General features: G+C 46.6%; 5 protein-coding genes and 1 pseudogene across 5 annotated transcripts; 5 read left to right on the top strand and 1 right to left on the bottom strand.

The window, feature by feature from the left end:
• The first annotated feature begins 32,143 nt into the window (after positions 1-32,143).
• Positions 32,144-35,922, top strand: LOC121446480 (paired immunoglobulin-like type 2 receptor beta-2). Its single transcript, XM_041649130.1, has 3 exons — positions 32,144-32,231; positions 32,531-32,917; positions 35,729-35,922. The coding sequence occupies exons 1-3, from the start codon at positions 32,144-32,146 to the stop codon at positions 35,920-35,922; spliced, it is 669 nt and encodes a 222-aa protein (XP_041505064.1).
• On the bottom strand, positions 33,298-33,618 carry LOC121446481 (60S ribosomal protein L36a-like). The gene has a single exon (XM_041649131.1). It carries the CDS (start codon positions 33,616-33,618, stop codon positions 33,298-33,300), a length of 321 nt encoding a protein of 106 aa, XP_041505065.1.
• Positions 35,923-50,362: 14,440 nt separating the features above from the next.
• Positions 50,363-53,521, top strand: LOC121446632 (paired immunoglobulin-like type 2 receptor beta-2). Its single transcript, XM_041649389.1, has 3 exons — positions 50,363-50,450; positions 50,762-51,148; positions 53,328-53,521. The coding sequence occupies exons 1-3, from the start codon at positions 50,363-50,365 to the stop codon at positions 53,519-53,521; spliced, it is 669 nt and encodes a 222-aa protein (XP_041505323.1).
• Positions 53,522-60,369: 6,848 nt separating this feature from the next.
• LOC121444129 (paired immunoglobulin-like type 2 receptor beta) lies at positions 60,370-63,554 on the top strand. The gene is made up of 3 exons (XM_041645922.1): positions 60,370-60,492; positions 60,801-61,184; positions 63,361-63,554. Exons 1-3 carry the CDS (start codon positions 60,420-60,422, stop codon positions 63,552-63,554), a joined length of 651 nt encoding a protein of 216 aa, XP_041501856.1. The 5' UTR covers positions 60,370-60,419.
• A 7,928-nt stretch (positions 63,555-71,482) lies between these two features.
• On the top strand, positions 71,483-85,039 carry LOC121444054 (annotated as a pseudogene).
• Positions 85,040-90,919: 5,880 nt separating this feature from the next.
• LOC121445897 (paired immunoglobulin-like type 2 receptor alpha) lies at positions 90,920-110,919 on the top strand. Its single transcript, XM_041648066.1, has 6 exons — positions 90,920-90,968; positions 91,716-92,120; positions 99,623-99,823; positions 107,776-107,806; positions 110,338-110,635; positions 110,794-110,919. The coding sequence occupies exons 1-6, from the start codon at positions 90,920-90,922 to the stop codon at positions 110,917-110,919; spliced, it is 1,110 nt and encodes a 369-aa protein (XP_041504000.1).
• Positions 110,920-111,157: the final 238 nt, after the last annotated feature.

Raw genomic sequence — 111,157 nt, forward strand, 5'->3', positions numbered from 1 at the left:
TCCTCATGGCAAGCACTTTACTTAAAGAATCATCTCCTCTAACCAAGTTTTTTATTTGTATGTTTTGTTTTGTTTGTTTCATATTTTAGCTGAGGGTTTGTATATAGCTAAGGCTGATATGGGGAGTCAGGAATGAACAAGCGGTCTCCGACAACACAAGGCTGTCTTCAAACTCCTACTATAACCCTGGATAATCTGAAAGTCCTTGTCCTCCTGCCTAGCCTCATATGTGTTTGGATTACAAGCATCTAACACTTTTCTTGGAAAAAAAATTGACTTAGTGCATAAAGAATTAAAGCCTATTTTGAAAGTTGTCTCAGAAAGCTGTGGTAGAAAGTATCACTTCACACAACTTGATGTTGGTCTTCAAGTAGACTTGATAATCAGGGATTATGAGTCACAGTTTAAATTACAGAAAAGTGTGCTAGTTAAAAACCATGAATGATGCTCTTATTACACACATACTAGGCTATGTCTTGTTATCCTGGAGGCTGGTAGTTGACAGTGGAATCCCGGTAGACAGAGTCAAGCATGCCACTCAACAACGGACATTATATATACTATCCCGTATATGCCTCGAGGGAACTCACATTATTGTACAGATAATACATATACATCAAGTGTGACAAGTGTTATGAGGACCTCCCTCAGTGATAGGGTACATGCTTTTCTATGTATGTATCCTTAAGCAAAATCTTCAGTATATATAAATTAGATTAATAGATATGACAAAACATAGCTCACTGTCTAGAACATCATTCATGATGGTGAGACCAAACCTAAAATTGATCAGAACTATACCAAGGATGGGGAATCCTGAACTGTATAAAAAAAGAAGTTGAGCATGAACCCATCATTACTCTGCTTTCTGGTGTGGATGCAGTGTGACAAGATGTGTTGAGCTTCATCATGATGGACTGTATCTTGAACCATGAACTAAACAAACCCCTTCTTCATTAAGTTGGTTTTGTCAGAGTATCATATCACAACAATAGGAAAAGAGTATTACTATAACAATATTGTTATAGGTTAAATTATATCTCAAGGTGTATGTTCAAGTCATTGTCTCTAAGAGAACATGACCTTATTTGATGGCTAGAGATAACATATAGGATGACTAATCATCCCTTGTAAACAGAATCCATATACAGAGAGGAAAACACCATGCAATAGGAGAGCAATGGGGATGACAAAGCCCATTGTACCTGCAGCTTCCATGGAAAGACAAGCTTGTATCCTGTCTTACAGAATGCATGGCACAGTGAAAACTTAATTTTGAATTCCTGTATTCCCAATCTGTGAGAGTATGTGACAACTCCCAAGGGAAAGGATATAATATATATATTTCCAGATAGCATAGGAGACAACAGAAAACAAGTGCCAAACCCAGGAAATTGATTCTTTCTCTAGAAGTAAAAGTGGTTTATGAAAGCTGTGGGTATTATGTGCAGATATCACAGGTGTTCTGGGGTTATCACAATTGGCAAAGCCATTGGAACAGTTGAGACCAGTAATATGGTACACAAATCAAATTCTTAAAAAATTTTTTGTGGGGTTTTGTACTTTAAGATAGAAGGGGGCCATACTCTGGGAATCCTGGGTATGGACCTGGCCAGTATCCAAGAACCTAGCCATTACCAAGTGGTGGTGGTGCACACCATTAATCCCAGCCCTTGGGTGGCAGAGGCAGAGAGATCTCAGTTTGAGGCTAGCCTGATCTACAGAGTGAGTTCCAGGAGAGCCTGAGTTCCATAGAGAAACAGTGTGTCAAAAAGAAAGGAAGGGAGGGAGGGAGGGAGGGAGGAAGGAAGGACAATAAAAAGAGAGGGGAACTTTTAAGAGTTTGTAGATGGAGCTGCGGGCAGGCCTGCTTTTCATCCCGCCCAGCTCCCTGCACGGCTAGCTGTACACCCGAAATAACAACACACAAATAGTATTCTTTTAAACACTGCCTGGCCCGTTAGTTCTAGCCTCTTCTTGGCTAACTGTTACATATTCGTTTAACCCATATAGTAATTTGTGTAGCACCACGAGGTGGTGACTTACTAGGAAGATTCTAGCCTACGTCCATCTTGGGTGGGAGCTTCATTGCATCTGCCCTGGAGAGGAGCGGCATGGCGTCTGGCTCACTTCCCTTCTTCCCAGCATTCTGTTCTGTCTACTCCACCTACCTAATTTTCTGACCTATCAGACCAAGCAGTTTTCTTTTTTGATTAACCAATGATACAACAGATTGACAAATGACCTTATTTTTAAGCCTTCTCAGGTTTTTTAAGTGGATTTAGTCCATCACGTCTGGGCGCCATTTGTAGTAATAAGAGCGTTGGGTGCCATTCTGTTGTATTAGGAGCGGCGGGGCTGCGTCCCCAGCACCCCAGCTGCCTGGCTATCTTATGCCCCGAAATAACAACACACAAACTGTATTCTTTTAAACACTGCTTGGCCCATTTCTATCTAGCCTCTTCTAGGCTAATTCTCACATATTAATTTAGCCCATTTCTAATCATCTGTGTTGTACCCCAAGGTGCGCTTACCGGGAAGATTCTAGCCTACGTCCATCCTGGGTCGGAGCTTCATCGTGTGTGTCTGCCCAGGAGAGAGGAGCTGGTGTCTCTGTCTGAGGCGTCTTACCTCACTTCCTCTTCCTCCCAGCATTCTGTCCTGTTTACTCCACCCACCTATGTTCTAAGCTATGAGCCCAAGCAGTTTGTTTATTACTTAACCAATGAAATCAACAGATTGATATATGACACTCCCACATCACCCTGGGACCCAGGGGGAAGAAGAAGAAAACTGACTCCTACAAGGTGACCTCTGACCCCCACATATGGGCCATGGAATGTCTCTCCCAACCCATTTGCACATATAAAATTGACTAATTTTTGTCAAAAATATTTATTCTTTGTCTTTCACATCCTGCATCCTGATCCCACCTGGCCCCCATTCCCTCACATCTGCCCTCTGTCCCTGCAACTCTCCCTCCAAAACATGAATAAATAAAACAAAATAAAGAAGGGAAAAAAGGAAGAAAGGGAAAATCTTATCATGGAAGCTACAGTGTGACACACTGCGTCACACAGTAAATCCCTCTATCCAGACAGCTTTACATTCAGGTGTTCATCACAAAGAATCGTTGGTTTTGTTACAGGTCCCTGATCTCTGCTGCACTGCTGAAGCTGGGCCCTCACTGGGACTCTTCTTGGACAGCGCCTTGCTGCCCTGTGTCATGGAGATCCTCTAGCCCCGGGTCTTTGGGATTACCCCACAATCCCACCTGTGCTGCAGCAGATCACGGTGGACCAACACTTAACCTTGGTTCTGGGCCTGGTAGTGGCAGGGTTGGTAAGCTCACAAACTTTCCCCCATCTTCACCACCAGGGTGAGTTCTCCACTATTGCCCTGGCCAATTCAAACCACCTAGGGGCCTTCCTGCCCACAGCTCTGCTCTGAATGTAGTCGCCACGCCTGAACGGAAACTAAGCACAGTGTTTGGGCGACCTCTTCTGGCAAATAGGTCTCCTTGCAGTTGTCCTGAGAAAATGAGGTGCAAAGCAGGCCTGGCAGAGCACCAGGAGTGGGTCCTTTTTTGTCAATTATCATTGGATGGTAGAAAAAAATGTAAGAGAAACCGGGCGGTGGTGGCGCACGCCTTTAACCCCAGCACTCGGGAGGCAGAGGCAGGTGGATCTCTGGGAGTTCGAGGCCAGCCTGGTCTAAAAGAGCTAGTTCCAGGACTGGAACCAAAAAGCTGCGGAGAAACCCTGTCTCGAAAATAAAAAAATAAAAAACAACAACAACAACAAAAAGTAAGACAGCCCTACGCTGATTCCGAGGTGTCCGCTAACCTGAGCAGATCTTAAATTGATACATTTTCTCACTTGGTGATAAACGATGAAAATATATATTCTCTCTGCCTGCCAGCCCCACCCATCCTTTCTCCTGCCTCACTACTGGCCATTCAAATCTGGCCATTCAAATCTTTATTAGGCCATCAGGTGTTCTACACAGGCAACGTATCACAGCTTCACAGAGTTGAACAAAAGCAGCATAAACAAAAGTAACACACCTTAACATGCTATTTCTAACAGACTTTCCTAAATTCTTGTCCCCTTAGTCTTAAATTCTAGTAATAGTAACGGTAGACAAAGGACAAGGTAGATGTTCTATAGAAAGGCGACTAGAGAATGAACAGTAAGAGAATTCTAATGTCAGATGCAGCCAGATTACAAAAGGCATAGAGATTCCAACACATACGACAGGCTGTCTTCAAAACACTGTACCTGACTTACATGTGTATTTCTCAGAAGAATCAGTAGAAGTATCTTGTCGTTGCCAGCTTCCAGGTGAGCAGGCTGAAGCACAGAGACTCAAGACCACAACCTTAGCAGTCTTAGGAGTCTAGTGAGTCAACTTAGCAGGATGGGAATCTTGCTAATGTTCCCTTTCTGTTCATTTGCCAACTAACTTACAATATACCACACAGACTTGCAAACAGAAATAAGTGAAGAGTTAGATATGTGAGAAAAATATAGCCCAGTCTTTATTACACTATATACACCAAAATAAATTCTGTATGTATGAAACTTGTTTAATATCTAGCATAAAATTTTCAGCCTTTTGCTGGCTTCTGGCACCAAATACTTTTTCTGAACTTAAAAGCATTTTTGAATTTACAAAGTAAAATAATTGAAAGATTAAACTTACATCTGGTCTAGTTCTGGAAAAATAGTAGACTATGGTATTGTAAAGTGTTGAAAAAACAAAATTCAGTCTTTCCTGAGCTATATGTCTTGGAGTGGGAGGGGAGACAAAATCCTAATGTAACTGACCAATGATAGATGAATAAGATTGTATTTAAACTTTAAATGTGCTTTTAATGGATTTATAAGACCTTATTTATTGAAGGTTCTCATCTTTTGTCATATTGTCAAATACTAGTTTTCACTTTTATATTTTATAGTCAATATTTTAAGAATCTCAAATGTACTCTTAAGGCATCAAGATGTCTTGATTTTATGTTCTGACCTAGTGAAAGCTTCATAACTTAAATCTTGACTTTTACTGAAGAATCAATGGGGACATTTGTTCATAGCAGCATTACTTATAATAACCAGAACCTGGAAACAACCTAGAGGTCCCTCAACCAAAGAATGGATAAAGAAAGTGTGGTGCATTTGCACAATGGAGTACTCAGCAGTGAAAACAGTGACGTCTTGAAGTTTGCAGGCAAATGGTTGGAACTAGAAAAAATCATCCTGAGTGAGGTAACCCAGACCCAAAAAGATAAGTATGGAATGTACTCACTCATAAGTAGATATTAGATGTAAAGAAAAGGATGATGAGCCCATAGTCCATGAATCCAGAGAAGCTAGGCAAAAAGGAGAACCCTAAGAGAAACATATATAGATCCCCTGGGAAGGGGAAATACACAAGATCTCCTGAGAAAATTGGGAACATGGGGTGGGGGAGAAGAGAGGATGAAGGGGGAGGAGGAGGGGAGAAAAGGAGGGGGAAGAATAACTTGAGGGAACAGGATGGTTGAGATGGGGGAGAACAGAGATGGAGAGCAAGGAAAGAGACATCTTGATTGAGGGAGCCAATATGGGGCTAGTAAGAAACCTGACTCTAGAGAAATTCCCAGGAATCCACAAGGATGGCCCCAGTTAAGACCCTAAGCAATGGTGGAGAGGTGCCTGAACTAGCCTTGCCCTGTAGTGATATTGATGAATACCTTAAATATCATCATAGAACCTTCATTCAACAACTGATGAAAGCAGATGCAGAGATCCACGGTGGAGCACTGGGCTGAGCTCCCAAAGGCCAGTTGAAGAGCAAAGAGGTCAAGACCATGATGGGGACACCCACTGCCTGAGCTAATGAGAGCTCACCAGTCTGACACCAGTTGAAACAGCATAGGATCAAACTAGGCCCTCTGAACGTGGTTGACAGTTGTATGGCTGGGGAAGACCGTGGGGCCACTGGCAGTGGCACCAGGATTTATCCCTACTGCTTATACTGGCTTTTTGGGAACCTATTTTCTTTAGATGGATACCTTGCTCAGCCTAGATGTAGTAGGGAGGGCCTTGGACTTTCCACAAAGCAAAGTGCCTATCCTCTCTTAGGATTAGAGGGAGTGGTGTGGGAAGATGTGTGGAGGGAGTGGGAGGAGAAGAGGGGGGTGGGAATTTGGATTGGTATTTTTTTTATTAAAAAATGGGGGGAGAGAATCTTAGCCCACTGGCTCAGATAGATTTCACGTGGCAAATAACACCAAGTAAACATTTTAAAGTATGAATAAACCTAAGAAAAAAGAAATGGACAATTTTCTTGATAGATACCACTTACCAAAGTTAAATCAAGATCAGATAAATGATTTAAATAGCCCTATAACCCCTAGTGAATTATCAGATAAATGATTTAAATAGCTCTATAGCCCCTAGTGAAATAGAAGCAGTCATTAGAAGTTTCCTAACCCCCCCCCCAAAAAAAGCTCAGAGTCGGATTGTATTAGCACAGTAATCCTACCAGACTTTGAGAGAAGAGTTAATGCCAATACTCCTCAAATTATTCCAAAACGTAGAAACAGAAGGAATACTGCCCAATTCATTTTATGAGGTCACAGTTTCTCTGATACCCAAACCACATAAAAACTCAACAAAAAAAAGAGAGAAAGAGAGAATTACAGACCAATTTTCCTCATAGATATAAATGCAAAAATAATAAAATACTTGCAAACTGAATCCAAGAACACATCAAAAAGATCATCCACCATGATCAAGTAGACTTCATACCAGAAATGGATGGATGGTTCAATGTACAAAAATCAGTAAATGTAATCCACCATATAAACAAACTGAAAAAAACACATAATTACCTCACAAGATGCAGTACGGGCCTTTCATAAAACCAAACATCCATTTATGATAAAAGTATTGAAGAGAGTAGGGATACAAGGGATATACCTAAACATAATAAAGGCAACCTACAGCAAACCTATAGCTAACATCAAATTAAATGGACAGAACTCAAAGCAATTCCACTGAAATCAGGAACAAGACAAAGCTGTTCAACCTCTATATACGCATTCAAAATAGTACTTCAAGTTCTAGCTAGAGCAACAAGGCTACTGACGGAGGTCAAGGGTACACAGACTAGAAAGGAAGAATCAAAGTATCCTTATCTGAAGATGACATGTTGGAATACATAAGTTATCCTAAGAATGTTACCAGGGAACGTCTACAGTTGATAAACACTTTCTGCAGTGTATCTGGAATCAAGATTAACTTTTTAAAAAATAGCTGTTCTGTGTACAAATGACAAGAAACTTCTCAAGAAATCAGGGAAACTATACCTTTCACAATAAACTAAAATAATAAAAAATATCTTGAGATAACTCAAACCAAGCAAGTGAAAGACTTGTATGACAAAAACTTTAGTCTTTGAAGAAAGATTGAAGAAGATAATCAGATGGAAAAATCTATGTTCGTGGATTGGTAGGGTTAATATAGTGAAAATGACCATCAGACCAGAAATACTCTATAGAATTAATAAAATCCCCATCAAAATGCCAACACAAATGCCAGGCAGTGGTGGAGCACGTCTTTAATCCCAGTAGTCAGGTGGCAAAGGCAAAGGTGAGTTTGAGGTCAACCTGGTGTACAGAGCTAGTTCCAGGACAGCTAGGGTTGTTATACAGAAAAAACCTATCTGGAAAAAAATTCCAACACAATGCAATTCTTTACAGACCTTGAAAGAACAACACTCAACTTCATAAGGAAAAATAAAAAAACAGGATAGCTAAAACAATCCTAAACAATCGAAGAACTGATGGAGGTCTCACCATTTGTGGCTATCCTACAGAGCTATAGACATACTATAATAAGCCTGGTATTGTCATAGAGACAGACACACTAATCAATGGAACTGAATGGAAGATCCAAACATAAATTCACATGCCTATGAACACCTGATATTTGATAAAGAAGCCAGAAATACACACTGGAAAAAGAAAGCATCTTCAACAAATGGTGCTGGTCAAACTAGGTATCTGCATGTAGAAGAATGCAAACAGATCCATATCCATCACCCTAACAAAGAACTCAAGCCCAAGTGGATCAAAGACCTCAACATAAAACCAGAAAAATGGAACCTGGTGAAAGAGAGTGTGGGGGATAGTCTTAAACTCACTGACACAAGAGACAACTTCCTGGGCAGAACACTGATAGTACCGGCGCTAAAATCAACAATTAATAAATGGGACCTTAGGAAACCAAAAAGAACCTGAAAGGCAAAGGACATGTCAATAGGATAAAACAGCAGCCTACAAAATGGGAAGAGATCTTCACCAACTCCACATCCAATAAAGGACTAATATCCAAAATATATAAAGAGTTCAAGGAACTAAATATCAAGAAAACAAAGAATCCAATTAAAAACAGAGAATTAGACTGCCCTCTTTTGGCGCGTGGCATCGCCCAGCGCAGCCTATCTGGGCGCTGGGTCCGAGTACCCGGGGCTCCCGGGCGGGCAGCAGTTCCTTTGTTTCTGTGGCCTGCCTGCACCAAGCGGGGTAGGCGCTTTGTCTGCGAGCTGCCCAACCAGCACGGAGGCCTGATCTTTCGGCGCCAGGAGACCCAGCATTGGGGTGAGTTTCTGGCCCACGGCGCCAGCCTGGGACGGGGAGCTCGGGGGTTTCTTGGCCCCCTGTCCTGCTTGGGCTCTCTGCAGGGCCTCTACTCCCCGGGTGCTGCCTCTTTCTTCCTGGCCCACCCAGCTTCCGTCCAGAGCCCTCCCCACTTCACCCCCACTGCCCTCTTTTGGCGCGTGGCATCGCCCAGCACAGCCTATCTGGGCGCTGGGTCCGAGTACCCGGGGCTCCCGGGCGGGCAGCAGTTCCTTTGTTTCTGTGGCCTGCCTGCACCAAGCGGGGTAGGCGCTTTGTCTGCGAGCTGCCCAACCAGCACGGAGGCCTGATCTTTCGGCGCCAGGAGACCCAGCATTGGGGTGAGTTTCTGGCCCACGGCGCCAGCCTGGGACGGGGAGCTCGGGGGTTTCTTGGCCCCCTGTCCTGCTTGGGCTCTCTGCAGGGCCTCTACTCCCCGGGTGCTGCCTCTTTCTTCCTGGCCCACCCAGCTTCCGTCCAGAGCCCTCCCCACTTCGCCCCCACTGCCCTCTTTAGGCGCGTGGCATCGCCCAGCCCAGCCTATCTGGGCGCTGGGTCCGAGTATCCGGGGCTCCCGGGCGGGCAGCAGTTCCTTTGTTTCTGTGGCCTGCCTGCACCAAGCGGGGTAGGCGCTTTGTCTGCGAGCTGCCCAACCAGCACGGAGGCCTGATCTTTCGGCGCCAGGAGACCCAGCATTGGGAGAGCCAACATTGGGGAGAGACAGCGTTTGGTAGGCAAGGAGACCTAATCCGGTAAAAGAAGATCCATAGGGAGCATTTGGAAGAAGAGATGGGCCGACGTCAAGGCAAGAATTCGCCCAACAAGCTGAAAAGCAACATGAAGCTACCAGAAACAAGCGACCTCACAACGGGAGGACAAGAACCCCTTAATCAAGAGGAAGGAGAAAAGATTGACTTCATGAAAGTGATTGACACCCTTAAACAGCATGTAAAAAACGCCCTTATAGAAATGGATGAGAAATATAACAGAAAGTTTGAAGAATTGAATAAATCAGTGAATGATACCCTAGAAAACCAAGGAAAAACAATCAAACAGATAATGGAAACAGTTCAAGACCTGAAAACTGAAATGGAGGCAAAGAAGAAAACACAAACAGAGGGCCGTCTGGACATGGAAAATCTAGGTAAACGAATAGAGACTACAGAAACAAGCATAACCAGCAGAATACAAGAGATAGAAGAAAGACTCTCGGATTCTGAAGATACCATAGAGAAAATAAACACACTGATCAAAGAAAACAGCAAGTCCAACAAACTCTCATCACAAAACATTCAGGAAATATGGGACACGATAAAAAGACCAAACCTAAGAATAATAGGAGTAGAAGAAGGAGAAGAAGGGCAGCTCAATGGTCCAGAAAATCTATTTAATAAAATTATAGAAGAAAACTTTCCCAACCTAAGGAAAGATTTTCCTATGAAGGTGCAAGAAGCATACAGAACACCGAATAGGCTGGATCAAAAAAAAACATCCCCTCGCCATATAATTATCAAAACACAAAGCATACAGAATAAGGAAAGAATATTAAGAGCTGCAAAGGAAAAAGGCCAAATTACTTATAAAGGTAAACCTATCAGACTTACACCTGACTTCTCCATGGAAACCATGAAAGCCAGAAGGTCCTGGATAGATGTACTGCAGAAACTGAGAGACCATGGGTGCAAGCCCAGATTACTATACCCAGCCAAGCTTTCATTCACTATAAATGGAGAAAATAAAATTTTCCAGGATAAAAACAAATTTAAACAATACGCAGCCACAAATCCAGCCTTACAGAAAGTAATTGAAGGAAAATCACTAACCAAGGAGTCCAACAATGACCACAATACCTCAGACATCTAGAGACCCTTCACCAACACAAAACAAAGAAGGGAAACACACAAACTCTACGACTAAAAAAAAATGACCGGAGTTAACAACCACTGGTCATTAATATCACTTAATGTCAATGGACTCAACTCACCTATAAAAAGGCACAGGCTAAGAGATTGGATAAGAAAACAGGATCCAACATTCTGCTGTTTACAAGAAACACACCTCAACCACAAAGACAGGCACCTACTCAGAGTAAAGGGCTGGGAAAAGGCCTATCAAGCAAATGGTCCTAAGAAACAGGCAGGTGTGGCCATACTAATCTCTAACAAAGTTGACTTTAAACTTAAATCAATCAGAAGAGATGGAGAGGGGCATTTTATACTCATAACAGGAACAGTTCATCAGGATGAAGTCTCAATCCTGAACATCTATGCCCCTAATATAAAAGCACCCACGTACATAAAAGAAACATTGCTAAAATTCAAGGCAGACATCAAACCGCACACACTAATAGTAGGAGACTTCAACACTCCTCTCTCACCAATGGACAGGTCAATCAGACAGGAACCTAACAGAGAAATAAGAGAATTAGTGGAGGTAATGAATCAAATGGACTTAACAGACATCTATAGAACATTCCATCCAAATAGGAAAGAATATACCTTCTTCTCTGCAGCTCATGGAACCTTCTCGAAAATCGACCACATAGTCGGTAACAAAGCAAACATCCACAGTTACAAAAAAATACTAGTAACCACCTGTGTCTTATCAGATCACCATGGATTAAAGTTAGAATTCAACAATAATGCTACCCCCAGAAAGCATACAAAGTCATGGAAACTGAACAGTCAACTACTGAACCATAGCTGGATTAAGGAAGAAATAAAGAAAGAAATTAAAGTCTTCCTGGAATTCAATGAAAATAAAGAAACAACATACTCAAACTTATGGGACACTATGAAAGCAGTCCTAAGAGGAAAGTTCATAGCACTAAGTGCCCACTTAAAGAAAACAGAGAAAGCTCACATTGGAGACTTAACAGCCCACCTGAAAGCTCTAGAAAAAAAAGAAGCAGACTCACCTAGGAGGAGTAGAAGACTGGAAATAATCAAAATGAGGGCTGAAATCAACAAAATAGAAACACAGAAAACAATACAAAAAATCAATGAAACAAAAAGCTGGTTCCTGGAGAAAATCAACAAGATTGACAAACCACTATCCAAGCTAATCAAACGGCAGAGAGAGAATTTGCAAATTAATAAGATCAGAAATGAAAAGGGGGACATAACCACAGACACAGAGGAAATTCAGAGAATCATTAGATCTTACTACAAAAGCCTATATGCCACAAAATTGGAAAATGTAAAGGAAATGGATACTTTTTTAGATAAATATCATATACCAAAGTTAAATCAGGACCTGGTGAACAATCTAAATAGACCTGTTAGTCGCGAAGAATTAGAAGAGGTTATCAAAAACCTCCCTACCAAAAAAAGCCCAGGACCAGATGGTTTCAATGCGGAATTCTACCAGATCTTCCAAGAAGATCTAATACCTATACTCCTTAATGTATTCCACAAGATAGAAACAGAAGGGTCATTACCAAACTCCTTTTATGAAGCCACAATTACTCTGATACCAAAACCACTCAAAGACTCAACCAGGAAAGAGAACTACAGGCCAATCTCACTCATGAATATCGACGCAAAAATCCTCAACAAAATACTGGCAAATCGAATCCAAGAACACATCCGAAAAATTATCCATTATGATCAAGTAGGCTTCATTCCGCAGATGCAGGGCTGGTTCAACATACGAAAATCTATCAATGTAATCCAGCATATAAATAAACTGAAAGAAAAAAACCATATGATCATTTCATTAGATGCTGAAAAAGCATTTGACAAAATTCAACATCCATTTATGTTAAAAGTCTTGGAGAGATTAGGGATACAAGGGTCATACCTAAATATAATAAAAGCTATATACAGCAAGCCGACAGCTAACATCAAATTAAACGGAGAGAAACTCAAAGCCATCCCACTTAACTCAGGAACACGACAAGGCTGTCCACTCTCCCCATACCTCTTCAATATAGTGCTTGAAGTTCTAGCAATAGCAATAAGACAACATAATGGGATCAAGGGGATTCGAATTGGAAAGGAAGAAGTTAAACTTCCGTTATTTGCAGATGATATGATAGTGTACATAAGCGACCCCAAAAACTCCACCAAAGAACTCCTACAGCTGATAAACAGCTTTAGTAATGTGGCAGGATACAAGATCAACTCCAAAAAATCAGTCGCCCTCTTATACACAAAGGATATGGAAGCAGAGAGGGAAATCAGAGAAGCTTCACCATTCACAATAGCCAAAAACAGCATAAAATATCTTGGGGTACATCTAACCAAGGAAGTGAAAGATCTATTTGACAAGAACTTTAAGGCATTGAAGAAAGAAATTGAAGAGGATACCAAAAAATGGATGGACCTCCCTTGCTCTTGGATTGGGAGGATCAACATAGTAAAAATGGCAATTCTACCAAAGGCTATTTATAGATTCAATGCAATCCCCATCAAGATCCCATCAAAATTCTTCACAGATCTGGAGAGGACAATAATCAACTTTATATGGAAAAACAAAAAACCCAGGATAGCCAAAACAATCCTATACAATAAAGGATCTTCTGGAGGCATTACCATCCCTGACTTCAAACTCTATTACAGAGCTACAGTAATGAAAACAGTGTGGTACTGGCATAAAAACAGAGAAGTCGACCAATGGAATCGTATAGAAGACCCGGATTTTATCCCACAAACCTATGAACACCTGATTTTCGATAAAGGAGCTAAAAGTATAAAATGGAAGAAAGAAAGCATCTTCAACAAATGGTGCTGGCACAACTGGATGTCATCTTGTAGAAGAATGAAAATAGACCCTTATCTATCACCGTGCACAAAACTCAAGTCCAAATGGATTAAAGACCTCAATATCAGCCCGAACACACTGAACCTGATAGAAGAGAAAGTGGGAAGTACCCTACAGGAGCTGGGCACAGGAGATCGCTTCCTATGTATAACCCCAGAAGCACAGACATTAAGGGCAACATTGAATAAATGGGACCTACTTAAACTGAGAAGCTTCTGTAAAGCAAAGGACATAGTCAATAAGACACAAAGGCAACCTACTGATTGGGAGAAGATCTTCACCAACCCCACAACAGACAAAGGTCTGATCTCCAAAATATATAAAGAACTCAAGAAACTAGACTTTAAAATGCTAATTAACCCAATTAAAAAATGGGGCACTGAACTGAACAGAGAATTCTCAGCAGAGGAAGTTCAAATGGCCAAAAGACACTTAAAGTCGTGCTCAACTTCCTTAGCAATCAGGGAAATGCAAATCAAAACAACTTTGAGATATCATCTTACACCTGTCAGAATGGCTAAAGTCAAAAACACCAAGGATAACCTTTGCTGGAGAGGCTGTGGAGGAACGGGTACCCTCATCCATTGCTGGTGGGAATGCCATCTTGTGCAACCACTGTGGAAGTCAGTGTTTCGGTTTCTCAGGAAATTCGGGATCAACTTACCCCTGGACCCAGCAATACCACTCCTGGGAATATACCCAAGAGATGCTCTATCATATGACAAAAGCATTTGTTCAACTATGTTCATAGCAGTATTATTTGTAATAGCCAGAACCTGGAAACAACCTAGATGCCCTTCAATGGAAGAATGGATGAAGAAAGTATGGAATATATACACGCTAGAGTACTACGTTGCGGTAAAAAACAATGACTTCTCGAATTTTGCAGGCAAATGGATGGAAATAGAAAACACTATCCTGAGTGAGGTGTCCCAGACCCAAAAAGATGAACTTGGGATGTACTCGCTCATAATTGGTTTCTAGCCATAAATTAGGGCCACGGAGTCTACAATAGGTGAACCTAAAGAAGCTAAGTAAGAAGGTGAACCCAAGGAAAAACATATAGTTATCCTCTTGGCTAAGAACCTTCATCTGGTGATGGATGGAGACAGAGACAGAGACCCACACTGGAGCACTGGACTGAGCTCCCAAGGTCCCAATGAGGAGCAGAAGGAGGGAGAACATGAGCAAAGAAGTCGGGACCACGAGGCGTGCACCCACCCACTGAGACAGTGGAGCTGATCTACTGGGAGCTCACCAAGGCCAGCTGGACTGTGACCGAAAAAGCATGGGATAAAACCGGACTCTCTGAACATGGCGAACAATGAGGGCTAATGAGACGCCAAGGACAATGGCACGGGGTTTTGATCCTACTTAATGTGCTGGCTTTGTGGAAGCCTAGCCAGTTTGGATGTTCACCTTCCTAGATATGGACGGAGGGGGGAGGACCTAGGACTTACCACAGGGCAGGGAACATGGACTGCTCTGTGGACTGGAGAGGGAGGGGGAGAGGAGTGGGGGGAGGGGTAGAAGGGTGGGAGGAGGGGGAGAAGGGTGGGAGGAGGGGGAGGGAAATGGGAGGCTGGGAGGAGGTGGAAACTTGTTTTTTGTTTATGTTTTTTTTTCTTCTTTTCTTAATAAAAAAAATTATTAAAAAAAAACAGAGAATTAAAAAAAAACAGAGAATTCTCAACAGAGGAATCTAAATGACTGTGAAACACTTAAAGAAATATTCAATATCCTTAACCATCAGGGAATTGCAAATCAAAATGACTCTGAGATTCCCTTTTACACTTGTCAGAATGACTTACACCTGTCAGAATGGCTGATCAATAACACAGGTGACAGCTCATGCTGGCAAGGATGTGGAACAAGGGAAACACTCCTCCATTGCTGGTGGCAGCACAAACTTGTACAATCGCCTGGAAACCAATATGGCAGTTCTCCAGAAATTTGGGAACTGATCTACCTCAAGACCCATCTATAGCACTCTTGGACATATAACCAAAGGATGCTAAATCCTACCATAAGGATACTTGTTCAACTTTATTCATAATAGTCAGATATTGGAAACACCCTAGGTGTCCCTCAACCAAAGAATGGATAAGGAAAATGTGGTGCATTTACACAAGCAGTTTAAAAAAAAATGACATCATGAAATTTGCAGGTCAATGGATGGAACTAGAAAAAACCATCCTAAGATAATCCAGACTCAGAAAGATAAATACAGTAAATATTCATTTCTAAGTGGATATTAGCCATGGAAGTAAATGATAAACAAGCTACAATCCATAGACAAAGAGACATTCGGTAAAGAGAAGAGTCTAAGAGAGGTGCATGGATCTCCCTGGGAAGGGGAAATAGATTTTACAAACAGACTGGGGGCATGTGGGGACAGGAACAGACAGGAGCCCCTATGGGAGTTGGGGGGCTAGGTTGGCAGGGAGAGTTGGGGTGGAAAGAGTGTAGGGAGAGACAGCTGCAACTCAGGGGCATTTGGGGGATGGTGTGGAAACCTAGTGCAGAAGCAACTTCCTGGAACTTAGGAAGGTGATCCTCCTGATGACTTCTAGTAGCAGGGGATATGGAAGCTCAGCTGGCCATCTCTCACAACCAGGGAAGGCTTCCAGAGTGGGACTGGACTGTATTCAACTGAGTCGTTGGCCAAGAGGTCCCATGTAAATCCCCAAACAACTTAGGCTGTTGCCAAGACAAAGGGTTACTCTCCACAAACTGACAGTAAGGCCCCATTGCCGATGTCAACACCCACACAATTCATTGGATGTGGGAAAATTAAGCTGGGACTGACATGGAGCCTCCCCGAGCCACCACCAGGTTCTAGTCCCTTTGGTGCAGAAAGCTCCTTTGTAAACTACGGAAAGAGAAACCTGACACCAACCCAACCACAAACCTTTGACCTACAATCAGTCACCCCTAAAAATATACTAGGGAAATGGTGGCACAGAAATGTGGAAGTACCAACCAATATCTGATTTGATTTAAGGTCCACTCCATAAGAAGAAAACTGTACCTGGCACTTCGTGGGTAACTAAGAACCAGAGACAAGATACCTAGGTAAAACCAAACACTACTCATTTTTTAAAAAATCAATAAAATGATTCTTGATGATATTCTGCTATCCTCCAGTCATCATCAAAGAGGCTTCCAGCAGCAGCAGATAGGAACAGATACAGAGACCCACAGCCATACCTTATGTAGGAAAAGTCTAAATGAGTCTAAGGCTCTCCTCTCAGAGCTCAGGGAATCCTGTGGAGGAGACAGAAAGATTCTAAGAGCCAGAGGGGATGGAGGACACGAAGAGAGCACAGCCCTCTGGGTCAACTAAGCTAGGTGCATGTGAGCTCACAGAGCTTGAAGCAGCAAGAACAGGCCTACATGGGCTGGCACTAGTCCTTTGTGTTTATATTATAGCTACTAGCTTAGTATTGTTATGGGACTCCTGACTCTGAGAACAAGTGGGTCTCTGACTCTTGGAACTCCTCTCCTCCTGCTGAGTTGCTGTATCCAACTTTGATGTGATGATTTTTTTTCTCATTTTCCAGCTTTTCATTAAGAATTTCTTAATATGATCTTTTCTCATTTTACATAGCTATCCCCATTCCCATACCCTCGCTTCCTCCCACCCCAACCTCTCCCTAACCTGCTCCTTCTACCTATGGGGAGTTGACAGTCTGACATTTCATTTGAAGGCAAGACCAAAGCCCTCCACCCTATTTCTAAGCCGAGAACCTTGTCCCTCCAAAGAGAATGTGCTCCCAGACACCAGTTCAAACACTAGGATAAATCCTGGTCCCACTGCCAGTGGCCCCACAGACTGCCCAAGCCTCACAAATGTGCCCCACATTCCGAGGGCCTAGTTTGGTCCTATGCAGTTCCCCTGCTATCAGTCCAGAGTCAGTGAGCTCTCACTAGCTCAGGTCAGCTGTTTCTGTGGGTATCCCCATCATGGTCTTGACGCCTTTGCTCATATTATCGTTCCTCCTTCTCTTGGACTGGTCTCTGGTAGCTCAGCCCAGTGTTTCATTGTAGATCTCTGTATCTGCTTCCATCAGTTGCTGGATGAAGTTTCTATGATGACAATTAAGGTAGTCATCAATCTGATTACAGGGGAAGGCCAGTGTAGGCGTCCTCTCCACTGTTGCTTAGGGTTTTAGCTGGGGGTCATCCTTGTGGATTCCGGGGAATTTCCCCAGAGCCATGTTTCTCGCTAACCCTTTAATTGCTCCCTCAATCAAGACATCTCTTTCCTTTCTCTCCCACTCTGCCCTACTGTATTTTATTTCATTCTGTTCACTTGTTAATTTTTAGAGGCCTGTTCTTTTCTAATGAAAGACAGGAACAGAGTTAATCTAGAGGGGAGTAGGAACTTGGAGGAGTAGAAGAAGAAACTATTGTATAAGAAAAGACTCTATTTTCATTAAAGAAGAAAATTCAAAACAACAATAACAAAAAATTATTGACCCTCTATAATTGTGAGGAAAAAATCTATGGTTTATGAACAACAGCAAAATAATGTTTGTACCACAGTATAATTATCTCCCTACCTTTTCCAAACTATGTTAAAGTGGAAATAAAAGATTCAAAAAGGTAAAAACATGAAGAACAAGGGAAAATGTTAAGGACATAAGACTTTTCAACATACTATTGAAAAGCAAAGTGACAAAGATAAACTAAGGTAGACAACACTCTACAAGGACTGATACAGGGAGGTGTACACTAGAAACTGGCCAACAGTCTTGAGAAAGGAGATCACAGGAACACCCATACCAGGGCCTAAGGGCACAGCCCAGTAGTAGAGTTCTCTTGCCTAGAGTGAGTGGGGTTTCATTTCCAGCATTGTGAAAACAAACAAGCCAAACATCCAACTACTTAGAAATAACGGGTATGACCGAGAGAAGTGTAATGTGTGGGTCTTAAAGGATTGGGAATTGGAAGCTATGCAGACTCAGGGAGTAGGGCACACATTGCTCTCGTAGGCGACCTGAGTTAGACTCCCCAGCTCTCTTGTGGAGAGGCTCACAACATCCATAACTCCAGTTCCAGATGATCTAACACTCTCAGTTGGCCTCTCTTGGCACTTGCATTCACACACACACACACACACACACACACACACACACTCAGATATACATCTACATAGAATTTTTTTGAAAAACATTGAGGATTGGGCTGCACATAAAGGTTCATGCTATGGACCAGTGGTCCTCAACCTCCCTAATGCTGTGACTCCTTAAAACAGTTCCTCATGTTGTGGTGACGCCCCAAATCATATTATTTCATTGCTGCATCATAACTGTAATTTTGCTACTCATATGAGTTGCAGTATAAATATCTGATGTGCAGGACACCTGATGTGGATCCCTGGTGGGGTTAGAGAGCCACAAGTTGAGAACTGCTGATTTAGTATCTCCAAACAGGTAAATGTTGTGGAAAGCAACAATAGTAATGTGTGTAGAGTGAATGATTGTAGTCACCCCTGCACTGAGTTTATGGCTAAAATTATATGTTTCTTTTATACACTCTTATGTATTCAATGAATGTGAACATGTGGCTCTGTTAATTCAGGGGTGTGTGTGTGTGTGTGTGTGTGTGTGTGTGTGTGTGTGTGTGTGAAAATGCATGAATGTTCACATTTGTTCATGTTCTTGCAGAGGCTAGAGGGCACCTTTGGGTGGCATTCACCTTAGGTTTTAAGACAGGGTCTCTCAATGGCTTCACATTTGGCAAGAAGACTAGGTGTATGACCAGTGAGGTCCAGGGGTCTGCCTGTCTCTACCTCCTCAGTACTGGGATTATAACTCACTCAGCTCTGTTTGGTATGGAACTCAATAGATAAACCAGCCTGGCTTTGAACTCCCAGAGATCCACCCTCTTCTGCCTATAAGGCTAAGATTAAAGGCCACACCCAGTTCACCTGACTAATATATGGACACTAGGAATCAACTTGTTTCTATGATCTGAGCTAGAAGCATTCTATGGACTGAGACATCTCTGCATTAAACACATTCACAACAAAAGCAACTATATTTCTATGACTTCATTGTCTGTGGTCAAACGAAAATCTGAGCACTCAGCCAGGACAGGTGGAGAATGTGTGTTTGAGCTTCCTCCCCCAGAGTCTCAGGCATGTGTTTCCCTCTCTGTGTGAACTTCTAACAGCTGCTCCCCATCCCACCTCCCATAGCGGAGACAAGGTGTGACACTCAACCTATCCCTCCTCATCCAGGGAGGATCTGCTCACTCCTCATCTCTCCCCAGCAGTCAGCACCACCATGCAGAGCCCCTCCATCATCACCTCTGCAGTCACCACAGCTGGACTGGAGGACACAGAGGGCCAGAGGAATCCTTCACTTGTAAGCCTGGGAGCCACGGTCGGGGTGGTGGTGACCACGGCTCTGCTCATAACTCCCATTTGTGTGTTGATGATCTTCCTCTGGTGGAAGAAAAGGTGAGTGGCCCAGGACAGGCCCTTCTCTGGGCTTCCCCACTGAGTTTGCAGCTGTGGGAGATGGAGAAAGATGAGCTAGTGTAGGGCAGAGCCCAGAGAACACGAGGACAGAAAGGAGGCTGAGCTAAAACAGCACTGAATCTGTGCCCTCTTCCTTAGAGTCTCAGCTGGAGAGCCGGTGCACGCCTTTATTTTTTTTATCTTTTTTTTTTAATTTATTTATTTATTAAGGATTTGTGCCTCCTCCCTGCAACCGCTTCCCATTTCCCTCCCCCTCCCCCGATCAAGTCCCCCTCCCTCATCTGCTCGAAGAGCAATCAGGGTTCCCTGACCTGTGGGAAGTCCAAGGACCGCCCACCTCTATCCAGGTCTAGTAAGGTGAGCATCCAAACTGCCTAGGCTCCCCCAAAGCCAGTACGTGCAGTAGGATCAAAAACCCACTGCGAGCAAAATTCGAGAAGTCATTGTTTTTTACCGCAGCGTAGTACTCTAGCGTGTATATATTCCATACTTTCTTCATCCATTCTTCCATTGAAGGGCATCTAGGTTGTTTCCAGATTCTGGCTATTACAAATAATACTGCTATGAACATAGTTGAACAAATGCTTTTGTCATTTGATAAAGCATCTCTTGGGTATATTCCCAAGAGTGGTATTGCTGGGTCCAGGGGTAAGTTGATCCCGAATTTCCTGAGAAACCGAAACACTGACTTCCACAGTGGTTGCACAAGATTGCATTCCCACCAGCAATGGATGAGGGTACCCGTTCCTCCACAGCCTCTCCAGCAAAGGTTATCCTTGGTGTTTTTGACTTTAGCCATTCTGACAGGTGTAAGATGATATCTCAAAGTTGTTTTGATTTGCATTTCCCTGATTGCTAAGGAAGTTGAGCATGACCTTAAGTGCTCTGTGGACTGGAGAGGGAGGGGGAAAGGAGTAGGGGGAGGGGGAGAAGGGTGGGAGGAGGGGGAGGAGGGTGGGAGGAGGGGAAGGGAAATGGGAGGCTGGGAGGAGGTGGAAACTTGTTTTTTTTTTTTTTTTATAATTTTTTTATTAAGAAAAGAAGAAAAAAAACATAAACAAAAAACAAGTTTCCACCTCCTCCCAGCCTCCCATTTCCCTCCCCCTCCTCCCACCCTTCTCCCCCTCCTCCCACCCTTCTACCCCTCCCCCCACTCCTCTCCCCCTCCCTCTCCAGTCCACAGAGCAGTCCAGGTTCCCTGCCCTGTGGTAAGTCCTAGGTCCTCCCCCCTCCGTCCATATCTAGGAAGGTGAACATCCAAACTGGCTAGGCTTCCACAAAGCCAGCACATTAAGTAGGATCAAAACCCCGTGCCATTGTCCTTGGCGTCTCATCAGCCCTCATTGTTCGCCATGTTCAGAGAGTCCGGTTTTATCCCATGCTTTTTCGGTCACAGTCCAGCTGGCCTTGGTGAGCTCCCAGTAGATCAGCTCCACTGTCTCAGTGGGTGGGTGCACGCCTCGTGGTCCCGACTTCTTTGCTCATGTTCTCCCTCCTTCTGTTCCTCATTGGGACCTTGGGAGTTCAGTCCAGTGCTCCAGTGAGGGTCTCTGTCTCTGTCTCCATCCATCACCAGATGAAGGTTCTATGATGATATGCAAGAAATTCGTCAGTATTGCTCTAGGATAGGGTCATTTCAGGTTCCCAATCCTCAGCTACCCAAGGAACTAACTGGGAACCTCATGTTGGGCACTTGGGAGCCCCTCTAGGGTCAAATCTCTTGCTCACCCTAAAGTGGTTCCCTTAACTAAGAATTGTGGTTCCGTGCTCCCCTATCCACCTTTCCTTTATCCCAATTCTCCTGATTCCCCAAGTCCCCCCTCCTTCCCTTCTACCTTTTCTCTCCCCATCTCCCCTTACCCCCATCCCACCCCACCCCCAAGATCCTAATTTTCTCCCCGGCAATTGGGTCTACTTCCCTTAGCCAAGAGGATAACTATATGTTTTTCCTTGGGTTCACCTTCTTACTTAGCTTCTTTAGGTTCACCTATTGTAGACTCCGTGGCCCTAATTTATGGCTAGAAACCAATTATGAGCGAGTACATCCCATGTTCATCTTTTTGGGTCTGGGACACCTCACTCAGGATAGTGTTTTCTATTTCCATCCATTTGCCTGCAAAATTCGAGAAGTCATTGTTTTTTACCGCAGCGTAGTACTCTAGCGTGTATATATTCCATACTTTCTTCATCCATTCTTCCATTGAAGGGCATCTAGGTTGTTTCCAGGTTCTGGCTATTACAAATAATACTGCTATGAACATAGTTGAACAAATGCTTTTGTCATATGATAGAGCATCTCTTGGGTATATTCCCAGGAGTGGTATTGCTGGGTCCAGGGGTAAGTTGATCCCGAATTTCCTGAGAAACCGAAACACTGACTTCCACAGTGGTTGCACAAGATGGCATTCCCACCAGCAATGGATGAGGGTACCCGTTCCTCCACAGCCTCTCCAGCAAAGGTTATCCTTGGTGTTTTTGACTTTAGCCATTCTGACAGGTGTAAGATGATATCTCAAAGTTGTTTTGATTTGCATTTCCCTGATTGCTAAGGAAGTTGAGCACGACTTTAAGTGTCTTTTGGCCATTTGAACTTCCTCTGCTGAGAATTCTCTGTTCAATTCAGTGCCCCATTTTTTAATTGGGTTAATTAGCATTTTAAAGTCTAGTTTCTTGAGTTCTCTACATATTTTGGAGATCAGACCTTTGTCTGTTGTGGGGTTGGTGAAGATCTTCTCCCAATCAGTAGGTTGCCTTTGTGTCTTATTGACTATGTCCTTTGCTTTACAGAAGCTTCTCAGTTTAAGTAGGTCCCATTTATTCAATGTTGCCCTTAATGTCTGTGCTTCTGGGGTTATACATAGGAAGCGATCTCCTGTGCCCAGCTCCTGTAGGGTACTTCCCACTTTCTCTTCTATCAGGTTCAGTGTGTTCGGGCTGATATTGAGGTCTTTAATCCATTTGGACTTGAGTTTTGTGCACGGTGATAGATAAGGGTCTATTTTCATTCTTCTACAAGATGACTTCCAGTTGTGCCAGCACCATTTGTTGAAGATGCTTTCTTTCTTCCATTTTATACTTTTAGCTCCTTTATCGAAAATCAGGTGTTCATAGGTTTGTGGGATAAAATCCGGGTCTTCTATACGATTCCATTGGTCGACTTCTCTGTTTTTATGCCAGTACCACACTGTTTTCATTACTGTAACTCTGTAATAGAGTTTGAAGTCAGGGATGGTAATGCCTCCAGAAGATCCTTTATTGTATAGGATTGTTTTGGCTATCCTGGGTTTTTTGTTTTTCCATATAAAGTTGATTATTGTTCTCTCCAGATCTGTGAAGAATTTTGATGGGATCTTGATGGGGATTGCATTGAATCTATAAATAGCCTTTGGTAGAATTGCCATTTTTACTATGTTGATCCTCCCAATCCAAGAGCAAGGGAGGTCCATCCATTTTTTGGTATCCTCTTCAATTTCTTTCTTCAATGCCTTAAAGTTCTTGTCAAATAGATCTTTCACTTCCTTGGTTAGATGTACCCCAAGATATTTTATGCTGTTTTTGGCTATTGTGAATGGTGAAGCTTCTCTGATTTCCCTCTCTGCTTCCATATCCTTTGTGTATAAGAGGGCGACTGATTTTTTGGAGTTGATCTTGTATCCTGCCACATTACTAAAGCTGTTTATCAGCTGTAGGAGTTCTTTGGTGGAGTTTTTGGGGTCGCTTATGTACACTATCATATCATCTGCAAATAACGAAAGTTTAACTTCTTCCTTTCCAATTCGAATCCCCTTGATCCCATTATGTTGTCTTATTGCTATTGCTAGAACTTCAAGCACTATATTGAAGAGGTATGGGGAGAGTGGACAGCCTTGTCGTGTTCCTGAGTTAAGTGGGATGGCTTTGAGTTTCTCTCCGTTTAATTTGATGTTAGCTGTCGGCTTGCTGTATATAGCTTTTATTATATTTAGGTATGACCCTTGTATCCCTAATCTCTCCAAGACTTTTAACATAAATGGATGTTGAATTTTGTCAAATGCTTTTTCAGCATCTAATGAAATGATCATATGGTTTTTTTCTTTCAGTTTATTTATATGCTGGATTACATTGATAGATTTTCGTATGTTGAACCAGCCCTGCATCTGCGGAATGAAGCCTACTTGATCATAATGGATAATTTTTCGGATGTGTTCTTGGATTCGATTTGCCAGTATTTTGTTGAGGATTTTTGCGTCGATATTCATGAGTGAGATTGGCCTGTAGTTCTCTTTCCTGGTTGAGTCTTTGAGTGGTTTTGGTATCAGAGTAATTGTGGCTTCATAAAAGGAGTTTGGTAATGACCCTTCTGTTTCTATCTTGTGGAATACATTAAGGAGTATAGGTATTAGATCTTCTTGGAAGATCTGGTAGAATTCCGCATTGAAACCATCTGGTCCTGGGCTTTTTTTGGTAGGGAGGTTTTTGATAACCTCTTCTAATTCTTCGCGACTAACAGGTCTATTTAGATTGTTCACCAGGTCCTGATTTAACTTTGGTATATGATATTTATCTAAAAAAGTATCCATTTCCTTTACATTTTCCAATTTTGTGGCATATAGGCTTTTGTAGTAAGATCTAATGATTCTCTGAATTTCCTCTGTGTCTGTGGTTATGTCCCCCTTTTCATTTCTGATCTTATTAATTTGCAAATTCTCTCTCTGCCGTTTGATTAGCTTGGATAGTGGTTTGTCAATCTTGTTGATTTTCTCCAGGAACCAGCTTTTTGTTTCATTGATTTTTTGTATTGTTTTCTGTGTTTCTATTTTGTTGATTTCAGCCCTCATTTTGATTATTTCCAGTCTTCTACTCCTCCTAGGTGAGTCTGCTTCTTTTTTTTCTAGAGCTTTCAGGTGGGCTGTTAAGTCTCCAATGTGAGCTTTCTCTGTTTTCTTTAAGTGGGCACTTAGTGCTATGAACTTTCCTCTTAGGACTGCTTTCATAGTGTCCCATAAGTTTGAGTATGTTGTTTCTTTATTTTCATTGAATTCCAGGAAGACTTTAATTTCTTTCTTTATTTCTTCCTTAATCCAGCTATGGTTCAGTAGTTGACTGTTCAGTTTCCATGACTTTGTATGCTTTCTGGGGGTAGCATTATTGTTGAATTCTAACTTTAATCCATGGTGATCTGATAAGACACAGGTGGTTACTAGTATTTTTTTGTAACTGTGGATGTTTGCTTTGTTACCGACTATGTGGTCGATTTTCGAGAAGGTTCCATGAGCTGCAGAGAAGAAGGTATATTCTTTCCTATTTGGATGGAATGTTCTATAGATGTCTGTTAAGTCCATTTGATTCATTACCTCCACTAATTCTCTTATTTCTCTGTTAGGTTCCTGTCTGATTGACCTGTCCATTGGTGAGAGAGGAGTGTTGAAGTCTCCTACTATTAGTGTGTGCGGTTTGATGTCTGCCTTGAATTTTAGCAATGTTTCTTTTATGTACGTGGGTGCTTTTATATTAGGGGCACAGATGTTCAGGATTGAGACTTCATCCTGATGAACTGTTCCTGTTATGAGTATAAAATGCCCCTCTCCATCTCTTCTGATTGATTTAAGTTTAAAGTCAACTTTGTTAGAGATTAGTATGGCCACACCTGCCTGTTTCTTAGGACCATTTGCTTGATAGGCCTTTTCCCAGCCCTTTACTCTGAGTAGGTGCCTGTCTTTGTGGTTGAGGTGTGTTTCTTGTAAACAGCAGAATGTTGGATCCTGTTTTCTTATCCAATCTCTTAGCCTGTGCCTTTTTATAGGTGAGTTGAGTCCATTGACATTAAGTGATATTAATGACCAGTGGTTGTTAACTCCGGTCATTTTTTTTTAGTCGTAGAGTTTGTGTGTTTCCCTTCTTTGTTTTGTGTTGGTGAAGGGTCTCTAGATGTCTGAGGTATTGTGGTCATTGTTGGACTCCTTGGTTAGTGATTTTCCTTCAATTACTTTCTGTAAGGCTGGATTTGTGGCTGCGTATTGTTTAAATTTGTTTTTATCCTGGAAAATTTTATTTTCTCCATTTATAGTGAATGAAAGCTTGGCTGGGTATAGTAATCTGGGCTTGCACCCATGGTCTCTCAGTTTCTGCAGTACATCTATCCAGGACCTTCTGGCTTTCATGGTTTCCATGGAGAAGTCAGGTGTAAGTCTGATAGGTTTACCTTTATAAGTAATTTGGCCTTTTTCCTTTGCAGCTCTTAATATTCTTTCCTTATTCTGTATGCTTTGTGTTTTGATAATTATATGGCGAGGGGATGTTTTTTTTTGATCCAGCCTATTCGGTGTTCTGTATGCTTCTTGCACCTTCATAGGAAAATCTTTCCTTAGGTTGGGAAAGTTTTCTTCTATAATTTTATTAAATAGATTTTCTGGACCATTGAGCTGCCCTTCTTCTCCTTCTTCTACTCCTATTATTCTTAGGTTTGGTCTTTTTATCGTGTCCCATATTTCCTGAATGTTTTGTGATGAGAGTTTGTTGGACTTGCTGTTTTCTTTGATCAGTGTGTTTATTTTCTCTATGGTATCTTCAGAATCCGAGAGTCTTTCTTCTATCTCTTGTATTCTGCTGGTTATGCTTGTTTCTGTAGTCTCTATTCGTTTACCTAGATTTTCCATGTCCAGACGGCCCTCTGTTTGTGTTTTCTTCTTTGCCTCCATTTCAGTTTTCAGGTCTTGAACTGTTTCCATTATCTGTTTGATTGTTTTTCCTTGGTTTTCTAGGGTATCATTCACTGATTTATTCAATTCTTCAAACTTTCTGTTATATTTCTCATCCATTTCTATAAGGGCGTTTTTTACATGCTGTTTAAGGGTGTCAATCACTTTCATGAAGTCAATCTTTTCTCCTTCCTCTTGATTAAGGGGTTCTTGTCCTCCCGTTGTGAGGTCGCTTGTTTCTGGTAGCTTCATGTTGCTTTTCAGCTTGTTGGGCGAATTCTTGCCTTGACGTCGGCCCATCTCTTCTTCCAAATGCTCCCTATGGATCTTCTTTTACCGGATTAGGTCTCCTTGCCTACCAAACGCTGTCTCTCCCCAATGTTGGCTCTCCCAATGCTGGGTCTCCCCAATGCTGGGTCTCCTGGCGCCGAAAGATCAGGCCTCCGTGCTGGTTGGGCAGCTCGCAGACAAAGCGCCTACCCCGCTTGGTGCAGGCAGGCCACAGAAACAAAGGAACCGCTGCCCCCCGGGAGCCCCGGCTACTCGGACTCAGCGCCCAGATAAGCTGGGCGATGCCCCGCGCCAAAAGAGGACAGTGGGGGCGAAGTGGGGAGGGCTCTGGACGGAAGCTGGGTGGGCCAGGAAGAAAGAGACAGCACCCGGGGAGTAGAGGCCCTGCAGAGAGCCCAAGCAGGACAGGGGGCCAAGAAACCCCCGAGCTCCCCGTCCCAGGCTGGCGCCGTGGGCCAGAAACTCACCCCAATGCTGGGTCTCCTGGCGCCGAAAGATCAGGCCTCCGTGCTGGTTGGGCAGCTCGCAGACAAAGCGCCTACCCCGCTTGGTGCAGGCAGGCCACAGAAACAAAGGAACTGCTGCCCGCCCGGGAGCCCCGGGTACTCGGACCCAGCGCCCAGATAGGCTGCGCTGGGCGATGCTACGCGCCAAAAGAGGACAGTGGGGGTGAAGTGGGGAGGGCTCTGGACGGAAGCTGGGTGGGCCAGGAAGAAAGAGGCAGCAGAGAGCCCAAGCAGGACAGGGGGCCAAGAAACCCCCGAGCTCCCCGTCCCAGGCTGGCGCCGTGGGCCAGAAACTCACCCCAATGCTGGGTCTCCTGGCGCCGAAAGATCAGGCCTCCGTGCTGGTTGGGCAGCTCGCAGACAAAGCGCCTACCCCGCTTGGTGCAGGCAGGCCACAGAAACAAAGGAACTGCTGCCCGCCCGGGAGCCCCAGGTACTCGGACCCAGCGCCCAGATAGGCTGCGCTGGGCGATGCTACGCGCCAAAAGAAGACAGTGGGGGTGAAGTGGGGAGGGCTCTGGACGGAAGCTGGGTGGGCCAGGAAGAGAGAGGCAGCACCCGGGGAGTAGAGGCCCTGCAGAGAGCCCAAGCAGGACAGGGGGCCAAGAAACCCCCGAGCTCCCCGTCCCAGGCTGGCGCCGTGGGCCAGAAACTCACCCCAATGCTGGGTCTCCTGGCGCCGAAAGATCAGGCCTCCGTGCTGGTTGGGCAGCTCGCAGACAAAGCGCCTACCCCGCTTGGTGCAGGCAGGCCACAGAAACAAAGGAACTGCTGCCCGCCCGGGAGCCCCGGATACTCGGACCCAGCGCCCAGATAGGCTGCGCTGGGCGATGCTACGCGCCAAAAGAGGACAGTGGGGGTGAAGTGGGGAGGGCTCTGGACGGAAGCTGGGTGGGCCAGGAAGAAAGAGGCAGCAGAGAGCCCAAGCAGGACAGGGGGCCAAGAAACCCCCGAGCTCCCCGTCCCAGGCTGGCGCCGTGGGCCAGAAACTCACCCCAATGCTGGGTCTCCTGGCGCCGAAAAGCGGAAACTTGTTTTTTGTTTATGTTTTTTTTTCTTCTTTTCGCAATAAAAAAAAAAGTGAAAAAAAAAACCCACTGTGATTGTTCTTGAGTTCTCAGTATTCCTCATTGTCCGCTATGTTCAGCTAGTCCGGATTTATTCCATGCTTTTTCAGACCTAGGCCAGCTGGCCTTGGTGAGTTCCCGCCTTTAATCCCAGCACTCAGAGCAGAGGCAAGCATATCTCTGTGAGTTTGAGGCCAGCCTAGTCTACAAGAGAAAGCTCCAGGACAGGCTCCAAAGCTACAGAGAAACCTTGTCGCAAAAAAAAAAAAAAAAAAAAAAAAATTCCAGCTGGAAATTAGAGGATCAAGTGCAGATGAACACAGCCTGCTCCTAAGGAATTCAAGGGGCATACGGGAGACCCAGGGGCTACCTGCTCGTTTAGAAAAGGCTGTGGCTGCTAAACAGATTCTGAGGTAGACCAGCATTCAGAGAAAACATGTCACAGGAAGTGAAACCCGTGAAGAGAGACACTGTTTGAGTTGGGGATATGGTATTAAAGCAGAAATTAAAAATAGTATTTAACCCACAAGTGAGAAGAAAATGTCTGAGAAGAAACTATACTAAAAGAGGCAAAAAACATTTTGAGTCCTAAAAACAAACCACTGCTGAAAGAAATTTCAGAACAGCTGGGAAGATGGTATAGTGGGTAATGAGTTGCCCCACAAACACAAGAACATTAATTCCAACTTCAGGATCCACTTAAAAAGTTGACCAACTTGGCAGATATTTGGACAGACAGAGACACTAGGACCCCAGACCAGTCTCAAAAATGTAGATGGACATCACCTGGAGATGCTACCTAAGGATGTCCTCTGTCATCCTCAGAGGTGTGCACACATGCAAATGTAAACATACATATACACACGGACAGAAAATAAATTTCAAAAAGTAGGGAAATACTAAAATATATAAGAACATTTGCATAAATTTTATACAAATAAAATTTTATGCAATAACTCTATACACTGCAAAATACTCTAAAATTCACTGCATTTTCTATTCAAATCCCAATTGTGTTTTTGTAAAGATAAATTATTTGTCTTCTAAATTCAAAAGGATCCTAAGAAACAATCATGGGGACAGAGTAGGGGATGCCTGAACCCCAGCATTTGGAAGTACAGAGAGGAGATCAAGAGAACAAGGCCATCTGGAGTTACATAGAAAGTTGAAGGACAGCCTGGGCTCATTGAGACCTTGTGCACATGCAAAAAAAAAAAAAAGAGCCAAGTATGGACTGGGTGCAGAGCAGATTTAAATCTGTGCTGAGTAGAAGACTACAAGGCAGGAGTAAAGATGAGCAGATAGTGTGTAACAGGGGTGCAGAAATAAAGTGTGAAGACCTGGGCCATGATTTTCAGAAAGGCCCAGCCTCGATAGGTGAGAAGAGGAACCTAGAATTGTGAGAGCAACGACTGGAAGGCAGCAGATCTGACTGGGATTCCGACCCTGACACTGAATCTGCAGGGTGCAGCAGCCTCACTCACAGGGAAGCCAGGGATCCAGTTTCCAGGGAGACAAAGGGGAAGCCTGGTGAGTGCAGAGCAGGGAGAGCAGGGAAGGGACATGAGTTCAAGGCAGGGGAAGGAAGCAAAGGGAGAAGGACATGGACAAGGGGCAATGGACAGGAGAGCTGTCCTCTGATTGGCTATGCTGTGCAGAAGGACAGCTGAGGACCGACCTCAGGTCCTGGTGACTCTCAGACCTGTCCTTGAATGCCTGCTACAGACCTGTTTGCTGCCTGGGCCCCTAATGACATCTGAATACAGACAATAACTGAGAGGCATGGCTGCCACACTGACACTGTTTCTTCTGTTACAGTCAGCAGACTAAACTGAAAACCCTAGCCAGGTGACTGCAAGAAACAGGCAAGGGGCTGTTTTGAGAACTCAAGAACAATGGCAATGGGTTTTTGATCCTACTGCACGTACTGGCTTTGTGGGAGCCTAGGCAGTTTGGATGCTCACCTTACTAGACCTGGATGGAGGTGGGTGGTCCTTGGACTTCCCACAGGACAGGGAACCCTGATTGCTCTTTGGGCAGACGAGGGAAGGGGACTTGATCGGGGGAGGGGGAGGGAAATGGGAGGCGGTGGCGGGGAAGAGACAGAAATCTGAATGAAAGAAAGAAAGAAAGAAAGAAAGAAAGAAAGGAAGGAAGGAAGGAAGGACCACATAGACACAAGAATTTGCAAGCTTTGTCATCAGGGAATTGCACATAGGGTATATGGCCTTGTTGGAGTTTGGGGGACTTGGTGGAAGGATTAGGTCACTGGGGGTTGGGTTTGTATTTCAAATGCTCAAACAAGGACCAGTGTCTCTCCCCCTGCTGCCTGCAGATCCAGACATAGAACAACCACATCTTCCTGCCCTTCACGGAACTGATGACACCTTGTCATGGGGAACAGTGGGATGACGCTCATACAGAAGCTGTCCTGAGGTCATCACGGTCTCTGCCCCCACTTCTCGTGTTTCTACCTCTGCCACAGTCTAAGTGTGGCCACTCTCAGAGATGTCCCAGGCAGTCTGGCATGAGTGACACATTGCTGCTCTGACCCTTCTTTGCAAAATGAGTACACAGAATGTTCTGGAATGAAAAGAACTAGAGAGAGTCATCGATAGAGCTTCCTGGAAGGTGTCACCTGTCCCTGGCCTTTAGGTCAGGCTGAGCGATATCCTGCAGCCAGGAATAAGTCTCTGTGCAGAGCAGAAGCCCTCAAGGACTTAGGGTGACTGGAGTCCCCTCAGATCTGCCATTCAATGATGATATGGCCTAAGCCATGTGGTTGGGAGGACAACAAGGCTCTTGCAGAAACAGGATATGCTTTAGAATCCATGTCTAGGGACAGGGGTGTCACGTGGAATCCTAATCCACTGTGAACTGGGCAGCAGGGGGCAGGCCAGGGCAGTGAGCATCCAGCACCCCTTGCTGTATCCTGAGAATTTAAATGGGCTGATAAAGAACAGGAAGAGTCAAAGAGCAGAAAAAGGGACCATGTTCTAGAGTTGGGTTCTGAGGGAACATCCATTCCAAAACTTTCATATACAGCATCTCTTAACTGACCATGGTCAGAAAAATGGGTCAGCTTTTCTCTCCCCAAAAGAGCATGTGTTGGACCAGGCAGGCTCTTCCTTAGCACGAGAGAGAAGCAGACACACACAGAGAGCCAGCAAGATAGGAGATGGAATGAGACAGTGGGAAGGGGAGGCAGTGATAAGGAGATTGTGGGGTCTGACCCCACCTCACTCGCTCACATCATAAGGCCCTGGGGATGTGTGTCACTTTATAGTAATTCTCTCCTGAGAATGAGGAGCACAGGCAGATATCAGGCAGGAGACAGAAGAGACCGCATGGGACATATGAAGGACTGGACAGACAGGAGGTCGAGGTGGGAGAGAGGAGAGTTCAGCATGGTGAGGTCAAGGCTGCATCTTTCAGTCAAACATGGGGGTGAGGCTTAAGAGTAAGGCCATCTTGTCAGTGACCACAAGGGCAGATCTTCTGCAACATAAAAAAGAAGTCAGAATGATAAAGGAAGTTGCTGGTCACAAAGAGGTGGAGGTGGGGAGGTCCTGTCCCCACTCAGTCCTCCACATGAGAAGGCCTCGGGGAGTGTGGGTCATTTTACTGATTCTCTCCTGACTCCTGAGCACCTCAGGGTCCCTCCACGGGGCCTCCTCTCCTTCCTGATGGCTCTGCTGGTCCCATTCCCTGGAGGGAATCAGACCATGGATTGGATCCTGCTTCTGCTGCTGCCAGCAGCCTGCCTGCAAGCTGGTGAGTGTGGGAACCTTGTTATCAGAGACTCTGCCTTACAAACAGGAGGGACCAGTGAGTCTGGGGAGACTAGCCTGGCATGTGGCTCCTCTAGGAGCCAGCCAGTCCTCTCTGCCCCAAGAGAGAGCTCATCCCTCAGAGTGGGTCCAACCCAAGCCTTCCCTGTCTTTCCTGTCCCACCAGACATAGGACAGTCCTGCCTTGCTTCCCACACTTGCCTGTGGGTGAAGGAAGGGTCAGAAATTCTGGCTGTCACTTCCTTCCCCTGCAGAGGCTTCAGATTCTCCTTGTCCTTCCAGGTAACTCAGGAAGACCCAACAGAGAAAGACCTTTAGGGGTCCAACAACCAACACGCCTCTCTGGTGTCCAGGGCGACTCCATTGAGATCCCCTTCTCCTTCTCCTTCCCCTGGGAGTTGGCAAAGGATCCACAGATGAGGATTCTCTGGAGATGGCAGCACTTCCATGGGGAATTTATCTACAACTCCTCCTCGGGTTTCATCCATGAGCATTTCAAGGACCGGCTCATCCTGAACTGGACACAGCCTCAGACATCCGGAGTCCTCAGAATCCTGGACTTGAAGGAGAGGGACCAGACAGTGTACTTCTGCCAAGTTCATCTGAACACGAAAGATGGCTTACAGGAGTGGCAGTCAACTGATGGAACCCAACTCACCATTACCCGCGGTGAGCCACCCGTGTTCTGGCTTTGCTGTCTCTGTGTTCTTTGTCCCATAAATGTCACCTCAAGCTACACAACTCTGAGCTTTCTTTGATAGTCCTTTTGCTTGGCTCTGCCCAGGCCTCTGACAACAGGGTCTTCCCCCTTGGATGTGACAAGTCTTTGCTGTGTCCTCTCACTTTGTCTGACATTCTCTGCTCAGGTGCAACCACACCCCACACTAGGATTCATCATGGGCCCCACAGCTTATGTTATTTAACGCCTTTCTGGCCCAAACTAACACTGTGGTCCAGGCCACTTCCCCCTTCCCCATGACCATGAGAAGAGTTAACTTTTTTTTTTAAGTGAAAGCTCATGATTTTATTGTCTTCATAACAAGATCAGCTTAGAACTGGATCATTTGGCCCTTTCTCTTCTTATCACCTCCCAGCTCAAAATGCTTGCATCTCTTAATAGCCAGCATCCTCTTCGATCTGCAGTTGGGCTCCACACATTCCAGTCTCAGCACAATCTTCTTTGTAGTCTTTACCTTTTTGCGGAAAATAGGCTTAGTCTGCCCACCACAGCCACTCTGTTCCCTGTCATAACGCCACTTTCCCTGGGCATACAAAGAATCTTGGCCCTTCTTGTACTGGGTCACTTTGTGGGGTTGGTGCTTGCCACATTTCTTGCAGAATGTCCGGCGGGTCTTAGGAACGATTACCATGTTGGCAGGTGCGATATTGGCACAGAAAGAAAACGTGTGTTAACTTTTTTAGGATGTAGCTGACTCACTTGGTCCTGTGGCAGGGCTCCAATTAGTCCCTTTATGGAGCATCTCCACACAGCTCCAACTTAAGGCCAGAGCAAACAGTAGGAGACCATTGGGTGTCTTGGTGCTCGAATATCCAACTGTAAACTGCCACTTATCATCACAGTCCCCATTTCCCCTCCTAGCTCACCAGGACACACCCCTCACCTCTCCCTACCCACTGGTCTCCTCTTTGGTTCCCAACTTTTTTCCCTTCCTTGCCCTCACCTCTCCCCAAAATACCAAAGGTTCCTCAAAATGATGTCCCTGAGCCGGGCGGTGGTGGCGCATGCCTTTAATCTCAGCACTCGGGAGGCAGAGGCAAGCGGATCTCTGGGAGTTCGAGGCCAGCCTGGTCTACAAGAGCTAGTTCCAGGACAGGCACCAAAGCTACAGAGAAACCCTGTCTCGAAAAACCAAAAAAAAAAAAAAAAAAAAAAAAAAAAAAAAAAAAAAAAAAAAAAAAAACGATGTCCCTGTTTTCATGATGTGGCTGTTCAGTCTTCTGATCCCTGCTTCTCCTCTGAAGCAGAAGTAACTGCAGGCCCAAGCCCTGGGAGCACCGAGGACCAGCCTTGTCACTGTGTGGTCCTAGAGATGGCCCTAGAGGAGCTGAGGGAGTCTGTGTGCATGGTTGTTGATCGCAGCCTTGCTCCATGGCTTTTTTCTTACATACATATTTATTTGGTCGGTTGTTTGTTTACATTTGTTTTTTACAACACAGGGTCTCACCCTTTAACCCTGGCCGTCCCAAATCTCACTATGTAAACTAGGCTGGCCTTGATGATACAGAAATCGCCTGCCTTTGCTCCCCATGTGCGGAGATTAGAGTCATGTGCCACCACATCCAGCAGTAGCTGTTGTCTGGACTAGAGCCAACCAGGGAGAGGAGGCCCCCAGACAGCTCTTGCGCATTCTCTACGACTGCCACGTTGACCCGGTGTCACAAGAAACAGCAGCTTCCAGGGCTCAGGGAAAGGAGAAAAAGGAGCTGTTTCTATGATAGAGAGCAGAGGTTCTCAACTTTCCTAATTGTGACATTTGAATACAGTTCCTCGTGTTGTGGTGACCCCAACCATACATTTATTTTGTTGGTCCTTCATAACTGTCGTGTTGATGTTCTTATGAATTATAATGTGATTATCTGACTAGAGGACACCTGATAAGGGACTCCTGTGGGGTTAGGGACCCACAGGTTGAGAACTGCTGGTCTAGGGATTCCAAATAACTAAATATGGAAATTAAGCAAAGCGATATCTGTAGAGCGCACGAATGTACTCTGCCCTGAACTAACTGTACACTTATAGCTAAAATTACACGTTTTCTGGTATATATTTGTATGTATTCTGTGTGTGTGATCATGTGGGTCTGGAAATTCAGGTGTGTGTGTGTGTGTGTGTGTGCTCACACTTGTTCAGTGCATGTGGAGGCTAGAGGACAACTTCAGGTGCCATCCACCCTTTTTTTGAGGCAGGGTCTCTCACTGGTTTCAACTTTGTCATGTAGGCTAGCTTGTGAGACCAGTGAGCCCCAGGGACACGCCTGTCTCTGCCTCCTCTTTACAGGGATTACAACTCACTCAGCTCTGTTTCCTGTGGAACTCTGTGTATGGACAGACTGACTTTAACTCACAGGGATCTGCCTGCCTCTACTCTAGGGCTAAGATTAAAGGCTGTTCACCTAACTCTTTATATAGATACTAAGGATCAATCTCAGGTTCTACATTCGGAGAGTAAACACGCTATAGACTGAAATAACTGTGCGTTACCTACATATATAACCTAACAGCTTTATCTCCACGGCATAATTACCTGTGACCGAATGAAATCTGAGGACACACAGCCAGGACAGGTGGAGGGTGTGCACTGAGCTTGCTCTCCTGGAGTCTCAGCCTTCAGCATGTGTTCCCCTCTGTGAACCTCTAACAGCTGCTCCCCATCCCACCTCCCACAGAGGAGACAGATATGACACTCACCCCATCCCTCCTCATCCAGGGAGGATCTGCTCACTCCTCATCTCTCCCCAGCAGTCAGCACCACCATGCAGAGCCCCTCCATCGTCACCTCTGCAGTCACCACAGCTGGACTGGAGGACACAGAGGGCCAGAGGAATCCTTCACTTGTGAACATGGGAGCCATGGTTGGAGTGACTGTGGCCACGGCTGTGCTCATAACCCCCGTCTATGTGCTGATGATCTTCCTCTGGTGGAAGAAAAGGTGAGTGGACCAGACCCTCAAACTAACTTCCTCTCTGAGTTCTCAGCTGTGGGGGATGGAGAAGGGTGAGCTTGTACAGAACAGAGTGCAGAGAAAACAGGGACAGAAAGGAGGCTGAACTCAACCAGGACTGAATCTGCTCCTACTTCCTTAGAGTCCGTGCTGGAAATTAGAGGATCAAGTGCAGATGAACACAGCCTGCCCCTAAGGAATTCAAGGGGCATGCTCAATTGGAAAGAGCTGTGGCTTCTAAGCAAGCCCTGAGGTAGACCAACATTCAGGGACAACATCTCACAGGAAGTGAAACCTGTGAATAGAGACAACTGTTTGAGTTGGGGCTATGGCACTAAAGCGGAAAACAAGACAACAGTGTGCCACAGATGGAAAGACATGTCTAAGAAGAAACCGTGCTAAAAGAGGGGGGGAAACATGCCCTAAAAACAAAACACTGCTGAGAGAAGTTCCAGGACAGCTGTGAAGATGGCATAGTTGGTAAATTGGTTGCCACACAAAGACAAGAACATGAATTCCAACCCCAGGATCCACTTAAAAGTTGTCTATGTTGACAGATACTTGGACAGACAGAGACACTAGGATCCCAGCCCTGTCTCAAAAATGTAGATGGACATCACCTGGAGATGCCACCTAAGGATGTCCTCTGTCATCCTCACGGGTGTGCACACATGCAAATGTAAACATACATATAAACACGGACAGAAAATAAATTTCAAAAATTGGGGAAATACTAAAATATCGAAGAATATTTCCATAAGGGAAAATTGTATACAATAACTCCTTACAGTGAAAAACACTCTGAAAACTCATTGCAATCCCTATTCAAATCCCAATTGCATTTTTGTAAAGATAAATAATTTGTCTTCTAAAATTCAAAAGAATTCTAAGAAACAATCATGGGGACAGAGTAGGGGACACCCTAATCCCAGCATTGGGAAGTACAGAGAGGGGAATCAAGAGAACAAGGTTGTCTGGAGTTACATAGAAAGTTGAAGGACAGCCTGGGCTCATTGAGACCTCGTACACACACAAAACAGGAGCCACGTGTGGACTGGGTGCAGAGCAGATTTAAATCCATGCCGAGTAGAAGACTACAAGGCGGGAGCAGAGATGAGCAGATAGTGGAGTGTAACGGATAACGCAGAAATAAAGTGTGAAGACCTAGGTCTTGGTTTTCAGAGGGCTCAGCCTCCATAGGTAAGAAAAGGAACTGAGAATTGTGAGAGCAACGACTGGGAGGCAGCAGATCTGACTGGGATTCCGACCCTGACACTGAATCTGCAGGGTGCAGCAGCCTCACTCACAGGGAAGCCAGGGAGCCAGGTTCCAGGGAGACAAAAGGGAGGCCTGGTGAGTGCAGAGCAGGGAGAGCAGGGAAGGGACATGAGTTCAAGACAGGGGAAGGAAGCAAAGGGAGAAGGACATGGACAAGGAGCAGTGGACAAAAGAGCTGTCCTCTGATTGGCTATGCTGTGCAGAAGGACAGCTGAAGACTGGTTTCAGGTCCTGTGGACTCTCAGACCTGTCCCTGAATGTCTGCTACAGAGCTGTTTGCTGCCTGGGCCCCTAATGATGTCTGAACAGAGACAATAACTGAGAGGCTTGGCTGCCAGACTGACATTGTTTCTTCTACTACAGGCCAGCAGACTGAACTGAAACCCTAGCCAGGTGAGTGCCTGCCATTGAAGAAACAGGCAAGGGGCTGTTTAGTGGTTTGAATAAGAATGGGCCACATACACTCAAGGATTTGCATGCTTTGTCACCAAGGCATTGCACATAGGGTGTTGTTGGAGTTCTGTGGTCTTGGTGGAATGATTAGGTCAGTGGGGGTCGGATTTGTATTTCAAATGCTCAATCTAGGACCAGTGTCTCTCCCCCTGCTGCCTGCAGATCCAGACATGAAACTCTTAGCCACTATTCCAGCACCAGGTCTACCTGCATGCCACCATGCTTCCTGCCATGATGATAATGAACTATACTTTGAACCTGTAAGCCTGCACCAATTAAATGTTTTCCTTTATAAAAATTGCCGTGGTCGTGGTGTCTATTTACAGCAATGGAACTTTGATTAAGATGGGCCATTGGGGAAGTTATAAAATGCATGCAATAGAGCTTGAGAGATGATTCAGTCAGTAAAGCATTGGTACACAGGAGCAGGACCTGCATTTGACAGGAGGAGTGGACAGATGGGCAGCTTTCATCAATGAGATTCTCTGCTGGGTCAGGGCACACAGGGCCTACACTGTGGGTTATTGGGGGGAAGTTTCTGGAATTGGATGGTTCAGACAGAAATAGCAAGGGTTGAGCCTGTTCTCTGCCATCAGGGTCATGAGAAAACACAGCTGGGTATAAAATCAGAGTCTGAATGTTGGGGACACGATCAGGAACTGGAGTCTGAAGACTCATAGAGCCTGGCCTGGGGAGGCCGTGTTATCCCAGGATGAGGACTTGTTAAACACATGGTAGCACATCAGCTGTGAAGTTGCCTTGGGTGACTGTGTGTGTCTGTGTGCACGTGCAGATGTGTGCATATAACTGTGAGCTCATGTATGCGTAGGCCAGAGGACAACCTCAGACATTTTTACTCAGGGCATCATGCCCCTCGGACTTTTTGGTTTTTGTAGGTTTATGTTTGTTTCTTCATTGCCTTTGTTTTTGAGACAAAGTGTCCCTTGCTGGCCTAGGACTGGATATATAGACCAAGTAGCCTCAAATGCACAGAATTCCACTTGCCTCACCCTCTGTCTCCCAAATGCAAGTATTAAAGGCATGCACCTCCATGCCTAGCCCATCTTGACTTTTAATACATATATTACAGGACTTACTTATCTTGTGGGGCCAATGCACTTATTTTACAATGGGGGCAGCAACCAGATTCTAACATTGCAGTCTGACATTCCTCATGTTTACAGGTATACACACCACAGCCCCAGGCTGCTCTTCCACAGAAAGTGCCCCTCCCCTGTGAATGCATCATGGCTGCAGGGTCCAGTCATGGTTCTGAGGGCTATTCTTTGTTGTCAACTTGACTTTATCTGGAATAAATACAATTCAGAAATGGCGAGCCCTCCTGTGAGAGAGTCTCTGCCTGGGTTGACATGGATGTATCCACGTCTTGTCTGGACCTTTGAGGCAGGAAACCACACCCCTAATCTAGGCTGCATATTCTGCTGGACATCTATATAACAACATAGAACAACATCTATTCTTTGCCTGCTTGTCCTCGCCTTGCCAGCACATCATTCTTTCACTTGCATTGGAGCCTACTCCTTGGATTCTAGCATGTGCTGGAGTCTAGCTGAGGCATCCTGCCTCATGGGACTGAGAAACTACTAGATACTTGGGCTTTCCATTCACAGCTAGCCATCGTTGGATTGGCTGGACTGCAGCCTGGAAGTCATCCCAATAAATCCCCATACATACATACATGCATGTGTGTGTGGTTGTGTGTGGTTGTGTGTGGGAGAGGAGAGACAAAGAGAAAGAGACAGGCAGACAGACACACAGCGATACAGAGAAAAAGATAGAGATTCATTTCATATGTTGTGTGATTCTGGACAGCACTGACTCACACACTGCTGTTGGGGGAAACAGGGTTGTCACTGCAGGAGACTGATTACAGCATCCTGGACAGACATCATCCCGCAGCAGGGTCAATGGGGATTCCACTAAGGACTAGAAACTAGAACAGAGCCCAAGACTTGGGATTAAGGGACCAGCAGGTGAGAGCTGTGACTCTGAACACAGGGGGTAGATGGTATTCTACAGACCCCAATAGAGCTCTTTGTGGGAAAATGTTGGGGTTCCAATAGCTGACATATGGCAGCCTCATCATGTCCAGCCCCTCCTTGAGAGACTTAGCAATCAGGTGACCATTTACTTGCAGACCCCAGACAGTAGGACAAAGCTAAATAAATCCTGGAGGTGAGCACTCATGACGAGGAGGGCCCACTCACAGACTTCCCTGAGGCTAAAGACAAGGTTCATCTGGTGGAGTGCTGACCTGCCTGGCATGCGCAGAACCCTGGGTTCTATCTTCAGCAGGAGACAAAAGAGCACAATAGACAAACTTCTAACCCAGCACAAGGTCATCCTTGGCTACATAATAATCCAAGGCCCAGCCTCAGCTACATGAGACGCCAATGAACAAAAGCGGGAATTTCTGACATGTATGGTGGTCCTGTTCCTTCTCCTGGATGACTGCCCATCTGTGGTGAACTCATCCCAGTGGTTCTGTGTTTAGAATCTCCAAGGACAGGATGGATGGATAAAGGCGTGTGTCCATGTACAGCTGGGAGTGAGGCCGTGAGAGTTGTACCTGGCTCAGGTCAACGGATCAGAGGACCATGGGGACTGTGAGGAAGGCAGAGAAAGCAGACATGACAGAGGCGGCTGCATAGCCACCTGAGGGAGCATGGAGAAGGCAGTCAATGTTAGGGAATCTAAGGGAATGGGAAGTCACCTCTGCACATGTTATTCAGAGAGAATGATGCCGCTTTCTCTGGTACAATCTTGTCTTCATGCCTTTCAGGGAACTGATGGCACCTAGTCACAGGAAAGGGTAGGATGACCCGCCACAAACCCAGCCCTTTGGCCACCACAGCTTCTGCCCCTACCTCTCATAACTCTATTCTGATCACAGGCTGGCTGTATCCACTCTCAGAGATGTCCCAGGCAATAAGTAATGAGTGACAGACTTATTGCCGCTCTGGGCCTTCTTTGTTCACTTTGTCCAAAGAAGGTTCTAGAACAGCCACAGCTAGAGGGAGTCACTCAAGTGTTCTGTGGGAACAGCTTCCTGGGAGCCCAGCAGCAGATCTGTGGCCTTGAGGGGAGCTCAGAGGCTGCACCGAGCAGGAATCCAGAAGTCAGTGTGGAGAGTCAGTGGGACTGAAATCCAGTCACCTGCCGTGTGCCAGTCATGTGACATGTGCCAGGCTTCTCTCATCATTGGTTTCCTCTTCTGAGTGTGTGTTATGGTTGGTGGGAGGCAGAAAGCCTCCATCAGAAACTGGAGTAGCTCTGGAGTCAGTGTCTAGTGTAGGGGGACAATCACCCAGGAAGCCCAGGGAAGTTATAGATTCGCAGGAGTGAGTAGGCCAGGGCGAGACTGTCCACTGGACTGTGGTTTTACAATGGTGCTATGAAGAGTCTCTGAAAGGCAAGAGGGCAAAGAGCTTTTGATGGCAGAGGCACCATGCTAGGGCTGTGGGCTGAATGTGTTTCCTCATCACCTCCTTCCACATTGTGTCTGAAATGAGCAGAAGATGACCACTTCTTTACCTGAGAATATGAGAGAGAGAGAGAGAGAGAGAGAGAGAGAGAGAGAGAGAGAGAGAGAGAAACACAGACAACCAGCACGAGGGGAGATACAGTGAGAAACAGACTGAGGGGAGGGCAGCCGTGGAGGAAATGGGAACTGAGGAAACAGTGATTACAGGCTGCATAGGGAATGGGAAAGACTGGATGAGACAGGAGGTCAGGGTGGAAGAGAGGAGAGCCCAGCATGCAGAGGTCAAGGTTGTTTCTTTCACCCAAAAATGGAGGTTGGGCTCAAGGGCGCAGTCATCTTCTCAGTGATCACAAGGACAGAACTTCTACAACATGGGAAAGAAGCCAGAATGATAAAGGAAGTTGCAGGCCATAAGGAGGCAGAGATGGGGAGGTCCTACCCCGATTCAGTCCTCCATCTATGGCCCAGAGGATGAGGATTATTTTTGCCCGGATTGTCTCCTAACTCCTGACCACCCCAGGGACCCTTCGCAGGACCTGTTCTCACACCTGATGGCTCTGCTGGTCTCATTTCCTGGAGAGAACCAGGCGATGGCTTGGATCCTGTTTCTGTTTCTGCCAGCATTATGCCAGCAAGCTGGTGAGTGGAGGAACCTTGCAAGCGGGGACTCTGCTTGCCACAGAGTCTTTGGAGGGGCCGGTGAGGCTGGGAAGAGTGGACTATTACGTGGATAGGCGTCTAAAGGAGCCACCCTATCCTCTATGCCACATGAGAGAACTCATCCTAAGAGTGGGTCCAAGCCAGCCTTTCCCTGTCTTTCCTGTCCTATATGGGAGAGTGAGACAAGGGACAGTCTTGCCCTATGTCACATAGCTGTCTGTGGATGACAACTCAGGAAGCTCTGGGTTGTCCTCTCCATGTCTGCAGAGACATAAGATTTCCCCCTATCCTTCCCAGGTAACTCAACAGGATCCAATAGAGTAAATAACTTTGGTGTCAACCAACAGACACACATCTCTGGTGTCAAGCACTATAGTGAAGAGGTATGGAGAGAGTGGACAGCCTTGTCTTGTTCCTGATTTTAGTGGAATGGCTTTAAGTTTCTCTCCATTTAATTTGATGTTAGCTGTCGGCTTGTTGTATATTGCTTTTATTATAGTTAGGTATGAACCTTGTATCCCTAATCTCTCCAAGACCTTTATCATAAAGGGGTGTTGAATTTTGTCAATTGCTTTTTTTGGCATTGAATGAAATGATCATATGGTTTTTTTCTTTCTGTTTATTTATATGATGGATTACATTGATATATTTTCATATGTTGAACCAGCCCTACATCTCTGGGATGAAGCCTACTTGATCATAATAGATGATTTTTTTGGTATGTCCTTGGATTTGATTTGCCAGTATTTTATTGAGAATTTTTGCATCCATGTTCATGAGTAAGATTGGTCTGTAATTCTCTTTCTTGTTTGAGTCTTTGTGCAGTTTTGGTATCAGGATAACTGTAGCTTCATAAAAAGAGTTTGGCAGTGAGCCTTCTGTTTCTATTATGTGGAACACTTTGAGGAGTATAGATATTGGCTCTTTTTGGAAGCTCTGGTAGAATTCTGCACTAAAACCATCAGGCCCTGGGCTTTTTTTTTTTTTTTTGCTTGGGGATTTTTGATGACAGCTTCTATTTCCTCATGACCTATAGGTCTACTTAAATTGCTCACCTGGCCTTGATTTAATTCTGGTTTATGGTATCTATCTAAAAAATGTCCATTTCTTTTACATTTTCCAATTTTGGAGAGCACAGGCTTTTGTAGTAAGACCTAATGATTTTCTGAATTTCCTCAGTGTCTGTTGTCATGTCCCCCTTTTCATTTCTGATTTTGTTAATTTGAGTGTTCTCTTTCCACCTTTTGATTACTTTGGATAAGGGTTTATCAATCTTGTTGATTTTTCTCAAAGAACCAACTCTGTTTCATTGATTCTTTGGATTGTTTTCTGTTTCTTTTTTGTTGATTTCAGCCCTCAGTTTGATTATTTCCAGTCTTCTACTCCTCCTGGGTGAGTCTGCTTCCTTTTTTTCTAGAGCTTTCAGGTGTGATGTTAAGTTTCTAATGTGAGCTTTCTCCGTGTTCTTTATGTGGGCACTTAGTGCTATGAAGTTTCCTCTTAGCACTGCTTTCATAATGTCCCATAGTTTGAGTAAGTTGTGCCTTCATTTTCATTGAATTCAAGGAAGTCTTTAATTTCTTTATTTCTTCCTTGACCCAGGGATAGTTCAGTAGTCGACTGTTCAGTTTCCATGAGTTTGTAGGCTTTCTGGGAGTAGTACTGTCATTAAATTCTAACTTTACTCCATGGTGATCCAATTAGACACAATTGGTGATCCGATTTTTTGTATCTGTGGATGTTTGCTTTGTTGCCGAGTATGTGATCAATTTTAGAGAAGGTTCCATGAGGTGCTGAAAAGAAGGTCTATTCTTTTCTGTGTGGGTAGAATGTTCTATAGATGTCTATTAAGTCCATTTGATTCATTACATCTGTTAGTTCTCTTATTTCTCTGTTAAGTTTCTGTCTGGTTGACCTGTCCATTGGCGAGAGGAGTGTTGAAATCTCCTACTATTAGTGTGTGGGGTTTGATGTGTGATTTCCTCTTCTAAGACCCAGGTAAATTTGTCTGTCTCTGGTCCTGTGAGCCCAACTCTGCTATTTCCTATCTGTCCATGGGGTTGCTATCATTTTTAATAAATGTCTTCCTCCCACAACGCTTCTCATGTCTCTCCTAACGCTGCCCCCCCCCCCACACACACACGAGACCATAGAGAGTAGCAGATTGTGTCCAGGAGCAGGGACACAGAGAGAAGCAGATAACAAGGTCCACACTGAGAAGCACTGCATGAGAACCCTGTTCCTCTCTCCTGTTCTCCCTGGACACTGTCATCTCAACCTTAGGCCCCGACCTTCCATGCTCCTCCTCAGGTGACAGAACGTGCCTTGTTTGGGTCCCATGCTGGGCTTCCTTTCCTAACGGGCCCTTGCTTTTCTTATTTCCTGCCATGTTGATATTCTGACCTCTGGGGTCTCCCTTAGGACAGGACTTCCTTCCCAAGTCCAGTCTGTCTTAACATTTGATAGTCAGTGTGTCAGCTTCTACCAAAGAGCATGCTGGGACATAAGGACAGCATCCACACTGACTGATAAGGATGAAATCCAGGCTGCTCTCACAGCCAGAGGTGGTGCATGGCAGTGTGGCTGTAGTTGGCCCCCATATGCCCATAGGGAGTGGCATTATTAGGAGGCATAGCTTTGTCGGAGTAGGTGTGGCCTTGTTGAAGGAAGTGTGTTATTGTGGAGGTGGGCTCTCAGGTCACCTATGCTCAGTCTATGCTCGGGATAGATACAGTTCACTTCCTGTTTCTTGTGCATTCAAATGAGTAACTCTCAGCTTCTGCTCCAGCACCATATCTGCCTGCATACTGCTATGTCCCACCATGAAGATAATGAACTAAACATCTAAAACTGGAAGCCACCCCAAATTAATTATTTCCTTTATAAGAGTTGCCATGCTCATGGTGTCTGTTGACAGCAATAGAAACCCTAAGACAGGCACACATGATTCAGATCCACCAATCACAGTCCTGCATAGATGCAGCTCTGATTCCATCAGTGACAAGCCTCAAATGTGTATCAATCATGGGATTTTTCTGAGTCACTGGAAATTGTTCCATCCCCATGGGAGTAGCTGAAGCTAGGAGGGGTGATGGAGAAGTCACCAAGGCTTCTCACGACTACAGTAGAGTCTCCTGGGTCAGCCGTGAGATGTCTGCTGTGGTGTAACTGGATCCAAGACCCAGAGGCTGAACTCAGCAGCAGCCGTGGTCACAGTGATCTTGGCAGCTAGGGTGGTGTCTTCCCTGAGCATCCCTGAGGTGTTCACACAAGCAGGCTGCCATGATGACCATCTGCCCAGTCATCTACAGTATGGTTAATTCACTATCACCTCCGTACAGGCAGTTGGGCACAGAGAAGGGGCCTCATGCATGATACTCCAATGGTCATGTGACTTTTCATGTCAGTTTCCATCGTTCAAAAGGAAGGAACAACAAAGGGGCCCACGACAAAGTCTTACACAGATCCAGCATTCTCAACAACATATACATAAAATTCCCTCAGGGAGAAGGGAACATGATGTTTGAATGGGAGCAGACATGGGGTCTAGCAGGGTTACCACTCTAGGGTTTGTATTCCCCATCCAGAGCCATTACGTAACAAAAAGTTCTAGAGGAATCCAGGCATGGTGGCATAAGCCTGTAATCCCAATAACTGACAGTAGAGATAGCAAAGTTATGAATTGGAAGCTATCATTAGTACCTATAGAGTCTGAAGCCAGCCTGGGCTACTCTGTATTGAAACCTGTATTGACTCTGTATTGAAACCAACAAAGCAAAGCTAACTGAAACTCAAGACAGTAGAAAGGTCAGGGAGGCAGGTCATTCATTAGTTCACTTTGGTTGGATACAGAGAACTTGAAGATGTAACCAGTTTTTCTTTAGATTCACTGAAATAAATTTTGTAACGATTGATAGTTTTGTTTAAGCAATATAGAAAGTTGAAGAGGAAAGTGAGAGCTTCTCAGTTTCTGTGACCTCAACTCAATGGCATGTGTGTTCCTTCCTCTGCCTTGGCTATCTGCAGAATCTGGGAGACTCATCCAGAGGAGTCGGTGGCTGATATGGTCACCCCGCTGCTCACTAGACTTGTAGGACATGGTATAGAGTCTCTTCTTGGGGCTCCTCTCTACAGGGGTGCAGGAGGTGCTCACACTGAGGTTGGGAAGCAAATGACAGATGTTGATGTCATCAAGGGAAGAAAACAGTTCAGGTGGGGTCAGGGCAACTGTGCTACTGTGATGTCCTAGTGCAGCCTGAGTGTCCTGTCTACACCACAGGTCATCATCCTCCACCCTCTCTCTAGCATCCCCTCAACTCTCTGGGGACCCAGTCTGCACAGCTACATGGGGTCCTTCTGGGCTGCATTAGTTATCACTGGGGGAAAGAACTCAAGGAGTGACAAGTGGGTGGACAGATGGACAGTTGTCATCTATGAGTTGTCTGCTGGGGTGGGGCCAATCTGCCCTTCACTGTGTTATTTGAAGGAAGTTTCTGGAATTGGAAGGTTCAGGCAGAAATAGGAAGAGTTGAGTCTATTCTCGCCATCACTGTCATGGGAAAACACGGCTGGGTATAAAAACAGGGTCTGAATGCTGGGGACACGATCAGGAACCGGAGTCTGAAGAGTCACAGGGCCTGGCCTGGGGAGGCCATGTTTACTCAGGATGAGGACTGGATAGACATGTGGGGCACATCAGCTATGGGTGTCTCCCTGCATGACGTGTCTGTGTCTGTATTCAACTGCACATGTGTGCATGTGTGTGCTCACCTATGTGGAGGCCAGCGGACAACCTCAAGCGTGACTACTCAGGACACATTTTGCCTTGGATTTCTTTCTTTCTTTGTTTGTTTGTTTTGGTTTTTATGAGACAAAATATATATAGCCATTGCTGGTCTGGAACTTAATATATAGACCGGGATAGCCTCAAACTCACTGAGATCCACTCGTGTTTGCCTCTGCCTCTGTCTCCCCAAAGCTGGAATTAAAGGCATGGAATTTTAAGTTTTAACTTTTAAAATTACACATATTTATTCTGCGGGTGAAGGACACACTAGTGCTATAGCCTAAGCAGCAGCCAGGGTCTAACACTGCAGTCTGACACTCCCCGTGGTCACATGTGCACAAAAGCCCCATGTGTACACCCCACAGCCCCAGGCTGACCTTCCACAGACAGTGCCCCTCCTCTGTGAAAGCACCATGGCTGCAGTTTTCAGTCACTGCTGTAGGGGAAACATGGCTGTCACTCCAGGAGGCTGATTACATCATCCTGGACAGGAACCATCCCACAGCAGGGTCCCTGTGGGGATCCAGCTGAGTCCAGGACTTGTAACAACAGAGCCCATAACTTGGGATTCAGGTGGCAGCAGGGAGGTTGAGCACCTATAGATCCCACCAGAACCTATTGTATAAAAATGCAGGGGTTAACCAGGCAGTGGCGGCACATACATTTAGTCCCAGGACTAGGGAAGCAGGTGGATCTCTGTAAGTTCAAAGGCAGCCTGGTCTACAGAGCAAATTTTAAACAGAACCAAAGCTACAGAGAAACCCAGTCTCCAAAACAAAAATAAAAATAAAAAATAATTCTGAGGTCCAACAGCTAACATAGGTCAGGCCTAAAGTGGTCAATCCCTCCTAGAGATTCTGCAATTGGATGACCTTTTACCCACAGACCCCAGACAGTAGGGTAAGGCCAGATGAAGCCTGGAAGTGAAGCTTAGATTCTGCATCTGCACAGACATCTGGAGACCTAGAATCCTGGACCTACAAGAGAAGGACTAGACCACATATTTCTGTAAACACAACAGAAGGCTTGTAGACTTGGTGGTCGATTGATGGGACCCAACTGCCCATCACCCATGGTGAGCCACCCTGGTTCTGGTTTGATGCCTCTGATTTCCCTGCTCCCTTGGTGTCACCTCAGGCTCCCAACTCCCCTTTCCCCTCCCCTGTTGTCACCTCGCCACACAGGCCCAAAGGCTCTTCAGAGCAATGTCCCCATTTTCATGATGTGGCTGCTCTGTCTTCTGATCCTTGCCTCTCCTCTGTAGCAAAAGTAACTGCAGTGCCATGCACTGGGTGCGCTGAGACCCGGCCTGAGCACTGTGTTGCTGTTACCCACGCGTCTTTCACAAGATCCTGCAGGAGCTGGGGACTCTGTGCTTCACTGTTGCTCACAACCTTGCTCTGGCCGTGTTTACTCAGGATGAGGACTTGGTAGGCAGGTGCTGGATGATCAGCTGTGAGAGGTGCCTTGCATGATAGTATGTGAGAGAGAGTGTGTGTGTGTGTGTGTGTGCGTGCACACGTACACGCATGCATGCACACGCATGCAAGTGTGTGCTCATGCATGTGGCGACTAGAGAGCAACGTCCGGCTTTACTACTCCAGACACCATGTACCTGGACATTTTGTGTTGTTAGTTGGTTGTTTTGTTTGTTTGTTTTCTGTGTTTCTTTGTTTGCTTTTTATTATTCTTCTTTTTGTAGGTCTGTTTTGTTTTTGTTTGGTCTCACTATGTAGTCCTGGTTGGCCTGGAACTCAATATGCAGACCAGGCTAGATTCACACTAGCAGATGTCCGTTTGCCTCTGCCTCCCATATGCTAGAAAGAAGGCGTGTGCCACAAAGGCCACCGTAATTTTTTAGATTATATTTACTTATTTATTGTAGGAGGAAGGGCACACTCACTTTGCAGCCTGAGCAGCAGCCAGGTTCTAACACTGCAGTCTGACACTCCCCATGGTCTCATGTATGTAAGCCCCATGTGTGCACCCCACTGCCCCAGGCTGCTCTTCCACAGAAAGTGCCCCTCCCCTATGAAAGCATCTTGGCGGCAGGGCCCAGTCACTGCTATTAGGACAAACTGGGTTCTCACTACAGGAAAATTATTACAGCCTCCTGGACAGTAATCGTCCCACAGCAGGGTCCCTATTGGGAACCAACTGAGTCCAGGACTTGAAATTAGAACAGAGTTCATGATCTGGGATTGTGTGGCCAGCAGGTGGCAGCAGTGAGGCTGAGCACAGGAACTGCTGGGATCATGAGGGACCAACCAGAGCCTGCAGGAGACCAGCAGCTGGCACAGGGCAAGCTCATTAGGCCCAGTCCTTCCTTTAGAAACTTAGCAAGGGGTGAGGAAGGCAGAGAAAGCAGACATGACAGAGGCGGCGGCATAGCCACCTGAGGGGAGCATGGAGAAGGCAGTCAATGCCAGGAAATTAAGGAAATGGGAAGGCGCCTCTGCCCATCTCATTTAGAGAGTATAATGCCATTTCTTCTGGTACAATCACATCTTCCTGCCCTTCAGGGAACTGGTGGCACCTTGTCATGGGAAAGGGTGAGATGACCTCCACAAAACCATCCCCCACATCTCACAACTCGACTCTATTCACGGACCAGCTATGTCCACTCCCAGAGATGTCCCAGGATATGTCGTGACTGACACATTGCTGCTCTGAACCCTTTTGGCCCACTCCATTCAAAGAAGGTTCTAGAACAGCCACATCTAGAACGAATCCTGAAGTATTCTGTGGGAACAGCCTCCCTGGAGCCCAGCGGAAGATCCGTGGCCTTGAGGGGAGCTCAGAAGCTGCACCAAGCAGGCAGCCCGAAGTCAGTGTGGAGAGTGAGAGTAGGAGAAGTCAGTGGGACTGAAGTCCAGTCACCTGCCGTGTGCCAGTCATGTGACATGTGCCAGGGCTTCTCTGACACTTGGTTTCCTCTTCTGAGTGTGTGTTAAGGGTGGTGGGAGGCAAAACGTCTTCTTCAGAAACTGGAGTGGCTCTGGAGTCGCTGTCAAGGTGAAGAAGACGAGTCTATAACTTACCAGGAAGCACAGGGAAGTTACAGACTAGGCAACAGCGAGCAGTCAGGGCAAGATTGTCCACTGGGCATTGGTTTTCGTGGGGTTCTGTGAGGAGTCCCTGACAGGCAGCAAGAGTGCAAAGAGCAGACGATGGTGGGGGCACCAAGCTAGGGCTGGGACTGAATGTGTTTCCTCATCACCTCCTGTCTCATACTTTTTGGTAAGCAGAAAATGATCAATCTCTTAACTGTGATTATGAGAGAGAGAGAGAGAGAGAGAGAGAGAGAGAGAGAGAGAGAGAGAGAGCGCCAGCATGAGGGGAGACATGCTGAGAAACAGACTGGGGGGAGGAAATTATGAAGCTGAGGAAACAGTGATTACAGGCTGCATAGGGAATGGGAAAGACTGGATGAGACAGGAGGTCAGGGTGGAAGAGAGGAGAGTTCAGCATGCAGAGGTTAAGGCTGTATCTTCCAGCCAAAAATGGGGGCTAGGCTCATGGGTGCAGTCATCTTCTCAGTGACCACAAGGGTGGATCTTCTGTAACGTGGGAAAGAAGAAACCAGAATGATAAAGGAAGTTGCTGGCCACAAGGAGGTGGAGATGGGGAGGTCCTGCCCCACCCAGTCCTCCACATGAGAAGCCACAGGGAATGTGGCTCACTTTACCCTGATTGTCTCCTGACTCCTGAGCACCCAGGGTTCCTCCACGGGGCCTCCTCTACTGTCTGATGGCTCTGCTGGTCTCACTTCCTGGAGGGATTCTGGACATGGCTTCTGTCCTGCTTCTGCTGCTCCCAGCAGCCTGTCTGCAAGCTGGTGAGTGGTGGGAACCTCACTAGTGGGGACCTAATCACAGGAGGGGTGAGTGGGGCTGGGAAGAGTGGGTTGTCGTGTGAACAGATGACTGCTAGAGCAACCAGCCTGTCCTCTGAGCCACAAGAGAGAGCTCATGTTCAGAGTGGGTCCAGCTCAAATCTTGCTGTCTATCCTGTCCCCTACTGAACAGTGGGACGTGGGAAAAGCCCTTCCCGGAGTTCTCCTCCTGCCTGTGGGTGAAAACTCGGGAAGCTCTGGGTTGTCCTTTCCATCCCCTGCAGTGGTTTCAGATTCTTCCCCAACCTTCCCAGGTAACTCAGCAGGATCCAATAGAGTAAATACCTTTGGTGTCAACCAACCAGCACGCCTCTCTGGTGTCGAGGGCGGCTCCATCAAGATCCCCTTCTCCTTCTACTTCCCCTGGGAGTTGGCAAAGGATCCACAGATGAGGATTCTCTGGAGAAGGAAGTACCTCTATGGGGAACTGATCTACAACTCTTCCTCGGGTTTCATCCATGATCATTTCAAAGACCGGCTCATCCTGAACTGGACACAGCCTCAGACATCCGGAGTCCTCAGAATTCTGGATTTGAACAAGAAAGACCAGACAGTGTACTTCTGCCAGATTTATCTGAACACAAAAAGAGGCGTGCAGAGTTGGCAGTCTACTGATGGAACCCAACTCGCCATCACCCATGGTGAGTCATCCTGGTAGTGGCTTTGATGCCTCTGAATTCCTTGTCCCTTAGGTGTCCCCTCAGGTTCCACAGCTCTGAGACTGGTTTTATATCCCTTTCCCTTGGCTCTGCCCAGGCCTCTGACAACAGGATCTTTCCACTGTAATTGTGCCCAAGCCTTGGCTGTCTCCTTGACTGTGCCTGTCATTCTCTGCTCAGAGGGAACCCCACCCCTCTCTCGGCTTCAGGTTGTGTCCTACCCCGTAGTTCACCTCCTTTCTGTCCCAAACTAACACTGTGGTCCTGTCCACTTCCCTCTCCTCTGACCTCAAGGAGGACTGACATCTCCAGGATATAGCTGACTCATTTGGTCCTGTGTCAGGGCTCCCGTTAGCCCCCATATAGAGCATCTCCACACAGCTCTAACCTAAGGCCAGAATGAGCAGTAGGTGCCCATTGGATGTTCTTGGTGTCCTCCGGTCTGACTATGAACTGCTAGATGTCACCAAAGTCTCCCATTTCCCATACTAAATCCCCAGGACACATCCCTCACCTCTCCCTGCCGACTCCATGTCTCCTCTCCATCTCCCAACTCCCCTTTCTCCTCCATTGCTCTAAGATCTCCCTTAAAAGCACAAAGGATTTTTAAACTAATGTCCCAATGTCATGATCTGGTTGCTTTGTCTTCTGATCCTGGCCTCTCCTCAGAAGCAGAAGTGACTGCAGGCCCATACACACTGAGCCCCGAGGCCCAGCCTTGTCACAATGGAACTCTATACACGGCCACCCTGGAGCTGAGCGAGTCTAGCTGCTCGGTTGTTGATCACAGCCTTGCTCCAGGGCTGTTTATTTGTGTATTTATTTATTCAGGATTTTCACAACACCGGTTCTCATGCTGGAGCCCTGGCTGTCCCAAAATTGACTATGTAGACCAGGCTGGCCTTGAGCTCACAGAAATCTGCCTGCCTCCTTCTCCCGAGTGCTGAGACTAGAGCCATGAGCCACCACATCCAGCAGTGGCTGTTGACTGCATTAAAGCCAACTCGTGAGAGGATGCCCACAGCAGAGTTCTCTGTGCAGTCTCTGCGGCTGCCATGTTGACCTGATGTAAACTCAAAAGGCAGCTTCCAGGGCTCAGGGAAGAGAAAGAAGCTGCTTCTTGGCTCTAGATTAGGGGTTCTCAACCTTCCTAAGGCTATGGCCCTCATGTTGTGGGGACCTAAACCATATAATTATTTTTTGCTATTTCATAACTGTAATTTTGCCACTGTCATGATTTGCAGTATAACTTTATGATATGCAGGATATCCGATATGGACCCTTATGGGGCCATGGACCCCATGTTGAGAAGTACTCGTCTATAATATTCAAATAGGTAAATGTGAAAATTAACCACAGTGATGTCTGTAGAGCAAATGAATGTTCTCTGCCCTGCACTGTGCTATACTCCTATGACTAAAATTATATACATTCTGTTATAGTTTATGTATTCTGTGTGTGATCATTTGAGTCTGTTAATCGAGGTGTGTGTGTGTGTTGTGTGTGTGTGTGTGTGTGTGTGTGTGAATGTACACATTTTTTCAGTGCATGTGGAGGCTACAGTACAACTTCAGGTGTTATCCACCTTATTTTTTGAGACAGGGTCTCTCATTGGCTTCAAGGTTGTCATGTAGGTAAGGTTGTGAGACCAGTGAACCCCAGAGACACACCTGTCTCCACCTCCTCATTACAGGGATTACAACTCATTCAGTTCTGTTTCCTGTAGAACTCTATGTACATAGCATGGCTTAAACTCAGAGAGATCTGCCTGCCTCTGCCCCTTGGGCTAAGATTGAAGGCTGTGCCCAGTTCACCCGGCTCATTGTATCGATACTAGGGATCAATCTCAGGTCAAAGTTTTGAGAGCAAACACTCTATTGACTGACAAAATGTCATGTTCTCTACATCTATAACATAACAGCTGTATCTCTGAGGTTCGTTATCTGTGACAAGATGAAGATCTGAGGACACACAGCCAGGACAGGTGGAGGGTGTGCACTGAGCTTGCTCTCCTGGAGTCTCAGCCTTCAGCATGTGGTCCCCTCTGTGAACCTCTTAATAGCGGCTCCCCATCCCACCTCCCACAGAGGAGACAAGATGTGACACTCACCCCATCCCTCCTCATCCAGGGAGATTCTGCTCACTCCTCATCTCTCCCCAGCAGCCAGAACCATCAGGAAGAGCCCCTCCATCATCACCTCTGCAGTCACCACGGCTGGACTGGAGGACACAGAGGGACAGAGGAATCCTTCACTTGTGAACATAGGAGCCACTGTCGGGGTGGTGGTGGCCACGGCTGTGCTCATAACCCCCGTCTATGTGATGCTGATCTTCCTCTGGTGGAAGAAAAGGTGAGTGGTCCAGGACAGGGCCTCACCCAAGCTTCCCACGTGAGTTTCTTCTGCTGTATGACAAAGAGAAAGGCAAATGTTTTAGTCAGGTCTGTACAGTCATGGAACTTATGGAATGAATATATGAATATACGATTATATAATTAAATATATTTCTGAACATATATGGGAGTTCATTGGAATGACTTATAGGCTGCTGTAGAAGAATATCTAGTTGTGAATGTAAAGACCAAGAACCCAGTAGCTACTCAGTCCTACAAGGCTGGGTTTCTCAGCTGCTCTACTGGGATCTCGAAGACGGAAATGAATGTGTGACAGAGGCGAAGGCAAGCAGATGAAGAACACCCTTGTTTCTTCCACTGCCCTTACACAGGTTTCCAACAGACAATGTGGCCCAGCCTCATGGAGGGCGTAAATGCATGCTGTCGTCCTTCCTCAAGATCCAGATCACAAGTGTGACCTTCATTTCTAGATTATAGTTCATTCCAACTACAGTCCAATTGACAGCCAAGAACAGCCAGCACGGTAAACATGTGCAGGGCAGAGAACAGAGAACACAAGGATAGAAAACAGGCGGGACTCAGCCAGAACTGAATCTGTACCTACTTCATTAGAGTCCCAGCTGGAAATTAGAGGATCAAGCAAAGATGAACACAGGACAGGAGCAGAGATGAGCAGACAGTGGAGTGTATTGGAAAACCCAGAAATACAGTCTTGAATATGCAGGCTCAGCCCTGCAATGGATAAGAAGAGCAGTTGAGAGGTGAAGAGCAGGAGTCTGGGAGGCAGCAGAAGTCTGACTGGGATTCAAACCCTAAGACTGAATCTGCAGGGTGCAGTAGCTGAACTCACAGGGAAGCCAGGGAGCCAAGTTCCAGGGAGACAAAAGGGAGGCCTGGTGAGTGCAGAGCAGGGAGAGCAGGGAGGGGACATGAGTTCAAGGCAGGGGAAGGAAGCAAAGGGAGAAGGACATGGACAAGAGGCAGTGGACAGGAGAGCTGTCCTCTGATTGGCTGTGCAGAAGGACAGCTGAGGACTGGCCTCAAGCCCCGGGGACTCTCAGTCCTGTCCCTGATTGGCTGCTACAGAGCTGTTTGCTGCCCTGGGCCCCTAATGTTGTCTGAACACAGAGAACAGCTGAGAGGCAGACAGAGGATCAGCATGGTTGCCACATTGACACTGGTTCTTCTCCTACAGGCCAGCAGACTAAAGCTGAAACCCCAGCCAGGTGAGCGGCTGTCATCCCAAGGAGCAGGTGAGGGGCTGCTTGAAGAAGTTTGTTATGAGAGGCATGCAAGGGAGCTAGAGAGATGATTGAGTTAGAAACCCTTGCACATGGGCAGGAGGACCTGAGTCTGACTGGGAGCACCCACACTGTAAACCAGGGGAGTGACAGAAATATGTAATCCCAGTTCTGGACAAGTAAGAGACAGACAGAAGCATGGCGCTGTCTGTCCAGCTAGACTAGTGTAATTGCTGAGTTCCAGGTCAATGAGAGACCATGTCATAAAAAATAATGTGGATTCCTCAAGGGGATAAATCAAGGTCGTGGCATTTTCTAAGTTTACTTTAAATGAAGGGTTTGAAAATTGCATATTAATGGACAAAAGAAAAGTGGGAAGCAGAGAGATAGTTCAGTGGGAGAAGGTGTCTGCAGCCAAGACCAATGGCCTGCGTTCATTTGGGGACATAAATGGGGCAAGTAGAAAACTGACTACAGAAAACCGTCCTCTCCTTCTCAGGCACAGCACTGTTAGTCCCCAGCTAATGGAACTCCAGGGGCCAGCATCGCTCACCAGGGTGGTGAGTTTCATCAAAGTACGGTTTGCTGGTCACACTTCCTGCATCTCAACCCCTTCCCTCACCACGACCTGGGAATCAGAGAGCAGGGCTTCTAGCCTGTGCTGTGAAACATCCGTCCATGGACAGGTACAAGAAGAGAACCCCACTTCTGCCATGTGCGCTCTGACTTCCTTTCCTCAGAACACAATTTTTCTGTCTCTGGTCCTGAGATCCTAACTCTGCTGTTACCTATCTGTCCATGGAGTTAATAATATTTTTAATAAATATCTTCCTCCCAGCAATGCATATCCTGTCTCTCTTAACACCTATGTGAGACTTTAGAGAACAGCAGATTGTGTCCATGAGCAGCGACACTGAGAGAGGCAGGGACCATGGTCCACACTGAGAACCACTGCATGAGAACCCTGTTCCTCTCTCCATTCTCCCTGGACACTGACATCTCAGTCACAGGCCCTGGCCACTCCATGCCCCTCCTCAGATGACAGACCATGGTTTGATTGGGTCCCATTCTGGGCTTCCTTTCCTCACAGGCCCATCTACAAACACTCTCTTTCCTTACTTCCTTCAGTGTTGATATTCTGACCTGTGGGGTCTCCCCTGGGACAAGACTTCTTTCCCAAGTCCAGTCTGTCTTAACATTGATAGTCAGTGGATCAGCGTGTACCAAAGAGCATGCTGGGACATAAGGATAGCATCCACACTGACCATTAAGGATGAAATCCAGGCTGTTTTCACAGACAGAGATGGTGCATGGGCATTCGGCAGTGTGGCTGTAGTTGGCTCCCATATGCCCATAGGGAGTGGCACTATTAGGAGGCATAGTTTTCTTGGAGTGGGTATGGCCTTGTTGAAGGAAGTGAGTCATTGAGGGGGTGGGTTATAGGTCCTATGCTCAGGATGCACTTTACCAGAGGTACTGTTGTCTTCATGTTACCTGTGGATACAGGTGGAGAAGTCTCAGCTCCTTTTCCAGTACCATGTCTTCCAGCATGCTACCAATGTCTGACCATGAAGATAATGAACTAAACCTCTGAAACTGGAAGCCACCCCAAATTAATTATTTCCTTTATAAGAGTTGCCATGCTCGTGGTGTCTCTTGACAGCAATAGAAACCCTAAGACAGGCATGCACGATTCAGATCCACCAATCACAGTCCTGCATAGATGCAGCTCTTATTCCATCAGTGACAAGTCTCAAATGTGTGTCAGTCATGGGATTTTTGCTGAGTCACTGGAAACTGTCCCATCCCTATGGGACTAGCTGAAGCTAGGAGGGGTGATGGAGAAGTCACCAAGGCTTCTCATGACTACAGTAGAGTCTCCTGGGTCAGCTGTGAGATGTCTGCTGTGGTGTAACTGGATCCAAGCCTCTGAGGCTGAACTCTGCAGCAGCCGTGGTCACAGTGATCTTGGCAGCTGGGATTGTGTCTCCTCTGAGCATCCCTGAGGTGTTCACACAGGCAGGCTGCCGTGATGACCATCTGCCCAGTCATCTACAGTATGATTAATTCACCATCGCCTCCCTCCAGGCAGCTGGGCCCAGAGAAGGGGATTCATGCATGTTACTCCAATGGTCACGTGAATTGCCATATAAGTTTCCATTGTTCAAAAAGGAGGAATAATAAAGGGGCCCACAAAAGGCTTACACAGAACCAGCATTCTCAACATAATTTACATAAAATTCCCTCAGTGTGCAGGGAGCATGACTGTAGGAATGGCAGCAGACATGAGGTCTAGCCGGGTTACAACTCTTTAGGTTTTATGTTCCCCAGCCAGAGCCATTCAGTAACAAAAAAATACTAGGGGAACCCGGGCATGGTGGCATAACCATGTAATCTCAATGATTGAGAGTAGAGACAGCAGAATAATGAATTGGAAGCTATTTTTAGCACCTATAGATTCTAAATCCAGTCTAGGTTACATAGACCCTGTTTTGAAACCAACAAACCAAAGCTAACCAAACCCAAACAGTAAAGAGAGGTCATGGAGGCAGTCCAAACATTAGTTCAGTTTGCATGAAGACAGAGAACTTGAAGACAAGAGAATCGAAAGAAACAGTTTTTCTTTAGATTCACTACAATAAATTTTTGACTATTAATAGTTGTCTTAAGCAATATAGAAAGTTGAAGAGGAAATTGAGAGTTTCTCAGTTTATGTGACCTCAAACCCAATGACATGTGTGTTCCTTCCTCTGCTTTGGTTTTCTGCAGAACCTTGAAGACTCAGGCAGAGGAGTAGGTGGCTGATGTGGTCACCCAGCTGCTCACTAGACTTGTAGGACATGGTGTAGAGTCTCTTCTTGGGGCTCCCCTCTACAGGGGTACAGGGAGGTGCTCACAGTGCGGTTGGGAAACACTGAGGATGTTGATGTCATCAAGAGGAGAAAAGACGGTTCATATAGGAGCGGGGCAAATGTGCTACTGTGATGTCCTAGTGCAGCCTGAGTGTCCTGTTACACCACAGGTCATCATCCTCCACCCTCTCTCTAGCATCCCCTCAACTCTGTCGGGACCAATCTAGGCAGCTACTCTGGGTTTCTTCTGGGTGCTCTTAGATGCTAGTGGGGATAAAAACTCAAGGAATGGGAGAGTGGATGGTGTGACAGATGGATGGACAGATGGACAGTTTTCATCTATGAGTTGTCTGCTGGGGCAGGGCCCATCTGCCCTTCACTGTGTTATTTGAGGGAAATTTCTGGAATTGAATGGTTCTGGCAGAAGTAGGAAGGGTTGAGTCTATTCTCTGCCATCACTGTCATGAGAAAACACAGCCGGGTATAAAATCAGGGTCTGATTGCTGGGGACACGATCAGGAACTGGAGTCTGAGAGTCACAGAGGCTGGCCTCGGGAGCCCGTGTTTACTCAGGATGAGGACTGGGTAGACATGTGGGGCACATCAGCTATGGATGTCTCCCTGCATGATGTGTCTGTGTCTGTATTCAACTGCACATGTGTGCATGTGTGAGCTCCCCTATGTGGAGGCCAGCAGACAAACTCAGGGGTTGCTACTCAGAACACATTCCGCCTTGGATTTCTTTCTTTGTTTGTTTGTATTGGTTTTTATGAGACAAAATCTATATAGCCATTGCTGGCATGGAACTTGATAAATAGACAAGGACAGCCTCAAACTCACTGAGATCCACTCGTGTTTGCCTCTGCCTCTGTCTCTGCCTCCCCGAAGCTGGAATTAAAGGCATGCACCATCATGCCTAGCCCACTATATGTTTTAGCTTTTAAAATTACACTTATTTATTCTGTAGGAACAGGGCACCCTGAGCAGCAGCCAGGTTTTAACACTGCAGTCTGACACTCCTCCCCATGGTCACATGTATGTAAAAGCCCCATGTGTGCACTGGACAGCCCCCTGCTGCTTTTCCACAGAACGTGCCCCTTCCCTGTGAAAGACTCATGGCTTCAGGGCCCAGTCACTGCTATTGGGGGAAACTCAGTTTTTGCTGTAGGAGACTGATTACAGCCTGCTGGACAGAAATCATCCCACAGGAGGGTCCCTATGGGATACAACTTAGTCCAGGATTTGAAATTAGAACAGAGTTCATGATCTGGAATTGTGTGGCCAGCAGGTGGCAGCAGTGAGGCTGAGCACAGGGACAGCTGAGATACTGAGGGACCAACCAGAGTCTGTTGTGTAAAAATGCTGGAGACCAGCTGCTGGAGCATGGCAAGCTCATTAGGCCCAGTCCTTCCTTTAGAGACTTAGCAAGGGGTGAGGAAGGCAGAGAAAGCAGACTTGACAGAGGCGGCTGCATAGCCTCCTGCAGGGGAGCATGGAGAAGGCAATCAATGCCAGGAAATCTCATTCAGAGAGTATAATGCCATTTCTTCTGGTACAATCACATCTTCCTGCCCTTCAGGGAACTAGTGGCACCTTGTCATGGGGAAGGGTGAGATGACCTCCACAAAACCAGCCCTGTGACCACCAAGCCACTGCCCCCACATCTCAAACTCGACTCTCTTCACAGACCAGCTGTGTCCACTCTGATGTCCCAGGCGATATGTCGTGACTGACACATTGCTGCTCTGAACCCTTTTTGCCCACTCCATTCAAAGAAGGTTCTAGAACAGCCACATCTAGAACGAATCCTGAAGTATTCTGTGGGAACAGCCTCCCTGGAGCCCAGCGGAAGATCCGTGGCCTTGAGGGGAGCTCAGAGGCTGCACCGAGCAGGCAGCCGAAGTCAGTGTGGAGAGTGAGAGTAGGAGAAGTCAGTGGGACTGAAGTCCAATAGCCTGCCGTGTGCCAGTCATGTGACATGTGCCAGGGCTTCTCTGACCCTTGGTTTCCTCCTCTGAGTGTGGGTTAAGGGTGGCAATAGACAAAAACTTTCCTTCAGAACCTGGAGTAGCTCTGGAGTCACTGTCGAGGTGAGGGAGACGAGTCTATAACTTACCCAGAAGCACAGGGAAGTTCCAGCCAGCGCCAGGGCGAGAGTGTCCACTGGGCCTTAGTTTTCCAGGGCTGCTGTGAGGAGTCCCTGACAGGCAGCAAGAGTGCAAAGAGCAGACGATGATGGGGGCACCAAGCTAGGGCTGGGACTGAATGTGTTTCCTCATCACCTCCTGCCTTGTTGTGTCTGGTGAGCAAAAAATGATCTTTCCCTTAACTGTGACTATGAGAGAGAGAGAGAGAGAGAGAGAGAGAGAGAGAGAGAGAGAGAAGAAGGAGCTTGAGGGGAGACATAGTGAGAAACAGACTGAGGGAAGGGCAGGAGTGGAGAAAATCAGGAGCTGAGGAAACTGATTGCAGACTGCATAGGGAATGGGAAAGACTGGATGAGACAGGAGGTCAAGGTGGAAGAGAGGAGAGCCCGGCATGCAGAGTTCAAGCCATAAATGGGGGCTAGGTTCTAAGGCACAGTTATATTCTCAGAGACCACAAACGCGGATCTCCTGCAACATGGGAAAGAAGAAGCCAGAGTAATAATGGAAGTAGCTGGCTTGAGGAGGTGGAAGATTGGAAGGTCCCCCCCCCACTCAGTCCTCCACATGAGAAGAGCCGAGAAATGTGGGTCGCTTTACCCTGATTCTCTCCTGACTCGTGATTACCCCAGGGTCCATCCACAGGGACTGTTCTCCCACCTGATGGCTCCGCTGCTCTCATTTCCTGGGATGATGAAGGCCATGACTTGGGTCCTGCTTCTGCTGCTCTCAGCTGGTGAGTGGTGGGGCCCTCACTACTGGGGACTTAACCACAGGAGGGGTGAGTGGGTCTGGGAAGAGTCGGTTGGCATGTGGGGAGGTGACTCTAGGAGTCAGCCTGTCCTCTGTGCCCCAAGAGAAAGCTCATCCTCAGATTTGGTCCAGCCCAACCTTTCCCTGACTGTCCTGTCCCACAAGAGACAGTGGGACATAGGGACAGTCCTCCTTTGTGTCCCACACCTGCCTATGGATATTGGCTCGTGAAGCTCTGCGTTGTCCGTTTCCATCCCCGAAGTGGCTTCAGATTCTCCTCATCCTTCTCAGGGAACCCAGGAGGATCCTACAGAAAAAGATATTTTGAGTTCATGCAACCAGTACGCCTCTCTGGTGTCCAGGGCGGCTCCATCAAGATCCCCTTCTCCTACTTCCCCTGGAAGTTGGCATGGGATTCAGAGATGACGATTCTCTGGAGATGGAAGCACTTCCACGGGGAATTGATCTACAACTCTTCCTCGGGTTTCATCCATGAGCATTTCAAGGACCGGCTCATCCTGAACTGGACACAGCCTCAGACATCCGGAGCCCTCAGAATTCTGGACTTGAAGGAGAAGGACCAGACAGTGTACTACTGCCAAGTTCATCTGCACACAAAACATGGCAGAGAGATATGGCAGTCAATTCATGGGACGCGACTCACCATCACCCATGGTGAGTCATCCTGGTAGTGGTTTTGGTGCTTCTGACTTCCTTGTCCCTTAGGTGTCCCCTCAGGTTCCACAGCTCTGAGACTGGTTTTATATCCCTTTCCCTTGGCTCTGCCCAGGCCTCTGACAACAGGATCTTTCCACTGTGATTTGTGTCCAACCTTGGCTGTCTCCATGACTGTGTCTGTCATTCTCTGCTCAGAGGGAACCCCACCCCTCTCTTGGCTTCAGGTTGTGTCCTACCCCCTAGTTCACCTCCTTTCTGACCCAAACTAACACTGTGGTCCTGTCCACTTTCCCTTCCCCTGACCTCAAGGTGGATTGACTTCTCCAGGATGTAGCTGACTCATTTGGTCCTGTGTCAGGACTCAAGTTAGTCCCCATATAGAGCATCTCCACACAGCTCTAACCTAAGGCCAGAATGAACAGTAGGTGCCCATTGGATGTTCTTGGTGTCCTCTGGTCTGACTATGAACTGCTAGATGTCACCACAGTCTCCCATTTCCCATACTAAATCCCCAGGACACATCCCTCACCTCTCCCTGCCCACTCCATGTCTCCTCTCCATCTCCCAACTCCCCTTTCTTCTCCATTGCTCTAAGATCTCCCTTAAAAGCACAAAGGATTTTTAAACTAATGTCCCAATGTCATGATCTGGTTGCTCTGTCTTCTGATCCTGGCCTCTCCTCAGAAGCAGAAGTGACTGCAGGCCCATACACACTGAGCCCCGAGGCCCAGCCTTGTCACAATGGAACTCTATACACGGCCACCCTGGAGCTGAGCGAGTCTAGCTGCTCGGTTGTTGATCACAGCCTTGCTCCAGGGCTGTTTATTTGTGTATTTATTTATTCAGGATTTTCACAACACCGGTTCTCATGCTGGAGCCCTGGCTGTCCCAAAATGACTATGTAGACCAGGCTGGCCTTGAAATCACGGAAATCTGCCTGCCTCCTTCTCCCGAGTGCTGAGACTAGAGCCATGTGCCGCCACATCCAGCAGTGGCTGTTGACTGCATTAAAGCCAACTCGTGAGAGGATGCCCACAGCAGAGTTCTCTGTGCACTCTCTACGGCCGCCATGTTGACCTGATGTAAACTCAAAAGGCAGCTTCCAGGGCTCAGGGAAGAGAAAGAAGCTGCTTCTTGGCTCTAGATTAGGGGTTCTCAACCTTCCTAAGGCTATGACCCTCATGTTGTGGGTACCTCAACCATATAATTATTTTTTGCTATTTCGTAACTGTAATTTTGTAACTGTCATGATTGGCAGTATAACTTTATGATATGCAGGATATCCGATATGGACTCTTGTGGGGCCATGGACCCCCATGTTGAGAAGTACTCATCTATAATATCCAAATAGGTAAATGTGAAAATTAACCATAGCGATGTTTGTAGAGCAAATGAATGTTCTCTGCCCTGCACTGTGCTATACTCCTATGACTAAAATTATGTACATTCTGTTATAGTTTATGTATTCTCTGTGTGTGATCATTTGAGTCTGTTAATCGAGGTGTGTGTGTGTGTGTGTGTGTGTGTGTGTGTGTGTGTGAATGTACACATTTGTTCAGTGCATGTGGAGGCTACAGTACAACTTCAGGTGTTATCCACCTTATTTTTTGAGACAGGGTCTCTCATTGGCTTCAAGGTTGTCATGTAGGTAAGGTTGTGAGACCAGTGAACCCCAGAGACACACCCGTCTCCACCTCCTCATTACAGGGATTACAACTCATTCAGTTCTGTTTCCTGTAGAACTCTATGTAGATAGCATGGCTTACACTCAGAGAGATCTGCCTGCCTCTGCCCCTTGGGCTAAGATTAAAGGCTGTGCCCAGTTCACCCAGCTCATTATATGGATACTAGATATCAATCTCAGGTCTATGTTTTGAGAGCAAATACTCTATTGACTGAGAAAATGTCATGTTCTCTACATCTATAACGTAACAGCTATATCTCTGAGGTTCGTTATCTGTGACAAGATGAAGATCTGAGGACACACAGCCAGGACAGGTGGAGGGTGTGCACTGAGCTTGCTCTCCTGGAGTCTCAGCCTTCAGCATCTGTTCCCCTCTGTGAACTTCTAACAGCTGGTCTCCATCCCACATCCCACTGAGGAGACAGATGTGACACTCACCCCATCCCTCCTCATCCAGGGAGGATCTGCTCACTCCTCATCTCTCCCCAGCAGTCAGCACCACCATGCAGAGCCCCTCCATCATCACCTCTGCAGTCACCACGGCTGGACTGGAGGACACAGAGGGCCAGAGGAATCCTTCACTTGTGAACATAGGAGCCATTATTGGGGTGGTGGTGGCCACGGCTGTGCTCATAACCCCCGTCTATGTGATGCTGATCTTCCTCTGGTGGAAGAAAAGGTGAGTGGTCCAGGACAGGCTCTCACCTGAGCTTCCCATGTAAGTTTCTTCTGCTGTGTGACACGGAGAAAGGTAAATGTTTTAGTCAGGTCTGTAGAGTCTTGGGACTTATTGAATGAATATATGGATATATGAATATATAACTAAATATATTTCTAAATATATATGGGAAATTATTGGAATGACTTACAGTTGCCATCCAACAATGACTAGTTGTGAATGGAAAGACATCAGCTGCTCTGTCCCACGAGGCTGGGTGTCTCAGCTGCTCTACTGGGATCTTGAAGACAGAAATGAATGTGATACCATAGGTGAGAGGAAGCAGATGAAGACACATTTTCCTTTTTCCACTGCCCTTACTGCTTCCAGCAGAAGGTGTGACCCGGATGAAAGGTGTGCCTTCCAGCCTCACGGAGGGGATAAAGGCATGCTGTCATCCTCCCTCAAGATCCAGATCACAAGAAAGCCCTCCATTTCTAGATTACAGTTCATTCCAACTACAGTCCAATTGGCAGCCAACAACAGCCAGCACAGTAAACAAAGGGAGAAGTCATAGAAAAGGGGCAGTGGACAGGAGAGCTGTCCTCTGATTGGCTGTGCTGTGCAGAAGGACAGCTGAGGAATGGCCTCAGGTCCTGAAGATTCTCAGACCTGTCCCTGATTGGCCACTACAGAGCTGTTTGCTGCCCTGGGCCCCTAATGTTGTCTGAACACAGAGAAAGCTGGGAGGCAGACGGAGGATCAGCATGGCTGCCACACTGAAACTGGTTCTTCTGCTACAGGTCAGCAGACTAAAGCTGAAACCCCAGTCAGGTGAGCAGTGAGCAGGTGAGGGGCTGTTTGAGGAAGTTTGTTATGGGAGCATGCAAGGGAGCTAGAGAGGTGGTCTGAATTAGAAACCCTTGCACACGGGCAGGAGGACCTGAGTCTGACTGGGAGCACCCACACTGTAAAGCAGGGGAGTGACAGAAATATGTAATCCCAGTTCTGGACAAGCAAGTAATAGACAGAGTCGTGGACCTGTCTGTCCAGCTGGTCTAGCATACTGGCTGAGTTCCAGGCCAATGAGAGACCATGTCATAAAAAATAATGTGGATTCTTCAAGGGGATAAATCATGGTCGTGGCATTTTCTAAGTTTATTTTAAATGAATGGTTTGAAAATTCTATATTAATGGATAAAAGAAAAGTGGGGAGCAGGAAGATATAGCTCCGTGGGAGAAGGTGTCTGCAGCCAAGAACAATGACCTGCATTCATTTGGGGGACCTAAATAGGGCAAAAAGAAAATGACTATGGAAATCTGTCCTTTCCTTCTTAGGCACAAAACTGTCTGTTAGTTCTCAACTACCAGAAAACCAGGAGCCAGCATCGCTCACCAGGGTGGTAAGTTTCCTTCAAATTAAGGCTTGCTGGCCACACATCCTGCATCTCAACCCCTTCCCTCACCACGGCCTGGGAATCAGAGAGCAGGGCTGCAGGCCTGTGCTGTGAAACATCTGTCCATGGACAGGAACAAGAAGAGAACCCCACTCCTGCCATGTGCGCTCTGACTTCCTTTCCTTGGAACCCTGCCAATTTTTCTGTCTCTGGTCTTGAGATCCCAACTCTGTTGTTACCTATTTCTCTGTGGAGTTGATAACATTTTTAATAAATATCTTTGTCCCAGCAATGCATTTCCTGTCTCACTTAACACCTATGTGAGACCTTAGAGAATAGCAGATTGTGTCCGTGAGCAGCGACACTGAGAGAGGCAGGGACCATGGTCCACACTGAGAACCACTGCATGAGAACCCTGTTCCTCTCTCCATTCTCCCTGGACACTGACATCTCACCACACCCCCTGGCCACTCCATGCCCCTCCTCAGGTGAGAGACAAGAGCTTGCTTGGGTCGCAGATTGGGCTTCCTTTCCTCACAGGCCATCTACATCCACTCTCTTTCCTTACTTCCTGCCATGTTGATATTCTGACCTCTGGGGTCTCCACTGGGACAAGACTTCTTTCCCAAGTCCAAGCTGTCTTAACATTTGGTAGTCACTGGGTCAGCTTCTACCAAAGAGCATGCTGGGACATAAGGACGGCATACACACTGACCGATAAGGATGAAATCCAGGCTGCTTTCACAGCCAAAGGTGGTGCATGGGATTTGGCAGTGTGGCTGTAGTTGGCCCCCATATGCCCATAGGGAGTGACACTATTAGGAGGCATAGCTTTGGTGGAGTAGGTGTGGCCTTGTTGGAGGAAGTGCGGCATTGTGAGGGTGGGTTATATGTCTCCAATGCTCAGGCTACACTTACCGTAGACACTGTTCACTTCATGTTACCTGGGGATACATATGGATAACTCTCAGCTCCTTTTCCAGCACCATGTCTGCCCACATGCTACCATATCCCACCATGAAGATAATGAACTAAACCTCTGAAACTCTAAGTCAACCCAAATTAATTATCTCCTTTAAAAGAGTTGCCATGCTCATGGTGTCTCTTGGCAGCAATAGAAACCCTAAGACAGGCATGCTAATTCAGTTCCACCAATCACAGCCCTGCATAGATGCAGCTCTTATTCCATCAGTGACAAGCCTCAAATGTGTATCAATCAGGGGCCTTTGTTGAGTCATTGGAAAGCTGTCCCATCCCCATGGGAGTAGCTGAAGCTAGGAGGGGTGATGGAGAAGTCACCAAGGCTTCTCACGACTACAGTAGAGTCTCCTGGGGCAGCTGTGAGATGTCCGCTGTGGTGTAACTGGATCCAAGCCTCTGAGGCTGAACTCAGCAGCAGCTGTGGTCACAGTGATCTTGGCAGCTGGGGTGGTGCCTCCTCTGAGCATCCCTGAGGTGTTCACACAGGCAGGCTGCCATGGTGACCATCTGCCCAGTCATCTAAGGAACGGTTCATTCATCATCTCCTCATCCAGGTAGCTGGGCACAGAGAAGGGCCTCATGGATGTTACTCCAATGACCATGTGAATTGACATGTTAGTTTCCCTTGTTCAAAACAGAGGAATAACAAAGGGACCCACAGCAAAGACTGACACAGAACCAGCATTCTCAACAACATTTAAGAAAAATTCCCTTAAGGCAAAGGGAACATGACTGTTCTAATGGGAGCAGGCATGGGGTCTAGCAGGGCTACCAGTGATTAGGATTCGTGTTCCCCAGCCAGAGTCAGTCAGTAACAAAAAGTACTAGAGGAATCCGGGCATAGTGGCATAAGCCTGGAATCCCAATGATTGACAGGTAGAGAGAGCAAGATGAGGAATTGGAAGTTATCATTAGTACCTATAGAATCTGAAGCCAGCCTGGACTACATGAGACTCTGTCTTAAAACCAACAAACCAAAGCTAACCAAAACTCCAAACAGCACAGAGAGGTCATGGAGGCAGGTCATCACAGTTCACTTTGGTTTGAGACAAGAACTTGAAGACCTAACCAATTTTCCGTTACATTCACTGAAATAATTTTTGTGACTATTAAGAGTCTCATTAAGCAATACAGGAAGTCGAAGAGGAGATTGAGAGTTTCTCAGTTTCTGTGACCTCAAACTCATGGACGTGTGAGTCCTTCCTCTGCCTTGGCTATCTGCAGAATCTGGGAGACTTCATACAAGAGGAGTAGGTGACTAAATTGGTCACCCCACCACTCACTAGACTTTAGGACACAGTAGAGAGTCTCTTCTGGGGGCTCCCCCTATACAAGGGTGCAGGAAGGTGCTCTTGCTGAGGTTGGGAGATGAAGATGATGATGTCATGCTAGGGGAGAAAGAAGGGTTTAGATGGGGGCGGGGCAACGGTGCTACTGTAGAGTCCTAGTGCAGCCTGAGTGTCCTGTCTACACCACAGGTCATCATCCTCCACCCTCTCTCTAACATCCCCTCAACTCTCTCGGGACCCAGTCTGAATGTCTCCTGGCATGATATGTCTGCGTCTGTGTTCAGGTACATATGTGTGCAAGCATGTGCTCACCTATGTGAAGGCCAGTGGACAACCTCAGGCGTTACAACTCAGGACACATTCCGCCTTGGATTTCTTTGCTTGTTTTGGATTTTTTGAGCGACTGATGACCTGGAGCTGGATATATAGACTAGGCTAGGCTCAAACTCACTGAGATCCACTCGTGTTTGCCTCTGACTCTGCCTCTGTCTCCCCAAAGCTGGAATTAAAGGCATGGACCACCATGTCTAGCCCCCTTTAAGTTTTAACTTTTAAAATTACACTTATTCATTCTGCGGGTGAAGGACACACTTGTGCTATAGCCTAAGCAGCAGCCAGGTTCTAACACTGCAGTCTGACACTCTCCATGGTCACCTGTGCACAAAAGCCTCATGTGTGCACACCTCAACCCCCAGGCTGCTCTTCCACAGACAGTGTCCCTCCTCTGTGAAAGTGTCATGGCTACAGGGGCCAGTCACTGCTGTAGGGGAAACATGGTTCTCACTGCAGGAGACTGATTACAGCATCCTGGACAGAAACCATCTCACAGCAGGGTCCCTGTTGGAATCTACTGAGTCCAGGACTTGAAACTGAACAGAGCACATGACTTGGGATTCATGGGCCAGCAGGTGGCAGCAGTGAGGTTGAGCACCTATAGACCACACCAGAACCTGCTCTATAAAAATGCTGGGCTTAGCCAGGCAGTTATGGCACATACATTTAGTCCCAGCACAAGGAAGCAGAGACAGGTGAATCTCTGTGAATTCGAAGGCAGCCTAGTGTACAGAGCAAATTCCAAGACAGGCACCAAAGCTACAGAGAAACCCTGTCTCAAAAACAAGCAAACAAACAAACAAACAAAAATCCTGAGGTCCAGCAGCTAACATAGGTCAGGCCTAATAAGGTCAACCCCTCCTAGAGACTCTGCAATTGGTTGACTTTTACCAACAGAGCCCAGACAGTCGGGCAAGACCAGATGAAGCCTGGAAGTGAAACTTGGTTCCTGCATCTACACAGATATCTGGAGCCCTAGAATCCTGGACCTACAGAAGAAGGACTAGACCACTTATTTCTGTAAACACAACAGAAGGCTTGTAGACTTGGTGGTCGATTGATGGGACCCAACTGCCCATCACCCATGGTGAGCCACCCTGGTTCTGGTTTGAGGCCTCTGACTTCCCTGTTCCCTTGATGTCACCTCAGGCTCCTGGCTCCCTTCTTCCGTTCCCTGTTGTCACCTCCCCACACAAGCCCAAAGGCTCTTCAGAACAATGTCCCCATTTTCATGACGTGGCTGCTGTGTCTTCTGATCCTTGCCTCTCCTCGGTAGCAGAAGTAACTTTAGACCCATGCACTGGGAGCGCTGAGACCCGGCCTGGGCACTGTGTTGCTGTTACCCGTGCGTCTTTCACAAGGTCCTGCAGGAGCTGGGACTCTGTGCTTTGCTGTTGCTCACAACCTTGCTCTGGCCGTGTTTGCTCAGGATGAGGACTCAGTAGGCAGGTGCTGGATAATCAGCTGTGAGAGGTGCCTTGCGTGTTCGTGTATGTATGAGTGTGTGTGTGCCCATGTGTATACACGTGCTCATGCACATGCAAGTACATGTGTTTGGAAGTGTGTGCTCATACATGTGGAGACTAGAGAGCATCGTCCGCATTACTGCTCCAGACACTGTGTACCTTGTATATTTTGTTTTGTTACTTGATTTGTTGTGTTGTTTGTTTTCTGCGTTGCTTTTTTTTTTTTAGACAGGGTTTCTCTGTATAAGTTTGGAGCCTGTCCTGGAACTAGCTCTTATAGACCAGGCTGGCCTCAAACTCACGGAAATCCGCCTGCCTCTGCCTCCCAAGTGCTGGGATTACAGGCGTGCGCCACCACCGCCCGGCTCTTTGTTTGCTTTTTATTATTCTTGTTTTTGTGGGTCTGTTTTGTTTTTGTTTGGTCTCACTGTATAGTCCTGGTTGGTCTGGAACTCAATATACAGATTCACGTTAGAAGATGTCCATGACTTGGGATTGAGTGGCCAGCAGGTGGCAGCAGTGAGGCTGAGCACAGGGACAGCTGAGATCCTGAAGGACCAACAGTGTACAAAAATGCTAGAGACCAGCAGCTGGTACATGGCAACGTCATCGGGCCCAGGCCTTCCTTGAGAGACTTAGAAATGGGGTGACCCTCACCCACACACCCTAGACAGTAGAGCAAGGCCAGATGAAACCTGGAGATGAGTACATAGGATCAGGAGGCCCCTCTCACTCCTCACTGAGACTAAAGACTAGGTTCATCTGGAAGAGTGCTTACCAGCCCTGTGTACTCAGTAGTCATCCTCGGCTACATAACAAGTTCAAGGCCCAGCCTGGGCTACATGAGACCCTATCCAATAAGGGTGGACTTTCTGACAGACATGATAGGCCCAGTCCCCTTTCCCGACTGATGGACTGTTTGGGCCTAAATCATCCCAAAGGTTGTGAGCTCAGTGTCTCCAGTGATGGATGGATACAGAAGTGCGTCCATGTGCAGCTGGGAGGGAGGCCATGAGAGCTGGTGCCTGTATCAGAGGACCTTGGGGACTGTGAGGAAGGCAGAGAAAGCAGACATGACAGAGGGCAGCTGCATAATCACCTGCAGGGGAGCATGGAGAAGGCAGTCAGTGCCAGGAGATCTAAGGGAATGGGAGGTCGCCTCTGCACACGTCACTCCAGGAAAATGATGCCACTTGCTCTGGTCCAATCACATCTTCCTGCCCTTCAGGAAACTGATGACACCTTGTCATGAGAAAGGGTGGGACGACCTCCTACAGAACCAGCCCTGAGGAAACCACAGCCTCTGTCCCCACCTCTCACACATACACCCCAGCCACAGTCCAGCTGTGTCCACTCTCAGAGATGTCCCAGGCAATATACCAAAATGACACATTGCTGCTCTAAGCCTTCTTTCCCACTTCATACAAAGAAGGTTATTGAACAGCTATAGCTAGAGGGAATCACTCAAATGTTTTTTGGAAACAGCCTTCTGGGAGCCCAGCTGAAGATCCGTGGTCTTTGCAGGGAGCTCAGAGGCTGCACCGAGCAGGAAATCAGTGTGGAGAGTGCGACTACAAGAACTCGATGGGACTGAAGTTCAGTCTCCTGCCGTGTGACAGTCATGTGACATGTGCCAGGGCTTCTCTGACCCTTGGTTTCCTCTTCTGAGTGTGTGTTAAGGGTGGTGGGAGGCAGGAAGGCTCCTTCAGAAGTTGGAGTCGCTATGGAGTCACTGTCGAGGTCATGGGGACAATCACACCGGAAGCCCAGGAAAGTTTACAGACTCGGGAGCAGTGAGCAGTCAGGGCGAGAGTATATTCTGGGTATTGGTTTTCCTTGTGGCGCTATAAAGAGTCCTTGAAGGGAAACAAGACAGCAAGAGCAGATGAAGGTGGGGCCACCATACTAGGGCTGGGGACTGAATGTGTTTCCTCATCACCTCCTTCCTCGTTGTGTCTGGTGAGCAGAAAATGATCATTCCCTTAACTGCGATTATGAGAGAGAGAGAGAGCTAGAGAGAGAGAGAGAGAGAGAGAGAGAGAGAGAGAACATGAGGGAGACATAGGAAGACATAGTGAGAAACAGACTGAGGGGAGGGCAGGAGTGGAGGAAATGGGAGCTGAGGAAACAGTGATTGCAGACTGCATAGGGAATGGGAAAGACTGCATGAGACAGGAGGTCAAGGTGGAAGAGAGGAGAGCCCGGCCTGCAGAGGTCAAGGCTGTTTCTTCCAGCAAAAAATGGAGGCTGGGCTCAAAGGCACAGTCGTCTTCTCAGTGACCACAAGGGTGGATCTTCTGTAACATGGGAAAGAAGAAGCCAGAATGATAAAGGAAGTTGCTGGCCACAAGGAGGTGGAGATGGGGAGGTCCTGCCCCCACTCAATCCTCCGCATACAGCCCAGGAGATGGGGATCATTTTTGCTCTGATTGTCTCCTGAATCCTGACCACCCCAGCAACCCTCCACAGGACCTGTTCTTTCTCCTGATGTCTCTGCTAATCTCACTTACTGGAGGGATTCCAGACATGGCCTGGGTCCTGCTTCTGCTGCTCCCAGCAGCCTGCCTGCAAGCTGGTGAGTGGTGGGGACCTCACTACTGGGGACTTAACCATAGGAGGGGTGAGTGGGGCTGGGAAGAGTCGGCTGGCATGTGGAGAGGAGAGGCTCTAGGAGCCAGCCTGACCTCTGTGCCCCAAGAGAAAGCTCATCCTCAGAGTTGGTCCACCCAATCTTTCCCCATCTGTCCTGTCCCATATATAACAGTGGGACATAGAGACAGTCCTCCCCTGTGTCCCACACCTGCCTATGGATAATGGCTCAGGAAACTCTGGGTTATCATTTCCATCTTCTAACGTGGCTTCAGATTCTCCTCATCCTTCTCAGGGAACCCAGGAGGATCCTAGAGAGACAATCCATATGGGTTTGTTCAACCAACACACATCTATGGTGTCCAGGGTGGCTCCATTGAGATCCACTTCTCCTTCTACTTCCCCTGGGAATTGGCACCGGATCCACAGATGAGGATTCTCTGGAGATGGCAGCACTACCATGGGAAATTGATCTACGACTCTTCCTCGGGTTTCATCCATGAGCATTTCAAGGACCGGCTCATCCTGAACTGGACACAGCCTCAGACATCCGGAGTCCTCAGAATCCTGGACTTAAAGGAGAAGGATCAGACAGTGTACTTCGGCAGAGTTTGTTTGAAAACGACAAAGCGCATGGAAGTTTTTCAGTCGATTGAAGGGACCCAACTCACCATCAACCGTGGTAAGCACATCCCAAGTCAGCCCTGGTGGCCCTGACTTCCTCATACCATAGATGTTATTAGAGATCCAACATTTCTGATCCTTCCCACAGATTCCTCTCGTCTGTTCTGTCCCCTCCCCAGATCTCTGCCAGCTTCCTCTTTCCTCTTCCCCACAACCATCCACAAGCCTTAGCTGCTCTCCCTGAGATGCCCCCTCACTGTGCCCTCAGATCCCACCCCACTCCCGTGCCTCAGCTCTTCCCAGATACCCCTGTCTCCTGCTCCTTTCTCCCAACTGCACTACTGCCCTGCTCACCCCTGCCCTTGTTGCCAGAAATCCCTGTGGGTGTGGCCTCTCCAGGATGGAGCAGCCTCCACTTGGTGCTGTGTCTGGGTCTCTGCTAATTCACGGTTTACACAATATCTCGTGCCTTCCACAGAATGTGCCTTCAGGTCCCCGTGTATACCCCTCCTCCTCTGGGTCCCCCTACTTCTCTAAGACACAGCCCTCACCTCTCCTGTCCCAGTTTCCTTTCCCCCTCCCTCAGTTCCCTCTTCTCCCTCACGTTCTCACCATGATCAGGTCTTCTGGTGGCTTCACCTCCTCTGTGGCAGCTGTGATTCAGCCTCCACACTGAGTGCACTCAGGCCCAACCTAATCACTGTTTGGGCATTGCCCCTGCCACCTGTCACCACTACTGGGCACTCTCATGTCTCATGGTCATTTTACAGAGAGAGACATGGAGATCAGCAGAATTCAACCCCTGCCCCAGGTCATGCTGGTGACCAACAGACCCCACAAGGACCCTTTACCTCCAAGCGGCTCTCAAACAGTACTCTGCTGGAGTTCACTCTATTGTTTGCCTCCTTCTATCTTGATTTCATGGGCCATGTATATATGATGTAAGTATACGTGTGTGTGTGTGTGTGTGTGTGTGTGTGTGTGTGTGTGTGTACACATATGCCCCTTTTTGTGCATGGGAAGGCCAGAGTGCGGCACTGGGAATCCTCTTCTAGTAAGACCGACTTTATTCCCTTGAGGCAGGGTCTCTCACTGAACCTGGAGCTCCCTGTTCTGGGCTAGGCTGAAGGGCTAAGAAGCTGCATTGATCCTCTTGGCCCCATCTCCCATGTTGTTGCGTTTACAGGGGCTCACATGGCCTGAATTACAAATAAGATGTATGATATCTGAGGAAGGAACAACTAAGGTTAATGTCTGACACACACACACACACACACACACACAAATATACACACATGCACCATTATATGTGTGTTAAAATTTAATAAAATAAATATATAAAAAATAAAATTAACAGCCAAATAATAATCAATTATCTCTAATTGCATTGCCAGTTCTCAGGGTACAATGATAAATGGGTTTGTCCCTTCCAGGTTAGACCCACCTGCCTCTCCCTGGCCAACTACTGCTCATCTTAACCCCTGTGCTGGCTCAGGATAAAGTCCACAGTCAGAGTTGGCCAGGTCACCTTACGTCTACGTTTCCTGTGCCTCCTACACGTTTCCCTAAACGGCCTTTTCTGAGATCTCTATTCTTCTCAGCCTCCTCCCTCTTCTTCCTTTCCTAATTTCTTCTGGCCCTCGACATAATCTGTAGGTGCTTGGTAGAAATCTCAATTTAAGGCAGCCATGCCTGTCTCTGCTTCAGTCAGACACACCGTGGTTTCTTCTTTAGCAGGACTTCAGATGGTCCCCAAGGCCACTTGCAGGCTAGACCAGGGCTCTGCCATTGAGTTAACACCTCACGGCCACTATGGGTTCTTCCATCAGAATTTCTACATTTAAGTCATTAACTAGATATTCCTGCCCATTGTTCATTAAATGTCAAAATTAATGATAAAAAAGACATGTTTTTTCTTTTTGATCTCTTAAGACAGAATCTCATGTAGGGCAGGTATCCCTCAAACTTGCTATATGGCTAAGGATGACCTTGAACTCGGGACCCTTCCCCAGTGCTGGGATCACTAGGGTGTGTCACCACTCCTGTGTGCTGCCTGAGATGGGACTCAAGGCCTCGCGCACACTAGGCAAGCTCTCTACCAACTGAGCTACATCCACAGACCTCAAAAGAATTGTGTATATCCGACCAAAATTCCCACATTTAGTGCCAAGAAATCACAACCAGAGAAATATTTGAAACAAGTATTGAGAAAGACCCCTGTGATTGGTTTATTTTTTTACATAATTTCATTTTGTGTCAAATTCAATAATACTTTCCTTTGCAATTTTTCTTTTTCATATCTAAGCAAAAGACCCATGGTGATCTCTTCTCTCTCTCTCTCTCTCTCTCTCCCTCTCTCTCTCTCTTTCTCTCTCTCTCTCTTTCTCTCTCTCTCAAAATAGATTCTTCTCTCATACAATACATCCAAACCACAGTTTCCCCTCCCTTCACTCCTTCATTCTCCTACATTCACCCTCTCCCCCAAATCAATCAACATCCTCCACCTGTTTCATCATCAGAAAACAGCAGACGTCTCCAAGAAACAACACTCAAACTGGACAAAGCAAGACACAACAACACATGGCAAAATCCTGCTATCAAGAGAGGCTGGACAAGACAACCGAATAGGAGCAAAAGAGTGCTAAGAGCTGGCAAAATAGTCAGAGACACACCCACTCCCACTGTTAGGAGTCCCCCAAAAACAGCAAGCTAACAACCGTAAATACACTGATCTGGTTTTTAAATTCTCTTGTAGAACAGCATGCGTTTCTAGTCTGTCTATCCCATCCTGTTCCACTGTGTCTTCATTTTTAATTGTACTTCCTGTTTGTGTGTGCACAGGCATGTGGGTGTCTCAGTAGCAGAGTCAGAGGACTTTTGGGAGTCAGTTCTCTTTTTTCAACTTGCTTTGAGGCAGGGTCTCCCCGTGTTGTGTCTCCTCGCCATGGAGTGCAAGATGGCTGCCCAGACAGCCTCCCTGTGATTCTCCCAGCTCTGCTCCTGTCTCCCCAAAGCAGGGCTGCGATTGCAGATGCTCACCACATCTGGATTTTTATGTGGGTTCTGATGGGAACAAAAGTCACAGCAGGTGTTTTCTCTATTAAGTCTGATTCTTTATTTTCATTAATTTTTTAAATTTATGTGTATGAGCATGTCAGTGTGGTTACATATTTACACTCATGTGTCTGTGTGGACATACATGTGAAGGCCAGGTAACAACCTCGGAAACCTTTCATAGGGCCATTATGCCTTTCAATTCTTTCTCTTTCTGTCTTTCTTTCTTTCTTTGTTTTTTCTTTCTTCCTTCTTTCCTTCCTTCCTTCCGCTCTTCCTTCCTTCCTTTCTCCCTCTCTTCCTACCATTTTTCTTTCCTCCTATTTTTTGGAGGGGTGCCTTTCTCTAGCCTGGAACTCACCAAGTGGGCTAGGCCAGCTGGCAGTGAGCCCCAGATCCCGTCTTCCCTCTGCAGTGCTGGGATAACATGGAGACAGGCACAGGCCCCTGGGGATGCAACTCTGGTCTTCGTGCTTCAGAGGTGTCCTAGTTGGAGTTTCTATCGCTGTGTTAAACACCGTGATCAAAGCACTGGGGAGGAAAAGGTTCATTGTGGCTTCCACACGCCTATCACATTCCATCATCAGGAGAAGGCTGGGCAGGAATTCCAGGCAGGAACCTGGAAGAGGAACTGGAGCAGAAGCCATGGAGGAGGGCTGCTTACTGGTTTGCATTCTGGGCTTGCTCAACCTGCTTTGATTACAGCATCCAGGACCACCAGCCCAGACATGGCACCACCCTCAGTTAACTGTGCCCTCGCACATCAATCAGAGCAAGAAAATGTCCTACAGACTTACCTATGGGCAATCTGATGGAGGCATTTTCTCAGCTGAGGTCCCCTTCCCAGATAACTACAGCTTTGTCAAATTGACACAATAACTAACCAGAGCACAGGGCAAGTGCTTTCTGGACTGAGCCATCTCCGCAGTTGCTGACCTGCCTTTTCTCCTCTCGGGACTGCACTTCCTTAGTGACTCTAACCTTATCCATGACAGTGGCCAGTAGACTCCTTCCCTCTCAGCCATCACTCAAACCGACATTTCCAACAACTTTGTTTTTTGTTTTGTTCTTTTGGGACATTCTGGGAAAGAAGGTAATATATAAGTATAGATATGTGTGCATATACACACACCTAAGTATACACACATGTTTGCCTACTCCCTGTTAAGATTAGGGCAACAGAGAAAATTCTTTATATATAAAAGAGTCTGGAACTGAATAGTAATGATGGCTGCTCAGGCTCCTCAAAATGAATGCGCTGTAAGCCACTGGACCGCATATTGCAGACTTCAAATAATATATCATATATAACATACATTTATACCTGAGGCAGGGTCTCACTATGTAACCCTAGCTGGCTGAGAACTTGCTATGAGGACTAGATGGGCCTTGGACTCACAGAGGTCTTCCTGTTTCTGCCTCTCGAATGCACGCACGGTTTAAGGTCTGCTCCACCAAAGTCAGCTTAAAGGTGACATTTTAAGTGGGGTGGTGCAAACCTGTGGTCCCAGTGGAAGGTGGAGGCGAAGAGATAAGGAGTGTAAGGTCATCAGCTACACAGCAAGTTCAAGGTCATTTATAGATGGACTCCATCTATAAATAAATGTTAAGAGCAGTGGCTTTGTGATTGTGAGGACCAAAGTTCAAATCCCATCACCCACAGAGGAAGCTGGGTGTCCCTACATATACTTTGACACCAAGGAGATGGAGGCAGGAGGATTGCTGAGTTTGTTGATTTTCCATCTAGCTGATACTTGAGCCGCCATTTCACAGAGAGAAGCTGCCCCTGAGGAATAGATGGGGAATGTTGTAAGAAAACATAGAAGCCTCTTCTGTCCCCACATGTATACTCAGGTGCACATCTCTATCCTCTGTGTGTGTGTGTGTGTGTGTGTGTGTGTGTGTGTGTGTGTGTGTGCTCATGTGCTTGTGTGTATAGGTGCATAAATGAACACTTAGCAGACACATACTACACACACACACACACATTAAACAAATGGCAAAAAGATTTTTAGTAGTATTTGATTAAATATTTCATATATTTTACAATATATTTCCATGGTATCTACATCAAAAGCAAGCAGCGTTGTAAGCAAAAAGTTCTTACCATCTAACTGGGGTGGGCAACCAAGAGCAATCACAATAGTGTGTGTGGTATTGGGATTCTGAACCTCGCTCACCTATAACGCATAGGGAGGCAAACCGTGCCTGACACTGAGAATTTGTTCAATAATTCATGTCTAAGGAGCAGCCTTGTCCACCCTGGCAGGCTACTTCTGCTCTAACAAGGACTGTTACTAGAAAATGCCTGTTTAGATCTGTGTGACTTAGAGATTTCTCTTTGTAAGGGATGACATGAGCGTCTGAGGACATTCCTACCAGGAAGTAGAGTTGTCATTGCTCACCTGATCTCAGCCTCAGCATCTGTTCCCTTCTTCCTGTGTGAGCTTCTAGGAGCTGTTCCCCATCCCACATCCCCAAAGGAGACAGGATACCCATGTCTGTCTGTCCATTCCTTCATTGAGGAACAACCCACTTGTTACTTGAGTGTAGGGTCTGAGCCTGGGTCCTGGCAGCTCTAACAAGCCAGGCTTGGCCCCCTGTCCTCAACAGGACAATTAGAGAGACAGGTCACAGTGAAAAACAGAGGAAAGAGGTGTTCTCAGCTTAGGGAGCCTTCAAGTTCTTGCCTTTAAAACTTCCCCATTCAGGGTTCAATTAAAGATGTCAGAATGAGCTAAAGGGGGACTAAACATATGAGGGGAAAGATCTGAGGGGAAAGTTTACTCCCAATAGCTTCCATCTATCCACGATTCTTTATTCTTTCTTCAATCCATCATTTCTCATTGTTCCTCTTGTTCTCCCTTGGTCCTTGTTCTACATTGTCCTCAGTTCTACCCATTCTACAAGTGTTCCCAGTCACATATATCCTTAAAACCAGCAATTCCAAGCCCTTGCAGGTTCCAGGGAGAGTTCTTTTGCCCCATAGAAAGTCTGGGAAGGGTTTTCAGAGAGAGAGAGAGAGAGAGAGAGAGAGAGAGAGAGAGAGAGAGAGAGAAACTCCTTAATGGAGAAAGGTAGTTAAGAAAGGAATTAAATCATCAGAGGATTGTCGAGGGGAAGGTTACTGAGCTACACTACATTATTAGATGGTAGAAAGAGCTAAAAGGTTTATTTTATTAAAATTATGGACAGGGCAGGGATTTGTTAAATCAGCACGTGATGGAGGAAGGTCATTGGCTAATAAAGGAACTGCCCTGGCCCATTTTATTGGTTGAAAGGTAGGTGGGAGGAGTAGGCAGAACAGGACGGAGGGAGGAAGAGGAAGTGAGGTCAGACTCACAGCTCTCCTCTCGGGAACAGACGCCTGAGAGAGATGCCATGCCCTGCTCCCGGGATGAAGCTCTGACCCAGGATGGACATAGGCTAGAATCTTCCTGGTAAGTGCACCTTGGGGTGCCATACACAGATGATTAGAGATGGGCTAAATTAATAGGTGAGAATTAGCCTAGAAGAGAATGGGCCAAGCAGTGCTTAAAAGAATACAGTGTCTGTGTAATTATTTTGGGGCATAAGCTAGCCGGGCAGGCGGCTGGGGTGTTGGGGACGCAGCCCCGCCGCCCCTATTACTACAAGCATGCCACTTCTTTTCTCCCAGCATGCGTAGGGGTTACCAGGTAACATAAGTAAACAGTCAGGGAGAAGCTGATGGCTCTTGATCAGATAGCAACACACCAGAGGCTGCAGTTTCTATGGTCTAGGTCTGGAGTTAGACTCACTGCTCTAAACCGAGAAGACAACCAGGCCTCTAAATTATCGCTTCTTGGCTATGCTGTTATCAGTCATTGTGATCCTGGTGTTGTGGGTCTTTCTCTGGGTTGCAGTTCATTATTTCTCCTGCTGCCCTTGAGAGTCCTGAAATAAAGTCATCAGTGAACCGAGGTGAAGGTGAGCATAGGAGGTAAGAATCTTTTATGTGGGGTAAAAACAGGGCAGCAGCTTGGGCAGGTGATGCTCTGTGCCAGGACCCTAAGCCCTGACCAAATGCCTGCTGATAAAGATAATTGCAGGAAGGCAGATCTCTGCGCTTACCTAGGAGGAACAAGGCCTGGCAGTGGGAAACTGTTCTGAACTAGGGAATTAACTCCCAAATATGTAACAGAAGGGAAGCCAGCTACAGTGAAAAATCTACAGCAAAGGACAGCCACTTTGTTCACAAAGCAAGAATGCAAAAGCCTTGCCTTGGGTTTAGCCTTCAGTGGATCCCTTGGTTCTTATAAGTCTCTCCTGAAAAGATGATCGGGCAATTACTCTATGATGTCACAGCTTCCAGCGCTCAGCTTGACCAGATTGGAGGAGAAACAAGGAGGTCCAGTGACAACCCCCAACTCCATATTTGGGATTTGACCCATCCTGACCTGAGGTTTAGGCCTAAATAGAAGACAAGACATAAGCACAGCTAAGCAGTCCCAGTTCCCGTGTGGCCCCGCCCACAGTGAGCCATCATCCTCTGTCTCCAGTCTCTCCTGCAAGGTGATCTGAGGAGCTGTCAGAACTGTGTGAACTCTCTTTCTGGGAGATCAGTTCTTTACTGGCTGGCTCCAAGCTTTGCCTTTTCCTTCTCCCAGCTTGAGACTCCTTGAGTGATTCCAGTTCCTTGGAGTACATTGCTTCAGTATCTGACAGCAAAGAGTGCTGCAGAGTCATCTCTAGAATCTTCACTCCTACTGGGGAAGTTCATGCTGACTTCCTTTATCTCTTCCCAGCCCCAGGACCACCTCTCCAAGTCCCAACACTGCAACTTCTGCACACACCAAAAATACCCTCACGGCCACAGATGGTCAGATGAGCGGAGAAAAACAGACCCTGCATCTGGGAATCAGATTTGGGGTGGGTGAGTTGAGTCCATTTACATAAGCGATATTAATGACCAGTGGTTGCTATCTCCTGCTAATTTAGTTTTCATTGTTGGTGATATTAATTTGTGCATTTTTTCTTCTTCAGAATTTGCTGTAATGAGATCATCAATGTCTGTGTTTTGTTGGTGTAGCCATCTTCCTTGGTTTGGAGATTCCTTCTAGTATTTTGTTTAGGGCTGGATTTGTGGCTAGGTATTGGTGAAATCTAGATTTGTTTGGAATATCTTGTTTTCTCATTTTATGGTGATTGACAGTTTTCTGGGTGTAGTAATCTGTGCTGTCTCTTAATGTCTGCATAACGCTTGACCATGACCTTCTGGCTTTCATCATCTCCAATGAGAAATCAGGTGTAATTCTGATAGGTCTACCTTTATATGCTACTGGCCTTTATCCTTTGCAGCACTTAATATTCTTTCTTTACTCTGTATGTTTAGTGTTTTGATTATTATGTGGCGAGAGGACTTTATTTTTGGATCCAGTCTATTTGGTATTATGTAAGCTTCTTGTATCTTCATAGGCATATCTTTCTCTAGGTAGGGAAAGTTTTCTTCTATGATTTTGTTAAATAAATTTCTGTGCCTTTGAGTTGAATTTCTTCTCCTTCTTCTATACCTATTATTCTAAGATTTGGCTTTTTAATGGTGTCCATATTTCCTAGATATTTTGGGTTAAGCTTTTGTTAGATGTAATGTTTTCTTTGACTGATGAGTCTATTTCCTCTATTGCATCTTCAGCACTTGAGATCCTCTCTTCCATCTCTTGTATTCTGCTATTCATGCTTGCATTTGTGGTTTCTGATCTTTTTCTCATTATTCTTGGTTCTATAATTTCTTCAGCTTCTGTTTTCTTTATTGTTTCTATTTCAGTTTTCAAGTCCTGAATTGTTTCTTTTATATGTTTTATTTATTTTGGGGGGGTTTCTTTAAGTGATTTGCTGGCATCTTCCAATTTTTTGTTTGTCTTTTCCTCAATTTCTTTAAGGAAATTTCTCATTTAATCTCTAAAAATTTCAAACATTCTCTTGAGGATATTTTTTAGGTCATCTTATTCTGGTTCAACCATTTTTGGTTGTTCAGGTCTTGCTGTTGAGGGGTCTTTAGGTTTTACTGGTATTGTGTTGCTCTTTGGGCTGTAGCATGTAATCTTACTTTTCTATTCATTTTCCTCTAATAGGTGTGGTTGAGGCTGTCTAAGATTCTGTAGAATAATCTTCTGGGTGCCAGTGAATCCAAACCTCCAATGGTTGTTCCTCGTGGTACAGTCAGTGTCACAGTTCTAGTTACCTTGTTGGTTACTCAGTGTTCCTGGACATAGCTCAGCGCTCCTGTGTTTTGCTCTGTTCCCTTGCAGTTTGCTGTCTCAGGTCTACTTTGGCCTAGGTTGCCTGCTTTGCCTAGTTCCTGTAAATCTTGTCTGGATCCCCTCCTCCAGAAGTCCCTAGCTTGGAGTTGAACCTGTTCTGGTAGAGATTGCTGACTCTGGATGTGGTCACTGGCTCAATCCTGATTTGCCAGTGTCTCGGGACTGGCATGGCTCCTGGGACTGGATTTGCTTATGGCTTCTGCTCCTAGTGGAGCTATTTGCTCTCTGTCCTAGAATGCTGGTTCTGTCCCACTCCGGTTCTGATGGAAATCACTAACTCTGAATTGGGTCACTGGCTCAATACTCATCTGCCAGTGTCCCAATACTGGGTTGGCTTCTGGGACTGCATTTGCTCCTGGCTTCTGCTCCCCAAGCATTGATAATTCTTCATTTGCATTCAGAGGCTAGAGGAAACATTCAGGAGCCGTTCTCTTATTTTCTGAGACAGGGTCTCTCACTAGCTTCAAGTTTGCCAAATAGACTAGGCTGGCTAACCAGTGAGCCCCAGGGACATGCCTGTTTCCGCCACATTTTACTGGTAAACAACTCACTCAACTCTGTTTGGTGTGGAACTAAATATATATAGACAGGCTGGCTTTAACTCAAAGAGATCTGGCTGCCTCTGCCTTTACAACAAGATTAAAGGTCATGCACAGTTCACCATGATCTTCATTGGACACTAGGGATCAAACTTGGTGTCCAAGTTCCTGAGAGCAATCACGATACAGACTGAGACATCTGTTTGTTCCATACATTTATGACCAAAACAACTGTATTTCTACGACTTAATTATCTGGAACTAAATGTAACTCTGATGAAACACAGCATAAGGACAGGTGGAGGGTGTGCACTGAGCTTGCTCTCCTGGAGTCTCAGCCTTCAGCATGTGTTCCCCTCTGTGAACTTCTAACAGCTGCTCCCCATCCCACCTCCCACAGAGGAGACAGATGTGACACTCCCCTCATCCCTCCTCATCCAGGGAGGATCTGCTCACTCCTCATCTCTCCCCAGCAGTCAGCACCACCATGCAGAGCCCCTCCATCGTCACCTCTGCAGTCACCACAGCTAGACTGGAGGACACAGAGGGACAGAGGAATCCTTCACTTGTGAACATAGGAGCCATTATTGGGGTGGTGGTGGCCACGGCTGTGCTCATAACTCCCGTCTATGTGATGCTGATCTTCCTCTGGTGGAAGAAAAGGTGAGTGGGCCAGGACAGGCTCTCATCTGAGCTTACCTCTGAGTTTTCTCAGTTGTGGGACATGGAGATAGGTATGTGTATTAGTCAGGGTTCTCTAGGGTCACAGAATTTATGGAATGAATATATGTATAAATATATAGTGAAATATATTTTTGAATATAATGAATGTATGGGAATTTATTGGAATGACTTATGGCTGCCATACAACAATGACTAACTGTGAATGGAACACCCAAGGACCCAGTAGCTTCTCAGTCCCACGAGGCTGGTGTCTCAGCTGCTCTTCTGCGATTTTGATTATGGAAATAAATGTGATGACGGAGGTGAGGGCAAGTAGGTGAAGAATTCCTGCTTCCCTTGTCCTTGCACCAGCTTAAAACAGAAGGAGTGGCCCAGATAAAAAGTGCCTTCCAGCCTCGTGGTCTGCATCAAAGGCATGCTGTCTTCCTCCCTTGAGTTCCAGATCACAAGTGTGACCCTTCATTACTGGATTATAGTTCATTCCCGATTCAGTCCAAGTCAGCCAAGAACAGCCAGTACAGGAAACATGTGCAGGGCAGAGAACAGAGAACAGAAGGACAGAAAAGAGGCTGAACCCACTCAGGACTGAATCTGTGCCTACGTCCTTAGAGCCCCAGCTGGAAATTAGAGGATCAAGTGCAGATGAACACAGCCTGCTCCTGAGGAATTCAAGGGACTCGCAGGAGCCCCAGGGGCTAACTGCTCATTTGGAAAGAGCTGTGGCTGCTAAACAAGGTCTGAGGTAGAGCAGCCTTCAGGGACAGCATCTCACAGGAGGTGAGACCGTGAAGACAGAGAACTGCTTGAGTTGGGGATATGGTATCAACACAGAAATTAAACAACGGTGTGCAATAGACCACAGGTGAAAAGAACATGTCTGGGAGAACCTACACTAAGAGAGGTGAAAGATTTGCACCCTAAAAACTAAACACTGCTGAGAAAAATGAGAGAGCAGCCAGGATTCAGATCAGTTGGTGAAGTGTTTGCCCATAAACACAAAACCATGGGTACCATCCCTAGGGTTCACAGATAAAGTTGACTACGTTGGCAGATACTGGACAGAAAGGTGCAGTAGGATCCATGAGGCTCACTATGCTGCCAGGCTTGCCCAATCAGTGAACCCCAATCAAGGGCAGACCTGTCCCCAAAACTATAGTGGACAGCTCCTGCAGGATGATACCCAAGGTTGTCCTCTACCACCCACATGTGTGTGAACACATGCAAATGTACACTTACATATATGTACTGCATGACATAAATATATAAAAAGTATGAAAATAAAAAAACAAAAAAGTATGAAAATACTGAAATATATATGGATATTTGCATAATGAAAACATTTATACAATAACTCCTTATAATGCAAAGCAGTCTAAAAAGTCAATGCAGTCTCTGTTCAAATCCCAATTGCTTTTTTGTAAAGACAAATGATCTGTCTTCTAAAATCAAAAGGATTCTAAGAAACAAACATGGGGACACAGTAGGAGCCACCCTATTCCAGCACTGGGAAGTGCATGGGGGAAATTAAGAGTACAAGCTCATCTGAAGCTACATAGAAAATTGAAGGTGAACATGGGTTCCACAAGACTTTGGATACACAGAAAACAAAGGCAGTGTGGACCAGATTCAGATCAGACTTAAATCCATGGTAAGAAGACTACAGGACAGGAGCAGAGATGAGCAGATAGTGGAATGTATTGGAAAGCCTGGAAACACAGACTTGAACATGCAGGCCCTGGTTTTCACAAGGGCTCAGCCCTGCAATAGTTAAAACGTGGAGCTGAGAGGTGGAGAGCAGCAGTCCAGGGGGGGGGGCGCAGCAGATCTGACTGGGATTTGAACCGTGAGACTGAATCTGCAGGGAGCAGAGGCTGCACTCATAGGGAAGCCAGGGAGCCAGGTTCCAGGGAGACAAAAGGGAGGCCTGGTGAGTGCAGAGCAGGGAGAGCAGGGAAGGGACATGAGTTCAAGGCAGGGAAAGGAAGCAAAGGGAGAAGGACATGGACAAGAGGCAGTGGACAGGAGAGCTGTCCTCTGATTGGCTGTGCAGAAGGACAGCTGAGGACTGGCCTCAGGTCCTGGGGACTCTCAGTCCTGTCCCTGATTGGCTGCTACAGAGCTCTTTGCTGTCCTAGGCCCCTAATGTTGAACACAGAGAACAGCTGAGAGGCAGACAGAGGATCAGCATGGCTGCCACACTTACCCTGGTTCTTCTCCTACAGGCCAGCAGACTAAAGCCCAAACCCAGCCAGGTGAGCAGCTGACATCCCAAGGAGCAGGTGAGGGGCTGTTTGGGGAAGTTTGTTATGAGAGACATGCAAGGGAGCTAGAGAGATGATTGAGTTAGAAACCCTTGCACACGGGCAGGAGAATCTGAGTCTCACTGGGAGCACCTGCATTATAAGACAGGGGGATGACGGGAATTTGTAATCCCAGCCCTGGACAAAGGAGACAGCCAGAGTCATGGAGCTGTCCGTCCAATTGCTGAGTTCCCGAGCAATGAGAGGCCATGTCATAAAAAATAATGTGTGTGACTCCAGGGGATAAATCTTGGTCATAACATTTTCCAAACTACTTTAAATGAAGCATTTCATAATTACGTGTTAGAGGAGAAAAGGAAAGTGGGGAGCAGAGAGAGCTCAGTGGGAATAGGTGTCTGCAGCCAAGCCCAATGGCCTGAGTTCATTTTGGGGACACAAATAGTACAAGTAGAAAACTGACTGTGGAAATCTGTCCTCTCCTTCTTAGGCACAGCACTATCTGTTCGTCCCCAGCTGACAGAACTCCAGGGGCCAGCATCGCTCACCAGGGTGGTAGTTCCCATCAAAGTAGGATTTGCTGGCCACACATCCTGCATCTCAACCCCTTCCTGACATGGCCTGGGAATCAGAGAGCAGGGCTGCAGGCCTGTGCTGTGAAACATCCGTCCATGGACAGGTACAAGAAGAGAACCCCACTCCTGCCATGTGTGCTCTGACTTCCTTTCCTAGGAATCCAGTCAATCTGTCAGGCTCTGGTCCTGAGATCCCAACTGTGCTGTTTCCTATCTGTCCATGGTGTTAAGGACATTTTTAATAAATGTCTTCCTCCCAGACATGATCTCATGTCTCTCTTAATGCAGCCCAACACACAGATATGAGACCTTAGAGAGTAGCAGATTGTGTCCAGGAGCAGGGACACTGAGAGAAGCAGGGACCATAGTACACACTGAGAACCACTGCATGAGAACCCTGTTCCTCTCTCCTGTTCTCCCTGGACACTGACATCTCAGCCACAGGCCACTCTATGCTCCTCCTCAGGTGACAGATCATGGCTTGCTTGGGTCGCAGATTGGGCTTACTTTCCTCACAGGCCCATCTACATGCACCCACTATCCTTATTTCCTGCCATCTTGATATTCTGACCTCTGGGGTCTCCCCTAGGACAAGACTTCCTTCCCAAGTCCAGTCTGTCTTGACATTTGATAGTCAGTGGGTCAGCTTCTACCAAAGAGCATGCTGGGACATAAGGACAGCATACACAGTGACCGATAAGGACGAAATCCAGGCTGCTTTCACAGCCAGAGTTGGTTGGTGCATGGGCATTTGGCAATGTGGCTGTAGTTGGCCCCCATATCCCCATCGGGAGTGGCATTATTAGGAGGCATAGCTTTGTCGGAGTAGGTGTGGCCTTGTTGGAGGAAGTGTGTCATTGTGGGGGTGGACTCTCAGGTCACCTATGGTCAGTCTATGCTCAGGATAGATACAGTTCACTTCCTGTTTCTTGTGCATTCAAATGAATAACTCTCAGCTTCTGCTCCAGCAAGATATTTGCCTGCATACTGCTATGTCCACCATGAAGATAATGAACTAAACATCTAAAACTGGAAGCCACCCCAAATTATTTCCTTTATAAGAGTTGCCATGCTCATGGTGTCTGTTGACAGCAACAGAAACCCTAAGACAGGCATGCATGATTCAGATCCACCAATCACAGCCCTGCATAGATGCAGCTCTTATTCCATCAGTGACAAGCCTCAAATGTGTATCAATCAGGGGCCTTTGCTGAGTCATTGGAAAACTGTCCCATCCCCATGGGACTAGCTGAAGCTAGGAGGGGTGATGGAGAAGTCACCAAGGCTTCTCACGACTACAGTAGAGTCTCCTGGGTCAGCTGTATGATGTCTGCTGTGGTGTAACTGGATCCAAACCTCTGAGGCTGAACTCAGCAGCAGCCGTGGTCACAGTGATCTTGGCAGCTGGGGTGGTGTCTCCTCTGAGCATCCCTGAGGTGTTCACACAGGCAGGCTGCCATGATGACCATCTGCCCAGTCATCTAAGGAACGGTTCATTCATCATCTCCTCATCCAGGTAGCCGGGCACAGAGAAGGGTTCTCATGGATGTTACTCCAATGACCATGGGAACTGTCATGTTAGTTTCCCTTGTTCAAAACAGAGGAATAACAAAGGGGCCCACAGCAAAGACTTACACAGAACCAGCATTCTCAACAATTTTAGGCCAAACTCCCTTAAGGCGAAGGGAACAGGACTGTTCTAATGGGAGCAGGCATAAGGTCTAGCAGGGCTACCAGTGATTAGGATTCATGTTCCCCAGCCAGGGCCAGTCAGTAACAAAAAGTACTAGAGGAATCCGGGCATTGTGGCAAAAGCTTTTAATACCAGTGATTGACAGGTAGAGAGAGCAAGATTAGGAATTGGAAGCTATCATTAGTACCTATAGAACCTGAAGCCAGCCTGAACTACATGAGACTCTGTCTTAAAACCAACAAACCAAAGCTAACCAAAACTCCAAACTCCAAAGAGCAGAGTGAGGTCATGGAGGCAGGTCATCACAGTTCACTTTGGTTTGAGACAAGAACTTGAAGACCTAACCAATTTTCCGTTACATTCACTGAAATAATTTTTGTGACTATTAAGGGTTTCATTAAGCAATACAGGAAGTTGAAGAGGAGATTGAGAGTTTCTCAGTTTCTGTGACCTCAAACTCAATGGTGTGTGAGTTCCTTCCTCTGCCTTGGCTATCTGCAGAATCTGGGAGACTTCATACAAGAGGAGTATGGGCTAAATTGGTCACCCCACCACTCACTAGACTTTAGGACACAGTAGAGAGTCTCTTCTGGGGGCTCCCCCTCTACAAGGGTGCAGGGAGGTGCTCATGAAGAGGTTGGGAGATGAAGATGATGATGTCATGCTAGGGGAGAAAGAAGGGTTCAGATGGAGGCGAGGCAACTGTGTTACTGTAATGTCCTAGATGCAGCCTGAGTGTCCCGTCTACACCACAGGTCATCATCCTCCACCCTCTCTCAAGCATCCCCTCAACTCTCTCGGGACCCAGTCTGGATGTCTCCTGGCATGATATGTCTGTGTCTGTATTCAGGTACATATGTGTGCAAGTGTGTGCTCACCTATGTGGAGGCCAGAGGACAACCTCAGGCGTTACTACTCAGGACACATTCCAGCTTGGATTTCTTTGCTTGTTTTGGATTTTTTGAGTGACTGATGGCCTGGAGCTGGATATATAGACTAGGCTAGGCTCAAACTCACTGAGATCCACTCATGTTTGCCTCTGACTCTGCCTCTGTCTCCCCAAAGTTGGAATTAAAGGCATGGGCCACCATGTCTAGCCCCCTTTAAGTTTTAACTTTTAAAATTACACATATTTATTCTGCGGGTGAAGGACACACTTGTGCTATAGCCTAAGCAGCAGCCAGGTTCTAACACTGCAGTCTGACACTCCCCATGGTCACCTGTGCACAAAAGCCCCATGTGTGCACCCCACTGCCCAGGCTGCTCTTCCACAGAATCTGTCCCTCCCCTGTGAAATCATCCTGGCTGCAGGGCCCTGTCACTGTTCTTGAGGGGAAAATGGTTCTCACTGCAGGAGACTGATTACAGCAGCCTGGACAGAAGTCATCCCACAGCAGGGTCCCTATGGGAATCTACTGAGTCCAGGACTTGAAACAACAGAGCCATGACTTGGGATTCAGGGGCCAGCAGGTGGCAGCAGTGAGACTGAACTCAAGGGGAAGCTGGGCTCCTGAAGAACCAATCAGAGCCTGTTGTATAAAAATGCTGGAGACCAGCAGCTGAAGAGATGCAGCCTCATGGGGCCCAGCCCCTCCTTCAGAGACTTAGCCATCGAGAGACCTTCACCTACAGACCCTAGACTGGAAAGCAAGGCCAGATGAACTGGAGGTGAGCACTCATGACCAAGAGGGCCTCTTCTCAGACCCGCTAAGGCTAAGGACAATGCTTAGCTGATGGGATGCTTACCTCCCTGGGACACACAGAACCCCAGATTCTATCTCCAGCAGGGGACAAAGGGGCACGATGGGGCACACCTGTCACTCAGAACATTGGAGGGCAGAGAGGAGGTTCTGTAGGAGTTCAAATCATCCTTGGTTTCATAACAAGTACAAGGCTCAGCCTGCGCTGCATGAGACCCCATCCAATGGGGGGGGGGGGAGGTGCTTTCTGACAGGTACAATAGGCCCAGTCCCCTCTCCTGACTGATGGTCCATTTGGGGCTAAATCATCCCAAAGGTCCTGTGCTCTGCATCTCCAAGGACAGGATGGATGGACACAGAGTGCGTCCATGTGCAGCTGGCAGCAAGGCCATGAGAATGAGGTCCATGACCATGAGAGCTCAGGTCAAGGGATCAGAGGACCATGGGGACTGTGAGGAAGGCAGAGAAAGCAGACATTACAGAGGCGGCTGCATAGTCACCTGAGGGGAGCATGGAGAAGGCAGTCAATGTCAGGGAATCTAAGGGAATGGGAAGTTGCCTCTGTCCACGTCACTCAGGGAGAATGATGCTACTTCCTCTAATACAATCATGTCTTCCTGCCCTTCAAGGAACTGAGAGCATCTTGCATGGGGAAGGGTAGGATGACCTCCTACAGAAGCAGCCCTTTGGCCACCACAGCCACTGCCCCCACATCTCACGACTGCTCTAATCATGGACCAGCTGTGTCCAGTCTCAGAGGTGTCCCAGGCGATGTCATGAGTCACATATTGCTGCTCTGAGCCTTCTTTTCCCACTGCATCCAAAGAGGCTCTAGAACAGACAGAGCTAGAAGGAATCACTCAATTGTTTTGTGGGAACAGCCTCCCTGGAGTCCAGCAGCAGATCCGTGTTCTGTGAGCGGAGTTCAGAGACTGCACCGAGCAGGCAGCCAGAAGTCAGTGTGGAGTGGAGGAATACAAGAACTCGATGGGACTGAAGTCCAGTCACCTGCCGTGTGGCAGTCATGTGACCTGTGCCAGGCTTCTCTGACCCTTGGTTTCTTCCTCTGAGTGTGTGTTAAGGGTGGCAATAGACAAAAAGGCTCCTTCAGAAACTGGAGTAGTTCTGGAGTCACTGTCGAGGTGAGGCAGACAAGTCTATAACTTTCCCGGAATTTCACAGGAATATTCCAGACTTGGCGGCAGCAAGCAGCCAGGGCAAGAGTGTCCACTGGGCCTTAGTTTTCCAGGGCTGCTGTGAGGAGTCCCTGACAGGCAGCAAGAGTGCAAAGAGCAGACCGTAGTGGGGGCACCAAGCTAGGGCTGGGACTGGATCTGTTTCCTCATCACCTCCTTTCTCACTGTCTGGTAAGCAGAAAATTATCAATCTCTTAACAGTGATTATGAAAGAGAGAGAAAGAGAGAGAGAGAGAGAGAGAGAGAGAGAGAGAGAGAGAAGGAGCATGAGGGAAGACATAGTGAGAAACAGACTGAGGGGAGGGCAGGAGTGGAGGAAATGGGAGCTGAGGAAACAGTGATTGCGGGCTGCATAGGGAATGGGAAAGACTGGATAAGACAGAATGTCAAGGTGGAAGAGAGGAGAGCCCGGCATGCAGAGGTCAAGGCTGTTTCTTCCAGCCAAAAGTGGGGGCTGAGCTCAAGGGCATGGCCATCCTGCCAATGGCCACAAGGGAGGATCTTTTGCAACATGGCGGGGGAGGGCCAGAATGATAAAGGAAGTTGCTGGCCACAAGGGGGTGGAGATGGGGAGGTCCTACCCACACTGTCCTCCACATGGGTAGGCCCCAAGGATGTGGATCCCTTTACCCTGATTCTCTTCTGACTCCTGAGCAACTCAGGGTCCCTCCACAGGGTCTGTTCCCCTGCCTGATGGCTCTGCTGGTCTCATTTTGGAGAGGTAATTGGACCATGGCTTGGATCCTGTTTCTGCTGCTGCAAGCAACAAGTCTACCACCTGGTGAGTGGTGGGGACCTTGCTATTCTGTACTCTGTCTTAACTACAGGAGGGGCCAGTTGGGCTGGGAAGAGTGGGCTGCCATGTAGACAGCTGACTGCTAGAGGAGCCAGCCTGTCTCTGTGCCCCAAGAGAGAGCTTGTCCCTCTGAGTCTGTCAAACCCAACCTTTTCTTGTCTGTCCTTTTACATGGGAAGTGGAACCTAGGTGTAGTAATAAGAGCGGCGGGGCTGCGTCCCCGGCCGCCTGGCTAGCTTATGCCCCAAAATAACAACACACAAGCTGTATTCTTTTAAACACTGCTTGGCCCATTTTTATCTAGCCTCTTCTAGGCTAATTCTCCCACCTGGACTAGCCCATTTCTAATTATCGGTGTAGCCCACAAGGTAACTTACCAGGGAGATTCTAGCCTACGTCCATCCTGGGTTGGAACTTCATCACGTGCGTCTGCCTGGGAGCGGGAAGCATGCCGTCTCTTCTCCAGAGAGCAGAGCTGTCAGTCTGAGCTCACTTCCTCTTCCTCTCAGCATTCTGTTCTGTTTACTCCACCCACCTATGTTCTAAGCTGTGAGCCCAAGCAGTTTGTTTATTACTTAACTAATGAAATCAACAGATTGATATATGACACTCCCACATCACCTAGGGATAGTCCTGCCCTGTGTCCCATACCTTCCTATGGATGAAGACTCGGTAAGCTCCGAGCTGTGCTTTCCAATCCCTGCAGACTTTAGATTCTCCCCATTTTCACAGGGAATTCAGCAGGATCCATCAGAGTAAATAAATTTGGGGTCAACCAACCAGCACACCTCTCTGGTATTCAAGGCAGCTCCATAGAGATCCCCTTCTCCTTCTACTATCCCTGGAAATCACCAAAGGATCTGCAGATGACGATTCTCTGGAGATGGAAGCACTTCCATGGGAAATTGATCTACAACTCTTCTTCGGGTTTCATACATAAGCATTTCAATAATCGGCTCATCCTGAACTGGACACAGCCTCAGACATCCGGAGTCCTCAGAATCCTGGACTTGAAGGAGAAGGACCGGGCAGTGTACTTCTGCCGAGTTCATCTGAAAGCAAGAAAACTAAAGGAGGTGTTCTTTCAGTCGATTCCTGGTACCAACCTCAGCATCACCCCTAGTGAGTGCATCCTAGGTCAGGCCTTGGTGGTCCTGGATTCTTTATACCATAGATGCTACTAGAGATCTTATGCCTCTGATTCTTTTCACAGGTTCATCTCATGTGTTCAATGCCCTGCTCAGAGCTCTGCCAACTTCACCCTTTCTCTTCTCCACAACCATCCACAAGCCTTAGCCGCTCTCTCTGAACTGGCTTCTTATTGTGCCCTCAGATCCCACCCTCCTCCCAGGCCTCAGCTCTTCCCAGATACCCCTGTCTCCTGCTCCTTTCTCCCAACTGCACTACTGCCCTGCCCACCCCCACCCTCATTGTCAGAAATCCATGTGTGTCTGGCTTCTCCAGGATGAAGCAGCCCCCACTTGGTGCTGTGTCAGGGTCTCCATTAGATCTAGGGTTTACACCATATCTCATGCCGTCCACAGAGTGTGCCTCTGGTCCCCATGTACACCCCTCCTCCTCTGGGTCCCCCTACTTCACCTGTCTCTAAGACACAGCCCTCACTTCTCCCTGCCCCAGTTTCTTTATCCCCTCCCTCAGTGCCCTCTTCTCCCTCCTTGCTCGGCATCCCCATCTTTCACACATAGATCCTCACGTTCTCACCATGACCAGGTCTTCGCATCGCTTCACCTCCTCTGTGGAAGCTGTGGCTTCAGCTTTCACACAGAGTGCACTCAGGTCCAGCTGAGTCACCGTGTGGGGATTGCACTGACCATGCACCACCACTGACGTGGAGACTCCTGCCCGAGTCATGCTAGTGACTAACAGACCCTGAAAGGACCCTTTACCTCCAAGAGCCTCTCAACTATAGACACATGGCCTCTGCTGGAGTTCACTCTATTGTTTGCCTCCCTTCTATCTCAATTTTGTGGAGCATGGATATATAGTATAAGCATACGTGTGTGTGTGTGTGTGTGTGTGTGTGTGTGTGTGTGTGTGTGTTGTACATATACCCCATTTTTGTGCTTGGAAACACCAGAGTGAAGCACTGGGAATCCTCCTCTAGTAAGACCGACTTTATTCCCTTGAGGCAGGGTCTCTCACTGAACCTGGAGCTCACTGTTCTGGGCTAGGCTGAAGGGCTATGAAGCTGCATTGATCCTCTTGTCCCCATCTCCCATGGTGTTGCGGTTACAGGGGCTCACATGGCCTGGATTACAAACAAGGTGTATGATATCTGAGGAAGGAACAACTAAGGTTAAGCTCTGGCTCTCTCTCTTTCGTTCGCTCTCGCTCCCCCCCCCCCACATACACACATGCACGAATATAGGTGTGCAAAAATTTAATAAAAAGCAAGCATTTACAAAATTAAATATAAAATTAACAGCCAAATTGTAATCAGTTATCATTAACTTCATTGCCAATTCTCAGCAGTGCTAGTGATAAATGGCTTTCTCCCTTCCAGGTTAGACCCACCTGCCTCCCCCCGGCCAATCACTGCCTCATTTTAACACCTGTGCTGATTCAGGATAAAGCCCACAGCCCATACTTACTCGTGCACCATTATGTGTGTGCAAAAATTTAATAAAAAGTAATTTTTTGAAGGAAAAATATAAAATTAATAGCCAAATAATAATCAGTTTCCATTAATTGCATTGCCAGTTCTCACGGTACAGTGATAAATGAGGTTGCCCCTTCCAGGTTAGACCCACCTGCCTCTGCCTGGCCAACCACTGCTCATCTTAACCCCTGTGCTGGCTCAGGATAAAGTCCACAGCCAGAGCTGGCCAGGCCGCTTTACATCTGCATTTCCTGTGCCTCCTACACGTTTCCCTAAACGCCCTTTTCTGAGATCTCTGTTCTTCTCAGCCTCCTCCTTCTTCCTCCTTTCCTAATTTCTCCTGGCCCTAGACGTAATCTGTAGGTGCTTGTTAGAAATCTCAATTTAAGGCAGCCATGCCTGTCTCTGCTTCAGTCAGACACACCATGGTTTCTTCTCTAGCAGGACTTCAGATGGTCCCCAAGGCCACATGCAGGCTAGACCAGGGCTCTGCCATTGAGTTACATCTCATGGCCACTATGGGTTCTTTCATCAGTATCTTTAAAATTAATTCACTAACTGAATATTCCTGCCCATTGTTTTTAAAAGATTAAAATTAATGATAAGTAGACATTTTTTTCCATCTTTTAAGACAGAGTCTCGTGTAGGCCAGGCTGGCCTCAAACTAGCTATATAGCTGAGGATGACCTTGAACTTCTGACCATTCAGCCTCCATTTCCCAAGTGCTGGAATCATAAGGGTGTGTCACCACTCCTGTGTGCAGTGCCTGAGATGGGACTCAGGGCATCACATAAGCTAGGCAAGCCCTCTACCAACTGAGCTACATCCACAGACCCCAAAAGAATTGTGTTTATCTGACCAAAATTCCCTCATTTAGTGCAAAGAAAGAACAACCAGAGGAAATACTTGCAATGAGTATTGATAAAGAACCCTGTGGTTGGTTTATTATTTCCATTTTTGCAGCCAAATTCAATAATACTTTCCTTTGCAATTTTTGTCTTTCATGTCTAAGCAAAAAGATCCCTGTGACTACTCTGTCTCTCTGTCTCTCTGTCTCTCTCTCTCTCTGAATGAATGAAAATTGATTCTTCTCTCATGCAATACCTGTCAACCACAGTTTCTCCTCCCTTCTCTTCTTCCATCCCTCACATCTTCCATCTTCCCTCTCCACCAGATCCACAACTTCTGTTTCATCTTCAGAAAAGAGCAGACCTCCAAGAGACAACAGCTGAACAGAGCAATACAAGATACAACAAGATGAGGCAAAAGATCTTCTATCGTGATAGGCTGGACAAGGCAACCAAATAGAAGGAAAAGAGTAACAAGAGCTAAAAGAGTCAGAGACACACCCACTTCCACTATTAGGAATCCCACAAAAACTCCAAACTAGCAGTCATAACATAGACTCAGAGGACCTGGTACAAACCCGGATCTGATTTTTAGATTCTCTTGTAAAACAGCATGTGTTTCTGGCCTGTCTATCCCATCCTGTTCCACTGTGTCTTCATTAGTTGTATTTCCTGTTTGTGTGCACAGGCATGTGGGTGTCTCAGTGGCTGAGTCAGAGGACTTTTGGGAGTCGGCTCTCTCCTTCCAATTTGCTTTGACGCAGGGTCTCTCCCTCTTGTGTTTCCTCACCATGGAGTACAAGATGGCTGCCCAGACAGCCTCCCAGTGATTCTCCCATCTCTGGTCCTGTCTCCCCAAAGCAGGACTGAGGTTGCAGATGCTCACCACATCTGGATTTTTATGTGGGTTCTGATGGGAACAAAAGTCACAGCAGGTGTTTTATAATATTAAGTCTGATTCTTTACTTTTATTAATTTTTTAATTTATGTGTATGAGCATGCCAGTGTGGTTACTTATTTACACACATGTGTCTGTGTGGACATACATGTGGAGGCCAGGTAACAACCTCGGAAACCTTTCCCTGGACACATTATGCCTTTCAATTCTTTCTCTTTCTTTCTTTCTTTCTTTCTATCTTTCTTTCTTTCTTTTTTCTCTCTTTCTTTTCTCTTTCTTCCCTCCTATTTTATGGAGGGGTGCCTTTCTCTAGCCTGGAACTCACCAAGTGGGCTAGGCCAGCTGGCAGTGAGCCCCAGATCCCGTCTTCCCTCTGCAGTGCTGGGATTACATGGAGACAGGCACAGGTCCCTGGGGATGCAACTCAAGTCTTTGTGCTTCAGAGGTGTTTTAGTAGGAATTTCTATCGCTGTGTTAAACACCGTGATCAAAGCACTGGGGAGGAAAAATTTTATTGTGGCTTCCACACTCCTATCACATTCCATAATCAGGAGAAGGCTAGGCAGGAATTCCAGGCAGGAACCTGGAAGAGGAACTGAAGCAGAAGCCATGGAGGAGGGCTGCTTATTGGTTTGCTTTCTGGGCTTAATCAGCCTGCTTTGATTACAGCATCCAGGACCACCAGCCCAGACATGGCACCACCCACAGTTAGCTGTGCCCTCCCACATCAATCAGAGCAAGAAAATGTCCTACAGACGTGCCTATGCGCAATCTGATGGAGGCATTTTCTCAGTTGAGGTCCCCTTCCCAGATAACTACAGCTTTGTCAAATTGACACAATAACTAACCAGGGCAGAGGGCAAGTGCTTTCTGGACTGAGCCATCTCCGCAGTTGCTGACCTGCCTTTTCTCCTCTCGGGACTACACTTTCTCAGTGATTCTAACCTTATCCATGACAGTGGCCAGTGAGACTCTTTCCTTCTCAGTCATTACTCAACCCGACACCTCCAACAACTTCTTTTATGTTTTGTTGTTTTGGGACATTCTGGGAAAAAAGGTAATATATATTTATAGATATATGTGCAAAGATACACACACAGATATGTATACACACACATTTGCCTACACTCCCTGTCAAATTTAGAACAAAGGAAATTCGTTATATAAAAAAGTCTGGGAATGAATAGTGGTGGTGGCTGCTCTGCAAAATGGATGCGCTGTAAACCACTGGACCGCATATTTCAGAGTTCAAATGATATATCGTACATTACATCCATTTATACCTGAGGCAGGGTCTTACTATGTAGCCCTAGCTGGCCGAGAACTTGCTATGTAGACTACATGGGCCTTGAACTCACAGAGATCTGCCTGTCTCTGCCTCTTAAATGCTGGGGTTTAAGGTGTGCTCCACCAAGTCAGTTTTAAATTGATTTTTTTAAATGGGGTGGTGCAAACCTGTGATCCCAGTGGAAGGTGGAGGCGAAGAGATCAGGAGTCTAAGGTCATTAGCTACACAGCAATTTCAAGGCCAGTCTGGGCTACATGGACTCCATCTTTAAATAAATGTTAAGAATGGTTAAGAGCAGTGGCTTTGTGATTGTGAGGAGGAAAATTCAAATCTCATCACCCACGAAGGAAGCTGGGTGTCCCTGCATATGCTGTGACACCAAGGGGGTAGAGGCAGGAGGATTGCTGAGTTTGTTATTTTTCAGTCTAGCTGATACTTGAGCCCCCATTTCACAGAGAGATGCTGTCGCTGAGGAAGAGATGGAAAATGTTTCAAGACTACACAGAAGCCTCTTCTGTCCCCACATGTATATTCAGGAGCACATTCCTATTCTTCGTGTGTGTGCAATCATGTGCATGCATGTGAGTAGGTGAGTGTGTGTACACTCACACACATACTATATACATACATAAAAATGGCAAAAGATTTTTAGTAGCATTTGCTTATTTATATAATTCATGCAATTTACATTGTATTTTAAAATCTACATAAAGAGTGAGCAGCATCTTCTGTAATAGGTTCTTACCATGTAGCTGTGATGGGCAACCAAGAGCAATGCCAATAGTCTGTGTGGGATTGGGGGCTCTGAACCTCACTCACCAATAACGCATAGGGAGGCAAGGCAGGCCTGGCACTGAGAATTTGTTCAATAACTCACGTCTAAGGAGCAGCCTTGTCCACCCTGGCAGGCTACTTCTATTCTAACAAGGACTGTTACGAGAAAATGACTGTTTAGATCTGTGTAACTTAGAGATTTCTCTTTGTAAGGGATGACATGAGCGTCTGAGGACATTCCTACCAGGAAGTAGAGTTGTCATTGCTCACCTGATCTCAGCCTCAGCATCTGTTCCCTTCTTCCTATGTGAGCTTCTAAGAGCTGCTCCCCATCCCACATCCCCAAAGGAGACAGGATACCCATGTCTGTCTGTCCATTCCTTCATTGAGGAACAACCCACTTGTTACTTGCGTGTAGGGTCTGAGCCTGGGTCCTGGCAGCTCTAACAAGCCAGGCTTGGCCCCCTGTCCTCAACAGGACAATTAGAGAGACAGGTCACAGTGAAAAACAGAGGAAAGAGGCGTTCTCAGCTTAGGGGGCCTTAAAGTTCGTGCCTGTAAGACTTCCCTATTCAGGGTTCAATTAAAGATGTCAGAATGAGCTAAAGGGGGGCTAAACATATGAGGGGAAACATCTGAGGGTCAAGAAGTCTACTCCCAACAGCTCCGATCTATCCATGATTCTTTATTCTCTCTTCAGTCCATCATTTCTCATTGTCCCTCTTGTTCTCCCTCTGTCCTTGTTCTACATTGTTCTCAGTTCTACCCATTCTACAAATGTTCCCAGTCACATATATCCTTAAAACAAGCAATTTCCCAGCCTTAGAAGGTTCCAGGATCAGAAGTCTTTTGGCCCATAGAAAGTCTGAGAAGGGTTTTCACACAAACACACACACACACACACACACACACATCTATGAACTCCTTAATGGAGAAAGGTAGTTAAGAAAGGAACTAAATTATCAGAGGATTCTCGAGGGGAAGGTTACTGAGCTACTCTACATTTTTAGGTGGTAGATAAAAGAGATAAAAGGTTTATTTCAGTAAAATTATGAACAGGGCATGGATTGTTTAAATTGCATGCCACTTCTTTTCTCCAAGCGGGCATAGAGGCTTCCAGGTAACCTACATAAACACTCAGGGAGAAGCTGATGGCTCTTGATCAGATAGCAACACACCAGATGCTCCAGTTTCTAAGGTCTAGGTCTGGAGTTAGACTCACTGCTCTAAACCGAGAAGACAACCAGGCCTCTAAATTATGCTTCTGGGCTATGCTGTCATCAGTCGTTGTGATCCTGGTGTTGTGGGTCTTTCTCTGGGTTGCAGTTAATTATTTCTCCTGCTGCCCTTGAGAGTCCTGAACTAAAGTCATCAGTGAACCGAGGTGAAGGTGAGCATAGGAGGTAAGAATCTTTTATGTGGGGTAAAACCAGAGCAGCAGCTTGGGCAGGTGATGCTCTGTGCCTGGACCCTAAGCCCTGACCAAATGCCTGCTGATAAAGATAATTGCAAGAAGGCAGATCTCTGCAATTAACTAGGAGAGAGGAACAGGCCTGGCAGTGGGAAACTGATCTGAACTAGGGAATTAACTCCCAAATATGTAACAGAAGGGAAGCCAGCTACAGTGAAAAATCTACAGCAAAGGACAGCCACTTTGTTCATAAAGCAAGAACGCAAAAGCCTTGCCTTGGGTTTAGCCTTCAGTGGATCCCTTGGTTCTTATAAGTCTCTCCTGAAAAGATGACTGGGCAATAACTGTATGATGTCACAGCTTCCAGCACTCAGCATGACCAGATTGGGAAGAGGAACAAGGAGGTCCAGTGACAACCCCCAACTCCATATTTGGGATTTGACACATCCTGACCTGAGGTTTAGGCCTAAATAGAAGACAAGACACAAGCACAGCTAAGCAGTCCCAGTTCCCGTGTGGCCCCGCCCACTGTGAGCCATCATCCTCTGTCTCAGTCTCTCCTGCAAGGTGATCTGAGGAGTTATCAAACTGTGTGAACTCTCTTTCTGGGAGATCTGTTCTTTACTGGCTGGCTCCAAGCTTTATCTTTTCCTTCTCCCAGCTTGAGACTCCTTGGGTGATTCCAGTTCCTTGGAATCCATTGCTTCAGTGTCTGACGGCAAAGAGTGCTGCAGAGGCTTCTCTAGAATCTCCACTCCTACTGGGGAAGTTCCATGCTGACTTCCTTTATCTCTTCCCAGCTCCCAGGACCACCTCTCCAAGCCCCACCACTGCAACTTCTGCATGCACCAAAAACACCCTCACTGTCACAGAAGTTCAGATGAGCAGAGAAAATCACACCCTGCATCTGGGAACCAGAGTTGGGGTGGCAGTGGCTGCTGCTGTGCTCCTGGCTGGGGTTTTGGGATTGATGGTGTTCCTCAGGTGGAAGAGGAGGAAAGGTGAGTGTCCAGATTGCATTCCCATCACACTTCCCGAGTGTTTCCACAGGACAATCTGCACCAGAGTCATCGAAGGGGATTGTTGACAGCTCAGATCCTGGGGCTCAGGTGATGGCTCAGTCAGTAAAGTGCTAACCATGCAAGCTTGAGGATCCGTCACCACAATCCTTATAGTCCCAGTGCTGAGCAGGGGGGACAAGATCATCCCCGAGGCTGATGACTAGTCACACTAGCCTAATTGTTGAGCCTCGGGTCCCAGTGAGAGACCCTGTCTTTAAAAACAGCAAGGTGGACAGCTTTTGAGGAGCTATGGGTGGCTTCCTGCCTCCCCAGGGCAGATCCCTGATGGCCTACTCTTGAGTCCAGAGTCAGGCTCTGAGCTTCTGCTTAGAGTAGCTGGGGTCTTTTGTTGCTGTTGTTTCAGTTTGGTTGACTGCAGGCCTGCACTGCTAACCCCACTGGGAATCTGCTTTAAGCTGGTTCTCCAAGTGAGGCCTCTGAGGGTTCAGTCTGTGAACCTCACAGTCCAGTCCAAAATCAGTTCTTCTCTGTTGACACAGCCATTTCGTCATCAGAGGACAAAGGGCCTGCCCAGGAGGAGCCAGGGGAGGGGAACGCAGAAGGGACTGGAAGTCGCCTCAGCTCAGCTGTATTGATTGCTCCAGGTCCCAAAGTCTGGCTTGAAACTGGAGGATCCTAAGTAGATGAACATCCAGTTTCCCAGTAACTGTGGGTGATGGGGGAGGCATCCCAAGGACTGAGTGTTCATTTTAGAAAGAGCTGTGGTGTTGACAGACATGGTCAGAGGAGAGACAGGTGTTGAGAGAACCTCCCAGAGGAAGAAAAATTACATAGAATGTCAAAGAATAAATAATTTCAGCCAGACCCAGTGAGGTGGCTCAGGAGGTCAAGACACTGGAAATGCTAGAACACACAGAGCACAAGGAAAGAACTGAGTCTTGTATGTTGTCCTCTAACACACACATACCATAGCCTGTGCACATTCACATACATGGTGAATAAACAAATATAACACAATTAAGAATAAATACAATGACAGCCACTGTGGTCCACACCTCAGTCTGTGCACCTGTGGCAGGGGTTGAAGGATCTTGACTCCATGAAAATTTATCTCAACCCCTCCCTCTCCTGTCAACAGAATAGTCCAGAAATTGCTGGGAGTCATGTAGGACACCCTCTGGCCTTCCAGGAAAGAAATACCATTTCAGGAACTCTTGAGTAGTGTGGTGCTGGAGGAGGCAGGAGATGACAGGGGGAACCTTGTAAGTCAGGTCCCCAAGTGTCTAATAACAGAGGCAAAGGGATGGGCAAAGGGAGACCAGCTTCTGGAACAGAAGCAGCAGAAGAGAAGAGAGAGGCAGAGAGAGAATTACAGAGGGAGACAGAGGGCAGGGCAGAGGAGCAGAAAGAGAGAGAGAAAGGAAGAGATGGGAGGTGGGCAAGGCCCACTTTTTAAACGGGAACTTAGCAAATGCACACAGGAGGTGCTGTTAGTGGTTGCATGAGAACATATCCTGTCTGAACCTCAGGGGCCATTACAGATGCCTGAATAATAAGTGATGTTGATGAATGTCAGGGGAAGTGGGTGAGTAGGAAAAAACTCATTCTGAAAATGGAAAAATTAATTAAGATGTCTATATTAGGTGGTTAGAGAGATGGCTCAGTGGTTAAGAGCAGTGGATACTGTTGGGGGAAGGGTCGCTTCTTCATCCCGACTGCCCAGCCATGAAATAACCTCTCAGAAAACCATATTATTTTCAATACTGTTTGGCCAATAGCTTAAGCATATTTCTGGCAAAACTCATATCCTAAACTAACCCATCTCTATTATTCTGTATATTGCCATGTGGTTGTGGCTTACTAGCTAAAGTTCCCAGCATCTGCATCAGGTGGAGGATTCGTGGCTTCTCCCTGACTCTGCCCTTCTTCCTACCAGCCTTCAGTCCAGTCCTCCCTGCCTAGCTCTGCTCCGCCCCTCCCTTCTCTGCTATAGGCTCAAAGCAGTTTCTTTATTCACAGTAATCACAGCATACAGAGGGAAATCCCACATCACCTCCCCTTTTCTGTTTAAATAAAAAGGAAGGCTTTAACTTTAACATAGTAAAATGGCATATAACAAAACAGGTATCAAGCAAGAATTACAGTTACAATATTTATATCTATTTTATCTTTTATTATAATTAAGGAAAACTATAACTATAACCATTTATTCTTCAACTCAATCAAAGAGTCCAGAAAGTTACCATATTATGTAAGTAAGCAGGAAGGACATTGTAAGCAACTGTCAAAACTATAAAATTGACATAGACATCTCACTGCTTGAACAGTCACCCAAAGTTCTTCTGTATCATTGGAGCATCCATCTTTAGCCTACAGGCCCATAGTAACTAGCAGACTCTTTTACAAAGCAGGAAATTTCAAAGACAGTTCCACCTATGCTGGCAGTTTGTCCATCATATTTGCGTGTGTGTCTGTGTCCTGCAGAATGTCTAGCAGACTCATTCATGATGCAGGAACCCTGAAGGATTATCTCACCTTTAGGCAAGTTTAGCAGTCATTTCTCTGTGGGTCCATCATATCCAGTTTATAAAGCAGTCCAGGCAAGAGCAGTTTCTTGCCATATGGTCAACCGACTCCGTAAGGAGCCTCTTCAATGCCCATCATCTCTTGAAGTAGCTTGGTGTTGCCAGGAGCAGATATATCTCACACTCATAAAAAGTCTTAAGTTCTTAAACATTTTAAATGCCATATTCTGAAGGTCTCTGAAAGATCTGAAGAATACATATCTACCTGAAATATATCTCTATACATCTAGAAAATCTAACTAACACTACAAGCTTGACTATTATAGATGATTATCTATTAACCTTTATTCTTAATTATACATTACATTTTGGGGGGGGGGGATTTTTCGAGACAGGGTTTCTCCGTAGCTTTTGGTTCCTGTCCTGGAACTAGCTCTTGTAGACCATGCTGGCCTCGAACTCACAGAGATCTGCCTGCCTCTGCCTCCCGAGTGCTGGGATTAAAGGCGTGCGCCACCACCACCCGGCTACATTACATTTTTAAATGAACTACACAATCACAATACCTTAAGCAAGAACAGAAATATATATATGTGTGTGTGTGTGTGTGTGTGTGTGTGTGTGTGTGTGTAACACAACTGATCTTAAATTTGTATCAATAACTAAGATCCATACCAATGCAAATCTCTATAGGAGGATACTCTTGCAGAGGACTGAGGTTTGATTCCCAGCACCCACACGATGGCTCACAGGCTCCTGTAACTCCTGTTCCAGGGGATCTGATGCCCTCCTCTGACTGCCACAGGGACCAGGCACACTCATGGCAAACACAAACAGGCAAACATTCACAAAATAAAAATAATTAAAGATTATTTTATTTTATTTTTTTAAATGTTTATTTATTTATTTATTTATTTATTTATTTATTATGTATACAATATTCTGTCTGTGTGTATGCCTGCAGGCCAGAAGAGGGCACCAGACCCCATTACAGATGGTTGTGAGCCACCATGTGGTTGCTGGGAATTGAACTCAGGACCTTTGGAAGAGCAGGCAATGCTCTTAACCTCTGAGCCACCTCTCCAGCCCCCTTAAAGATTATTTTAAAAAAGGTGTTTATACAACAAAAATTGAATTCAATACAATTCCCATCTAAATGACAATGACAGATTTGCAAAAACAGTTTATCCTCTCCAATTCAGATGCCTTCTCAAAGACAAAACAAGACAAAAAGAGATAAACAACTACAGAAATGAAATGACCGATAATGGAGCACTCCACTGCCTGATCCCAGAGTTTATTCAAAGTTGCAATAGGAGGCTGGAGGGATGGCTCAGCAGTTAAGCGCACTGAATGCTCTTACAGAGAACCTGAGTTCTGCTCCCAGCACCCACACCAGGCAGTTTACAACCGCCTGTAACTCCAGTTCTAGGCTTATCAGCTCTTTCCTGAATCCACAGGCAGTTGCTCTCATGTGCATCTACCCTAAAACAGACGCACAAAATTTAAAATTCTAGAAAAAAATAAATTACAAAGATAAAAGGCTAGACTAGCCCTCCGAGGGTAAAAAGTTTCAGTGTCCACTCCTGTGAACCAGATGATGGCGGGAACCAACTCCTGCAAGATGCCCTCTACCTCCACACAAACTGTGGCACAGCCCCAGCCGCATAATAAATAAGTGACAATTAAAAGCTATAGTAATTAAAACAGCACAGTATGCACCAACACACATAGACCAGTAGAGTAAAATACAATCAAGAAGGAGGCGGTTCCTAAGGGCACAAAAAGGAAGACAGGAGAAAGCAGAGTAGACAAGCAGGTGCAGGGTCAGGGGGAACTCAAGGTTGGTGAAGGAACAAAGGAGATGGGGGTGGGGCCTGGACCTGGCAGGGATTTGGGGGAGGGGTTGCTGTGTGGAACTGCAGCCCAGCAGGGGTAGTCCAGGCTCTACCCTCACTGTCTGGGGCGGTCTCTTTGCTCCCCTGTGTAGTAATAGGGGCGGCGGGGCTGCGTTCCCAGCACCCCAGCCGCCTGCTCAGCTAGCTTATGCCCGAAATAACAACACACAAACTGTATTCATTTAATCACTGCTTGGCCCATTCTCTTCTAGGCTAATTCTCACATATTAATTTAGCCCATTTCTAATCATCTGTGTATGGCACCCCAAGGTGCGCTTACCAGGAAGATTCTAGCCTATGTCCATCCTGGGTCGGAGCTTCATGTCTGCCGGGGAGCGGGGCATGGTGTCTCTCTCAGGCGTCTGCTCCAGAGAGGAGAGCTGTCGAGACTCTGACCTCACTTCCTCTTCCTCCCAGCGTTCTGTTCTGTTTACACCTCCCACCTATCTTCTAACCAATAAAATGGGCCAAGGCAGTTCCTTTATTAGCCAATGACCTTCCTCCATCATTTCCCCTTTTTCGGTTTAAACAAAAAAAAAAAGGCTTTAACATAGCAAAATTACATATAACAAAACAGTTATCAAGGAAAAGTTACAATAATCTTTATCATAACTAAGGAAAACTATAACTATAACTAACTATTCTTAACTCCATCAAAGACTCCAGAAAGATACAATACTACCTAAGCAAACAAGAAAAAAGCAACTTTTAAAACTCTAGAAATGACAGAGACATCTTGCTGCCTGGACAGTCACCCAAAGTTCCTCTGTACCGTTGGGGCATCCATCTTCAGCCTTCAGGCCCATGCTATCCAGCAGACATTTCCATAAAGCAGGAAAATTCAAAGTCAGTTCAGTCACTATCTGTTGTGTCCTGCAGAATGTCTCGCAGACTCTTTCATGAATCAGGAACCCCGAAAGATCATCTCACCTTAGGCAAGTTCAGTAGTCCTCTCTCTGCGGGTTCTCTGTGTCCAGTTTATGCAATAATCCAGGCAAGAGCAGTTTCTTGCCCAAATGGCTATCAAACTCCATAACAAGCCTCTTCGATGCCCATCTTCCTCTTGAAGTAGACTGGTGCTGCCAGGAGCAGAGTGTCTCATTGTCATGAAAAGTCCTCAGTTATTAAAACATTAAATGTCCTATTCTGTAATCTTTGAAAGACATGAAGAATGTCTATCTAAAATATATCTCTATATATCTAGAAAATCTAACTAACATGACTACAAGCTTTACTATTATCGATGATTATCCATTAACAACCTATATTTCTTAATCTATTAACAATCTATATTTCTAATTATTCATTACATTTTTAAATGAACTACACAATCACAGTTACTTAATCAAGATCAGAAACACATATACATATAACAAAATTGACCTTAAATCACTAAAACAAAATCCATATCAATGTAAATTATTCATATCTCTATCATATCCCCCTTTAAATGTAAAAGAACATTTATAAATAATATTTGGGAATATGGGCGCAGTTATTTCTCTCCAAACTGCTTCCTGCTGAATGGGGGCGTCGTTAATTAGGTCTTTTATGGTATAACCTGTGTGTTAGTTTCATCTCAGTTGGCAGTTGAGCGAAGCAATTTTCTGAAGATGTTCACAACAATCCTTCAGGAGGGCGTGGTCCATCATACCAAATCGGAATAGAAGAAATGAATAGCATCTCCACCTCTGTGAAAACAAAATAAGAAACTCCTTTCCAAAGCATCATGTCCTTAGATCCAAATTTCAAAGTCAAGGCATCAAAATATCTATGTCGGATTAGTTCAGCAGCATTTATAAATAAATATCTTTTAGCAGCTGTTGCTCCTTCCTCGGCATTCAAATAATTCAAAGAGAGCATAATAGCATACAGTATCAAAATTCTCTGTCTATTTTCCATCTTTGTACAGCTTTGTTTTAACCTCTATTTCGTTTATTTTTACTTTTAACTTTTTGCTTTTTGAGACAGGTTCTCTGTATCTTTGACCTGAAGTAACTCTGTAGACCAGGCTGTCTTTGAACTCTCAGAGATCCGCCTGTCTCTGCCTCCCAGGCATTGGGATTAAAGGCGTGTGCTACCACATCTTGAAGTCACAGAGGTCTATCTCCCTCTGCCTACCAAGTGTTGGGATTAAAGGTGTGTACCACACACAACAACTCTCTTCCTTTTTTTTTGTTACTTTAAGAACTTTAAATTTTAGTCTGCATATATTTTTAACACACTTCAAACCATTTAGAAATTTTTTTTGTCTTTGAATCTCTCTTTACTGTATATCTCTCTTTTTCTGACCACATGAATCTTTAATTTACCAAGCAATATCAGTAGGATTAAAGGTGTGGGTTTGCCGGCTGGATCCAGCCCATTCCTTAGCTTTCCAGCCTCATGGCTGAGGTACTGGCTGTAGCCAGCAAGCGAGCTTCAGCAGCCTGTGCTTGCAAACCGCACAAACCGCCTGTGCAAAAGAGTCAGAGTTTGTCCTGGCAGGACAGCCCAGAAAGCCGGCATTTTTAAATGGCGCAGCTTTTTTCCTGCTATGGCTGAAAACCGAAAAGCATGTGTTCAGCTTTTCGTCAACACCATTTAAGTGTTTCGTGGCAGGACCTCTTCAGAGCTGCAGGGTTTTTCAGCTGAAGCTGAGTCAGGAAGCCTCTCTTAGATGAGGCGCTTGCTTGTTAGCAAGCAGAGCAGACCCGAGAACACAGCGAGTCTAGTTGCCATCAAGCAAATCGTAGCACTTTACTCCAAATGCTCCATTCAAAAGCTCTGTCTCCCGCAGGAGCCAGACAGAGATTGCAATGGCAGCACAGCCCCAGGAAGTCGCGCTTTAAAATGACACAGCGTTTTTTCTGCTACTGTTGCCGAATCAGGAAATCTCTCTACAGCATGCCACCAACAAACAGCAAAAATCTGTGTTAAACTCTCTCTCCCTTATTTTTAAGCATTCTCAGGTTTTTTTAAGTGGGTTTAGTCCATCACGTGGGGCGCCAACTGTAGTAAGAGGGGCGGCAGGGCTGCGTTCCCAGCAGCCCAGCCGCCTGCTCGGCTAGCTTATGCCCGAAATAACAACACACAAACTGTATTCATTTGATCACTGCTTGGCCCATTCTCTTCTAGGCTAATTCTCACATATTAATTTATCCCATTTCTAATCATCTGTGTATGGCACCCCAAGGTGCGCTTACCAGGAAGATTCTAGCCTATGTCCATCCTGGGTCGGAGCTTCATGTCTGCCGGGGAGCGGGGCATGGTGTCTCTCTCAGGCGTCTGCTCCAGAGAGGAGAGCTGTCGAGACTCTGACCTCACTTCCTCTTCCTCCCAGCGTTCTGTTCTGTTTACACCTCCCACCTATCTTCTAACCAATAAAATGGGCCAAGGCAGTTCCTTTATTAGCCAATGACCTTCCTCCATCACCCCTGTCCTCTGAAGGGGCTGAACATAGAGGACAGCTGAGGGGCAGATGGACGATCAGCACGGATGTCACACTGACACTGTTTCTTCCCCACAGGTCAGAGGACTAAAGCCAAAATCCCAGCCAGGTGAGCACCATCCTGTCCTCTGCAGGAGCAGCCAGTGCTCTTGCCCACTGAGCCATCTCTCCAGCCCCTTCAAATGGCATTAGAAGAACAATGGAGAACCGCACACAGGGCTCTGCACATCTCCCCACCCCTGACTCATCCTGTCTGCTTCCTCCATGTCCTAAAAGACGCCTTGCTCTTCTGGGCCACCAGCTTCACACACTGACAAGGGGTGCAGCAGAGTCTCAGGAAGTCTCCTTCCAGAACAGCCCCCACCCGCAGTCCTCATGGGGTCTTTCTCCTTTTCTCCTTCCATTGCCTAGGCTTCCCTCTCTGTGGCTCTGGCTCCTCTCAGCCTTGAACATCGGCCTGGATTCCGCCAGCTCTCCCATCTTTCCCTTTCTTCCCTCTGCATTTCTCTGTGGTCAGTGAGCCCCGCTCCCCAGGAATCCTTTGTTCTAGGTCTTCCATATCTTTTGCCCCTTTCTCTTCACCTCCCAACGTCTCTGCCCTTCTCTCCTGTCTTTCCTTTTCCTTACTGCACGTGACCTGCTCTGAGCCTTCTAAATTTTTTCTGAGAAAGGGTCTCAGATTGGCCTGGCTGGCCTTGAACTCACTATGAAGCCAAGGGCAACCTTGAACTTCTGATCTTTTCACCTTCACCTCCCAACTGTTGGAATGACAGGCATCACACCACACCTAGTTTAGGAGGGGCTGGGGATGGAACCCAGGACCTTGTCAATTAACACAAGCACTTTGAGAGCAACACTGCATCCCCAGCTCCTCCCTCTTTCCTCTCCCGTGTCTTCTTTGGCCAGATGTCCTTCCTCCAGTCTGATCTCAGGTCCTTTCTTCCATGACCTTAGCCTGAGCACCTACCCAGAAGATCTGAAATTTTTCTGCCTTCTAGTTTTAATCAAGGTGATGAGAGAGAATAGCGTTGGTTCTTCCTATTTCTAGTCTCTGTTCCTGCCCAGCATAAGGCCGTTTCCTAGAGTGACTCACCTTCAGCTAGCCTCAGCCAGGCCCCTTACCAATGGCCTCTCATTCCTCTTCCAGAGAAGGCCGAACACCAACATGTACACCGTGAGTCATTGAGGATGGCAGAGGCCACTCAAAGGGAACCAGCTTCTAGTGTGGGCATGTGTATTTGGGTGTGTGCATGCATGCATGTGTCTGTGTGTGTCTGTGTGTCTGTGCATGTATGTGTGTGTGTTCTCAGGTGTCAACCACTTTTTAAATAGCTAATTTTATTACATTTTACTTATTTGTTTGTGTGCATATGCGTATATGCGTTGGTATCAGTTTGATATAGCACGCATGTTGAGGACAGAGAGAGCGCTTCTGAGAGCTGCCTTTTTCCTTCCACCTTGTGGATCCCTGAGATGAAGTCAGGTTGTCAGTCTTAATGGCATGGCTTTACCCACTAAGTCATTTCTCCTGACCCCACTTGAGTTTTGGATTTTGTTGTTGTTGTTCTTTGGGTTATTGGTTTTGTTTTGGGGGGTTTGTTTGTTTGATTGTTTGTTTGTTGTTTGAGATAGGATCTCACAGTGGACTGGTACTCACCAGTTAGACCTGGTGGATCGGCCAGTGAACATCAGGAGTCCCCCTATCTCCACTTCCTGAGCACTGAGAATACAAGCATGCACCATATACATACATACATACATACATACATACACACACACACACACACACACACACACACACACGTGACCGTGTGTTTAGAAGGCAGATATCAATGGTGTGTTTTCCTCAGTTGCTGTCCATTCCATGTTGGATTCCTGCATGTATGTTGTGTTTGTGTGTGTACTTGTGCATGTATGTGGAGGTCAAAGATCCATGTTGTGACTCTCCTCAGTTTCTCCCACCTTCACTTAATATTTATTCTGAGACCTTTATAGTAAGGTCTCTCACTAACTGAAGCTCATCAGTTTGACTGGGCTGCCCAGACAACAGCTTCGGGGATCCACCCATCTCCACCCCCACCCTCCAGGCACATTGTGCCCAGAGCATTTTGTTGTTGGTTTGGTTTGGTTTGATTTTTTGAGACAGGGTTTCTCTGTGTAAACATCCCTGGCTGTCCTGGAACTCACAGAGTAGACCAGACTGGCCTCAAACTCACAGAGATCCAAGTGCCTCTGCTTCCTGAGTGCAGGGTTTAAAGGCGTGTGACACCACTGTGTGGCTGTGCCCAGCATAGTTTACATGGGTCCTTGGGGATCTAAATTTGGGTCTTTATGACTGGGAAGCAGGCCCTTTGCTAACTGAACCATCTCTCCAGCCTCCACTTCATCTTCTGAGACAGGGTCTTTCACTGAATCTAGACCTCATCTGTTAGTCCAGGATGGCCTGTTAACTCCAGGGACTTCTCTGCCTTTCTCTAGTTCTCCAGAACCCAGCTTTGTAGGTGCTGGGGTCTGAAGTCAGGATGTCATGTTTATGTGGCAAGCACTTTACTAACTGGGCCATCTCTCCAGCCAAGCACCTAATGTCTTAATTCTTTCTTGCCCAGCCTCTAATCTGTTGCCCATCTTGTTCTCATGCAGGGAACTCACTGAAAACACTGAGAAATGTGAGCAAGTTGAGCCCAAAGGTAAATTCTGCCAGCCTCTTGTTGCACACTTGGCTCTGCCTTCTTCTCCCAAGACCCCACACTTACACAAGCATTCCCTCAGTGTTTTCACCCTGTCCCGCCCTCACCCTTTCCCTCCAAGTAACCAAGGTCCTCACCTCAGGCTTGGAACTTCCAGCAATCTGTCTCCCTTCCTGTCACACACCTCGACTTCAGAACTCTGTGTTCCTTTTTCTCTAGGACAACATATGGACCCCAAAGAGAACCCCAAGGTAAGCAATTCAGACTCAGGTCTGAAGGAGTTAAGGGGTGTTGATGGAGACAGAAGGTTGGAGGCCAGAGGTGTTGGGGGACACTCAGGCTGCAGCTGCTGCTTTATGGAGCCTCAGCTGCACTGCTGCTATCTAATGCCTTGTCCCCACCCCCGCAGGACAACAACATCGTGTATGCCTCCATTGCCCTCTCAAGCCCGACCTCCCCAGGAACACCAGCCTGCCCGCCTGTCCATGAGAACCCCCAGGAAGAGACTGTATACTCCACCATGAAGACCAAATGAGCGGGTCTGGCTGACCATCTCGGAGTCACCTGTGCTTCTAGTAGGAAGACTCCCAGCTTCCTCTGATACCACAGTCAGACGCTCACGGGTCACAGATACCCATGGCCAGGACAGAAACTCACACGTCAGGAACTCAGAGAAACTGAGAAACTCCCAATTTCCAGTTCTAACTTCCTAGGCCTTTTTCATACAAATAAAAAGATCCACAGAATTTGCCTAAATGAATCTAGTTAAGGGT

The sequence above is a fragment of the Microtus oregoni genome, unplaced genomic scaffold, assembly GCF_018167655.1.
Source record: "Microtus oregoni isolate MIOR12 unplaced genomic scaffold, Mior012 000003F_ref0000135, whole genome shotgun sequence".
Lineage (NCBI taxonomy): Eukaryota > Metazoa > Chordata > Mammalia > Rodentia > Cricetidae > Microtus > Microtus oregoni.

Bases quoted from the DNA above. Each gene is read 5' to 3' on its own strand.
- LOC121446480 (XM_041649130.1), top strand. From the start codon at position 32,144: ATGGCTCTGCTGGTCCCATTCCCTGGAGGGAATCAGACCATGGATTGG. The intron at 32,232-32,530 runs GTGAGTGTGGGA...TTGTCCTTCCAG, and splicing joins AGCAGCCTGCCTGCAAGCTG to GTAACTCAGGAAGACCCAAC. The intron at 32,918-35,728 runs GTGAGCCACCCG...ATCTCTCCCCAG, and splicing joins CCAACTCACCATTACCCGCG to CAGTCAGCACCACCATGCAG.
- LOC121446481 (XM_041649131.1), bottom strand. From the start codon at position 33,618: ATGGTAATCGTTCCTAAGACCCGCCGGACATTCTGCAAGAAATGTGGC.
- LOC121446632 (XM_041649389.1), top strand. From the start codon at position 50,363: ATGGCTCTGCTGGTCTCACTTCCTGGAGGGATTCTGGACATGGCTTCT. The intron at 50,451-50,761 runs GTGAGTGGTGGG...CAACCTTCCCAG, and splicing joins AGCAGCCTGTCTGCAAGCTG to GTAACTCAGCAGGATCCAAT. The intron at 51,149-53,327 runs GTGAGTCATCCT...ATCTCTCCCCAG, and splicing joins CCAACTCGCCATCACCCATG to CAGCCAGAACCATCAGGAAG.
- LOC121444129 (XM_041645922.1), top strand. From the start codon at position 60,420: ATGGCTCCGCTGCTCTCATTTCCTGGGATGATGAAGGCCATGACTTGG. The intron at 60,493-60,800 runs GTGAGTGGTGGG...CATCCTTCTCAG, and splicing joins GCTTCTGCTGCTCTCAGCTG to GGAACCCAGGAGGATCCTAC. The intron at 61,185-63,360 runs GTGAGTCATCCT...ATCTCTCCCCAG, and splicing joins GCGACTCACCATCACCCATG to CAGTCAGCACCACCATGCAG.
- LOC121445897 (XM_041648066.1), top strand. From the start codon at position 90,920: ATGGCTTGGATCCTGTTTCTGCTGCTGCAAGCAACAAGTCTACCACCT. The intron at 90,969-91,715 runs GTGAGTGGTGGG...CCATTTTCACAG, and splicing joins AGCAACAAGTCTACCACCTG to GGAATTCAGCAGGATCCATC. The intron at 107,807-110,337 runs GTGAGCACCATC...GTTCTCATGCAG, and splicing joins AAAGCCAAAATCCCAGCCAG to GGAACTCACTGAAAACACTG.